The sequence below is a fragment of the Rosa chinensis genome, chromosome 7, assembly GCF_002994745.2.
Source record: "Rosa chinensis cultivar Old Blush chromosome 7, RchiOBHm-V2, whole genome shotgun sequence".
Lineage (NCBI taxonomy): Eukaryota > Viridiplantae > Streptophyta > Magnoliopsida > Rosales > Rosaceae > Rosa > Rosa chinensis.
In genome coordinates, this window is record NC_037094.1 from 48,790,674 (window position 1) to 48,931,375 (window position 140,702).

The 140,702-nt window shown below is 40.4% G+C and overlaps 5 protein-coding genes, 5 long non-coding RNA genes and 1 pseudogene across 14 annotated transcripts in view; 6 read left to right on the forward strand and 5 right to left on the reverse strand.

Moving 5' to 3' along the window:
• LOC121050562 overlaps nt 1-2,041 on the reverse strand; it is a 2,710-nt gene extending 669 nt beyond the window's left edge. The window contains exons 1-2 of the long non-coding RNA XR_005803436.1: nt 1,925-2,041; nt 223-309 (exon numbers count right to left, since the gene is read on the reverse strand). This is a non-coding gene — a long non-coding RNA (uncharacterized LOC121050562). The remainder of the gene's footprint in view (nt 1-222; nt 310-1,924) is intronic.
• Nucleotides 2,042-7,780: 5,739 nt separating this feature from the next.
• Nucleotides 7,781-10,062, forward strand: LOC121050560. The gene is made up of 2 exons (XR_005803434.1): nt 7,781-8,736; nt 9,243-10,062. It is a non-coding gene; the product is annotated as an uncharacterized LOC121050560 (long non-coding RNA).
• Nucleotides 10,063-15,330: 5,268 nt separating this feature from the next.
• LOC112178530 (increased DNA methylation 1) lies at nt 15,331-18,706 on the forward strand. Of its 4 annotated transcripts, XM_040511091.1 has the most exons (5): nt 15,331-16,129; nt 16,618-16,686; nt 17,010-17,076; nt 17,993-18,032; nt 18,397-18,706. In XM_040511091.1, exons 1-2 carry the CDS (start codon nt 15,492-15,494, stop codon nt 16,619-16,621), a joined length of 642 nt encoding a protein of 213 aa, XP_040367025.1. In that variant the 5' UTR covers nt 15,331-15,491; the 3' UTR covers nt 16,622-16,686; nt 17,010-17,076; nt 17,993-18,032; nt 18,397-18,706. The 4 variants fall into 4 exon arrangements, with proteins under 4 accessions (XP_040367025.1, XP_024172438.1, XP_040367023.1 ...); XM_040511089.1 differs by lacking the exon at nt 17,010-17,076 and having other exon boundaries at nt 15,332-16,129; nt 18,162-18,706; XM_024316668.2 differs by lacking the exon at nt 17,010-17,076 and having other exon boundaries at nt 15,332-16,129.
• A 7,602-nt stretch (nt 18,707-26,308) lies between these two features.
• Nucleotides 26,309-28,546, forward strand: LOC112178526 (labd-13Z-ene-9,15,16-triol synthase, chloroplastic). Of its 2 annotated transcripts, XM_040511085.1 has the most exons (3): nt 26,309-27,366; nt 27,497-28,127; nt 28,462-28,546. In XM_040511085.1, exons 1-2 carry the CDS (start codon nt 26,413-26,415, stop codon nt 28,121-28,123), a joined length of 1,581 nt encoding a protein of 526 aa, XP_040367019.1. In that variant the 5' UTR covers nt 26,309-26,412; the 3' UTR covers nt 28,124-28,127; nt 28,462-28,546. The 2 variants fall into 2 exon arrangements, with proteins under 2 accessions (XP_040367019.1, XP_024172431.1); XM_024316663.2 differs by lacking the exon at nt 28,462-28,546 and having other exon boundaries at nt 26,310-27,366; nt 27,497-28,277.
• Nucleotides 28,547-33,645: 5,099 nt separating this feature from the next.
• LOC121050561 lies at nt 33,646-34,553 on the forward strand. Its single transcript, XR_005803435.1, has 3 exons — nt 33,646-33,740; nt 33,903-34,018; nt 34,496-34,553. It is a non-coding gene; the product is annotated as an uncharacterized LOC121050561 (long non-coding RNA).
• Nucleotides 34,554-45,495: 10,942 nt separating this feature from the next.
• LOC112178537 lies at nt 45,496-46,464 on the reverse strand. Its single transcript, XR_002927458.2, has 3 exons — nt 46,442-46,464; nt 45,948-46,020; nt 45,496-45,744 (listed from the first exon to the last, which is right to left on the reverse strand). It is a non-coding gene; the product is annotated as an uncharacterized LOC112178537 (long non-coding RNA).
• LOC112178536 lies at nt 46,465-47,315 on the reverse strand. The gene is made up of 4 exons (XR_002927457.2): nt 47,178-47,315; nt 46,917-47,044; nt 46,642-46,715; nt 46,465-46,536 (listed from the first exon to the last, which is right to left on the reverse strand). It is a non-coding gene; the product is annotated as an uncharacterized LOC112178536 (long non-coding RNA).
• A 7,228-nt stretch (nt 47,316-54,543) lies between these two features.
• Nucleotides 54,544-61,859, forward strand: LOC112178067 (annotated as a pseudogene).
• A 2,987-nt stretch (nt 61,860-64,846) lies between these two features.
• On the forward strand, nt 64,847-68,874 carry LOC112178068. Its single transcript, XM_024316280.2, has 3 exons — nt 64,847-67,779; nt 67,866-67,967; nt 68,058-68,874. Exons 1-3 carry the CDS (start codon nt 65,950-65,952, stop codon nt 68,700-68,702), a joined length of 2,577 nt encoding a protein of 858 aa, XP_024172048.2. The 5' UTR covers nt 64,847-65,949; the 3' UTR covers nt 68,703-68,874.
• Nucleotides 68,875-69,750: 876 nt separating this feature from the next.
• On the reverse strand, nt 69,751-72,774 carry LOC112178069 (uncharacterized protein K02A2.6-like). The gene has a single exon (XM_024316281.1). The coding sequence runs from the start codon at nt 72,772-72,774 to the stop codon at nt 69,751-69,753; it is 3,024 nt and encodes a 1,007-aa protein (XP_024172049.1).
• A 38,032-nt stretch (nt 72,775-110,806) lies between these two features.
• LOC112178070 (GTP-binding protein SAR1B) lies at nt 110,807-111,588 on the reverse strand. The gene is made up of 2 exons (XM_024316282.1): nt 111,460-111,588; nt 110,807-110,986 (listed from the first exon to the last, which is right to left on the reverse strand). The coding sequence occupies exons 1-2, from the start codon at nt 111,586-111,588 to the stop codon at nt 110,807-110,809; spliced, it is 309 nt and encodes a 102-aa protein (XP_024172050.1).
• Nucleotides 111,589-140,702: the final 29,114 nt, after the last annotated feature.

A 140,702-nucleotide genomic window follows, 5' to 3' on the forward strand; every position in this document is an offset into this window, starting at 1 on the left:
TTACAGATCCTCAGTACCTAAATTATCTATATCATATAAGGATAAACAGCAGAGTACATACAAAGAACATAACAACTTGGGAACATGTTTCATAATGGCGAAAACGAGAGTTGGCTGCAGATAGATATTGTTATAAAAGCAGCAAACAAAAAAGATAAAGTGGATAACTTTTGCATTTACACCCAAGAATCTCAGCCAAGACATGAACAAGATGTGGCTTACCTAGAATCAAACTCTATGACGAGTGAAAGATAGATGACAGAGAATAAAGGACAGAGCAGATTAGCCTCCAACTAATATGAAAATAACCTACAAAGCCAAACAATAGGATGCAAATAGGTTATGAAGTATCAAATTTTAGTGCTTGAGGCAAACAAAACCAATTAAAAGAAAGGGATGAAATTCAGCCAAATCAGTAAACATGCATCAAACAAAATACAAAACTCTTTGGTGCTTTGCTGAAGATTTCCACATTAGTGGAAGCTTTTAAGTTTTATAATGAGACCAAGAAAACTAGACAAATTATAATGAGACCAAGAAAACTGGACAAATTAAACTGAAATAGACAATGTAATATATGCCCGACATGCAGATTATAATTAGGAAATATTGTAATGTTTGTAACAATCAGAGAGAGAGAGAGAGAGAGAGAGAGAGAGAGAGAGAGAGAGAGAGAGAGAGAGAGAGAGAGAGAGAGAGAGAGAGAGAGAGAGAGAGAGTGTGTGTGTGTGTGTGTCACTCATGTCAAAATGTCAAACTCAAGCAGATCGCTCATGTCAAAATGTCAAACTCAAGCAGATCGTATCCTATAAACACTCATTGTGCCATGTCTAACTCACAGACATCATGAAAATCACAAAGAAGTGGAAATATCAACCGTAATTGAAAACAAAATGAGAAAACGACCAAAACTAATCATCGCTCCTCTGGTGGCACAAGTATTAGCCACATGACCCTCTACTATGGCACTTGATATTACAGAAAAGAAAGAATCCATTATGTGACCTACACCACAATGGTGCTATTTAATTTGTTGCTCAAAATAAATATAAGGTCAGGGCCATTTAAAGTAGTCACAAAATATATTTTAATGATTGGCCTCTCTTAATAGGGTGGTGGATGTCCCCGAGGGTTATTAAGTAGTAAAACTAGGTTCTAATACCAATTCTTATTGTACATATTTACTTTTGAAAGAGGATACATTCTCATTGTTGGGATTTTCATGAATTCAAGTAGTAGCTTAATATCATAAATTATTGTTTGGTACGTAATTGGTAGATAGCTGGATTTATGAGGAGTGTTCTGACATGCTACCAACTTTAATTACTTGTATAAACTTTTGATTGGAACAAAAGTTTAATAGACAATTATAATTTGCTGTCAACACTCTGATATTCCAGAAACTGACCCATTATGTCTATAAATTGTAGCTCACTGCTTTCAACTATTTGCCTAAATGACACTTACATAGTTTGATTAAACTACAGCAACATTCTAGTCAACAATTAATATGATTAATTAGCTTTTCAATCTATTACTTCATGATTGATAGAAGGCAATGATGTCTATTTGTTGCTTTCTTCCTAAAGATGGTAGCAAGTGTTTGGTTAAAATACCTAAAAGAAGTAATAAACGGTCATGAACTTGATATAATTGGAAATAATGTTTGTTGTATACATGCAGCATATATCATTTTGAACAACTTCTAAGTGAAAGTGATCACAGCTACACAGAACTCATTGGCTGATATTCATTATTCACTACATATTGAACTACTTTTGTTGGGCACATGCAACTTGGTCACATGTTAGAAAGGCAAAACTCTGAGATTAACAACAAGCTTAAAATGTTTTGAGGCATGTCATATGTAGGCATAGAATTATAAGAACAAGAGAAGAGATATGTACGATCCAGGAAATGTTACCTAGAAAGGAGGTCCGAAAACTGAAATTTCAAAACCAGACTGTGCAGAAGCTATAGAAACTAATTGACATATTATAGCAACCCAAGAAATATCAGATGCTCTGGATGACCCAAATTTAAAAGCACAGCCTGGAATGCAGCAAGTGCTTTTGGATTTGACACGGCTTGGTCTATCTTACTGATACTCCAAGGGTTCTTGTACCTGTAATCAACAATTACAATGCTTTAATCACTCGAGCAACCAAATAACACCAGAGAGTTAAATAATAAGGGGAAGAAGAAAAAAGAATGAACATAGGGGGAGGACTAAGATACAAGTATAGCAAAGCCCGTAAAGAATAGCTGTTGTATTTATTATATATCAAAATAATCAATCAACATTTGACCAAATTAAAGGTAAGCTCCATTCATATTATTTGAGAGACAATACCAACTAATCATTCAAGGCTATCGATTGAAAAATAATATACCATCAAACAAGAGATTTTGACAAGATTTTTCAATACCAAATCGAAACCCAATTGACATACCCAACCACCAAAACCAAAAAAACATAATAGTTCTTCCACAAATAAGCAAAATCGAAAGTAATTTCAGATACCCAAACAAATTTTCTATACTTAATTCCTCTCAGACTACAAAAATCTTATCTCTTTCATTTGATAATTTGAACTAACTGAATTGAACCCACTGATGGGAGAGAGAAGATACTTGAGAGAGTGAATTGAACCCAGCAAATTGAACCCAACTTGAGAGAGCGAGGGAGAAGATAATTGAGAGAGTGAATTGAACCCAGCTTGAGAGAGTGATAGAGAAGAATGTCAGTACTGACTATGGGGTATGAAGTTTTTCAGATTTAGATGAGTCTTCATAGAAGATGAAGAAAAGTTTTAAGGTTGAGAAGGGGGGAAGATGGAGTATGAGGTTTCATTCATCGGAAGTAAAATTTTTGGTGCATCTAATTTTTGTCTCATGGCGCCTTGTAGAGCTAGGTTAAGTTTGTTTGTAATTTTACCACCCAAATGTTATATCAAAAAAACCAAGTTGAAAAGTAAAAATGGCTACGGCAATTATAGCGTAGCAAGAATCAAGAAAATGGTAACTACCGCATCTTTAATGCCGTCGCAATTGAATTATTTTTATGCCACGGCTCTCAATTGCCGTCGCAAATTAATTTCAATTTTGCGACAGCTTGTTTCCCGTAGCAAATTTATGACCATTGGCGATGGCATTTTGGCTCCGACGCTAATTGCTGTAGCCATTGGAATTGTTTTTTGTAGTGCCAGCTCAACCCATTACACTTAGAGAAGATTTAACATATGAAGAAGAACCAGTACAGATCCTTGATCGCAGTGAGCAAGTACTCCGAAGTAAGGTTATACCTTTGGTTAAGGTGTTATGGAGGAACCATCTCATTGAGGAAGCTACTTGGGAACCGGAGGAGCAAATGAGGCGACAGTATCCACATCTTTTTCCATGACAGGTACAATTTCGAGGATGAAATTTTATAAGGTGGGGAGATTGTAATGCCCCATACCTTAAAATCTTTATGAGTTAGGTTTTTACCGTTATTGACCGAAGAGTTGACTTTTCTTTGTCCGTTGAGTTAAGGAATTTATTTGAGAATGTCGTAGTTTATGGGAAATCGAGTTCGTGGATTTGTAGTTGGTTTAAATCGGAGTTTTATCGGGAAAGTTTTGACCAAAAACAGAAATTTACTATTCAGAGCTTGGTTATATTAAAAGGGTGAGTTTTTATTTTTGGGAAGAGGAAACAAAACAGAAAAGAAGAGAGAGAACGGGACAAAACCCGAGCCACCCTCCCTCTTTTATTTTTTTTTCGCCGCTGCACTCCCTCCGGCTGTTTCGCCACTGTCCGGCCACCCCAGGACGGGCCGTTCGGCTTGGTGTGATCCTCTCCTCCTTCTCTACTTAGTCATGTAAGTTTTCCTCTTGGGTACCTTGGATTTTTGAGTTTGAAGAGGAATTTCCAGAAATGGGGAAATTGGGTTCTACCTTGATCTCCGATTTCCGGCCGGATTCTTTGGCGGTTTTGGTTGTTGGGGAAGTGCTGAACGTGTTCCTAACCTTGTTGCAGCTCGTTTTGATTGGTGGAGGAAGATTTGAAGGTGTTTGAGACTGTGAACAGTACCGTGAACAGTAACTGTCGAATTCTTGAGTTCTTGTTTTATTTTTTCTGACATTTCTACTTGAATTTGGTTGTTGTTGCAGGTATAGAAACTGTTAGATTTAATCTATGAATTTTGTGTTAGATTTAAGGTTGTTTGGATAGTGATGAGTTGAGATTGTTGAGAGGTTGGAGAAGTAAAATGGATTTCGAATGTCAAAAGAGAAATTGGAAATTTGGAAGAAAATGTTTTGTTGTAACCTTGTTGGCTAATTGTTGGTGGAGAAATTGGAGAAAGAATTTGGAAATTTTGAAAAGGGAATAATTTTATAATTTGGTGGTTAAGTATAGTTAAGGAGTTGGAATTAAATTGGCCAAGTTGTTGAGCGATCCTTGTGAAGGTTAAAGTTTCTTTGAGGACGTTGAAATCATAAAGAAAATTCTGAAATTGGAGAATTTGGTTGTTAGAGGAATTATGTGTAATGAGAATTATTTTCCAAAGGATTAAGCTTTGTTTATTAGATTATTTCCTTATTGAGGTAACTATATCCTGTCAATTACTACAGGACGTGCTGAGCCCTCGAGTGAGGAAGATACAGACAGACAACAGGTTTAGCAGCGAGACTCATCTGGTGGACTTTTATTTATACTTAAATAATGCATGCAGCATGGTATTAAGTTTTTAAATGGATTACTGTTTGAGTAAATATGGTTCATGGAAAGAAATGAATGTGAAGAAAAGATTTGGTTAGGAGGATATTTCCAGCGCATGCGTATCTTACCTAGTTGGCAGTCCCTTCTAGGTAATAGTCTGGTTGGCAGTCCCTTCCAGACTACAGCCCGGTTAGCAGTCCCATCCGATGCGTCACCTGGTTGGCAGTCCCTTCCAGATGACATGAGGTAGTTAGTTGGCAGTCCCTTCCAACTACCTGTGGCTAGTTGGCAGTCACTTCTACCCACCGCCTCCTACTCTGGTTGGCAGTCTCTTCCGATGCGTCATCTGGGTGGCAGTCTTTCCCAGATGGCATAAGATGATTAGGAAGGAATCCTTCCTAATCATCAAATGAGTTTTCTTGAAAAGGATTGAGTTAGAAATATTGTGGAATCTCGCTGCATGTTGGTTTTGTTAACAAGAGAAATGGGGAAGCATTCAATTAATCGTTTCATAACTTATTTTAGTTTTGTCCACTCACTCTAACAGATTTTAAATGTTTTCCCCTGGGCCCTTCGTTTTTCAAATGCCCAGATTTCAGATTTGCCGAATCACGTCCAGGACTTGAGGCATAGGAATCAGCGCTTCTATTTTTGACTGTAGGTTAATACTTATAACCTACCTTGTTCAATATCGGCTTAGTTATGTAGCACTGCTCTGACAACCTTTTATTTTGGAGAGTGTTAATGTTTCAGAATTTGTTATTGTGTTGAAATTGTAGTAGTATTCATACTTTTGAAATGTAACATATGCACTTGGAATGTAAATATTGGGATGTACCTTTGTGTGTGAGTTTAGTTTAAGCATATCCAGGTTTTGGAAATTTTTTGGGTAGCTCATTTTAGGGGAGGTTCTGCCGATTTTTCGTCAGGATTTCCTTTAAATGGGTCCCGCAAGCTCTTATTCGGATTTCGGGGTGAAACTTGGGTCGGGTTTTGTCACTAACTGTTGCCAGACTACTCTTCCTCAATATCTCAGTGAGATAAGTACTGAGTTGCAATCTGAATCTGCAAAATCAGATAGCGGAAAGCAACAAGATGCAATATTATCTGCCCATAGCTATGCATTTATGGTTGACCAAGAATGGTTTCAGAATAATATATCAAATTTTGGAGACATCAAGGATATGGACAACGTTCCTGTGGTGCTAGAATGGAGGTTAAGCTTAGACAAGAACAGTTCATCATTCACATCGTATGAAAAATTCATTGCAAAGACAGATTTGGGTTTTACTTTATCGAGTATACCATATATGGATAATTCATTACTTGATTCCTTACAGTATTTTCGGAATATAACGTTGCGACAAGATGACGACCCAACACCGTATTGCAATTTATTTAATGCCACTTCTCCAACAAACAATCTTCCAATGCTTCAGTGTTTCTGTCCAGCTGGCTATGATGGAAACCCCTTTCTTGTCCAACCTTGTCAAGGTATGTAAATCAATGTAAACTCCAATTTTACAAGGCCAACCTTGTTTGATTGTTTTGATATTTCCATGGCCAGACCTGATTTTTTTTTTTTAGCCAAAAAATGGCTCAATCTAGTCAATTCAAGTATAAATATTATTAACTTCATGCATGCCATCATACTCATTCATGCATGGATTACAATTCCATTCTTAATCTTAGGCTTAGTTATGTTTCAGATATCGATGAGTGTTAGGAAGACATTCCGTGTATGGGCTATGATATCTGTAACGCCCTGATTTGCACCTCTTCAAACCAAGTACATTACAGTGCCGCGTGCCCTTAGAACCTAAGCTAAGATACTTAACACAAGTCCTAAGAACCCTCAAGGCAACACAAGGAAGTTTAAAATGCTTTAGTAAATACATGAAGAAAACTGGAGCAGGGAAACAGTTGTTTAAGTGAGGTGAAAACTATAAAACCATTGAAAATCCTTTAAAGAAAACAAATACAAGTCATTTCAAAACAATTATCGAATGTTCGTCCGGTTGAAGGCCAAAGTCCAAAAAATATACAAAAGAGGTATTTTACAAATAATCACAACCTCGGTAAAGAAGTTACACGTGAGTAAAGGAAATAAGAGAACCTGTCAAGCGGATCTAACTCTGTCGATGACATAATTTGAAATATAATGTAACTAAGCCACACCCAGCGTCGTCCAGCTATCCCGTCTTCATACACAGTACCTGCATCCACAAACTGTTGTAGGCGTGAGCTTTCGTCCTCGCTACTCAATAAGACTCTACCCCAGCTAGGTGTAAAAATAATTTAAAATATAGGTGCCGACAAAGTAAGTGAGAAACAATGCATATAGATAAAAATGTTCGAACCCACAAACCGTAGTTCGTTTATAAAAATATAGGAGGGCCCAAAAGAATGAAACAGACCTGATGACCGATCGCTATGCCAACTACAACCTTACCACGATTAATATCGTTTACACTGGTAAGGTTGTAGCGAGAGTGTCCACTTACGCCGTAGTCCAAAGTCCTATGTTGGGCAACACCCCAAATTAAGTATAAAAGTTGCACTGGGGACTGGAGTCCAACAAGAGAATGATAAGTTCATATTGAGTAACTGAGTCTTGTGAAATTTCGAGGGCGAAATTTCTTTTAAGGGGGTTGGAAATGTGAGCCCTGAAAATTTTCAAAGAGCTAAAGTGAAACAGTTCGATATTTGATCTGTAGTCTCGGTAATTGCTAAGGACATTTGGGAATATTTTCTAAATTCTTCTTGAGGGGACCCTCTATTCGATTTAAAGGTTTGATATTCAAGTACGCTTCATGACGAGTTTGTGATAATTTTATGGAAATTTTTGGATATGGGAGCTATTTATTACGAATTTCTGAAATTTAGAAAATTATTAAAGGAAAAGGAAAATGTTCCAATGGAATCTTGGCCGTCTGCGTCTTATTTGTTTAATAAGAGCTATTGAAAATCAAGGCAGAATCTTCGGGACCATATATATATATATAGCCTAGAGTCCTAGACTTTGAAAATCAAGGAAGGACCATATATATATATAGCCTAGAGTCCTAGACTAGATCGACAATTCGAAGAAGTAGAGAGAAGCCCAGAGCTCTCGACCCGTTTACACGACCTGACGAGCTACGTAGTGATCGACCGGAACCTCTCCATTTGGCGATGATAGGGCGGCGCACCGGTGCCGTTCGGTTCGTCTTGACGACGCCGACATGCCTCTTGTCACGGATCGTCCATGCAAGGAGCGAGGAGAGAAAATCGAGGCTCGAAATTTTCTAACTTTCTGGCGGTTCCGCAGCATTTTCCGGCGATCGTTTGTCGTGCATGAGGTATGAAGTGTGACCTGCTCTTCGAGCTCTACATGTCCGTATAATCAGTTTTCAATTTCGGTTGGGTATTGACGGATTGATGATTTGTGTTTTTTGGTGTCGTCGGAGTTCACTGTTCACGGCAGCTTCCTTGTGTTTTTGGGTTCATTCCCGACAACAATTCTCGTCCTAGAACTTGAATTGGAGCTCGGTTATGTTCAATTCATGGAACGGTTTGGTTGGAGAGCTCGCTGGCGTTCGCTGCTGGAAATTCCAGTAGATAACAAGGTGAGCTATTTCTCATGGAGAATTGAAATCAGTTTTGTGTTTATCTTCAAGTCTTCTGCCTGAAATTATTGGAATGGAAGTTTGTTAATCGAAGTGCTATGTATTGGCTTGTTATGTGCCGGGTAAAATTGTGGAGGAGTGAGCAAAGGAAGGGTTTTTCCCAGCTACTGTGTTCTTCGTCAAAGGGAGTGAACCCATCTGTTTTAGTCTTGTTTGGAATTGAGGTTAGTTGGGCTCTCCTTTGATGATATTGAAACATAAAAATTTGGTTAATCACCTGATGATTAGAACTTGGTTAAAATGATTTTTGTTTGCCTCTGTCAAGTTCATGAGTGGAAGGCCGCAAGAAGGGACTTTGTGGAGCTGGACCAAACTTGGGTGTGGCACTCTAGAATGAGAGTGGTTACTATGATTTTCACCGAAGGTAATGATATGAAAATAGATAAGAATTGCTGTGATATATATATATATATATATATATATATATATATATGTATGTATTGCAGCTCCCTTTTAATTGTGATTTGATGCATGATGACTTTGGTATGAGAATAAGTCCAAAGGGGCACTTGGCTTGACGTTGAGTTGCCAAGAGAGGAATCTGTATAAAGCCAAAATGAAGGGGAAATTATTATTAATTGGGAAAGTGATAAGGGAATGAGGGATTATTGACCCCAATGAAAATATTATTGTGTAAACTGTATTGTTGTAAGTTCATAGTTGGAATATATCGCAAATTGGTACGAGGATGCTAATTTTTCTTTGGTCGTATTTTAATTTAGACTTGGGTGTGCTTAGTAAATTATGGGTTACGATTAATGAGTAAAGCAGTGTCACTTGGAAATAATTAATTGGACTCGATAAGATTCACTAAGTGTCATTGATCGGAAAATGATTTTAACACTCAAATACTATTGTTGTCGGACTTAGGGACTCTAGTTGCCCAAAATGGGAAAGGTGGTGGTGTTGGCCTAGAAAAGCAAATGGAGTCAAAGCTGCGATATTCCAGGTAGGGGATTCTAGACTCGACTCAGGTAGTAACTTTTATGCATGTACTTTATAGAAATTATTGATGCATGAAAAATGTGTTTTCGATTCTTCTATGAGATATTGTTTGATGACCTGAGAGTGAGAGGAGCATAGCGACTTCCTTGGGTTTCGATCCCCTAAACCTCCGGAGGGGCTGTATGGACTGAAGAGTGTCTGACATCCGTTGAGGTGTGGCACTGCTTCTAGGTGATACGGCGTAAGTGGACACTCTCTCTACACCTTGCCAGTGTAAACGATATTAATCGTGGTAAGGTTGTAGTTGGCATAGCCATCGGTCATCAGGTCTGTTTCATTCTTTTGGGCCCTACTATATTTTTATAAACGAACTACGGTTTGTGGTTTCGAACATTTTTATCTATATGCATTGTTTCTCACTTACTTTGTCGGCACCTATATTTTAAATTATTTTTGCACCTAGTTGGGGTAGAGTCTTATTAAGCAGCGAGGACGAAAGCTCACCCCTACAACAGTTTGTGGATGCAAGTACTGTGTATGAAGACGGGATAGCTAGATGACGCTGGGTATGGCTTAGTTACTTTATATTTCAAATTATGTCATTGACGGAGTTAGATCCGCGTGACAGGTTCACTTATTTCCTTTACTCCCGTGTAACTTCTTTACCGAGGTTGTGATTATTTGTAAAATACCTCTTTTGTATATTTTTTGGACTTTGGCCTTCAACCGGACGAACATTCGATAATTGTTTTGAAATGACTTGTATTTGTTTTCTTTAAAGGATTTCCAATGGTTTTATAGTTTTCACCTCACATAAACAACTGTTTCCATGCTCAAGTTTTCTTCATGTATTTACTAAAGCATTTTAAACTTCCTTGTGTTGCCTTGCGGGTTTTTAGGACTTGTGTTAAGTATCTTAGCTTAGGTTCTAAGGGCACGCGGCACTATAACGTACTCCGTTTGAAGAGGTGCAAATCGGGGCGTTACAATATCGCTGCCCAAAAATGGAATTTCAGTGGTGGTTCTTGTCAAAATACTGATGGGGGTCATATATGCTACTCGAGTATAGATAGCATTGTTTGTGAATTTCATGGTGGATGGAGTGGTGCTGTATGCTCCACAACCAGTCCCTACAATCCTGGCCCGTTCCATCAGCGCAACCAGTTGAGCCCTGCTGTTTTTGGTATGCTTCCTATATTCTTTAGGATTCAGTCAAATAAGTTTGTCACAAGAAATCAGCTTTGAACATATAACTTAACATGGGAGTTGGTTTCATATATACAAAAGGAGGTAGAAGAATTAATTAACTACTAAAAAGGGAAAATAAAAAGTTCATATATCAAGAAAAAGGTAGATGAATGACCAAGAAAGGGTTTCAGAAGGAGATCAACTAACGAAGTGCGGATGAATTACGCAGGGAGGGGGTTCTATATTATCGTTTCATGCATACATATATTATTAATTCATTGATTTTCAATCTAATACATGCATAAGGTAATATGGGGTCAGGAATCAATTTTCTCTAGTAGATACTTAAAGGATCAATTCAAAGTCTAAAGAAGAAGTTGTTATAGTCTATTGGCAAAAGTGCAAAACATAGCTGCTATTGTTTTACAACCAGTTACACTTTCATTGTTGATGTAGGACAAGAATGTGGTCTGTTAACAACCATTTTCATTGTTGAGGTTATTATCCGCTTCTTTGTTTATTTATCTTCTTCCAACTAAACCAGCCACATTTGGAGACTTCTCCAAATTTGGCCACTCATTTGCACAACGACACACTAAAAACCATTGTATGATGATTTGCAAGTATACTCCTACAACACAAGTAACTTAACTGTTATAGAATTTAGTGGCATCTAGGGTACAATTCGGAGCCAAATTTAAGTCAATTTAGGAGGGAAATCTGCCACAATTTTTTTTTTTTGATTCACACAACAGATTATTCTTGTAACCATTGTGCAATGATCCTCTAGATAAAAACTTCAGAATTTTAACCACCTTACACAACGTAAATTTAGTAAACATGTTGTCTAATGCACTTTCCTTCATCACACAACACTTTTTTTTTCGTTGTGCAAAAAGTGTAGTGTGTTAAGGTTTTTGGCATAGTGCGGAGAGTCAGGCGTCCTTGGCCATCTTGGGTAAGTGTTGGGACTGGGTGGTGCCTTCTCCGACGATGGGCGGTGGTGTAGCTATCAGAGCCGCGATCAAGGTTGGTGCCCAGAGAGGCTTTAGGTGCCCAAAGTACCCTGGTGGGCCTGGGCCTCTATTCTGTTGGGTTGCTCAACTGGAATTTGGGCTGGGCCTTCCTTCTTGGGGCCGGGCAGCTGGTGAATGAGCCCGAAGTTGTTAGGGTTCACATTTGGGATCCAGGAGACTGTTTTTGGGCCCTAAACTTATCTGCATGTTGGAATTGCTTCTTTGGTTACTTAGGTAGAAGATTGCTCTCTATTCAGCGCTTTATTTTGCGTGGAGTATGCAAGGTCGGTCATACTACCGGCGGTTACTTTGATAGAAGGTTACCTCCTATTCAACGTATATCTTTGCGTGGAAGTATGGTCGACCATACTGTTGGTACTGTTTTACATAGCCCGGACTCTGTCTGGTGCCTCATCAAATGCTTAATTGCATCCCTTCGTATCCTTGCGAGGTTTTATTTCAGATACTTTGTTGCATCTAGTACTTCTCTTGTTATTTTATATTTTGATGTAGTTTCTACATCTATAAGTTGTAATTTTTCTTATGTTTATTATTAATAAAATGGTTGACTATTACTTTAAAAAAATATTAGTTTCTATTATCTCATACCTATTTATTTGATCGATTTATTTCATTTATACAAGAAAATGGTGGTACTCTATCTACCAACAATTTTATTGATTCTCAACAAAACTTTTATTTGTGGTCAATAAAATTCTTGTAGGGGTCAACAAACCTCCTAAGACTTTCAAAATCAAGAACGTCTTCATTTTTCACTACTAATTATTGATCCTCAATAATACTTTTATTGGGGGACAATACAAGTTTTTTTGGAGGTCAATAAACCTTCTAGAACTTTATGAGTTCTCCGTAGTCCTCTCTATTGATCTCTAGTGACCTCCGACGACTAGCAAGGACCAGTGAGCACCCAGCAACCTCCGGCGAGGTTCTGGCAAATTCTGACGAGGTTATGGTCAAGTTTCGATAAATCTCAAGTGACCTCACTAACACCACCCCCCCCCCAAAAAAAAAAAAAACTTTATCTCTATATGACAGAGGGGAAGGGAAGAGGGCAAAATAATCCCAAAAACAAACAAAAAATAAAAAAATGAACTCAATTGGGTTTTAGGGAACAAAAATTAAGGGCTTGTCCGGTAACGTTTTTTAAAATGATTTTTCAAAAACCAATTTTGAAAATAAAAAAGAGAAAACAAGATTGGATTTTTGAGATCTGAAAATGTGTCTGTTAGCTTATTCCAAAAATAATTTTCAAAAATGAGAGAAGATGGCGACTAGAGATGAGAGAGAGACCTGAGAAGAAGAGAGCGACGTGAGAATATGGAAGAAGAGAACACATTCTTTTTTTTCTTTGTTTTGGAAAATATATCTCCGTGTTTTCTAAAATATGAGAATGCAAAGGTGAAAAATTCTATTTGTCGTTTTCCTATTTTACGAGTAAAATAAAAAATTATTTTCAAAAATTATTTTCTACATTTTTGAAAACAGACCAACGAATGCATTTTCAAGCCATTTTCATTTTATAAAATGAAAAAATGACTTGAAAACGTTACCGAACGCCACCTAATTATCTTATGGATAATAGGGAAATCCATAAGTTTGGTAGGATAAGGAAGATTTTAGGGTATTTGGACATTTGCCCTACTTCTTATTAGTACAAGTTTTTTTTTATAAAAAATAAAAAATAAAAAATAAAAAAAAACAACTGGCAGATATTCATATGCAAAACACTTTGCCAGCTGCCCAGAGATTTTCATGGTCAACAAGAAAATGACATGTGTAAGTCACTACAAAACTATCTGTTAGAGAGGTTTTTATTAATCATACAAGGCATCATTGGCCAGTCTTCAGTTTTCCTCTGCAACTCACTTTTGATATATGTTGTTAATAACACTGTTAACCTTATGTCATTATTCATATTTCAAAGGGCAGTTTGGTATTTTCATACCCCCCCCCCCCCCCCCCCCCCAACAATGGAGCATAACTTCTTTCGCCACTAAACCCAACCATATTAAATTGAGTCACTAATCCTCCATATCCCTCACACTTTCTCTTCCTCTTTCATTTCAAAATCTAAAAATTTTGAAGTTTTTAACTGCTATGGAATTTTGAGGCTTCTCAACCACCGCATTTGCCCACCAAATCTATCCACATCCAATTGATTCAATCTACAATTTTACATATGAACCTTGTCAAAATGTTGTAATCTCTTATGGAAACTTCAATTTGGGGACGTGAGCTTCCAGATTACATACCTCGTGGCTTGATCAACAATATGATCTTTGTTGGGCAGTTTTTTCTTTGCAAAGTAAATGTTGTTGGGATAGAACAACCTAATTGAAATTGCTCCTCAATTTTCCAAACCCAAAAAACTATTTAACTGCTCCCAAATTTCAACACTTTAATTCATCATCATGAGAACTTCCACCTCAAAACTACCAAAGCCAAACCCCTATGCTTCCAAAGACCCAATGACCAACTGGACCATTCCCAAAACCCCCAAATTTCTACCCTCTCTAACCCCTCACTACAATTGCAAAGACGGGCTCCAAAGTGTGTAAGGACCCTAGTTCAGGTTCCAGGTCAAGCTTCATAGCGGTGGAGACCCGGTCCTCTCCTTCCCTCTTGATCTTGATCAATACGTCAATGACTCCACGTATGTCGGCTTCCCCGACGTCGTGGAGTTATTGCTTCCATCATCATCATCTCTCACTGATTTTTGGAAAATGGAAGAGACAATTTTACTCTTGAAAATATGCTAGATGACATACCAACTAACGGAGTCGTTAACGACATGTACCATAATTGGGTCAGGTTTGTTAGTCCAAGTACTAATTTGCTATTTTTGAAACTTAAAAAAAGCTTAATTATTGTACTTACATGAGCATTTGCCTAAGCATAATTAGCTACAATGAGCCACACACATATTGCCGCTAGCGGCACCAATAACTGTCATGGGTGTGACCTATGGAAACACCGCCAAACAGGTTGTCACCTGAGCTCCAGCGCAGCCCGAGATCACCTCTGATGCTCTGTCACGCGTCGTGCCAAGATCACCTTGCTGAAGCATCAGAAGCTGGGAACTGAAGCACATCAGTCCCACATCGAAAACAAGGAAGAGATCAGTCTCTCCCTCACTTATAAAAGGTTCACTCCTCTCTCCTCATTAACTATGCATTTACTACTTACTTAACGTTACTCTGTTGACATAAATACATTGACAGACTTATAACGTTACTCTGTCAACATAAATGCATTAACATACTTAAGTATCGGAGTAAAGAAGACTGCCAATTGTGGATTCCCTCTGACGCCCTTACTTGACAGGTGACGCTAGCGCTACGACTCATTCAATAGCGGTACATTAACAATTATCAGTGACGAAAACATCATGAACTCTTTTTGAAATATTTCCTACACGTATCAAAGAGGTTTACTGGTTGTTTAAACATTTTGGTGAATTATGACAGAAAACTATTCATTGAAGAGGTTTTTATTAACCCTACCTTCATTTGCGAGTATTCAGTTTCCTCTACAATTCAATTCTTTGTTTATATATTGTAATTCGATGGAGGCTAGAACGAAATCTTGTATTGTCTCTTTTTTTTTTTTTGGTGGAAGATAAGGGTTAGGATGATTTAAACTGGAGGGGCTGCCAGCTGTCATGATTTCGTGGGCAGCAAGCAGCAAAAGGCCACGTGTCAATCAGTCAGAAAGTATCCGTTGGAGCCTGTTATATAAACCTATACCTGCATTTGCTGTGTCTTCACTTTCTCTCCTCTAAATGCAAATCATTTCTTTGTTTCTTCACTCTCTCTCTCTCTCTCTCTGTTCAACAAATTTCACTTTTCTGATCAAACTTTCCGCTGAATTAAGCCCTAAGATCGAGACCCACATCGATCAAAAACCCTAATCGAGATCGAACAAAAACCCTAATCGAGATCGATCAATCATGAAGCAGAAGCGGGCCTTTGCTATGGTTTCGTCATCGTCGTCTACCGTGAAACCCTCACGCTTCCCTGAAGAAGAAGAATCAGTCCGGTGTTGGGAGAGCGAAACGGCGTCGTCAAACAGAACCCGACCCCAAATCCAATCCAGATCAAGAAGAGGATCGAAAACAAGAAACATCAATGATGTCTTAAAAGATGAAAGATCCAAGATTTCTGGGATCAACCGGATTTTGGGGACACCCATTCCCGTGAGCAATAACCTGACATGGAGGCTTTTGAAATCTCACATGCGAATTGAATCTTTTTACTGCACCAAGCTCCACTCCGCTCTCAATGCCATCCACGAGTGTTTCGAGCCTTCCAAAGACCCCTACACCAACAGAGACATTGCTGAGGACATTGTCTTCGACTTGGAATCCGATTCCGAGTTGAATTTGAGAGGGTTTTACACTGTGGTTTTGGAGAGGAGGGATGATGATGATGGTCATGAGGAGATGGTCGGTGCCGCCACGGTGAGGATCAATAAGGGAGTGGCTGAAGTGCCACTCGTGGCGACTAGGCCTCAGTTTAGGAGACTTGGGATGTGCAGGATTTTGATGAATGAGCTCGAAAATCGGCTCATGGAATTAGGCATTGAGAGGTTAGTCTTGCCTTCTGCGCAAAGCGCACTCAATACATGGACTAGTAGTTCAATTGGGTTTTCAATTCTGACTGAGGCTGAGAAATCAGAACTCAGTGCTCATCATGACTTCTTGGATTTTAAGGACACTGTTATGTGCCATAAAATACTGTTGAAGCACCCAATAGTGTCATTGTGATGCGGTTGATTGACAAACCTCCAGTTTCCTGATACCAAGAGTCTAAGATCATTCTTTGGTCTTGTTAAGCCTGTCCTCATCCCACACTAACTTTTCATTAGTACCCGCCTTGCAGCGCCTCGTTTTGGTCACCTTCTGGGTTCCTCTTTGGCTGTTTGAGTCAAAACTCGAACTCCTCTTTTCTCAGTAGATATGAGATTTTCTTGTGTTTATTTTCTTTTATTTTTATTCTTGGAAGTTTAGTATTCAATAATGTCTCTGAGATTCCCCTGTTTACTTTTCTAACTTTTTATGATTTTCTGTTTTGCAGATAGTATAACCTGATATCTGCTTTGGCGGAATGTGTTCATGAATCTTTGTAGAATTAACATTCACAATGGTAGGGGTGTTGCATATATGTTCCATTGAAGTGATTGAACCCATTTTTTGAACAAGAATGTATGCAAATCCTTTTTCTGTTCCTTAGACACTCGGATTTGAGATATTTTGTGACATGCCAACGTTCATGCTTGATGCTGCATTACTTTTACATTACTTTCACAATAGAAACCTTTGTTTTCACAAGTTGATAAGCTGTAGTTCATTTCGGCTAAATAGATGTCTATTATAGTTAGAAGCAGGTGACTTGTTAAAGGTTGAATTGGTTGCAGATAGTGTAACCTGATATCTGTTTTGGCGGAATGTGTTCATGTGTCTTTGTAGGATTTACATTCACAATGGTTGGGATGTTGCATATATGTTCCACTGAAACCAGATCTTGAATAAGAATGTAAGCAAATCATTTTTATGTTCCTTAGACACTCGGATTTGAGATATTTTATGACATGCCAACGTTCATGCTTAATGCTGCATTACTTTTACATTACTTTCTGCATTACTTTTACATCACTTTCTGATATAGACCATTGACACAGGACTACCTTAGGTTCGCTTATCGAAAACTAGCTAGTTGGTATGAGTCTGCTTTACATCTTATTACTTAAAACATCACTTACTAGAAAACAATAGAAACCTTTGTTTTCACAAGTTGATAAGCTGTAGTTCGTTTCGGTTAAATAGATCAATCCCTTTGGTTCTTTGAGTCAAAAGTCCAACTCTTTTCCTAGTAGATATGAGATTTTCTAGTGAATTTTAGTGTTTTTTTTTTTTTGCTTGAAAGTTCAGTGCTCAATAATTCCTCTGAATTTGCCCTGTTTAGTGTTTGGACTCCTTAGTGTTCTAGTTTTCCTCTTTATATAGTAAATCCAAAACAAGAAAACAAAAGGTCCATTTGGTGGATTTTACGAATGATGTTATTAATTACATGATGCTACTGACATGGTGATTGCAATCATGTATTTACTTAACCTGTTTAAGGGCATGTTCATTTGAGTAAGTGCATGCCCTTATTCAGCATGCACCCTGTCAAAGAGACACCAATAATGTTGCTACTGTCATCTTAGGCGTATTAAGTCTGTCCATTGTAGATTTTGAGCCCTTGTTGTCATTTGTGTTGTCAGAATGTGCAAAAGTGAATTGGTAGGCTTTTTGTAAGTGACCTCTAAAAGTTACGAAACTATTGAGTCAATAGTGATACATGAGTTCTTGATAATCATATGTTCAAATAAATGTTACCCGAGCTCCTATCTTGAGCATATTCAGTGCACCAATTCAGATATTGAGGTATATTCTTTGTTAATCTGCAGGAATTGACTCCTAATAACTTGAAGAAAGTCAGCATCATGGGTACGTCCTAAATTTAGAATACTGTAAAGTTCAGATCTTTTGCTTCCTAAGCATTCTGTCCTTTATTTTCATCGAGTTTGCCACCCACATTTTATGAGTGAAGCTATCATGTCCAAATTTGTTGTGTAGCTTGTGAAGAGATGGGATGTAATAATGTAGGATCATGGGAAGCAACTGCCGTTGGTTAGCTTGCCTAATTCTAGTGTTTTCTATTCTGATCGTCTTATCTTAATGTTGTGTATTAGACTCTTAGATCACTGGCTTAAATTTATTATGTTATTTGCTGAATTATAGCTAGAGTTCCTCAGTCTCAGCTTACGTTTTCTAACTGTTCCTAAACCTCTCTTGTTTTCAATAATGACAGGATATATGAAAACCTTGTAAGCATAAGAGCTGCCTTCAAGCCTTCTGGATGTCTTGTCAAGTTATATCTCTGCCATCGTGCAAAGGGTTTTACCGTTGGGGATTAACTTGTTTACTGTTGAGCATTAACTACTTGTATTTATATTTATATAAGCTCTGTGCGCCTTTGTGTTCCCCAAATTCTTCAACATTACTGGCATTCTTTGGATGCTACAGATGGTTTGATTCCTTTATGAATTTCAATATTGTAAATGTTTTGTTCTAGTTGAAGAGTGCAATATAAATTTAATGGTAAGCATGGGATTGAAATGCGTTTCCCTCACACATATATGTAGAAGGTGGAAATGAATTGATGGAAATTCATTTAGCAGACTAGCAGCTTGGCCTTTAGTTTTAATTTGTATTCCAACCATAGGAAAACTCAAGCACATTCACCAGTTACAAGCTACCAATTCTGCTTTTGCATTGTATTGTATATTTGTATTGGCTCTTCTGAAAAGCTACCAATTCTGCCGTAGCACAATTTCAACAGAACCTGTGCAGTGTGGAATTTCAAGTTAACTGGAAAATGAAGTCTTCAGAGCTAATACTTCAAAGAAAAAAAAAAAAAACCGCACTGGTCAAGACTTTCTCAGCTTTCCTTTTCAATAAAATCAATCAGCTCACTTTCGTAGCCCGAATCTGTAAATTCTTATTTCATATCGAGTGTCGGAGCATGCTACTGGCAGCTTACAATGTTTCACTCGTACTCATAGCCAACAAATCTAGCTAGTACTGTACAATAGCAATGAGATTATGTAACAAATAACATACATGGTACATCCACAGTAGTCCAGGTGCAGCCTTTCCAATTTCCCTGTAATAATGAGGAAGTTCTTCTGTTTCAAAGATCCAAATTAACTTCAAAACGAATTTGTTAACAATGGCAGCAAAGCAGGATCTACATTTCTTTAGATAGTAAACAAACTAGCAATTTCGTAGCAGATACATCTGCGGAGAAACCCCTCTCCACCATTTCGTAGTAGATACATTAGTCCCATAGCCCCTAATGTCTCATCGTTATTAATAAGACCTTGGATAATTAGTCCCATACCCCCTAATGTCTCATTTATTTGAGAAACTTTGCTTCTCCAACTAATATAGTGGCCCCAAGTCCCCAACTACAAAGCCATTAATCATTATATTATATGTCCTGACATTAGGTTGAAGTCCTTTTGATGATAAACTGCAAAAAATTTCCCTAGCAGATTCAACTCTTCCAGCCTTACCCAAACCTTCAATAAGAATATTGTATATAATAAAATATCTATAACAACTTCATGCCTTCCAACTCTCTAAACAGTTCCATTGCGATATCTAGTTGTTGGTAATTACATAGGCCATCCAGTAAGATACCATAAGTTTGAACACTGGAAGTTTGTTAGCCACTACTTTGCATCTTGTATTGCATGTTGTATCATCCATCAACAACTAATGTATCGTTTAGAAAAACCAAAGCGAAAGAACCGAATTAGCCAAATTAAATGGCATATGCATTTGCTTGTTTAATTGATCAAAAATCCGGCGCAAAGTCACAAAGGCAATTAATTGTCTACAAGATGGGGAGGCTCTCCTCTCTGAGCCACAAAGTATTGCTGATCATGTGGTTGATTTTTACAAGACTTTGTATGGTCCCGGGGCTGCTCCACAAGATGTTGATAAATTTTGTCAGATTATTCCTAGCTGAGCGCTGGAGTTTTCTGTAAACTCAATTAGGAATGCAATAACTTGCTACTCTACTTGCAGAAAAAGTAATCGGACAGAGTTGTGCTATTCTAGTTTAATTCCTCCTGCATTGAGGATACAAATTTATGTAATGGCCATGCTTTGTATCATTAGTAAACTCTTTTGTATTTGAATCAGGATTGATATCCCTATTGCAATTAGGACTAGTAAACCTTTATGGGAAGGTGGCTAGTTTTGTTTGCCTACTTAAGTACTTGGTCCCTGCTCTAGCTATTATCAAGCATACATTGTTCTCTGCCCATTAGAGACAGCCTAAGGGATATCTCAGAGGAGAAGCACCAAGATTACACCAGGTTTGTATTAAGTTCCACAATCTTCATTCTCTATGCATGAGTGAGTTCGTGTTCTTAATCTTGAGCATAACGCATATATCCATATATACATCAATATTAATTTACATTTGGTATCAGAGCCATTGTGCTCAATTAAGAATCGACTCAATTTTGCAAAACCTATTTTGTTTTAAAAAAAAAAAAAAAAACTTTGCTGCAATTTTGGGTCTTCATTAATTAAAGCCCATTGTTAATCACCATAAGATGAAAGCCTATTTTTTCAACGGCTTTGTTTCACGTCAGTTTTCCAAAACCAAACCCAAACTTCATCACAATAGACGCGACCCCAAATTGGTTTTCTAGGATTCTTCAATTGGGATTTTAATAGTAGAATTTCCGCCTAAATTCTAAAGCTACAATTAAAATCTTGATCGAGGGATCCTATTGCTGAAGAGTTTGCTTTCATCTTGTTGCCATCGACAAAATTCGCAGTGCAATTTTGCTCTAAGGTACGCAGCTATACCAATACTGCAACCCAGAAATTTTTGTTCTTTTACTATCAGTATTATATATGTTTGGATATTGAATTGGGTTTGATGATAGCCTTGTTGAGACCTATATATGTGATTGCACAAGATGGTTAATTGATTTTGTGTTTTGATTGAGTATATGTTTTCTTGTTGCTGTGTTGTTTGCCTTTAGAAAATCTAAGTCTCCTGATTCATTGTAAAGCTACACAGTAAGCCTTCATGCATAAAACTCGAAACACTTAAAATTCTGTTGATCCAGTTTAGTTAATTTTTTCACATATAGTATTGTCAATAGCAATCCCATGTTAAAAAACTTTAATTAAACCTCAGTATTGGATCAACATCTTGTGACATTAGTTTTAGAAGCTAGAATCCTTGCTCCCCATAGGAGGTTTAAATGATTATGACTCCTGAGATTGATGTCAGCATATAACAGGCTTTAAAACTTGCCTTCAGAAGGTGAACTGAACTGTCTTCTTGCCACCCTAGGTGTTGACATGTTCTAAACTACCTATAGTTGAGTTTTGAATTCTGGGTATATGATTAAGTATATGTCAATTGTCCTTTTGCCACTCTAGGTAAGGCTGACACGAGTAAAGTAAATTAGGGCTCTTCATTAAAATGCCTACTACATTCTAAATTTTCTCTTTTTAAGGAACAGTTAATGTTATCATCAATGAGCAGATATTGCTTAAGCTTTAGTCAACTTGAACCTCTAAATGTTTTTGGAATGATCTTTGAGCACACTTCATATACATATACAGATATTCTTTTGGTACCAATCATATATAATCAATTCAAAATAAGACCTTCTGTAACATGACTAATATCATGGCTTAGTTTGTATTTTTCCTTCTTTCTTGTAGCTGTGCATATTTATGTCAGGGTATGAAGTTTGTTCGTAAATGATTAAGAGATGGAAAAGTTTACCACCCTTAGTTTTCTAATTTTGACTGGGGTGTGAGTGTATTTGCTTTGCTAATATGTATAACTCACTGGAATATCAAATAGAGAAACCTCAGTTTCATAAGCGACCCTCTAGATGGGTATAAGGCCTATATATAATAGATATGAATGTCTATATCTAAAGGATCAGTGGGAGTGGTAAATTCATAACTATCGAATTTTTAAGGGGGAGAAAAGTATCAATTGTTTATAGAACTTGATTGATTTTGATTTCATTATGTTCATTGTTTTGTATTGCAAACGACATATGATCGATCTTATTCTGAATTAAATAATGGAACTGATAATCTCTTCTTTCATATTTGCTGGGTGCTTATGCCTTATATCATCAGAATTTTGGAAACACAAAATGACTAGTTCAGTATTCAGTCTTCTTGAATAACCAATTTTTGTTTTTGGAAGTTTGTTTAAACCTCAAATTGCTTTTGAAATTTAGATTCATGAACTCTCTGTGTGGTTCGATTTTGACGTTGACACTTATTAACTACTTCAAAAGTTGTCTATGCAGTATTGAACTCGAATCCAAAATCTGTTGCCTATGATTCTCTTGTAGAGTTCAAAATATGTGTCATATATATGCTTGCTATAAGGTTCATGTGGTTTGACCTTTTATATATTGTTAATGAAATATATATATACACACACACACAAGCATTCATCGTTTTTGATGCATGAAGTGTATGTAAGTACTTGCATATCAAACTGTGGCATTCTGCATATATTGAACAGATCAATTCCATTACTTTGAACAGATACCTAAACTTCACTAGTAAAAAATAGCATTTGCCTTTTTAGAATATTATGTATGACATTATACAAAACGGGATCTGAATATACATAGTTCAAGCAAAAATTAAAAACTGTAACTATTGTTAAGAGTGTATCAATTGTGAACGAAATTTTTATAATGCCACTTTCTTTAATTAACTTGATATTGATTGTTATTATCCTTCTTTCACAGACATCATGTATTTATCTGTTATAAATTGCATGTTTAAAGATTGCATATGATAAAAAAGAATACTTAGTTTGAGATTGTGACATATATCATTGTGTTCGGTTGTTCTAGTTGAACTAGACTGCTTTGAAGCCTTGTTTGACTTGATGATAAATAGGTTTTCACTCTCAAATGTCATCAGCCTTTCATTCTTATATTGAGCAAATGATCCAACCTAAATTTGTTTTGCTTTCATGTTAACTCACTAAATTATGTATTTGTTGTGCTTGCTAATAATATATACTGCTAGTAGGGAATTGGCATGCAGGTCTCTTTGAACTTTTAGCTGTCTATGTCTATATGTATTCAACAAATGCAGATATATGAATAAAACGAAATAAATTTATTCTCTTCTCTTCAGCTCTTAAAATAAAAATGGAGGGAATAAAGTTTGTCCTCTCCTTCAGTTCTTAAGAGGGGAAAAATATTCTGTGCTCTTCTTTTTGGTGTAAATCTCAAAGAAAGTCAGAAAATCAGTAGTTGAAAGTGTGAGTGATAAATGCTTCCAAGTTTTACGAGTAAACAGTTCTGTTTTGGTCATATGGTAAGTGTCCATAAGTTGTTCCAGTTTGCTTTTTTTTTGCATATCCCTTTGGAGGAAAGTAATTGCTGTAAGTTGACTTCTGATTTGGTTATTATAAGCATTGAATCATGATTATTGAAGATATATCTTAGCCTGAAAGATTGAGCTTCAATATTGGTTTCATTACTTACTCTGCTGAGCTCTTCGTTATCTAAGTTGATTGACTTCAACTTTATTTTGGTGTTGCTCATGTTTTCATCTTTGGCTTCATCATCAACAATTGCTTGATCTTCCTACCTAGCCAACGACAAGCTTAGCTATGTTTTCATATGCATCTAAGACTATAACAGACTAGACTATTTCATAATAAAATGTAAATTAAGGTCAAGTAAATTGTCAAATGGGCAGGTTGGTTTTCTTGGGAGATAGCTAGCTTCTAACACGTAATTGGAACTAATTTTCTGGTGCCTATGTTTTCCTATCGTGTCAAGTTTTCCCAAAAGTAAATTTTCTTCCATTGATTGTTGCTGTGTCTGCTATGAATTGTTTGAGTTTATGTGGGTAGATAAATTACTACAGTATTTGGGTACTCCTGGTGTTTGAACTCTCTATGGTTTTTCCGTTAGTTTGATTCTTGCTATTGCTTTCTTCATTTTCATTTCGAGCTTCTTGAAACAATTATTTTGGTATTCTCTGGTCTGTTCTGATCACTTCTCTTTGTCTGGCTTTTAGTTCCAAAGATGGTAGGTTTCAATTATTTGACAAGGAAGTGAAAAGTTTAGTATTTTTCTTGTGAAAAGTTTAGTATTTTTCTTTTGGTCATAAAACTTCAGTGTATGAATATGACAACTGTTAAGGAGAATAAATACATTTATCTATTTTGGACTAGTCATTAGTATGTTTTTGTATATGCCTCATCTTGAATCTTAGAAGCTCATCCTCGTTGTGATTATAGTTTCCTTGTTACACTAATAATTTAACTTGGTTACATTAACAAGATGAGAAGATATTGGCCTTAATTTGTTTTGTTTGAGTTGCAGTTGATTAATTGCAAATAATCAATTAAGGTTTGCAGATACTTTTGATCTTCTGAATTTAATTATATTCTTGAAAACTTTAAACTTATATGATATTCATTTAAGGGAATTCAAGTAAATCTTTGTTTGAAAGTTCTTGGCATGATAGACAAAGTGCATTCCTCTCGTTTTGCTCCAGCCAGATAGTTCATCCATTAATCTTTATTTCATAAACTATCTGCTAAAGCGTGTATTCTTAGTCTGTGCCGAACATTGAAAAACATACCAAGTCCTCAACAGTTTAAAATACAGTTGAAGTTATAATTGTTCCCACACTAATTTTCATAAATTGGAAACTAAGGTAAGAACAAAAAATCTCCATTTGTATCTTATAAAGTGTGAATGAATTGAATAATATTAGCTATACATGCAACGTCATAGGATATTGGAGACTACAACAGCTAATACTTATCTTTCATGTTCTTACCAATTCTATTGATTAGTGGGAGTAAAATATTTTTGTTGAGGCTTCAATTTTGGTTGTGCTTAAATGAATTTGCTGCAGATGCGAAATTATATATGCACGTAACATTAACCTTTTGAAGTTCCTATTCAGTGTATTACAGCAGGTTTTGATCTAAGCTGTTGTGTTATGTGTTCTGCATATTACTAATTTACTCGAGTAATAAAGTTGTTTAAGTACTTAAGCATATGCAAGTATACATGCACATATATAATCAAACTTGTTTCAGCTTCATTGAAAGCATTATGTTATTGATTCTGCGTTTAAAGAATCCTACAGTTGGACCCTATTGTGCTCTTTAATTCTCTGAGCATGCATCTACATATATTCTTATACATTTTGTGACTCCTGTGATTTGTGGCTGCTGCGTCATGGTAGTGAGGTGCTAGTGCTTTGTTAAACACTTGTTTTCTCATTGTCTGGTGAAGTTAATCACAGATTGACTGAGTTTGGGGATAAACTTGAATTTATAACTTGTCCAGCGCGCACTTCATAATTACTATATCTGATTCTAGTGGCATTCTTGTTGCTTCGAGTATTGATAGTCCAAGTGGGAGACTGTAAGAATTTGTGGACTTATCAATCTCAATTAGGAATGCAATAACTTGCTACTCTACTTGCAGAAAAAGTAATCGGACAGAGTTGTGCTATTCTAGTTTAATTCCTCCTGCATTGAGGATACAAATTTATGTAATGGCCATGCTTTGTATCATTAGTAAACTCTTTTGTATTTGAATCAGGATTGATATCCCTATTGCAATTAGGACTAGTAAACCTTTATGGGAAGGTGGCTAGTTTTGTTTGCCTACTTAAGTACTTGGTCCCTGCTCTAGCTATTATCAAGCATACATTGTTCTCTGCCCATTAGAGACAGCCTAAGGGATATCTCAGAGGAGAAGCACCAAGATTACACCAGGTTTGTATTAAGTTCCACAATCTTCATTCTCTATGCATGAGTGAGTTCGTGTTCTTAATCTTGAGCATAACGCATATATCCATATATACATCAATATTAATTTACATTTTCAACATAGATAAGCCAATTATTATGAATTTCGATCGCCTCTAACCACTCTTATATGTGGCCAATATCTAGCTATCTGTATAATGACAAAGTTTAGACGATGACCAAACTGTTATTTTCACATCCATACTTACCTCATCTCAATCACTGAATCTGGTACGGTCTTTCTACCATGCTACAAATATCTTGGCCCTTTGTTTTGTGATGGTTTATGCAGTAAATCAGTAATAAACCACAAATCAGGAATGGCCAATCCCACCTTATCTGTAATCTCATTTCAGACCAGAAAATGAGAAAAGCTTATCTTTCATTTATAATAACCACTTAACCAGGCTAACCTGCTGAATACAAACACAGTCCGTGTTTTCAGTTTGCTTAGCAATGGGGTCATCACTGTGGGTTACTAGCAATCATGACAATGGGGAAAACCTTCCAGTAATTTCCACACTCTTGTTCATGGTGTTTATTCTGCTCTGGTTCTTGTGGATTTGGAAGAAACCGAATAGGAACCCTACAGCTCCATTGCCACCAGGCCCTCGTGGTCTGCCGCTAGTCGGATATCTTCCATTTCTTGGTGCAAACCTCCACCTAGAATTCACAGACATGGCAAGGGTTTATGGTCCAATTTACAAACTCCAACTTGGTACCAAGTTGTGCATTGTGGTGAGCTCACCTGAGCTTGTGAAACAAGTGGTTCGTGACCATGACATAACATTTTCCAACCGTGACCTTACAATTGCTGGTCTAGTCGCGTCATATGGAGCATCAGACATTGCATTTGGATCGTATGGTCCAGATTGGAGGAAGCTGCGCAAGGTGTTCGTGGGTCAAATGCTAAGCAAAATCAACCTTGATGATGGCTATGCTCTGAGAAAAGAGGAGGTGCACAAGTCGATCAGTCGTATTTATCATGACAAAATTGGAACCCAAACTGATTTGGGCGAGTTTGCATTTTCCACAGTAATCAACGCAAATTTGCTTATGCTATGGGGTGCAACTCTACAAGGGACTGATTTTGGTGAAGATTATAGGAAATTGGTGGCAGAAATTGTATATCTATTTGCAAAACCAAACATTTCGGACTATTTTCCTGTGCTAGCAAGGTTTGACATACAAGGAATTGAGAGGCAAGCAAAGAAAGTTCAATCCCCGATTGACAAGATTCTAAGTTGTGCCATAGAAAAACGGATGAAGATGCTGGCCTCAGCCAAAAATGGGGGAGTACAACAAAAACATGAAACGAAGGACTTTCTGCAGTTCCTCTTGGAGAACAATAATAACCATGAAGATGGTTCAACATCGTTTACAGTGCAACAACTGAAGGGCTTGCTCGGGGTATAGTAATCTAACTTTTGGTTTATTCTTTGTATGGAAGAGTGGTAATTAATATATATATATATATATATATATATATATCGTATTAAGTTTCATACTCTATTGAGTGAATTACAATATATATTAACAGGATGTCGTGGTGGGTGGAACTGACACTACGGCAACAATATTGGAATGGGTTCTGACTGAGCTGATGCAGCACCCAGAAGAAATGATAAGAGTTCAAGAAGAACTAACACAAATTGTGGGGTTGAACAACTTGGTTGAAGAGTTTCATTTGCCGAAATTACATCACTTAGATGCTGTGATCAAGGAGACATTTCGCTTGCACCCTCCGGTGCCCCTTCTAGTGCCCCGGCGTTCAAGCCAACCTACCATCATTGGTGGCTATTACATACCAAAAGGTTCCACTGTTTTTCTCAATGCTTGGGCCATACACAGAGATCCAAGTGTTTGGGACGATCCCTTGGAATTTAGACCCCAGAGGTTCCTAAATCCAAGCAATAGCTTTGATTACCAGGGCAACAAATTTCAGTTTCTTCCATTTGGTTCTGGGAGGAGAATATGTGCCGGGATTCCCTTAGCAGAGAGGATGCTGTTCTATGCGTTGGCTTCATTCTTGCACTCGTTTGATTGGAAATTGCCTAATGACGAAAAGCTTGACGTTTCAGACAAATTTGGGATTGTGACAAAGAAAAACACTCCACTTATTGCTGTACCAACACCCAGGTTATCTAATTTGGAGCTCTATGCTTAAAAACATTTGCCTTGGTGCCAATGTTAAACATGCAGCAACTTATATTAGCTATAGGTGTTTTTGGTCCAACTGTTCCCTAATCCTTAATTAAATGTTGTGTGCTTCGATATATATTGTAAGAATAAATGGAGAAAGTACAGAAAATAAATGTTTTGTGGTTTCTTTGGTTGCATGAGTGATATTTGTTGTGAGTTTTTATAAAACCTTATTCAGACAACACATTAACTTAGTCAGATAGTAAGCTACTTGATTACAGCTCGTTCTGTTCCTAAAGTAAAACATACGAAAAAAAGTGTGATATTATTCATAATACCTTCAGAAACCATATGCTTAAAAACATTTGCCTTGGTGCCAATGTTAAACATGCAGCAACTTATATTAGCTATAGGTGTTTCTGGTCCAACTGTTCCCTAATCCTTAAATGTTGTGTGCTTCGATATATATTGTAAGAATCAATGTTTTAAAACGCTGAGGCGTAGGCCGAGGCGTAGGCCGAGGCGTCTTGAGGCTCACGCCTCAGCGTTTTTCAGTGAGCCTCAAGAAGGCGTTTTCCTTGAAGCATAAGGCGTAAGCCTTACGTATAAAAGACCTATATTAATGTAATTATTACTCTTATATATATATATATATATATATATATATATATATATATATATATATATACCACATTAAGAGTAACTAAGAGAACATTATTAATTATCATTCACTTGTAATAAATACTAGAATATGATTCAACAAAGTCACCAACACAAAATGAAATCAAAGATCTAAAGTTGAAAGACCAAAGATGAAGAACAATTGTTGAAATCTACTTCATGCTTGGAAATCATCATCCTCATCAACTAGGAGCTTGCCATCCAAACTATATTACCACCTAAATGGATGTCAACTAAATGCTGCTTGAATCTAAAAATACCACCGATATTTTTTTAATCATAAACCGCACACAGAAAGTACTTCAACTCCCCCGGAATTGGTTTAGTTCATTTCCAAGCATGATCTTTCTTTGTTGTCCAGAACTCATCGTTTCTTTCACTAAACATAGCAGCATATCAATTGTGGTATTATACAATTGTAAACAATTATGACAGCATTGTTGTAGGAGAATTGTAATTGTGTTTATTATTGATAATAGGAGCCCTTTATATAGGGAGTTACAAGGTACACAATAGGTAATAGAATCCGAATACAATTGAATACCTATAACACTTTCCTGTTACAACTCTAAACCCTAGTTTGTAGAGGCACACATTATGTCGACATCCTTCAACACTCCCCCTTGTGCCGCTCAAACTTGGTGATGACGCTTTGATTGTTGCCTCGTTAAAAACCTTGCCAGGTAACAAAAACCCTGTGGGACAAAAATAACCTTGGTCGAAGGACAAAAAAAGCACAACACGTCCTTCACTCTTCGAGATCGAACATGTAGACATCATGCCTCCCCTTGATGTCAATATCTCCCCCTGATTGCTACAATCATGAGGGTTTAGATAACTTTCTCAATCCGATGCTATTCACATGTTTCTCGAAGGTGGATTTTCGTAACAACTTAGTAAATAAGTCCGCTACATTATCCTCTGATCGGATTTGGTTGACTTCAATATTTAGAAGTGCTTGTTGTCATTTTGATGGAGGGAAGGAGGAGCATGGAAGGTGGCATTTTGCCTTGTGGGATCCGATCCCACACTTCCGTCATTTCTTTTCTCTCTGTAGGGATAGAACAAACCCATATCAATCGTACCTCTCAAATATCGAAAGATTGTCTTTATACCAATCTAATGGTGTTGCGTTGGCACGGGGCTATATCTAGCCAACAAGTTCATAATAATTGAGGTGTCCGGTCTTATATTGTGCTAAGTACAATAATGCGCCTATTGTACATAAGTAAGCACTTCTGCTATTAACACGTTTTTGTCATCATCCCTGGGAAGAAACAGATCCCTTTTTGGGTCAAGATTACAGACGACCATGGTGCATCTTTGACTTTATCAAAAATGCCTGCACATCTATTGACACGGTATACAAGTTCTGAATCTAGACAAAACCGTGTTCTCCCAAGGTCCTTCCTCTCAAACTCGGATTTCAGGTGTTCAGCGGTTTCCCTTAACTCTCAAGGGTTCCAATTATGTTTATTAACATAAACCGCGACAATTACAAATCCGGAACTTGTCATAGAAACGCGTGGGCATAGTTCATAATATCCTTTCCCAATCAAGTAGTCATTTTAGTGAGCATTTCAACCTCGTTGCAAATACGCTCCGTGGTCTAGAGCCACTTGATTTGGGTAAATGAAGTCCATAAGAACCTTCATTATATTCCGTATCTAGATCCCCATATAGATACGTAGTGACCACATTCGTAAGCTGCATGTTCAGTTATTTGGAAACTACCAAACTGACAAGGTAGTGGAGTGTAATGACATCCATTACGAGAGAATATGTCTTCTCATAGTCGATTCCAGGGCATTGTGAGAAACCTTGCGCCATAAGGCGAGATTACCATATCTTTTTCTCATCACGCTATCTCACGAAGACTTATTAAGAATTGTTGGCATCTCAGGCCTGAAATCCTTCCTCTTTGTTAGTGAATCCCATTTAACCTGGATCGTATATTTCCATTTAGCCCAATTTTCTCTACGTTGACATTCTTCAATGGAGTAAGGTTCGATATCATTGGTCTCAACAATTCCACGTCCTCATTTACACTAGTGTAGTTCGTAGAGATCTCTATATTCTCAGGAGTTGGTTCTAACATATTGAGGCGTCCCCCAACGTTGTCTCTTGGACATAACCACAATCCAAAATATTCTCATGAGACGGATTTTGAGTATCAATGATCAATGGATCAAGTTGTGCCAAACTCGCTCTTTTCTTAGGGCGAGAATCCATCGAACCTATGGGTCTCCAACGCTCTCTAGCGGAACCCATGGCCTATGACGCCATTATGCCACCTTTGTGGCGTCACCATACCACCATCCATGGTGGTGTTGCCGTACCCATCTTCTCTGGGTTGCACCATGTCCTCTTGTGGGGACATCAATCCTTGCAGGCATGTTTGCAGCAGGTATATGTGATCTCGTCACTTTTAGGGGATCAAGATGAGACATAGTGGGGACAGACCACGACAATTCCTGTCGTTCCTGTTGAACATTGGCTTTCTAATCTCCCCCTAATGAGGGGAAGACTGTCTCATCAAAGTGAAAATTCTCAAATCCAACGAAATAGAGATCGCCTGTTAAAAGTTTTACGTAGCGGACTTATAGTTGGAGGCCTATGGCCAACACAAATATATATATATATATATATATATGCATTCATTGCAATGACTCATGTTGATGCGTTGTGGCGGCGCAATTGGCACATAAACCGCTCACTCAAATATGCATAAGAACGAGATATTTAGACTCGAACCCAGTCACTAGCTGTAACGCAAAAAAAAGTTGAGTGGATACTATGGGTCGTAGATGAATGAGCATAGCTACATGCGATATTGCATAACCCAAGCCGAAATATTGGTGCGCATTACCAAAGTCCGGGCTACCATCGTAGTCTTTTAATGGTGGCTTTTCTGCCAGACCAATTGGGTGTGTACATGGGAATATGATACTTGATATCAATACCCAATGATATGCAATAGTCATCGAAAATTTTCGTTGTAAACTCTCTAGCATTATCAAGTCAAATTGACTGGATAGGATGATCTGGGTAGTGAGCCCGTAGCTATATGTTATGTGCTATGAGTGTAGTATAAGCAGCATTATGTGTGGATAATGGCACAACAAGGGACCAGCGTGTTTGCGTATCAACCAACACCATAAAACATCTATACGGTCCGCAAGTTGGTTGATCAAATCCACAGAATTCCCTTAGATTCTTTGTGAGAATGGAATCATTTCCTCAATCTCCTTTGCATAAGATGGTCTCAATCCAAAATAATAGGCTTTACAGAATGAAACATAGGCCTTATAATCAACCAATAAAGGTTTTGGTTAAGCCACAATGTCACAATGGACTAGAGAAGTAGGGAAATGAGCTGAATAAGGGTTTATGGTGTCAATGCCATATATTTGCCGCAGGGGGTAGGCGGCGCCAGCCATGTGTGGCCGGTCTGTGCACAATCATGGCGCCATGAGATGCATGTGCAGCTCCTCGAACCAATTCTTGGTTCTTACTTTTCTTCGTTCTGAAAATGGATGTTCGTGTAAAGTCTTTAATACATGGATCATCATGCCAAAGCCTATATGTGTCAGAATCTCAATCCCATAAGTCGTCTCTCATGACATGGTTGGATTCAATAACTCGAATAGTGGTTGCATATAACCCACTAGAGCGACACATAAGTTTCTCTAATACTCATTTATGTCCATAGTCATTAGAGGTGATACAAAGAAACTCTGTCCATTCTCATAATGTGTTTCCACATGAAAACCATTGGCTCTTATATAATAAAGTTCGAATTAAGGTATGTCCAAGACATTAAGTAAAAGAATTGACACTTTATTAATAGCCAGTGATTACATCAAAGTTTACAAAATCTAATCCAAAATAAAATCAAACTAAGACACATTGTAGTCACTCTATCTGTTTGGTAACTCCAATCAAATATGACCAGGAAAGTAGAGAGAGATGTTGGTGGAGCGAGGCTCTCTTAAGTACCAATAATCTTAATGACTTTCCTAGACATCACATTTGATTGGGTCCGCCACATAAGAAAGAATTAATACAATGGTCATTTATTGACTAAGGCATATTGCCATTACAAAAGTTCTTGGAAAAATAAAAGGACTAATCTAATCAAAGTCTGTTGCATCCTTGTGCACTTCATCTTCAGCGTTGAAGTCCTCTATGGTGAGATTGACATTTCCACCATCTTCTTCTTCTTCTTCTGCAAGGTACACTTCTTGCTCCCTCAGGTCCCTATATGCCCTGTATCTTGCAGCTAGTTGCCCGCTTGCCTTGCATTGCTTGAACCAATGCTCAATTGATCCACATCGATGACACTCATCATTGTGGTTGCCTCCCTTTAATTGAGGTGCACGTTTTGCACGTTGCGGGCGTTCCCTAGGAGGGTTGGTGCTACTACCACGACCCATGGCGCCACCATTACGGTTAGGGATACCACGACCCCCTCTCCCACGTGTGGCATTACCACCACGTGAATCCACACTGAACTTGCGGTTTCTATAACGCCCCGTACCTCAAGTTACCAGTTTACTAGTCATTTGGACGGTAAACGACCTTTACCTTCACTTTTATTGTCGTTTCGGTACTTTTAGGGGGCCCTAAAAGATGACTTTTTGTTCGGATCAAAATTTGAGAAAATTTTCTTCATGAAAGTTGTAGGAGACGTTAAACCGAGCGCGTGCATATATGGTACGTAAAAATCGGAATTCGTATGTCAAAGTTATGAGTATTTTCGTGTGAGGGGTATTTTGGTCATTTCAGCCCACCTTAATTATAAGGGGCTGATCAGCCCCATTTCCAGCCATTCTCTCCCCCATCTTTTACGACAGAAACCAGAAAGAAAAAGAGAGGAAGAGAGAGAGAAAGAGAAAGAAAGAAGGAAAGAAAGAAGGGGAGATTCGTTCAAACCGTCGACATTTTGGAAAAACCTCAATGTATAAAGTTGTTCTTTACCTCATGATCTTTCTTTTGAGTATAATTTTGCATATATATTGGAGGATTTTAGAGATTGAAAATCCGGCACTATTCACAAATTGGGGGTTTATTGTTTTCTTAATTGTTGAGATAGTTCTAGTTGTTTTCTGAACTTGGTGTAGTTGAGAAAAATGCTAGGGGGATTGAGATGAAGCTGCTGCCAAAATTTGGTGACCATGGGAGAAGTTGACCGCCGAGTGAACAGTACCGCGCGTGAACAGTGCGTGCGTGAACAGTGGTGAGGTTTAAACAGAATTTAAATTCTTTTTTTTTTAGCTAGTTAAATCCTATAATTTTTGTAGAGGTTGATTATGTGAATTTGGTTGAAATTGGAGAAGTTTTTAATCGATTATAAATTTCTAAAGATTTGGATTTCGGTTAATGTTAATCGTGAATCCGATGGTCGGATTTCCTCCATAATTGTTATATAGTCTGAAATCGACGAGTGGGCAGTGTTTGTGAAGTTTGGTAATTTTTGGAGAAACTTGGAATTAAGTATGAATTTTGAAGTTTAGGGTTTCGATTATCGAATTACGAGAATCCGACCGTCGGATATCTCTCGGTTCTGCCTTGAAACCTTTAAATTAACGAATTGGTATTAGTGGTATAATTTGGGCTAAATCCGAGAAGAATGGGAGATGTAATTATGAGGAATTGATTTTAGGAATCGTATTAAATTATTGAAGAATTATTCACAGAATATAATTGTGTACAGGACGACGTACCGAGCTATTGCTCGATGACGGAACACGAATGCGTGATCGTCGGAATAGTTCTGTGAGTGGACTTTTATTTTTAAATATTGATGCATGCATTTATTTTCTTAAAAAATGCTCTAGTTTTAATCATATTACTTATTGAGCAAATGATTAGATTTTCGGAAATTCGATCTCGGTTTATCTCGTGGATTGGCTCTCGATAATGAGTTTCAAAGGTTGATTATGATTTATAATATTATTTGACAAATTGCTTATTTCCGAGGTAATTTTCCGGAATTAAGTATATTTCTAATTGCCGATTTAAGTTCCTGGAAGATTCTCGAGATGAGTTTCGATGGAGTTGGATTTTCTCATTTATTTATTGACTTTCGGTTTTGGCATCGGGTATGCCTAATTAAGGATTTTGGATTTGGTTGGTTTCTTGGAGATTTTGAGAGATTTTTTGGAAATGGGATTTGCTTATACTAATTTCCGGTTTCCTTTACAGATTTGAGAATATTTTGGGCGTGTGGGACACACCGTCGATTTATTTCTATTTCTCACTTATTTATTTTGAGATTGAGAGTAATCTTGGCGTGCGGGGTCACGTCGTTGAATACATGGTTTCTATCTCGTGAGAAATGTGGGGAAGCTATATGGATTTACTGGTTTTCGATGATTTTTCCTCACCATACGCGGTCCATGTGATTTGGTCTCCTCCTCACAGACTTTGTGTTTGTGAGTGGCAGTTGAGGTAGCTTATTCTCCTCCTCACTTACTTTGTGTATGTGAGTGGCAGTCGAGGTGATTTATTCTCCTCCTCACGTGGGTGGCAGTCGAGGTCATATTCTCCTCCTCACACAATCTATGTGTGAGTGGAAGTTGAGGTTATTAGTTCTCCTCCTCGCACAATCTATGTGTGAGTGGCAGTCGAGGGTAGGTAGAGCCTGGGAGGCTCCATTACCCGTATGGTGATATTTCTTCCCCATATCCTATAATTACTTGACTAGCGGGGCCTAGTCTGATTTCCGTTTAACCAACGGGTCTGGTCTTATTCTGTTGAGTATCAGAGTTTCCATCCTTCCTTTCAGTTGTTTGGGACTAGCGGGGCTAGTCGGTTTTCTTGAGCGAAACTCCTTTTGTTTCGTTTTCCTAAATCAGTGCATGCATCGGGAGATTTTTTAATAAATTAAATGTGGGAAAGTATAAAATCTCTTTTGTTTAAAATTGCTTATTTTTGTCCACTCACACTAACGTGTTTTCAATACTTTCCCCTGGGCCCTTCGGTTTCAAATGCCCAGTTTGCAGGCGAATTAGTGAGGTCAGGCGTACACGGAGTTGAGGCATAGTCAACAGCATGGCTTCCGCGTTTGCCTTTGAGTTAGGTTGTCCTTATTTACCTTTCTATTAGAATTGCTCTGATTACCTATGGAATTTATGTTTTTTTTTTGAAGTTGAGGTTTGTGTTTTGTGAATTGGAGATTGATGTTGAGTTGGGGAGCAGGGTGGCTCCAGAAGTATAAGGATGATTTGATTTAGAAGTGTAAATGCTTTCTACAGGTTTTGGGTAGCCCATTTTAGGGGAAGTTCCGCCAAATTTTTGGTAGAATTTCTTCTAAGGTGGGCCCCGCAGGGCCACTTCGGATTTCAGGGTGAAATCCGGGGCGTGTCCTGTCAGTTTCCTTCCTGGTTAGGGTGGTTATATGGGCCCATACATCCCTCATGTCCCCCATTCTTAGGGTACCGCTCCTTGCGCCCTCATTTGGGTGCATTATAATTCGCCTCATGAACGCTCTTAATTCTAATGGGCCTTGAATTATAATTCCTCACGAGTATGTTATCATGTTTCTCAGCTACAGATATGATATTGATAAGCTGATGAAACCTCATGATCCGTCCAGCATTGACTTCAAAACGGTATTGCTTTGATACCACAATGGCTGAAACCGGGAAGGTGGAGAGAGTCTTCTCAATTAGCTCTTGCTCTGTGATAGATTGTCCACAGAATTTCAACATGGATTGTAAGCGAAGAGCCACTGAATTATATTCAGCAACAGACTTGAAGTCAGCAAAGCGTAGATTGTTCCATTGAACCTTCAAGTCAGGGAGGAGGGAATCTTGGACATTGCCAAAACGCTCTTCTAGCGCTACCTATAGTTCTCTTGCATTCTTGATCGACATATACTCCAATCTGAGTGCCTTGTCCATATGGCGTCGCATCAAGATAACTGCTTGAGCATGCTTTGCAGGTGTTCGCACCAACACAAGATCCGGGTTAGGTGCCTGGATTATGGGTAATATTCCCTTTGAAGTGAGATGGTTCTCAACATCGGTTACCTAACTGTGGTAATCAGAGCCTGTTGAGTCAAGCATGGGAAAGTCAAGTCTAGGTTCATTCGACATCCTGAAAATAAGAAGAGAAGATATATTAGTTTCGGAGTTAAACTTCCACGAAAACTAAAACAATAAGATTTCCGAGCTATGCTACCAAGAAATCAATTTCCAAGAATCTCTTTTGGATTAGACCAAACAATGATGTTTTAATATGGTCACAATTTGATGCTTGTGGATGCTCTTAGTCCAAGCATTATGAACACTTTTAGTTCATACGAACGCTCTTAGTTCGTCTAATTATGAACACTCTTAGTTCATACGAACACTCTTATCTCGTTAAGCGTGAATCCCCACAATTCTGCTTTGTTAAATACTCAAAATCATTTGGCAACATATATTCCATATTATGCATAAAATAAAAGAATTTAAAATACATGAAAGCAGCAACTTTAATTACAAAAACTTACGTGATGATTTTGGGCTTGAGAACACGTGCGTGTTGATGCAGGCGTGTTAAGATTGCAGATGCTACTTCAATCCGAAGTTAGGATTGTAGTGGTTGTTCAATCCTAAGTTAGGGACACAGGCAGCAGAGACGCAAAGAGACGCAAGGGGCAACAGCAGCAAGCAGGGATGCAGCAGACGTGTTAGGATTGCAGATGCTGTTTCAATCCTAACTTAGGATTGCAGTGGTTGTTCAATCCTAAGTTAGGGACGCAGGCAGCAGAGACGCAAAGAGATGCAAGGGGCAGCAGCAACAAGCAGGGACGCAGCAGACGTGTTAGGATTGCAGATACTGTTTCAATCCTAAGTTAGGATTGTAGTGGTTGTTCAATCCTAAGTTAGGATTGCAGCCTGTTTGCAATCCTGGTCGTGGCAGAGGGCTGGAATGCAGGGCTGCAGTGAGATGCGGGGTAGCAGGCGCTCGGGTACATTACAGCAGCAGTGCGGTAGCAAGCGAGCAGGGCAGCGTGGGCTGGCAGGTAAGTTGGCAGGCTGGTGAGCGCGAGATGCAGGCTGCAGGTCACAGGAGGTGTAGGATAGGCAGGGCACGAGGAGGTAGGCTGGCGGGCTTGCAGGAGCGTAGCAGGAGCAGTAGGGGCTGGGTAGGAGGCTTGCGGCTGGAGGCTTGCAGCTGGAGGTTTTCGGTAGTTTTTGGTGATTAGGGTTTTAGTTTTTTTTTCTTTTTTTCTCGACTAGGGTTAGGACTCGTGCTGATAACGTGTTGTAGGAGAGTTGTAATTGTGTTTATTATTGATAATAGGAGCCCTTTATATAGGGAGTTACAAGATACACAATAGGTAATAGAATCCGAATACAATTGAATACCTATAACACTTTCCTATTACAACTCTAAACCCTAGTTTGTAGAGGCACACATTATGTTGACATCCTTCAACAAGCATATCAATTAACACAATTACGAAGCCAAATCCAACTAATAACTTCAATGAGTTATTTGACCAAAAAAAAAAACTTCAATTGATCCATTAATCTAGATTAGTGAAAAAAAATGACTAAATGCATTGAGGAAGGCCCCTACCCACTTGCACGGAAGAGGAAATAAAGAACAATAGTAACAGGAGAGAGACGGTAGAAAAAATCCTCGATTGTTTAATGAAATAACTCTAAACGACGTCGTATGGAGGCAGCTTCTCCTTTTCTTCACGCCCAGTTCTGCCATTTTAACATATTGAATGGTCAAAATTAGCCCAGAAATCCCAGAAACACGCGACCCGGAAACCAGAGGAGGGGCTCGGGCCGGAACTTCACCTTCCGACCATCTCTGGCCAGCAAACCGGCGCTAATCTCTTTGCCTCGGTGTCGTCGTCCCATCTCCGGTCTTCGTTCATCGAATCATCATGTTTGGAGAGCAAATCGACGGTGAGAAGCTTGAAGACTCCGGCGGTTTCGCAGCAAATTCTGGCTACTCCGCACCTCTGCACCTCAGCTGTAAAACAAAGGCGTTTTCCCGTACGCCTCACACTTTCGAAGCCTTAAGGCACACCTGACGCGCGCCTTTTAATTCACTAGTAAGAATAAATGGAGAAAGTATAGAAAATAAATGTTTTGTGGTTTCATGAGCGATATTTGTTGTGATTTTCTATAAAACCTTATTCAGACAACACATTAACTTAATCAGATGGTAAGCTACTTGATTACAGGTTCTGTTCCTAAAGTAAATCATACGAAAAAAGTGTGATATTATTCAAATACCTTTAGAAACCATAGTTCTCTAATTAACTCGTTGCTTTTGCATGTCATCAAAAAAAAAAAAAAGGGAAAGAACTGGTTGCTTTTGCAGAAGGACCTCATTTGTTCATGACCAAATCTACTTTGCCTAAAATAGCCCAAGCAGCCTTGTTCGAGTCTATTCTAGCTTCAAGTAGCCAAACATGTACTCAAAGACTCTGCGACAAGTAACAAGATCAATCGGCTAGCTGGGGACACCATGGTTGCTTCTGAAAACAATTTGGAAGTTGGCTAGCTATGTCCACATTTTGCCGACTTTTCTGGTGGGTAGCCAAAAACTTGTCCATTGTTTTAGAACTAGAGAATTGAGAGAGATTGATGAGAGAATTGTGTATTCCATTATTAATAATAGGAGCCCTATATATAGGGATTACAAAGTACATATACTAGTGATACAAAGAAAACTATTCCGAATAGGACTAGGAATTCTAGAACTTTCTCTTATATTACAATCGTAGAACTACTCCTAGTTTGATAAGGCACACAAATGTCAACATCCTTCAACACTTCCCCTTGTGCCGCTCAAACTTGGTGGTGACGCTTCATCCGTTGCCTTGTTAAAAACCTTGTGCCACAAGGCGGGCTTTATATCTAACCACCTCATTTTTCTCATTACGCTTTCTAACAAAGACCCATTTATGGCCAATAGGCTTTAGATTTGGGGGTGTCTGCGTTATAGGCTAAAATACCTGTCTTTTTGCTAGTGAATCTAATTCAACCTAGATCGCATCTTTCCATTTAGGCCAATCCGCTCTTCATTGACATTCTTCGACAGAGCGAGGTTCGATATCATCATATTCTATAATTCCTTTTGCAACATGATATGTAAATGCATCATCAATAGCAATAGAATTTCTATCCATCATCTCATGTACACTAGTGTAATTCATGGAGATCTCCATATTCTCTGGAATTGGTTTTGACATTGGAGCGTCCCCTAATGATGTCTCTTGGATATAACCATAATCTGGAATATTCTCATGAGATGGATTATTCACATAGATGATTAATGGATTATTTTGTGCCAAACTCGCTTTCTTTATTGGGTGAGAATCTATCGAACCTTTGGGCCTCCCGCGCTTCCTGGAAAGAGTCATGGGCCTAGGCACAACTTCACCATAGGGTGGGATGTTGGCTCCATGCTCAAATTCCCTTGAGATGGCGTCATGTCCTCTAATTTTAGGGACATCAATCCTTACAGGTACATTTGCAGCAGGTATGTGTGATCTCGTCACTTTAATGATGTCAGAAAACGCATCAGGCATCGATTCTGCTACGTTCTGAAGACCAAGAATTCTCCGCACTTCAATTTCGGACTGTATGGTTAGGGGATTAGGATGAGACAAAATGGGGACAGACCACGACAATTCTTGTCGTTCCTGTTGAAGATCTCTCCCTAACGACTGGAAGACTGTCTCATCAAAGTGACAATCTGCAAATCTAGTGGTAAAGAGATCGCTTATCAAGGGTTCTAAGTAGCGGATAATAATTGTCTTTGAGGACCCATTTTGATGCGCTGTGGCGGCGCAATTGTCACATAAACTGAACACCCAAGTATGCATAAGTGTGAGACATCAGGCTCATACCCAGTCACCATCTGGGACGCAGAAAATGGTTGAGTGGCAGTAGGCCTCAGACGAATAAGCACATGCATTGCCCTAAGCAGAAATAGGGAGATTGGTGAGCATAACCAATGCTCTAGCAACCATTTATAGTCATTTAGTGGCAGCTTCTGTGAGACCATTTTGGGTGTGAACATGAGAAACTGGATGTTCAACTTCAATCCCAATAGACATGCAATAATCATCAAAAGTTTTTTATGTAAACTCCCCAGCATTGTCAAGTCTTATAGACTTAATAGGATGATCAGGGTGGTGAGCCCGTAACTTAATAATTTGTGCTAGGAGTTTAGCAAATGTAGCATTCCTAGTGGACAAAAGCATGACATGTGACCAGTGTGTCGATGCATCAACCAACACCATAAAATATGGTTGAATAGGTCCACAAATATCACCTTGGATTCTTTGTAAGAATGGTACGTATTCTTTAGTGTCCTTTGCATAGGATGGTCTCGATCCTAATTTTGCTAAAGAGCAGACTTTGCAGAACGAAAGATGGGGCTTTTGATGTAACCAATGAGGATTTTGGTTGAGCCATGAAGTCACAATTGACTTTAGAAGTAGAATTTGGAGTCAAGGGAGTACTTGTGGCGTCAATGCCACTTTGGTGCCACAGGGGGAAGGCGGCGCCGGCCTTTGATGGCTGGACTTGTATAGGGATGGTGCCGTGAGGCGTGGGTACCTCTTCTTGATCCAAATCACAAGTTTTACTTCTCTTTGTTCTGAAAAATGGATGTCCGTTGAAGTCTTTAATATACGGATCATCATATCACGACCTGGGTGTTCCAAACAGTCATGCCAAAGCCTATAAGTGTCGGAATCCCATAAATCATCTCTCATAACATGATTGGATTCAGTGATTCGAATAGCTGTTGCATACAACCCACTAGAATGATACATAAGTTTCTCTAAGACTCTTTTATGTCCGTAGTCATTAGAGGTGATGCAAAGGAACTCTTGTCCATTCTCACAATGTGTTTCCACATGAAAACCATTGGCTCTTATATCTTTGAAATAATAAAGTTCGAAAATTATGTCCAAGACATGAGATAAAATAAATCGACATGTTATTAATGATAGCCAATGATTACATCAAAGTTTCTTGACCAAAATCTAATCCAAAAATAAAAATCAAACGTAGACAAATTGTAGTCACTCACACTACTAAAAAAAATTGCTTTTGCGACGCCTATTTTGCGACGGCAAATTGGGCTTTTGCGACGGAAAAAACTTTTCGCGACGGAAAATTGAGCCTTTTGCGACGGAAATGTTGGCGTTGCAATAGGTGGCGTCACAAAATCCATTTGCGACGGTAAAATGCCGTTGCAAAAAGTATTTGCGACGGAAAACTGTTGCCGTCGCAATGGCTAAACTATTTGCGATGGGTACTTTGCCGTCGCAAAAATATATTTCATTTTAAAAAAAAAAATGGGGTGAATTGGTTGCGACGGATACTTTGCCGTCGCAAAAGAATATTTAATTTTTAAAAAAAATGGTGTGAAATGCACAACAAAGCTAGTACCATCTATAGCAATTATTATGAACCGAAAAATATCAAATTACAATATGAAACCCATCATCTATAACCAAGCAGCAATCAAGAGTAAGCCAAAACAAACGCACTGCAGCACCTTCACTTCTAAAAGATGGCCAGACTATCAACCACAGCTGCTGCCTAAGCATACTTTCAAATTTATATTAGGATCCACACCAGAACACTTCTACCTATGAAACAACTGACAGTGTGATTCACTACAACAAATAAAGGCATAACATGGAACACAAATATATACATCTTCTCTGCATGCTATAAATAAAAGGATCCCATGCAAATTACAATTTATCATTTAACCAAGTCTTTACCGGGAATTTTGTTTAGTAAAACATGCACTTTCTCTGCACGTTTCAAAGTAATATGAGCACCTTTTCCTGCTGTATAGCGATTATCATCCTGAAAGCACACAACATGGAAGGACAATGAAGTGAGATTTATTCCTTGAAGATTTTAAGTGGTTAGTATTGACAAAGTGAAACAGAAAGGGCAATAATATGTGAAAAAGAAAAAATGAAAAAAAAAAAGAGTAGAATTCTCAACCCTATTGTACTCCTCTAGCAAGGATTCTTCTTGACAAGCAGCCAACCACTTTTCTATCTTTTCTAGTATTTCTTTCCTGCTTAGAGCTTCCTCTTTTGCCCTTGCGATTTGAAGCTCAATTTGTTCCAACAAGCATACTAGGACTCATAGAAGTTGCAGAAAGCAATGCAGCCATTTTTAATGCACCAACACTATCAAACAATAACAAAATTCACCACAGTCAACTTTAGACCTTTTTGATGTCCTAGATCTGAAACTAGATTAAGGTTCTTTTACAATTTAATTTGAAGGGTGCAGATAGTGGACTTAACTTATAAGCAGTAGAAATTCACCAATATAAGTCAACATTGCACATGATTCAATAGCCGACAACATTGCACATGATTCAATAGCCATTAAGCAGTAGAAATTCACCCAGATCTTAAAAATTGGTATTCACCCAAATCCTATGGACCAATACACACAATACTTTACAATTTTAATAGAAAGTATTACCACAATAGTTCACTACATATATGGACGAAATAAAGCACAGGTGTTATTCTAAGTGAAATTACCTTTAGTGGAAGCACCATATTGTTGTAAACTTGTAACATATTTAGAGCTAGCTGATATCACACTAACAACAAAAGACATATAAACATCACTACCATCTTGACCTTGAAACTGTGGTCAGAAGAGAGTCCCTACAAGCAAAATGAAATTAGCTTCAAGATCAGTAAAGATATTAATGAATGACTAGACTTTATTGGCTGGTTTTACTTCTATTTCCACACTATATAGTATACAAATTATCACATTTCAATCAGAAACTGTGGACTCAAGTTAAACATCTAATAGAAATATTTTACAATGCAAAAAATAAAAAGATGCATATTTTGCAGTAGTACCTGAGAATCTGATAATTACAATTACAACTGAGGCCATCAAGACATCAGAATCTTGGGCATGTGAGCCTATCTGACCTTCCCATTTCTCTCTCTTAACAAACGATTCTCCAAGAGGTCCAATATTTGAGACCCTTAAAAAATTTTACTCACTGAGATGCTGCACATAAAAAACAGGGCAAACATTACCCACTTTTTAATGACCAATGGTATTAAGATGCTGTTAACAATGAAATATAGATTCTTCCTGTACATGTATAATTCTTCATAAACAATACTGACAAGAATAAATTACAGAGGTTTAGCCATGTACATTTGAACCAATTTCCAAACTACATCTCTGTGACACAGTCTGAGCTCCTCGTTTTAACACTTGCAATCATAATATTTTTGATAATATAAACAAGGATCAAGGAGCTACTGCAGAAACTTTAATATCTTTGATTGTATTCAAACAAACAAGCAAGTAGATATTCACATAATCACATGCAGGGTTTTACCAATAACTAGTGAAACTTGAGCACCACTTAACATATCAATGTAATGTCACTTTAAGGTAATATTTAAAGATCAGAAATTGGGATGTACAGAACGATCTGGTTGAAATGAGCTTCGAGCCCTCTCAAATTGTCGAACTCTTCACCGCATTTTGGACATAGGTAATCTCATCAAGATTCAAAAGAGACCCTTTCCTGCAGAATTTAAAGAAGGTTTCAGCTTCAACATACTCTTGTATCTACAAAGACCCAAGAACAACTAGATAAGTAAATTAACTAGGGATAACACTTAATCGACAAATTGGGAAACCAAAATGAAACCCAGAAACTACATAGAATCAAAATTAAAGAAAATCAACCTCCATTAGGCTTCTTCAACATTTAAACTTACTCGAAGAAGCCTAAGATTCAAGGAAAGCAGTATTACCCCAGTCCTCCATATTGCAATTCCTTTATGTTCTCACAGACAACTATCTGCATATTAAGACATCCATCATCAGAAATCCAAAAACCCACAAACAAATTGGATAAAAGTGGACTAAAACCCCACTACAAAACTAAAATACTTGCAATGCCAAGAAGTGGACTAAGAAAATATAGAGGTTCCCCTTACAAGTATATATCTAGCAATTGGATATGTCCAACAATTTGACGCCTGCCTCTAATGCCAATACTAACTGCTTAGGTTCAAATAATATGGTAACCAGATAAATCTTTCAAAAGAGAATACAACATATGAATTAAGAAAGAACAAGTGGCAATACATGCCATCTAATCATGGCTAATGCCTGGACAACAATTTTCAAAAAGCTGGCTTCTCTCCCTATACAAAGTTAGTAGTGCAGCAGAAAACCATAGAACTGAACAAATTAATCAGGCAAATGAGACTTCCATCAGTAATCAGTGAAGTTCATATTTGTAAACTAACCTGTGTGCATAAAAGTATGTACCGCTGCAATGCAATGGCATGGAAAAGCGGCTTCATTTCTACACTTTCTGTTGATAAAATCATATCCAATATCATTGTAATTCACTGGAAAGGGAACCTTCAACCCTGCATAAAATAAAAGGGAAAACTAATATTAAACCTCATAGCAGGTAAAACTAGAAACATATAAACAAACATATGGCTACAAAAACCAATTTGTTACAGTATCAAACATATATAGGCAAATAGCCAAACATCTAAAACTTGTGTAACTCAGCCTACCTTCCTGGCTAAAACCTCTGGTGTCATCAACCTGAGATGAAGTACCTTCAGAACTGTTGTCCACTTCAGATATACAAGATGTTGTAGAAGTGTGTGAGGTATCCAAATTGCAGTGTCCCACATCCAGTAGCACAATTTGCTCCTCACTAACTGAAGGTATTCTTTGTAATAATGCAAATGCACTTCCCTGGTCACTTATCTTAGTTAACTCAACTATGATGCAGAAAATCCATAGGTTCAAGAATTAAAAAGAAAAAAGAAAAGAAAATAATAAAGAAAATCACCTGCCAGAAAGAGTAGCAACCATCAGCTAACTTATTAGTCCTCCCCTGAAATCCACATTCCTTCCCTTGTCGAAATACCAACCAATCCTAATACAAGAAAAAGTTAAATTTAAGAAATTACAGAGCATGTTCATAGAAACCATCACAAGAGGAATGCAATAGTGAAATTATACACAGCAGAGTAAAAACAAATTAAAAAAATTACTTGAACAGATTTTTATATCTATATGTATATTATACAGTTAGTTATTATCCAATCTGAACCACACAAAGAAAAGAAAAAATCTTACAATTAGTCTAGGCAAGTCCAAACAATTGACCTCATTGATCAGAATCATTGTTGCCAGCCCACAAAAGGTGTACCTGATGAAAATATTGTCAGATCTATGTAAATGCATTGCTACAGGAATCCACAATGGGCACACATGACAGGTGAGCAGATGGGGGAAGGAAGCCAAAATACATTTCTCTCAAAGGCCACAAAGATAATTCATAATTGACCTTAGTAAGTTTTTCATTTCGCATATAGAATCTTCTCAACTAATTTTCCAAAGACGTGAAAAAAGGTAGAAGACAATTTGACATGTGAGTGAATGGAAGACAGGAAGCCAACAAGACATAGATATTCAACTTTGTCAGAGGATACCACCCTAAGAGTTTACAAAGATAATTCTATTAGTAAGTGTTTTTTCATGATAAGGTACATCTAATGTCGCATTATTACTCAGGAACAATAATGCTCAAGGACTTTTAAACTAGTTTAAACAGAAGAACCATTACTAACCTTGTATAAGGCTCTGGCCTGCATGCTGCATTGATTGTGATGACTCAACTAAGTTAACTTTCTCCAAGGAATTCGGCCAGACTTCTCATAGTGCCCTACAACATTTGATTTACATTATATCAAAATCACATTACATATAAACAATAATCCCAAATCTTCACGTCATTCACAATCAAAAGATAACTAGATGAACTTCTCACCAGAAAGCCAAACCCATGCCAGCACCAAAATCCAACACTTCAGCGGGTGAAAAACCCGGCAACCTTCTACAAACCTGTCAAACAACAACAACGCAAACACACTGCTGAACATCAAAGATCAAAACTTCATCAAACTCTCAATCGATACACACCCGAAAAGAACAATAATTTCGCACTCAATTAAAAGCCTGATACTAAAATCAATCTAAGCACTTCATTTCTAGCATACAAAAACACATTTATCAAATTCACAACATAAATCCTTGAATCCATACCTCCTTGAGTACTCTGTGACAAGCAGGCAAGACAACTGGCATTCTGGAGGATTGTATCGATGTCTAAGAGAAAGATATCCATCTATTTACTAAACATGAAGATTATCCAGGAGGATTGGCCACTAGTGCTCAAATTTGAAAGAAAGCCCAATTAGTTTCATATCAAAATTGAACTCCCAATCTAAATATTGACCTCTCATATACAATAAACTGTTTCTCTAGGATTAACGAGAGACAAATGGAAAGAACAATGGAATTTACCTTATAGATTCGTAAAGAAATTGATCTGTTGTGTCTGGGTAAAGGAGGAGCTGGTGTTACAGTTTATTTGGTGAAGGAGGAGCTGTTCGACGTAAAGGAGGAGCTCGTCGGCCTCGGTGGAAGGTTCCGGTGCGCGGAGCTCGTTGATGTCGGCGGTAGGTTGCGGTGCAGACCTCGTCGGTTCCAGTTCTAGGGCGAGAGAGAGAGAGAGAGCGGGGGGGGGGGGGGGGTGATGTTTGGGAAAAAAAGGGAAAAAGAACTAGGGCTGTTTGTTAGTACGCAATTTGGCCAAAAAAACAAAAGGAAAAAAAGAGGGAAAAATATTTGGGTTAGCGCCAAGAGAGTGTTGCCATAGTTTTTTTTTTATATATAAAGTACATATACAAATAAGCTTTGCAACGGCAAGAGGAAAAAGCGTCGCAATTGAGTATAAAATTACGACGGCAGAGATTTTCCGTCGCAAATGATAAGGCTTAATCGCAACGGAACATTTTCCGTAGCGATAGGGTATCAATTGCGACGGCAACTGTTGCCGAAGTAAAAAGGCGAAGCAATTGCAATTTTTTTTAGTAGTGTCAATCCATTTGGTAACTCCAATTTGGTTGTGACCAGGTAAGGTAAGGAGAGATTTTGGTGGAACTATCCTCACTTTTAAACTGTTCTCTCAGTTCAAACATTTCCTAGACATCACAATTAATCTTGGATGAGCCTAGTGAGAAAGAGTTAATACAAAATATCATTGATTGATTTGAGGCATAATTGCCATTACATAATTCTTGGAAAATAAAAGACTATTCTAAATAAAAATCTACGGCATTCTGCCTTCATCGCCAGATTTAAAGTCTTTTTGAACTCAATGTCTTGATCACCATGATACGGCTACCTTCTTAGGTACATTGCAAATTCAAGTCCATTGATCAGACGTTCCATATCAGAAATAGACACCATGAAGATGATTCTCCCTTGATTAAGGCGCATTGGCGCAATGTGCATGGTCCCTAGGACCGGTGGCATTGGAAACTGATGACCATGACCAACATTGGCTCCATGGTTTCCAACTCTTCGTCCCTCAAAGTCATGCCTCCTATGGTCGTGTGATTGTCGCCTTGGGCGGTTACCTTCATGAGCATTTTGATCGTATGGATCATGACGTGGATGGCGACTTTCTCTAGCCATAAGACGATGCTCTTGATGGCTATCTTGAAGCCTATCAATTTCTCTTTTCACAAGCTCATTGACATGTCTTTCAGCAGTGGCCATAGCTTTAATAAGCTGTTGAAAACTTGTGATCCGTCTTGCATGTACATGAGTCCGGAATAAATCAGAGAACCTCATAGCATAGATAGGGAAGGTATTTAAGGTTTTCTCAATCTATTGGTCTTCTATGATCGTCTTCCCACATAGACGCATCATTGCTTTGATGCGGAGAGCTTCCGAATAAAATTACATGACTGTATCAAAGTCAGAGAAGTGAAAACTATTCCATTCTGCTTCTAAATTCGGAAGGATGGAGTCACGAACATTGCCATAACGTTCACGAATTGCTTGCCACAGCATTATAGCACTATCCTCATTCATGTACTCAAACTGGAAGTCACTATCCATGTGACGTTTAATTAGGGCAAGTGCCCTGGAGTTATCGATATCAGTTTGAGGGTCTGGAGCAGTTTCATTAGAACAAAGCACTTGGATTGTATGAAACAAATCTCGAGCAATAAGGTGGATCTAGATGTCAATGGCCCATTTTAAATACCTTTTACCTGCATAATCCAATAGAACAAAATCGAGTTTGTTTGCGTTTGACATCCTGAAAGATGAAACAAGAACAAGTTAGTTTTAGAGTCAATGCCTCCACAAAAACTAATAATAATGAGATTTCCACGCTATGCTACCAAGAAATCGATTTCCAAGAATATTTGGATTATACCGAAACAATGATGTTTATATGGTCATAAATCGATGCTTACGGACGCTCTTAGTCTAAAGCTTACGAACACTCTTAGTCTGTAATATTTCGATGCTCACGAACATCTTAGTTCGTGGTTTACGAACGCTCCTAGTTTGTATAGCGCGAATCTCTACGATTTCTCTTTTAAAGAATCGAACTCACGTTACAGAAAGGTAGGATGTAGAAGAAGGGAGATTGCAAGTCCCCGAGAAAAGAAAAAGAAAGTAAATTGCAGAAAGGAGGAACTTTAATATTAAAAACTTACTTGGTTAAATTCGGAGCTTGAAACCTTGTAAACTTGGAAGCTTTAGCTTTGGAGGCAATGTAGGTTGATGAGATGCCTCGGTAGGCTTGGTGACGCACGGTATGAAAGTGAGGAGGTGCGTGCGGCGTGGAGGGGGCCAAGGGCTGCGTGGAGGAGGTGCGGCGGTGGTGTACTTCGGCGGTGCTGTGACCTTAGTGGTGGTGCTGCTAGCGTGGGCTAGGTGCAAGGGATTTTTGCTTGTGGTTTTTAGTTTTTGGTTTTTGATTTCAGGGTTAGGGCTCGTGCTGATAACGTGTTTTAGAATGAAAGAATTGAGAGAGATTGATGAGAGAATTGTGTATTCCATTATTGATAATAGGAGCATTATATATAGGGATTACAGAGTACATATTCTAATGATACAAGAAAAACTATTCCGAATAGGACTAGGAATTCTGAACCTTTTCTCCTATTACAATTATAGAACTACTCCTAGTTTGATAAGGTACACAAATGTCAACATCCATGTGTATAATTGTAGAATTGTAGATACTTTATTCATTCAGACATTTGATCAAACATTTAGGCCTACTGATTTGAGTGGACAGACTAAACAAAGCTACTCGAAGCGGGGATTGCGCCTAGTATGGGCATGGTCTTTCTTTAGGGATGCAAGAAGTTAAGTATGGGATTGTCTGTGCAATAGTTACTGGGTCTTCTCTTAGGCCTGCACCTACAGTTAGGCTGGACCAATTAATTAAGGAAGGTGTTTTGTCTCTCTTGATTATTATTACTTGAGTTTTGAAGCCTACATTCTATTTCTATGAAGAGTGAATTGTTACACTTAGTTAGAAGGATCCTGAGTACTATAATTGAGTGGAATTCTCGCTCATTTTTTAATTTTGTGTAAAAGGACTAGTCATAGTCTCATAGGCTCACTGATGAATAAGCAAGCATCCATGTAACATTGGATGGTATTGGTTTTTCCTAAATGCTTGGATGGTTATTGACGCAGTCGGAAAAGTAACACTAGGTTTACAAGTAATAAACCTAAAACAAGAAATCTAGAGTCCACCAGAGATAAATGAAAAAACTCTCAATTTGATTGATGATTGATAATATGACAAAAGATAGGTTCTACAACCATTTAAGGTTGCTTATATATATAGGAAAAGGAACCCTACGGCGACTAACAATGAAACCCTAAAGCCTATTGGTTAAAACAAAACAAATCTAAATCAAACTAGAAAACCAAAAATTCTAAAAAATAGTAAATTGCAGTTTTGAAGCCTAAACGATCCCGAAAGTCCGAAAAAGCCCACACATCGTGGCAAAGTGATAATTTTTGTTCCTGGCTTCGTTCCCTTTCTGAAAAGTTATAGGAATCACGATTCGGACATCGAATGCCAAATTTTCAAGAAACCTAGTTTTCCTTTTTCATGATCGAGCTGTTCTTCGATCCTTGTCGCCATCCATTCTACGTCAGTCTCCTTCACCTCCGAAGAACTCGACTTGAGTTCTCTTCTAGATAAAGAACCTCATCTTCACGAAACTCATGCAGATCAGCAACATTAAAGGTGTTAGAAATGCCCATGGAATCAGGAGTGCGACAACATAAGCATTGTCGTTGATCTTCTTCAGCACCTTAAAAGGACCATATTTTCTTGGCTTCAGCTTGTTGTAGGTACCAAAAGGAAACTTCTTCTTCCTCAGAAACACCATCACGTCATCACCCTTAGCCTAAACCCTAAAGCTGCAGCTTTATACTTGCCATTAGTTTCTTCCAACTTGGCCTTAGCTTCTTCTCTAACAGCCTGCACATTTCTAGCCATGACCTTAGCATCAATACTAACACCAGGAACCTAAGGAAGCTTCATTAAATCAACCATATGCCGAGAAATAGTAGTATAAACTAATGAGAATGATGACTTCCCTGTTGCACTATGCACAACACTGTTATAAGCAAACTCCACCTGTAGCAAAGCATAATCCCACTGTTTGGACCTATCTCCGCAAACACTCCTGACCATGTTGCCCAAAGTTCTGTCAGTAACCTATGTCTGCCCATCTATTTGAGGATGAGCTGTGCTGCTATGATTCAAAGCTATTCCAAACATCCTCCATAAAGTAATCCAGAAGTGACTAAGAAACTTCGTGTCTCTATCACAAGTAATGGACTTGTGTACTCCATGCAAAAGAACTATCTAAAAAATAGTTTGGCTAAATTGGAAGCATCAGTAGTCTCCTTACAAGCTATAAAGTGCGCCATCTTGGAGACCCTGTCAACTAGACAACTATTACAAACACATAATCCACACCCTTTTGGGTACGGGGTAATCCCAATACAAAGTCCATAGCAAGATCTTGCCAAATATCATCAGGAATGGGTAAAGATAAATAGAGACCAGTATTTTGGGACTGACCCTTACTTGCATTTGCTCTGTCTTCACTTTCACTCCTCTACCTGCAAAACATTACTTTGTTTCTTCACTTTCACTTTCACTCTCTCTCTCTCTCTCTCTCTCTCTCTCTCTCTCTCTCTCTCTCTCTCTCTCTCTCTCTCTCTCTGTATAAAAAATTTCTCCTCTGATCAAACTTTATGCTGAATTAAACCCTAAGATCGAGACCCACATCGATCAAAAACCCTAATCGAGATCGATCAATCATGAAGCGGAAGCTGGCCTTTACTCAACGTCGTCTACCGTGAAACCCTCACGCCTCCCTGAAGAAGAATCAGTTCGGTGTTGGGAGAGCAAAACGGCATCGTCAAACAGAACCCCAAATCCAATCTAGATCAAGAAAAGGATCGAAAACAAGAAACATCAACGATGTCTTAAAAGATGAAAGATCCAAGATTTCTGGGATCAACCAGATTTTGGGGACACCCATTCCCGTGAGCAATAACCTGACATGGAGGCTTTTGAAATCTCACATGAGAATTGAATCTTTTTACAGCACCAAGCTCCACTCCGCTCTCAATGCCATCCACGAGTGTTTCGAGCCTTCCAAAGACCCCTACACCAATAGAGACATTGCTGAGGACATTGTCTTCAACTTGGAATCCGATTCCGAGTTGAATTTGAGAGGGTTTTACACTGTGGTTTTGGAGAGGAGAGATGATGATGATGGTCATAAGGAGATGATCGGTGCCGCCACGGTGAGTGATCAATAAGGGAGTGGCTGAAGTGCCACTCGTGGCAACTAGGCCTCAGTTTAGGAGACTTGGGATGTGCAAGATTTTGATGAAGGAGCTCGAAAATCGGTTCATGGAATTTGGTATTATAAGGTTAGTCTAGCCTTCAGCACAACGTGCACTCAATACATGGACTAGTAGTTCAATTGGGTTTTCAATGATGATCAGCCTCAGTGCTCATCATGAGTTCTTGGATTTTAAGGACACTGTTATGTTCCATAAAATACTCTTGAAGCACCCAATAGTGTCCTTGTGATGTGGTTGATTTGAGAAACCTCGAGTTTCCTAATACCAAGAGTCTAAGACCATTCTTTGGTCTTGTTACCCCTTCCTCATCGATCCCACACTAACTTTTCGTTGGTTCCTGCCTTGCAGCGCTTCGTTTTGGTCACCTTCTGGGTTCCTCTTTGGCAGTTTGAGTCAAAACTCCAACTCCTTTTTTCTCAGTAGATATGAGATTTTCTTGTGTTTTTTGTTTTATTTTTATTCTTGAAATTTTAGTATTCAATAATGTCTCTGAAATTCCCCTGTTTACTTTCCTATCTTTTTATGATTTTCTGTTTTGCAGATAGTGAACTTGGTATTTGTTCCTTGGACACTTGGATTTGAGATATTTTATGACATGCCAACGTTCATGCTTAAGGATGCATTACTTTTACATCACTTTCTGATATAGACCATTGACACAGGACTACCATAGGTTCTCTAATCGAAAACTAGCTAGTTGGTATGAGTCTGCTTTACATCTTATCACTTAAAACTACACTTACTACAAAACAAAAGAAACCTTTGTTTTCGTAAGTTGATAAGCTATAGTTTGTTTCAGCTAAATAGATGTCTATTAGGTAGAAGCAGTTGACTTGTTGAAGGTTCAGTTGGTTGCCTTTTACTTATTTCCAGTTAGGATTAAATTCAGTTTACCCCCCTCCCTCCCCCCCCGGCCGAACTTTAGGCCTAAAATCAGACTGGTCCTTATCTTTTTTTTTAATCAGACTGGTCCTTGTACTTTCAAACAACATTATCGAAGTCCAAAATTTGAATTCGGGTCCAAAAATGACGTCAGCTACTGAGTTGGAGTCGATAAGGGGGCCCACACTTCAGATTTTTAAACCTCGAAGGAAGGCAAAATTAATGGACATTTCCTATTTAATATATTTTTTATTTTTTTCTCTATACTCTCTCTCACTCCATTGTGCAGTCCTCTCTCTCTCTCTCTCCACTGCGCAGTCCTCATGGCGGAGGCTGCACAGTCTCCGATCTGATCCCAAATCCTCCAAGAGATCCTCCAACTCTCTATCCAATCCCAAGTCCTCATTGCCTTTTCTCTCTCCTCCTCCTACTCTGCTCTCCTCCAATCCTCGCCGATCCACGTGCCGCACCTCCCTACACTTCGACGCCCTCCCTCCTCCTACTCCTCCTCCGACCATGTCAACACCCCCAAATCTGTTGCGCAACACAAGAAATCAAAGCACAACCATCCGCCAGTCCGGCGTCCTCCTCCAAGCCAAGCAGCAGTCCGCCGGCGAAGAAACCTGTGGAAGAACCTATGGGTCTCCCTTATTTTCTCAATTTCAAGTTTTCTGGGATTCAAAGTTGGGGGCTTTCTCCCCAATTGCCTTGGTTTTGGGTAGATTTGGTTGTGCTTCCTTGAATGTTAGCTACTAGGTGGATTAGAGTTGGAATTGTTGATCAGGAAGTTGGAAATTGAAGCCTGTCTTAGTTCTGTAAACTAGGGGATATGATTGTGCAACCGTAATTGGTATGGTGGATTTGATGATTTCGGATGAAGAAGAAGAAGGAGAAGGAGATAGTGGGAGTTCGGAAGATGAAGAAGAAGGAGGAGGAGGAGAGAGCGGGAGTTCGGAAGAAGAAGGAGGAGAAGGAAAGAGTTCAGAGTGGGGGCTTTGATTTCAAACACAAAGAGAGAGAGATTGAGAGAGGAGAAACCGGAACCGTTTTGGCGGGTGGGGCCCACCTGTAAATGTCAGGCAATAGCCCCGTCGGCAATTGGGCTGCGCACCAGCGCGGCAGCGGGAGCGACAACAGCTTGGGCGTGGCGGTGACCTCGACGGCGCGACTATCGTCGAAGCAGAAACTGGATGAGTATGGCGGCCACTCGACGTTCTTGGACGATGAGGACGATTCCGTCGTTTCTGATCTAGTCCACAACCGAATGAGGGCGGACGAGGTAGAGAGAGAGAGAGAGTATAGAGGAAAAAAAATTAGAAATTATATTAAATTGGAATTGTCCATTCTGCCCTCCTTGAGAATTTAAAAAACTGAAGTGTGGCCCCCTTGTCGGTTTCAACTCAGCAGCTGACGTCATTTTTGGACCCAGATTTAATTTTGGACTTGGGTGATGTTGTTTGAGAGTACAAAGACCAGTCTGATTAAAAAAAAAGTTTAAGGACCAGTCTGATTTTAGGCCCAAAGTTCAGGGGGATAAACTGAATTTTTTCCTTCTAGTTTTTTAGTGGGTGAGGTAGGAAGTAGGTAAACTTTCCTTCTTGATGCATACGTACATCCTATAGTGATGAACCATAAGCATTTTATCCTGTATTGTAATCGAGTTTGCCAGCCACATTTTTCAGTGAAGCTATCATGTCCAAATTTGTTGTGTAGCTTCTGAAGGGATGGGATGTAATAATGTAGGATCACGGGAAGCAACTGAAATTGGTTAGCTTACCTAATTCTAGTGTTTTCTATTCTGATTGTCTTATATATCTTACTGTTGTGTGTTAGACTGTTAGATCACTGGCTTAACTTAATTATGTTATTTGCTGAAATATAGCTAGAGTTCCTCAGTTTCAGCTTACATTTTTTTACTGTTCTTAAACCTCTCCTTTCTTGTTTTCGATCTTGGCAGGATATATGAAAACCTTGTAAGCATAAGAATTGCCTTGAAGCCTTCTGGATGTCTTGCCAAGTTATATCTCTGTTGTACTACACAGGGTTTTACTATTGAGCATTAACTTGTTGCATGTATTTGTATAAGCACCAGATGGCTTGATTCCTTGATGAATTTCAATATTGTAAATGTTTTTTTCTAGTTGAAGAGTGCAGTATAAATTTAATGGTAAGCATGGGATTCAAATGCTTTTGCCTCACACATATATGTAAAGGTTGACATGAAGTGATGGAAATTCATTTAGCAGACTAGCAGCATGGCCTTTAGTTTTAATTTGTTTTCCAGCCAGAGGAAAACTTTAAGCACATTCACCAGTTGCGCCTTACCAATTCTGCTTTTGCATTATATTGTATTGTGTATTGGCTCTTCTGAAAAGCTAACAATTCTGCAAAAAAAAATTAAAAAAAAGGCTCACACTGGTCGATGAAGACTTTCTCATGGGGCTTTCCTTTTCAATAAAATCAATCAGCACACTTTCGTAGCCCGAATCTGTAAATTCATATGTCATATCGAGTATCAGAGCACACAACTGGCAGCTTACAATGTTTCACTCGTACTCATAGCCAACAAATCTAGCTAGTACTCTACAAAAGCATACATAATACGGAGTGACAAATAACATACATAATACATCCACAGTGGTCAAGGTGCAGCCTTTCCAATTTCCCTACGATAATGAGAGAGTTTTTCTGTATCAAAGATCCAAATTAACTTCAAAACGAATTTGTTAACAATGGCAGCAAAGCAGGATCTGCATTATCTTCAGGTAGTAAACCAACTACCAATTTCGTAGTAGATACATCTACAGAGAGACCCCTCTCCACCATTTCGTAGCAGATACATTAGTCCCATAGGCCCTAATGTCTCATTGTTATTAATAATTTAATAAGACCTTGGATAATTTTGTCATGGGTGCATTGATCTGGAGAAAAACTTTTATCTTCCATTTATTTTAGAAACTTTGCTGCTTCAACTAATATAGTGGCCCCAACTCCGAAGTCATTAATCATTATATTTTGTGTCCTGACATCAGGTTGAAATCCTTATGATGATAAATTGCAAAACGTTTCCCTAGCAGATTCAACTCTTCCAGCCTTACCCAAACCTTCAATAAGAATATTGTATATAATACAGTATCTATATCTAACTTCATGCCTTCCAACTCTCTAAACAGTTCCATTGTGATATCTAGTTGTTGGTAATTACATAGGCCGTCCAGTAAGATACCATAAGTTTGAACATGGGAAGTTAGTTGGCCACTACTTTGCATCTTGTATTGCATGTATGATCCATCACAACTAATGTATCGTGAAAAACCATGCAGATGGCCAGCCATGGTTACATTCAAATGCGTTGCACAACATTGTTAACAATGACGACTCAAGTAATTCTTTGGTTCCTTATAAGCCATTAATCGAATATATACTCTTGAAAAACCAGAGAGCTATATGATAAACAAACGCATCCAGAAGTACATACGTAACAAGGAGCTAAAAGACAAGCACATACCATGAGGCAACAACAACCAATCCGGCAGCAATTCATAGTCAGATATTAGTACAAGAAAAATACATATTCTCAACAAAAGACGAAGCCAGATTGATTTTCTTTTATCTTCTTAGAACTCAGCAGCAGCTAAGAGAAACAGGGTAATAAGTACAATATGCAATTGCTCATTGATGTTCTCATTATTTTTTTTGTTATGGAACACGAGTACAGAAGCATCATCGAATCAAGCACCACCTATGGCAAAGCCTAATTGCCAACAGCTTTGCGGAGTTAGCATCCCGTACCCTTTTGGAATTGGACCTAATAAAGATTGTTACATTGACAAATGGTTTGAGATAGAATGCCGCAACTATAGCGGCCGTCACAAGCCATTTTTGAGCCAATAAAGGTAATCCCAAGCTAGAGGTGCTGTAAATCTCTATTGATGGCACACTTCGGGTTAAAACAGCAGTTCATTTTTTCTATGAAGGAAGGAAAGCTGGTCAATTAGGGCCAAATTTCACCGGAAGTCCTTTTGTATACTCACAGTCCTATAACAGATTTACTGCATTCAGCTGCAGCTTCTTTGCACTGATGCGGTCAGATAATCAAATTGTTGGTGGCTGCATGTCAACTTGTGTTGACAACGCCTTCGTCATTAATGGTTGTATTGGTACTAACTGTTGCCAGACTACTCTTCCTCAATATCTCAGTGAGATAAGTACTCAGTTGCAATTTGAATCTGCCCAAGCAGATAGTGGAAAGCAACCAAATGCTATATTTCTGGTTGAGCAAGCATGGTTTCAGTTATCAAACTTTAGAGACGTCAAGGATATGGACAACGTTCCTGTTGTGCTAGAATGGAGGTTGAGCTTAGAAAAGAATAGTTCGCGCGTCATTGAAAATATATTAAAAAATCATGAGAACCTTAGTTTTGGGTTATACTTACGCGAGTATACCATATAAGACTCGTCTCTTCTAGTTTATAATACGACGGGAGGATGACCCAACACCGTATTGCAATCTATATAATTCCACTTCTCCAACAAACAATCTTCCAATGCTTGAGTGTTTATGTCCGGCCGGCTATAATGGAAACCCGTTTCTTGCCGAACCTTGCCAAGGTACGTAAATCAAAATACTCTCTCCAATTTCATTAGGGTAGCCTTGTTTGGTTGCTTTGATATTCCCATTGACAGAAGTGATATTTTCTGGCCCGAAAAAGACTCAATCTACTCATATTTATTATTAACATTATGCATGCCATCATACTCATTCGTGCATGGAATTCGATTCCTTTATTAATCTTAGAGTTCGTTATGTTTCAGATATTGATAAGTGTCAGGAAGATACTCATTGTATGGGCGATGATCCTGCTGCCGGAAAATGGAATTTTAGTGGTGGTGCTTGTCAAGATACTGGTGGGGGTCATATATGCTACTCGAATATAGATAGCGTTGCTTGTGAATTTCTTAGTGGGTGGAGCGGTGCTGTATGCTTTTCAACTAGACACTACTATCATAGCTATCAGCCCAACCAGTTACTCTTCATTGTCTTTGGTATGCTTCCTATATTCCCTAGACTTTAGTAAAGTAATAAGTTGGACTAAATTCAGTTTGCTCCCTCAAATTTTGGGTCAAACATCAATTTGGTCTCTGATTTTTTTTTTCCTTAATCACGATCATCTTTGCATTTTTCAATTGCATCAACCACGTCCAAATTTCAAAACCACCTCCATTTGTGACGTCACATGTTGACTTAGCATGAACATGAGGGCCGACTTTTAGATTTTTAACCCCTAAGAAGGGCAAAATGGACATCTCCCATTCCTGGTGAACTTCTCCTTCAACCTCTCCTTCGCCAATACCTTGAGCTGCTCCACCTCACTCTTCAAAGCCCTAAATTCAACCCCAATTCAAAAACCAACATCACAATCCATTCCAATTCCAACGCCACAAACAACCTAGAGCGATCAATGCATCTCAAGGAATACTAGTTCTCCTCCACCATTACCAAAGCCACCACCATCACTATCGCAACCACAAAGGACTTGAGCTCCACCACTACCTCCAAAGATATCACCAACACCAAAACAAACAAATCGAGCTCCACCATACCACCTAAGGGGTCAACAACACCAACCTAAAAGATTCGAGCTCCACCGACACTACCGAAGCCATCACAATCACACCGATAGCTAGGAAGGAGTTAATCCATCATTGCTGCAATCCACCAACATTCGATTTAACACGTTAATCTAGTTATGCAGAGACTAAACCTCCCACAAATTCTGCATCTAGCTCGGATGCTCCATCACCCTTGATCTTGAAAGTAGAACGAACAGGCCGATGTACGTTCATGTTGGAGCTATGGAAATCCACCCACCAGCAGTGGCGTGTGGTAGTTCTGGCAGAAATGAGAGGTCGATGTTATCGGATTCTAGTATAAGGAGAGGCGTTATATATGGAGGTGATTTGGTTCAATTTGATTCGGAGAAGTAAGACTGGAGAAACCTGGAGTCTCGTGATGACACGTGTAGGGTTCTCCGATGTCAGGTCGACGGAAAGGCTTTTGGGATTTGGTAATCGGCTTGGCCCAGCTCGTTAGTGGGAACGGTGTGTGGAAGAATTGACCGAAAATAGATGAAGATTGAAGTGCAGTGGTGCAGTGATGCGCGGCTTTGGTGGTCTCTTATGGAGGCTGGCAACAGTGGATGTACTTTCTTATGAAATAGGTTGGTATCTATGGTAACTGATTACGGCTTGATCTCAATATCATCATCGTCTTAATTAACTAAAGATTATATATCTGAAGAAGCAAGTCTAGGCTTGATCTTAATCATCTTTGGTCAAATCAGGAATTAGGGTTTGGGATTGGGATTGGATTGAGAAGGAGGAGCTTGAGCTAGGATCTCGTCTAGGCTTGATCTCAATTGTCTCTAGCCGAATCCAAATTCATCGTTGTTTTCCATCTGAAACCAAATAGAGACAGAGGCGATGAAAATTAGGGTAACAAGGGGTAGTTTGGATATTTCAACCAAATTGAGGGTCAAAGTTTGAAAAGTGCGTCCTTATGTCTGTGCCAAGTCAGCATGTGACCTCACAAATAAAGGCGCTTTTGAAATTTAAAAGCCGCTGATGCAATTTAAAACTGCAGGGATGATCGCGATTAAAAAAAAAATCAGGGACCAAACCGATGTTTGACCCAAAATTTGAGGGAGCAAACTGAATTTAGTTCTAATAAGTTTGTTTTATGAATCTTCTTTGAACATTATGTTAAAATTGGAGTTGGGAGGTAGAAGAATTAACTACTGAAAAGGCAAAACAAAAGGTTCATATATCATGAAAAAGGTAGATGAATAACCAATAAGGGCTTTAGGAATGACGGAAAGAGATCGACTAAGGAAGTGTGGGTGAATTGAGCAAGCTAGGAGGGTTTTCTATATTAATGTTTCATAATCATATACTATAAGCTCATTAGTTTATAGTTTAATTGATAAGAAAATCTGGGACCAAGAATAAGTTCTCTTGTATAAAACTAAAAGAGCCAATTCAAAGTTTAGAGAAGTAGTTGAATATAACTATCAGGAAAAGTATAAAACAGACTGAGCTTTATTGTTTTACAAACCATTTGTCACTTTGTTGATGTAGAAAAAAAAATGTGGTTGGTTTACAACATTATTCATTTTCATTTTCATTTTTCTGATTACCAACCACTTTTTTATTTTTCTCTTTTTCTGATTAAACCAGCCACTTCCTTGTCCTACATCATACATGCCTCTCTTACTAATTTGATTGTGTTTTAAATAGGTATTCTTCTGGGCTTTGCACTGTTGTTGCTGCTCATTGCTGCATGGTATGTTTACACAGTCATAAATAGACAGAAAAATATTATCCGCAAGAAATTGTTCTACAAGAGAAATGGTGGTTTATTGTTGGAGCAACAATTACAGATTGCTAAATTTAACGGTGATAAGATCAAGCTCTTCAAATCAGAAGAATTAGAGAAGTCCACTGACAATTTTAGTATCAATAGAATTCTTGGACATGGAGGTCATGGCAAACTTGCACAGTTCATCAATGAGGCTGTCATACTTTCGGAAATCAAACATAGAAATGTGGTTAAATTTCTGGGTTGTTATTTGGAGACTGAGGTTCCGCTTTTAGTCTATGAATTCATACCTAATGGAACGCTTTTCCAGTACATCGATTGAAGAGTTTCCACTTACATGGGAAATGCGCTTACGTATTGCCATAGAAATTGCTGGAGCTCTTTCCTACTTACATGCTACAGCTTCATGTCCCATTTATCATAGAGACATTAAGTCTAGCAACATTCTCTTAGATGAAAAATACAGAGCTAAAATTGCTGATTTTGGAACTTCTAGATTAGTTGCCATTGACCAAACTCACTTGACCACACTTGTACATGGAACATTCGGTTACTTGGACCCTGAGTACTTTCGATCAAGTAAATTTACGAAGAAAAGTGATGTGTATAGCTTCGGGGTTGTCCTTGTTGAGCTCTTAACAGGGAAGAAGCCAGTTTCCATTATAAAAGTGTTCAAACAACAGGAAGAATACCATAGTCTTGTTGCATGTTTCACTATACTGATGCAAAAAAATCGTTTATTTGAAATTGTTGATGCATAGGTTTTAAAGGAGGGTTCCAAAAGTGAGATTAGAATATTTGCTGACCTTGCGAATAGATGTTTGGATTTGAATGGAAAGAAGTGCCCTACTATGAGAGAGGTCAGAACTAAGTTGGAAGTCATCCAAATGTCAAAAATGACTTTTGTTACAGAACAAAACTATGTAGGTGTTGAAATTCCATATCAAGATGGATCAAGCGAGCATGAGCATGTTGTTTCAAGTTCATTAATCGACAATGGGTCAGTTTAGTCTAGGATGAGTTGTCGATCTGACTTTATCATTGTTGCTATTCAATGTTTGATATGAAGCTGCAAAGAATTATACTTTAGTTTTGCTTGATCATGTCTATTCAAATTAAGATTGAAAATATATTTGTCTTTCATATATAAAAATGAAACAGAACTAGAGTATCTTTGTATGATTAATTGCATTTACATATAGTACATTGGACACAATGACATAATAGGTAGTCAATGTGGCTAATCCGCAATCCAAACGTGAACGGAGGAAACATCTTAATAACCTATGTTTGCATCCCTAACCAATGACATGGAACAAATTAACAAAACAAAATACTGATAAAGAGTGACAAATTAACACACCATTTGCTTCACAAAAATAAGTCGTAGAGTAAAGGAAGGAACAAAACTCAAATAAGCTTTACTATCTCCCACAATACAACCTACCTCAGAGAAGTCCTTCGTCACACTCTTGAGTGCATTATCCACTGCATAACAGTTAGTTTCAAGGTCCACATTGGCCATGCCTTGATGGATAAGAAGTAGGAGTCCTGCCGTCATAATGTCATGCCCCAATTTTCAAGCATAAATAATAAACAAGTCAGTGGTGTTCACCTGATCAGTTGCTGACCAAAGAATTTATACTCAATAACCCTTAAATTTACATCAAAGGGTGGAAAACAAAACACCTCAACTTAATAATAATTCTCTCTACCATTGGATTTAAATCCAATGATGGTTGAGCATTATTTTCTTGGTCAATAACTGACCAGGTGAACATTTTCGATAAACAAGTTAAACAATCACAAATATTCCGAGCATGATGGTTCAGACCTTGACACAAAATACTTGGGAGCTTTTTCTTTTCTTTTTAAAACAAGTACACAATGATGCTCTGAACCCACAATGTCAATACAGACTCATTCTTTAAAGTCATATATTACATTAGACGAAGTTTACAAATTAAACTGAAAAACGATTCAAGAAGTAAGCGCATCACCACGCTCACTACACAAACAACGCAATTGGATACCGAACTCTACTATAGCAACAGGGAGCCTCATTCAACAACCATGTACCATGACCTGCAGAATAATCCCATAATCCCTGCATCATTAGATAGTGCACAGGATTGCAACAAACAAACTCGGTAAGCTTTTGAAGCTCGTATGAGTAAGCTCAAACAAGCAAAACAGAAACACAGGCTTAAGTTATATCAACCTAAACAAATCAATATGCGTATATCAGAACAACAATCATCAATTTCACATAATAGGCTTAAGTAAGCCAACTCAAGAATAACGCCCACATGCTCTAACTCTCAACTCACCATTCGGTGAGTTACTTAAAGTTAACTAAGTAACGTTAAAAGTGAAATCAATAATCAGCACCACATAAATCATCACTCCCTTCTCAGAAAACAAAACATTTGTCACCCTCGTAACATTTTAAAATATTTTAAAATGCAACAACAAAGTAAAAATGTACATCTTAATCCATCATAGCACTCACGATTTAAACAATGTAAAAATTAGTAATCCTTAAATAGAATTTAGTTCAGGTGATCACCTAAAATGAAACATTCCAAAATCATAAAAATCCCTACATATCGATTAATTCAGAAGACTACATTAAAATCACACCATTCAAAATAATAGTAATCTCTGCATATACTTGTTCGCTCAAAAATCGTCTCGGCCACGTGTCACTCGGCCGAGGTCTTCTTAGCTTACACGTGTCCTTCTGGCTTGGTGACGTGTGCGAGGGCGTGCCAACTCACGGCCGAGAGGCCTAGCGAGGTTTTGATCTAGGTCACAGAGTTTGCGCTGATCTGATTTCTAATCAGTCGATTGTGGGCCGAGGAAGGATCGATCTCGGCCGTGGGGTTCTCTCTGCCTTGGATGCAAGGACTTTACACGATTCGGCTTTGCTAGCCGGAGTGTTCGTGCTGTGCAACTCGGTGAGTGAATGTGAAAGTGCGAGTGATAATTGATAAATCTATAGGATCCAGATACTCACAAGTCACAGTGAAACAAAATCAAAATATAAGGTGTTACCCTGATGCCTTGATTCAATACTAGTTCGGACGAAGAAACTCATGAATTCTAAAAACTTGTTTATATGATTTTCTTGATATGATTTGTGAAAAAAGTAAGTGCAGGAAAAATAACGAGCAAGGAATTAAAGAACGACAAAATAAATATGCAAGAATGTAAAGGGCAGGAAAGACAAGAAAAATACCAGTAAGTAAAATAATTGACGATGGATAATTTAGATTGATAGAATGTAGAGATGCGATAGAGAATTTGAGAATGTTGAATTTATATTGAGCTGTTGTGTTTTTGGTCGTGGACCTTTAACAAAGATGTCTACGGCCCCTTTTATAGTACAAAATAAATAAAACAAATACAGTCTCGACTTTAATTGTGAGACTGGATTGATTACAAATTGGATTCTATGAATAAAATTCCTTTGATGTTCATAACTGGCAATCAACCATCATGACTCTTCAATGCTTATCTTTTGTAACGGCCACACTTAGTGCTGCAATGTCTCTGAAAGTAGAATTTGTCATTCAGTAGCTTTTATTTGCTCATAATGTCCTGCCATCAGTGTCTCTGGCCAATTGAAACGGCATTGGATAAGACTTTCTCAACCACAAGTAAATTAGAAATCGACTCATGTGAGCCGGATCTCGGCTGAGGTGAAGCAAGTCAGACCTCGGCTAAAGGGAGCCAGGTTGAAGTGAGCCGGGACTCAGCTGAGGTGAAGTAAGCCGGACCTCGGCTGGAGTGAGCCAGGCTAAAGTGAGTCGGCCTCGGCTGAGGTGAAGTGAGCCGGACCTCAGCTGGATATTATATCACAGCTCACGATGACCTGGGCCTGCTTCATGTGGGCCCAGGCTTAACGTCACGTAGGTCTTGCCAAATTTAGGTTCAAACAGAGCCTCCCAGTCCCTTGAGCTTCGGCTTCAATGCCGAGTGGTTTCGGCTTCAATGCCGAGTGGTTAAGGGATTGTAGGTTTACTGATGTACTTTGGTTTGGCAAGGGCCAACTTTCTCTAACTTATCTGCTCCAATTACCTACACCATGCCATGTCTGGTACGCTTCCATTCTTTGTAAACAACTCAACTGGGCTGGCCTCTGATTGCGGCCTTATTTGGCCATAAGTTTGACTTCAATTGTTGTTCCTCAGCCTACCTTGACCGTGAATTTTTTAAACTTCGGCTTCAAAAATAGCTAGCCGAGCTGAAATAATTTATAGATCTCGGCTTCATGAATCAGTAATTCTAGCCGAGTCTCTGTATATATATATATATATAAATATATAGCTCAGGATAAGCTGAGTTGCGAATTTTTTTATTTATAAATTTCGGCCCTAGAGTTTGCCGAGCATTCCATAGCAATATTCTTATCTTTTAAGGAAACGTGAATGCATGTACGTTTCTTCCCTTGAATTAACTGGATTAACTCAAGTCCATGTCAAGTGATATCACATACTTCCCTCTGCTCTGCCGCATCTTTAATTTCATGGAATGGCTGCCATCCTTCATTTGAACCAAGAATTAAATAATATAATATTTAATCCATTTATTCATGTTAATGATTATTATGGAATGGCTGCCATTGCAATATTCAATCATGGAATGACTTCCATCACGTGGCTACCATGCAATTAAACCAAGGAGTAGAAACAAATATTTAACTAATGGAATGGCTGCCATCACGTGGCTACCATTCAATTAAACCAAGGATTTAAATATTTAAGTAATGGAATGGTGGCCCTCCCGTGGCTGCCATGCAATTAATTGCACCAAAGATTGTGGAATCAAATATTTAATTAATTAGTTCCATTAATTAAATAGATCCCAGAGCACATCTCATTAGATATCCATTCCGTATCAAAGAAGGATTTATAAAAGGAAGTGCAGCAGAGTCCATGATGTGTAGGAATTATTTCAGATTTCTTCCCCTGTACGTGGATTCCTTATTGAATAAGAATTCTGCTTACCAAAATTCTACAAAAACGAGTCTCTTATGCAGCTTTCCCTTGTAAAAGAAAAAATTCAGTAGCTTGCAGTGATCCCTCCAATCTCATCATGGATGATGTGGTAAAAGAAGAGGCTATAGAATTTTCAACGAAATTCAACCAAGCTCTATCGTCAATGGAGGATGCGGTGCATGAAGGAGTAATTCATGAATTATCAGGGGACAATCCACCATCCTGTTATTTGGGTCCTCACTTTCCTAGAGGCATGCCGCAAGTAATCTCACAGGTTCTTGATGAATACCAAATTGACACCTCGTGGCATTTTTCTGAACGTGACTGGTCTTCGTGGCGTGCTGGGAAGCCACAAGGTTGGCCAACTCTTACAGACGAATGGAAAGCATGGGTTCCAAGAATGGAGCATTACTTCGGCAACCTTTGGAAAGAAATTGGTATCTTTCATGCCATCAAACTCACGGAACAAGAAATAGTGGCAGAAAAACCCATGTTAGCGGCAGCACTATGTTTTTGGGCCTCTGCTACTAATACCATGAATCTGCCATTAGGCTACATGAGTCCTACAATTTTGGACATATGTACTATTACTGGCTTATCACCCATTGGTATTGAAATTAATGCAAACCACAGTCTTCCAACAGCTTTTATGGATAGCTTTCTTCCTCCCAAACATGATGATAAAGAAGAACAAATGGATGCTACAAACGAATCGAAGAGGCACCGCAACTATAGCACTTTGTATAACACATATGGTGTGGTCGACTCAAAAGAATCTTCAGAAAGACAACCGGTCAAAAAGTATGAACACGCGGCTTTCTTGTTCTATTGGTTATGCAAGTACGTATTTTGTTGTAAGTCAGGACAGTGCCCTCGTGACTATGCAGCAATAGCCGAGGCCCTAGCTTCTGGTACCAAACTAGCCCTTGGCCCATTTGTTCTTGCGCATCTTTATAGAAGTTTACACCGTATTGTGACTGACCGCATGAATCCTAATGTTGGCGGTCCACTTTGGATGTTCCAACTGTGGCTACGAACTTATTTTCCTCAATTATCTGTTGCTCGGCCCGAATACAACCATGATGTTATGTACGGCCAATACCTTATGGCTACATCTTCATCCCACATGTCTTTTGCAGACTGCTTTAAGATGTTCTACACACTTAGAAGTTTAGAGAGCTTCTCTGTCTGCTATTCTCAATGGCATCCAGCCTCCACTGCACTCGGTTTGAATGAACCATCAGAAGTTCTTAGTGAAGTTCAATTAAGAGAAACTTGGGCCAGCTTTCTAATTTCACGGGATCTGCATTATGGGCTTGCAACCTCCAGCAAATACAAACCAGGTGTTGAGATTTACCTCCCCAACTACTTCGCTCGTCAGTTTGGATTTATGCAAAGTTGCCCTGTCCCATATCAACATTCTGAAAATCTTTTGAGTTCATGGCGCCGGAAGTTCAGATCAAAGAGCTTGTGCATCCCGGTTTCAAAACGCTTCCGTCAACACTTCAACCGTTTTAAGATGAGAATATTTCAACCAAGCAGTAGACCAACTCCTCCTTTTTCTATCTGGTGGTCAAGTTACTCTTCAAAATTTGTCAATGCAGATCTAATGGACCTATTCACAACACGAATATTAAAAGGTATCTCCAATGGTCCTGAGTATCGGCGAGCTCAGAAAAGGGGACGAACCGATGAAGATTTGGCTAGCCCAAATAACCGAGATGGAGAGAATCAGTCGGCCTCAAAAAAACGAAACACCATTTTTATTACCGATATTACTGAAATCTCTCCTTCTAACTCTAGTGACAGCAACCACACAGTAGAATTATTCCTCGACGATAATGAAGCTGCCAATAAGACTTGGGTGGAAAGTAAAGACACCATGTCAATTGAAGATTCTGCTCAATCCGTACCCAAGGATGATGAGGTATTTTCCTCTTTCCCTTGTCTCATGAAATTTTCTCTTTTTTTTTTTTTTTTTTTTTTACATGGCTCTAAATAATCTATTGGCAGGAAAAATCTTTTGAGCCAAATCAAACATCATATTATCATGAACCTTCTCCAATCGAGATTGTAGAAGAGACAACAAGCTTCCAATATCAACAAACTAATCAGGTAATTTGCTAAATTTGGAATTTAAATGAACCTGGTATGATTGCACCCACACTCATTTTTTTATTTATTTATTTATTTTTTTTTGTTCAGGTCATTCCACCAACTCATCTTCTATCAGCAGATACCTTAGCTTTGCTAGACAAGCTCACCGATCAACAAACTAGCCATGAACAAGATATGGTCAACCATGACCAAATAGCAGTCGCGGCCAAGTTTGTAGAGGATCTTTGTCATACTGAACTTGTAGGTGTGGTCGGTGATAACCTTTACAGCCGTTTCAAGGAGGAGCTAAACGTTTTGATCTCGGCGCACCATTTTAGTCATGAAAAAACACAAAAAATTGAAGAACACCTTGAGATTATGGATGCTAGCATTCCTGTTTACATCACTGCTCTCAAAAAGTGGGACACCGGCCGTAGACTTGAAAGAAATTATGGAGATATTGTTGCACGACAAAGTTCTCGAGCCGCACAGCTAATAGAGTTGCGCCGTAGTTATGACAAAGATGTTCAAGAATTAGCCGAGTTGGAGAAGCATGTGATTGCAGTTCGCGACCGTATGACTCAGACGACAGCTACTATCCAGCAACAATCTAGCGAACATCACCGTGAGCTTGAAATTTTCTCAAGGCATGGCAAAGCTACTCAAGAATTCTTGGCTAAGAAAGAAGAAATTGACAGCGTGCTGACCACGACTAGTATTGACTGGGACGCATGGAGGAAGATTCTTCTTTGATTTCCTCGGCTTAAGCACAACCTTTTGCTGTGACCCCCTTTTTTTTTTCTTCGGCTATTTAAACTTCGGCCTTGATAATTTTTTTTTTTTTTTTAGCCGTTTTAATTCGGCTTTGTCTTCCTATATATGTTCGGCTACTTAGGCCTCGGCCTTGATTTTGGCCTTTTTAATTTGGCTTCGTGTTTTTTTTTTTTTTTTTTTTGATATCACCCAAATTAACTTTTGATGGCCCACCATTGAGCCGAACCTTGACTAAGATCAACTTAACCTCGGCTAGGACGGACTTAATTGACTAGCCCATATCCGATTCTTGGCTAGGATTAGCCGAACCTTTGGCTAATTCACATTCATTAGAACTCTTAAATTACTGCAATTACCGCTATGGGCTAGCGATAGAAACTTTAGTAACTTTTCACGGCTCAAAATTTAAGCCGAATCCTAAATAAGGTCAGCTGTGCCTCGGCTAGGACAAACTTGATCAACCAAACCATATATCCAATCTTCAGCTAGGATTAGCCGAACGTCAGCTAGAATAATCTGAAATAAGTTATTGACCTAACCCGATTCAATCCTGGACAAATTCAACTGATCCACGGCTAGGCTTAGCCAAACCTCAGCTAGAACCTCGATCAAGTTATCAACCAACCTGTCTTGTCTCACTGCTAGATTATTATATCGTTTCGAATCCCCCCCAAGTGAGACGACTATTTGCACAGTCGGATCACTTTAATCATGAATCATGTTCCAGCATCTCCAATGCAGTAGGGTAGTACCTCTTTAAATGTTGGCCATTTATGGGCATATAATGCAATTCACCATCTCGATTCCGAAGATGGTAAGCCCCATTTCCAAGGATCCGATGAACAATAAATGGCCCCTCCCATTTTGGTGACCATTTTCCATACTTTGGATCTTTTGCAGTTTCAGGTAGTACTGCCTTCCAAACCAGATCCTCTTCAGCAAATGTTTTCCCTTTGACTCGCTTATCATAAGCTCGTGCCACAGCGCGTTTCTGAGCTTCTATACGGTTGTAAGCATCCAATCTAGCTCAATCAAGATCCTCCAAATCCTGTAACATAGCTTGAGTATAATCCCCGGTTGTTAAATTGTTCTGCTCTGCCACCCGTATAGCCTTAATCTTTATTTCAACTGGGAGCATGGCATCATGGCCATATGTCAAGGCGAATGGGGTAGTTCCGGTTGCAGACCGCTTTGAAGTCCGAAGTGCCCACAAAGTCTCAGACAAAATGTTATGCCAATCACGTGGCTTGTCATTAATCATTCTTTTTAGAACATTGATAACTACCTTGTTGGCAGCTTCGACTTGACCATTTGCTTTTGGGTAATACGGGGTAGAGTGGATCATTTTGATTCCCAGATCATTGGCCACCGTGTGCATAGCTTCCGATATAAATACTGATCCACGGTCGGCCGTAATAGTCTCTGGAACTCCAAATCTATGAACTATCTCCTGCTTAATGAAAGCAATCACTGTTTCACTAGAAATAGAAGTGTACGGCTTGGCCTCAACCCATTTTGTGAAATAATCAGTAGCCACTAGGATCCAAACATGTTGTTTAGAGGACGCTGGATGGATCTTTCCAATAATATCCATGGCCCAGCTTCGAAACGGCCATGGCTTAACTATCAGATGTAATAACTCAGCAGGTACTCTCTGGAGAGGTCCGTGAATCTGACACTTCTTGCAACTACGAGCATACTCAATACAATCTTTCAGAATAGTTGGCCAATAGTAACCATGTCTTCGAATTAACCAACGCATTTTTATTCCAGCTTGATGAGCTCCACAAATTCCTTCATGCACTTCATGCATCACATTCATGACATCTTGCCCTCCAAGACATAACAGCAACAAATCATCTGCACTTTTACGATATAACTGGTCTTTGTAGAGAACAAAATTTTGAGCCAAATATTTTGTTTTATGGTCATGGCTGCCCTCTGGGTTGTCATGGAATCTAATGATGGGATATCTCCAATCAGATGGGTCCACAGTAACCACAAAAATCTCCATTGGCACACCACGCTCATGCAAAGCAGGCATTGTTCTCTTCGATATCTTGATGGTTTGATTTTCCTCACTTTTTGTCAAACTCATACCTGAAGCAAGCTGTGCCAATTCATTGGCATCAGAGTTATCTTTACGCCGCACGTGGGAAAAACTTACCCTATCAAAAGCCTCAGCTAACTGGTCTGCTAAGGCGTAATATGGTAGTAATAACCAACTTGTGCATTTGAACTCTTTCACCAATTGATTAATAACAAGTTGTGAATCTCCAATTATTAATACCCTCCGAGCCCCCATTTCTTGTAGCATTTCCATGCCAATAATCAAGGCTTCATACTCAGCTTGGTTATTCGTGCAAGCGAAATCAAGTTGACACGCAAAGCGAAACACCTGTCCTTCAGGGGACTCGATCACAACTCCAGCCCCAGCTGAAGTTTCCGTGCTTGAACCATCAAAATGCATGGTCCAGAAGTTATTCTGCATGGATACTACATCAATAGTCCCAATCTCCACTTCTTCCATGGACTCTATTTCTTCAGAGGGGTGGTGCGCCAGGAAATCGGCTAAAGCCTGTCCTTTCACCGATTTCTGCGAAACATATTTGAAAGTAAACTCTAAGAGGGCCATTGTCCACTTGCCAATTCGTCCTCGGATAATGGGACGAGTGAGCATATACTTGATTAAATCTGTCTTAGATATGACTTGCACCACGGACGGCAACATATAATGTCGTAGTTTTATTGCCGAAAAATACAAGGCCAAGCACAGCTTTTCGATTGGTGTATATCTCTCCTCCACAGCCGTTAAAATTCTACTTAAATAGTACACGGCTCGTTCCTTTCCTCGGTCATTGTCTTGGGCTAAAAAGCCACCAATTGAGTTTTCGGCCGCGGCTATGTACAATTTCAATGGCCGACCTCGGACAGGGGGCATCAGTACTGGTGGGTTTGCTAAATAACACTTAATCTCGTCAAAAGCCTGTTGATGTTCAACTCCCCATGTGAAGGGTTCCTCAGCTTTGAGTCTTAATAACGATGAAAAAGGTTGTATTTTTCCAGCTGAATTGGCAATGAATCGCCGTAAAAAATTTACTTTCCCAAGAAAGGATTGTAATTCTTTCTTATTTGTTGGTGGTGGTGCACTGATGATGGACTTAGCCTTATTTTTATCCACTTCAATGCCCATTTGATGCACAAGGAAGCCCATGAAATTACCAGCTGAGACCCCAAAAATACATTTTTGTGGGTTCATTTTTAACTGATGAGCTCTCATTCTTTCAAAGGCTTGCCGTAGATCAACTAGATGATTTTGTCGTTTATTGGATTTGACAACCACGTCATCTATATACACTTCAATTGTCTTGCCAATCAGATCATGAAAGATCATGTTCATAGCCCGCTGATACGTGGCCCCTGCATTTTTTAAGCCAAAAGGCATAACAACCCACTCGTATGTCCCAAGAGCTCCAGGACACCTAAACGCTGTCTTATGTACATCTTCTTCAGCAATGAATATTTGATTGTATCCGGCATGTCCGTCCATGAAAGACAAAATTTCATGACGTGCCGCTCCATCTACAAGTAAGTCAGCCATCGGCATTGGATATTCATCCTTAGGAGTGGCCGTATTCAAGTTCTGAAAATCAATGCATACTCTGATTTTCCCATTTTTCTTTTTAACTGGCACTACATTAGAAATCCACTCTACATATCTAGCAGTACGAATAAAACCAGCATAGAGCAATCTTTCTATCTCATTTTTTATTTCAAGCTGCACCTCGGCGGAAAAGCGCCGTGGTGGCTGTTTATGTGGTTTACAATTTTCATACAGAGGTAATCTATGTTCTACAACCCTCCGGTCTAATCCGGGCATTTCATGATAATCCCAAGCAAAACAATCTTTAAATTCCCTAAGTAAAACTATTAATTCCTTTTTAAACTCACTGGGAAGCAGTTTGCTTATAAAGAGAGGCTTCGGGTTCTCAGGGGTGCCAAGATTGATTTCTTCCCGGGGATCTTCTACCTCTGCTACTGTGTCCTCCATCTCGGCCGGGCTGGGCCGAGGTCTTGTATTTGAATTTCTTCTTCATGCTTACCTTCTGATAAAAATTCAGCCAAGTTAATGGCCGCGCCTCTCTGAGCGGCCCTTTCATGCCAATAGGCCAGCAAGTTGCTCATTGAAAGCTCAACTGCGGCCATCCTTTTATCTGCTTTGTTGTTGTTACTCATTGAGAACTGAGTCAAAAAGTTTAGCCAAGGCTGGGCGCTTCGAGTCTTCCAACACGGTTTCAGCCCCAAGTGCTACCATCTTGCGCATGGTAACCCCAGTAATTCTCCCAGTACGGTCCTCTTTCCACACCTCTGATGGACCCACATGATCATTATAATACGCAACTTCAACAGCATTAGCCGTGGCCTTGAACGGCTTATCATCAGCCTTTACAGTCTCCACATCATCTCCGTTCCAGAAAACCAACAACTGATGAAGGGTAGAAGGAACACACATACTTTTGTGGATCCAATCTCGACCGAGGATTGCATTATATGTCGTGTCAGCGTTGATTACATAGAAACCTGTAATAACACTTTTACTTCCAACTGTAACCTCAAGAGGGATAACCCCCATGGTGTTCTTCTTATCACCAGAAAAATCATATACTGCCAAGTCTGCAGGCAAAATGTCCTTCTCTGCTTTCTTAAGCTTGGTCACCATAGACATAGGGATGACATTCATTGCAGCCCCACCATCAACCAAAACTTTAGAAACCAGATATCCTTCAAAGCATACCGTGATGTACAAAGGTTTTATATGCTTTACCATCTCTAGCGTTGGCTTCTGGAAGTGAGCTTGAGGCTGTTCCTGAATTGAAACTCTAGGCAAAATTCTATCTTCAACATCTCCTTCCATTGTATTCGGCTGATCCGGCCGTGCAAGGAAATCAATAGGCAAGATATAAACCATATTCATCTCAGCTTCTCTTACCTCACTTAACCCATGATTGTTGTACTCTGCTCCTCCTCCAGAAACCCGACCCTTAGCAAAATCCTGATCGCGCTTGTCACCCTCTTGATCTTCAACATCAATCATTGCTTGTTCATCTTCAATTTCAAATTTCTTACCTTGAACTTGGGATTGTGAATTTTCAACCTCGGGCGCATGAAAGATGGCTCCTTGCTGACTCTCATTGAAGTCTGTGACCATATCTTCTGGCCCATTACTCAACTCAAAGTCAGAGTCTTCCTTGCTTACTTCGGCTGCATACTCAATCTCCCGCTGCCGAATGCGTTCATCCATCCTTGTTAATAACTCTTTCTCTTGTGGCAGTATTCCATAGGTATTTACCACTGAATACATTTTATGATATTCTCTCAAATACTTGAGATCCCTCTGAGAAATGGGCAAATTTTTTATGTCAGCTGCCAGCTCTATGTTCTCCAACTTCGCTTGATACAAAATCTTCAAACCCACACTCGCTGTACTCTGTACCATTATAGGCTCGAGCTCAGGATTATCTGCCAGAGCCTTAAGGGTATCTAACTCCTCCCATGTCGGCCCGTATAAAGCTAAGGCCGACTGCTTCTTGTGATACTCTTTCATGGTGGTCCAATCTTTCGCTGAAAAAGGAGGCAATTTATTCCTCAGCACTTTAACCATCACCTACTCAGATCGAGAATGATATTTGGATTTTACCCCTGCCTTACTTTTCTTCTGGGAAATGTACCGATCAAATGCATCTGCTAGTTCTTCCTCTTCCTCAGTAAGGCTGTATAACTCCTCAGCCTAATAGCGCCGGTGGTACTCCGTTAAATACAGTAAATCTTCCTCAGACACTGGTAAGGCTGAGCTATCCTCTGGTGTGCACATTGTTGGAGATGAACTTTCCCATGCTGCTTGGAACATAGCCTTTAAACCTTGACTAATGCTAGGTCGTGCCAAGAAGTCTTCATCCGTAGACAATTCTAAAAACAGGCTTTCCTCCTCTTCAAGCAAACCATAAAGCTTGATAGCTGAGTGCTTCTTATGATATTGTTTCATTTTCTCCAAACCTTTGGGACTGAAAGGTGGATTTAAATGCACATGCACACTGACTTTTGAAGATACATCTCTCTTCAATAGCTTGTGGGTTTCTAGACTAACCGGTGAAGCCTCTTTCTGTATTGCCTTCAATCTCGGAACTGGAGTTGTAGTAACCTGAGAAGTTGATGCCGAGCTACCTCTCCTAGTTTCCTTTGAATCTCAGTCTCCATGTTGCAATCTTTTACATGATTCATGACTTCTCTCGTAACGGTCATGCGAATGCCCCTGATTGTTTCTTCCCTTTCTCAACTGGGACTTCTCATGTTCACCTTGTTCTTGAACTTTTCTCGGTCTTTCTTGCTCACTTTTTGTCGCTTCTACCTTCCTGGCAAAAGCAAGTTCACGTTGGTGCCTGCGCTTCTGGGTTTTTGTCAAGGGTGCCACACGCTGGTCTCTAGACATCCGGCCGTACCACCTATTATCATATGTCACCGGAGGCTTGTATGTTTGTATTCTTCTTCCTTCGTACTTTCTACTGTCATCTCCAACATAATTCCGGCTAATGGCCTTTTCACGGCTTACTTTGCTTCCTCCATATTTCTTGCTATTATTCCCAATGTAATTCATGCTATCGGCCCCTTCACGGCCGACCTTGTTAGATTCTGGGGATAACACTCTCTTGCCTTTGTCTCTCGGAGGAGGACTGTCATAAGTAAGTCTTCTTCGAATTGATCCATGTCCAACTTCATTAGCAACTACTCGGCCATCCCTGGTGGGTTCTTCCTTAATGTCAATATTCTGAACACGGCTTGATTCAGTAGTAACAGACATTTTCTTCCGACTAGACCAAGCTTCCGGCTTTAGGTTTAAGCCGCTTTTTGGCTTCGGCTCTAAGTGCCGAAGTTGCCCATCCTCTCTTGACTTAGGTACGACCTCCTGCTCTGTTTGCTTACCCTTCTCCTTAGCTCTTTGACTATCAGATTTAGTTGGTTGCAAAATCTGATCAAGACTAAGTTCCTTCTGATACCTACTGCAAAGCACAGTTGCCGCAGGCCCCTTAGAAGCTAGTACCTTAGACGGAGAAAGTTTAATGGTGCCGATCACCACCCCTTCAGCCATGGACAAGTCCCTTTGCTTTGAATTCGGACTTGGAGCCCTAACATCAACCATATGGACGACGGCAGCTGGGAATGGATCGCTATCTACCTTCATCGTAGACTTAGATTTTTCTGGGAACTTGAGCTTTCCTTGATCAATCAAATCCTGCACCACATCACGAAAAACAACACAATTATTAGTTGAATGCCTCCAAGAATTATGAAATTTACAAAATACTTTTCCTTTCATTTGCTCAACAGAAGGCAACACATGCTCAAAAGATAATTTAATTAATTTTGCAGCCAGAAGTTGATCAAAGATCAAATCGGCCTTGCGAATGTCAAAAGTGTATGTGCGTGGTGGAGATTTATTATGTAGTAGGGGTGCCTTGGAATCTGCTTTCTCTAAAGCCTTGCAGACGAAAGGTTGTTTCATCGTGAACTCGGCTGAATTGATTTCGGCCATGTCTTCATCACTACTCCACTCCTCAATGTGAGCCGTGCCAACGGCTTGACTTGTGTAATACGTTCCCTTTGACGCAAGTCTTTTTTGAACCTCTTCTCTCAAAATGGCATCATACCTTATGACCCTGGATTCAAGTTCATATAGGTCTTTAAATGTCAATCCTTCAAATTTTTTCCTAAACTCAAAGCCGAGCCCGGCCAATGCCATCTCCACAAATTCTGATTCTGGTAGTTGTGCTTTACATCTGGCTCGAAGAAGCTTAAACCTTCCAATGTATTCTTGAGCCGTTTCATTGGCCGTTTGGAAGGATTTGGCCAACTCAGCCACAGGAATATTCTGCTCCGCCTTATGGAATCGATCATGGAAGGCTCGTTCAAGATCTCTCCAAGTCTGAATAGAATTGGGTGGAAAATTAACAAACCATGAAAACGCTGGCCCGGTGAGGGAATTGATGAATAGTTGCATACGATTCTCTTCACTATTGGCCTCACCACACTATGAAATGAACCGTCCAATATGCTCCACTGTGGATTGATAGGCATCTCTTGAAAACAAATGAAAAGCTGGGACACGATATCTGTGTGGTAGAGGAACTAGGTCAACATGAGGTGGATATGGCTTCGTATATGTGGGTCTATCAACCCGCTGGCGCAAATCTCCAACCATGCCTTCCACCAAGTTCTGCACTTCGTTGAAGAGAACATGTCGGTTCATATCACCATGTCCCGGCTGCACTGTTTCTTGTTGATTCTGAATAGGTTGCCATTGATCACCAAAATTCCCATTTGCTTGAGTACCCATCGGGTTATATATCAGATCTGGATACATAGGTATGTGTTGAGTATGACCAGGAATGAGTTGATATCCAGGGTTTGGGAATTGGGGCTGCCATGCTTGTGAACCAAGAACATGCTGTTGTGTATATGCACGTTGGTTCTGAACTGGATGCGTAGGAAATGGTTGACCAGGGTTCTGATGAATAGAATTTGTCTGATACGGCACAGTCTGGGTAAAGCTTGCCTGGGTAGGACCAGGGTAAGGTAATAGCGAGTTCACTGGAGGACGAGGATGTCGCCAAAAATTATTCTGGTTGGGAATTTGGTGAACCATCTGATTTTGAGGCCTTGAAACCTGGTGTCCATGATTCTGACTACTGGACCCACGCACCTGCTGCCCATTAGAAATAACCTGTTGTTGCATAGAGGTCTGTATGGCCATGGTCGGCCTAGGTGACACTAGCGTCGTTTGTCCAACTGGTGTCGATACTTGGCGTGCATGGCTGCTTTGACCTTGCTCAAAAGACCAATTTCTATTGCCTTCACTCTGGCTACTATGTGTTCCTGTTCCAGTCTGAAACCAACGCAGCCATGCGTTCATCATATCAGACTGGACTCCCATGCTGCGGTTGAGTTGCCCAAAACTATTTTCTAGATTGCGGTCGAGCCGAGTGAAACAATTTTCGAGACTTTGGCCCAATCGGCCGATGCCATCATCAACATTGTCAAGATCATGGTTAAGACTCTGCCAAGATATATCGGCTGCAGTGGTTGCAGGTGTGGGTGCTGGTTCATATAATGGATTGACTCCTAGTGGTAGGCTCCACGGAGGTTGTCCTGTCCCGGCTGTTGTTGCTGACGAATTAACTGGTTCATATAATGGATTATATTCTTGCGAAAACCCCCAAGGGAATGATCCAGTACTGATTGTAATGGCCGGCATACTTATAGATTCGTAAGGAGGGGTATATCCTGGAGGGAGCCCCCATGGATAAGATACAGGGTTATACTGCTGCGTACTAGCCGCGATCGTATAATTATCTCTGCTTGATGTCCCTGAAAGATGGACCTCATGCGACTGTTGACTAAAAGACGGATGACCGGCTGTAGTAGAGGTTGATACTACCGTAGCAGTCGTTACAACTGACGATACAGGATGTGCTATGACTCCACTTGTCATAGAGACCCCATTTGAAGTTGATGTTGACGTCATTGGAAGGGTCGACATTGATACCACAGGGTCTCTTGATATAACTGTTCTGTTCGGACAAGAAGAAGAACTATGGCCTTGTTGCCTACACCTGTAACAACGATTCCCTCGAGATTTGGCGTAAGGATCTGGTAACATTCAGCGAGTGTAGTCCCACTGGGCGTGCCAAAAGATGTTCGCTCAAAAATCGTCTCGGCCACGTGTCACTCGGCCGAGGTCTTCTTAGCTTACACGTGTCCTTCTGGCTTGGTGACGTGTGCGAGGGCGTGCCAACTCGCGGCCGAGAGGCCTAGCGAGGTTTTGATCTAGGTCACAGAGTTTGCGCTGATCTGACTTCTAATCAGTCGATTGTGGGCCGAGGAAGGATCGATCTCGGCCGTGGGGTTCTCTCTGCCTTGGATGCAAGGACTTTACACGATTCGGCTTTGCTAGCCGGAGTGTTCGTGCTGTGCAACTCGGTGAGTGAATGTGAAAGTGCGAGTGATAATTGATAAATCTATAGGATCCAGATACTCACAAGTCACAGTGAAACAAAATCAAAATATAAGGTGTTACCCTGATGCCTTGATTCAATACTAGTTCGGACGAAGAAACTCATGAATTCTAAAAACTTGTTTATATGATTTTCTTGATATGATTTGTGAAAAAAGTAAGTGCAGGAAAAATAACGAGCAAGGAATTAAAGAACGACAAAATAAATATGCAAGAATGTAAAGGGCAGGAAAGACAAGAAAAATACCAGTAAGTAAAATAATTGACGATGGATAATTTAGATTGATAGAATGTAGAGATGCGATAGAGAATTTGAGAATGTTGAATTTATATTGAGCTGTTGTGTTTTTGGTCGTGGACCTTTAACAAAGATGTCTACGGCCCCTTTTATAGTACAAAATAAATAAAACAAATACAGTCTCGACTTTAATTGTGAGACTGGATTGATTACAAATTGGATTCTATGAATAAAATTCCTTTGATGTTCATAACTGGCAATCAACCATCATGACTCTTCAATGCTTATCTTTTGTAACGGCCACACTTAGTGCTGCAATGTCTCTGAAAGTAGAATTTGTCATTCAGTAGCTTTTATTTGCTCATAATGTCCTGCCATCAGTGTCTCTGGCCAATTGAAACGGCATTGGATAAGACTTTCTCAACCACAAGTAAATTAGAAATCGACTCATGTGAGCCGGATCTCGGCTGAGGTGAAGCAAGTCAGACCTCGGCTAAAGGGAGCCAGGCTGAAGTGAGCCGGGACTCAGCTGAGGTGAAGTAAGCCGGACCTCGGCTGGAGTGAGCCAGGCTAAAGTGAGTCGGCCTCGGCTGAGGTGAAGTGAGCCGGACCTCAGCTGGATATTATATCACAGCTCACGATGACCTGGGCCTGCTTCATGTGGGCCCAGGCTTAACGTCACGTAGGTCTTGCCAAATTTAGGTTCAAACAATACTTTAGTTTAGGAGATTACATTAAAACCAATCAATTCAGAAAGCAGTAATCTAAAAATCAATACTCTTTCATTTACAGGTAACACCAATTACCACAGCAACAATCTCAATCATTATTAACTCAACAACAAACCGACATCCTTTACTTAACAACCACCACACATACAAGCAAATCACCTCAGAGGTCGCCACTTTGGTTATCACCACTTTGGTCACTACTTTGGTACTGCTACACAAGTCACCACATCTTAAATCACACAATTAAGATGGTCACATTGGGCCCATGACACTTCAACAAATAGAATTTCACAATCTCAACTCAACACAGGATTTCACAATCTCCACTCAATACACAATTTGACAATCTCAAAATTGTACCCTTTACTATAACTATTTTTATAGTTCAAAACAAATCTCAAAAGAATGTAGTTGACCGCCACAAAATATTGTTTTCACACCTCAAAAAATTCACCATACTCGTACATACTTCTTTCAAAACAGAAAGCCAACAACACCGTCTTTTCTTTTTCAAAATCATTTATTTTCCTCAAAATCACACAAAACATATTGTTTTTCACTTCACCACACAATCCCACCAAGAGATATATATTTCACATAAAGACACACACACACACACACAAAGGCATACACATAGTCATTCTTTCATGAATGCAACTAAGACCAACTATAGGTTACATATTACTCAATCTTAAAAGGAAAATTGGTCCGTACGGTACCTAACTATTGCTCATTACAAATTTTGATACCACATGTTTTGAAAATATCAAAACGGTACCTAAGGTTTTTACCCCGACCGAAGATAGGTAACTAAAGCAGTTAACTCCGTTACGGAGGTTGCCAGCTGGCAATTATAGAAGGATATTATCGTCCCTTAGGGCTTAATCTATTATTATTTTTATTTATTTCAAAATATTTTCCTCTCTCTCTTCTTTCATATCTTCTTTCTTCCTCTTAATGGATCAAAGAAGTCTATATCTCTCTCTCTCTCTCTCTCTCTCTCTCTCTCTCTCTCTATTCTTGATTTATGGGACAGTCGCAGGTTAGAGTTTGTGTGAATTTGTGAAACAAATTTGTAGGAGGTTTAGAAGTTATTAGAGAAGGAGTATATATATTGTTGTCATTGAACAAGTTTGGGTTACTCTCCGTTTTGTAGGGAGAAAGAGAGGGGGAGGGAGGGAGGGAAGGGGGAGAGGGAGAGAACCATTTCAGATTTTCAGATCCCAAGGATTGATTTAAGCTTTACTTCACCACACCACGAAAGGAAAATTTTCAAAGTTTTTCCCTTTCTTTTTTCTTCTTAGGTCGGTAATTAAAAGCCCAAATTAAAGCTAGGTTTCTGTCAACAATTGAATCTTGATTCTTTTCGATTTTGATTTATTACTCAGATGCATTGAAAAGGTCAAATTGGTATTCTTGGTGGTGGGGTTCGTCTCTGGGATCGTTTCAGATTATGGGTTCTTATGTTTGTTTTCCCCAATTCGAAAAACAATATCTCTCTTATGTTATCTGACAATCTCTCTCATCAGGTCTTTATCAAAATTGGAGAGGATACGATTTATAGTTGTCGATCTAGATGAGTATGTTGCTAAGTTTCAAAGTCTCTAGAGAAGTGCACCGAGAGAGATGAAGAGGAATGGGTTGGTAGAAGATTGGGAAGTTCACATACAAAGATGAGAGTTTGAAGATTGCAACTTTGGAAGATGAGAGAAGTTATATATAGAGTACTAAAGATGTGGTGCAGCAAGTAATTCCAATTCAATTACAATGATTGGTCTCAGAGGTGTTGGACCAAGTTGAGAGAGTTCCTTTCTTTGGTGTGGATATGATTGTAGAGATTGAAGGAGCCAATAAAGCATTGGTGAAGAGAATTAAGGAGGGTCCTAGTTTCTGTTGTACAACTACTAAAGCTTCTCTATCATCTATTTAGTTTCGTGAGCAAGTAACAAAATCAAATCAAGATTTATGGAATTGGGTTTGGTTTCTTTCCTGCTCGAGATACTTGTTCCTGGGTTTGGTGCATTAGAACAAAAGAATCTTATGAATTCAGAGAGATAATGACCTTGATTTGTATGATTGTTTTCATGCTCAATTTTTGCTTGGTGACGTTTAGTGTTTGCTGCATTATTACAATACTCAAATAGTATATGTCTGGTATCAAAAATTCATAGAATTTGAATGGAATTTTTTCTGGTTTTTTTTTTTTTCGAAAAAGATCCCAGAGGAAGAAGAAGAACAAGTAAAAATATATTTAACAAAAAAAATTATGGATTAAAACATGAAGGGATGAAAAATACCCTTCAAAAAATTAACAGCTGGCAACCTCCGTAAAGGAGCTAATGGCTCTAAGTACCTATCTTGTTTCGGGGCAAGAATCTCAGGTACTGTTCTAATATTTTCAAAACATAAGGTACCGAAATTTATAATGAGCAATAATTTAGGTACCGTACAGACCAATTTCCCATCCGAAAATCATTTTATAACAAAACTTTGTTTTAACTTACACAAGAACCATTGATGATCAAGTTCATATATTTGAAAATAAATATTTGTGTTCGATAAATTTGATGCAGCTACCATTAATTTCTAATAAAACCATAACATAACTAATTCACAACCCAAAACAACATGAGATTTACTCGCCTCAAAATAACTTCATCAAAGCACCTACTGAATTCAAATTCACAACTCATTACAACACATTGCACAAAAACTTTTAAAGTTAAAAATACACATTTGAACTAAAAACCAAAGTTTACACCAATCGAGACAAAACTTCACCAGAGACACCACAAGGTCTTTGAAACACTTCTAGGATCAAATCACCCAAAGTAAAGGATGATCCAACGGTTTGATCCTCACGGATCGAAAACCAAAATAACCTAACTCATCCAAAAGATCGAGCAAAGGTAAAACAAAAAATATCTACATATTCGTCTCGACCAACACAAGATAAGAGAGTAAAGAACTGCTCCAAAAGTGGCCGGACATGCCACCACAAGTGACTGCGCATGAGCCCCATGCACTGCCTTTGAAAGTCAAAACCAACAATATCAACTCTGACTAACTTGAAGATCACACCAAGGGGAGAAACTTTTATATCTGGCACTAAGTCCAATTCGGCCTGCATCGAGCTAGGTTAAGCTTGAAAATTTGCGGTGGCTGAAACTTCTAATCCAAATTCTGAGCTCCAAACTTCAATTGATCTTCAAGGCATGCATGCATCGAACGAGAAGGAAGATGGGTTCAAAACCCAATTGGTTTCACATCTTGAAGTTGCCAAAAAATGGAGTTTCGGATGAGTCAGCTCCGCCACTAATTGCGAGCTCCGATCCGCCATGTAGGATGTAAATCAGAGGACATGGCTTCTAGGGGTAGGAAGAGGAGGTCGTGGCACGTTAATCTAGGTCAATGGCACCGCCTTTAGACGGCGGACGTATGATTTTCAAAGGGGTCAGGGTTCTTTGAGAGAGAATTTTTCGGGAAAATTCAGAAAATTTCCAAAAACAAAAACTGATATATTTTTTTGAAAATTTCCAATTTATACTAAAATTTCAAAAATGAAAATAACTTCCACTAATCATAAGTTTTTCATATGATCACGAAAAATAGTGTGCCACATGTCCACGCACTCATATAGACGTACTCTATGACATTCATGAATGAAGTTTTCAAAGAAACTCAACAAATAAAAAAAGTCAACTCTTGACCCCTTAGAAATAAAATATTTCTAGTAATTATTCGTCTGAAATACTTTAACTTCACCTACAAAAAAAATAAAAAGCACGCAAAAATAATTACTCGCACCAAACAACAACTTAATAATTTTCAAAAATCACACGAAATTAATAAGGAAAAATTCAGGCTATTACACATAGCCTCCACCTCCATGTGAAAGGCAGCATGTGGAAAAAGGTGTGTAATAGTAGCTAAACACCACTCTCATCTCTGATGACAGCCCAAATTCCCCCTTCACTAGTTTCTACATCAAAAACCCCATAGGTGTTCCGCTTGAGTCTACCACTCGGAGGGAGTTGCCATTTACTCTGAAGCATGTTCATCTTCTTCACCACAACTCGATGGACACCATGGTAATTAATCACGAGCTTAGATGCCCATCTAGCAGTGTTTTGAGGGTTAAAAGTTGACCCCCTCCATAACACACCATTGCGTTTAGACCACAATGCCCAATAAAGAATATAGAATAAGTCATGTTGGTCTAGAGGGAGGACTTCACTAACATGCAAAACCCATGCCATGCAGAGATAAAGCATGCATGGTGAGTACGTTCTTTAAGCTTTAGTGGGTCCAGGAGCCAAAATTTCTCCACTGCTTGCAATCTCTAAAGACATGTAACTCATCTTTTGCAAAATTGTTACAAAAAAACGCACACATAGTATTAGGCCTCATCAACGGGCCGGGCCTTTATCTCTGCATGGTGAGTACATGCTTTAAGCTTTAGTGGGTCCAGGAGCCAAAATTTCTCCACTGCTTGCAATCTCTAAAGACATGTAACTCATCTTTTGCAAAACTGTTACAAAAAACACACACACATAGTATTAGGCCTCATCAACGGGTCGGGCCCGGCCCAGCCCATTGGTAGCGGGCTTGGGCCGAGCCGGGCTTTATTGTAAATTGAAGGATCCAAACCCATCCATTTAATGCGGGCCTCACGGGCTTTTTCGGGCTGGGCCGGGCTAAGCCTTGCGGGCTTTTTCGGGGCGGGCCTTGCGAGCTTTATTTACAAATAAATCTTTAAAGATAATATTTTTTATAAACTTATATTTATATATCATACACTCCAAAGAGAAACCTCTATCAACTTAAATAAAATGGGAAAACCGTCCGTTGGATGAGATTATTATAATAAATTATGAGTGCGGTAAAAAATTTAGCCAATTTCACCATATTTTCGAATCCGATCGAATTGGTCAACCGTCGTCACTTTTATGTTTTCTTGGTTGACCGATGGTAGGATGACCGCGAAACGTGCTTATTTTTTCACATCATGTCTGTAAATATTTCATCGATGGATGTGCGTGGACATAAGATAAAAATTTCAATTTTAATTGCAAAGATGTTGGCTTATATCAATTTGCCTCCTAAAGTCGTATGACTTGTATATTGCATTTAAATTGTTGAGATTCATTCTAAAGCAACCATGAAGTGGAAAATGAATTTAGAGAAATCAACCGCTCGATTGAGAGATTGTAATGTTTTATGGTGATTGTAAAAAATTCAGCTAATTTGATTCTTGTTTCGAATTCGATCAATTAGGTCAAATTTAGTTACTCTTATAAACCTATATCTATATATCATACACTCCAAAAACCAACCCCTATCAATTCAAAGAAAATGGAAAAATGGACCGTTGGATGAGATTATTACAATAAATTATGAGTGTGGTAAAAAATTTAGCCAATTCCACTATATATTTGAATCCGATCGAATTGGTCAACGTACCGTCGTTACTTGTATGTTTTCTTGGTTGACCGATGGCATGACGACTGCGAAATGTGCTTATTTTTTCACATCACGTCTGTAAATATTTCATCGATGGATGTGCGTGGACATTAGATAAAAATTTCAATTTTAATTATAAAGATGTTGGCCTATATTAATTTGCCTCCTAAAGTTGTATGACTTGTATATTGCATTTAAATTGTTGAGGTTCATTCTAAAGCAACATGAAGTGGAAAATGAATTTAGAGAAATCAATCACTCGATTAAGAGATTGTAATGTTTTATGGTGATTGTAAAAAATTCAGCTAATTTGATTCTCGTTTCGAATTTGATCAACTAGGTCAAATTTAGTTACTCTTATAAACCTATAAATAAATAAATAAATATATATATATATATATATATATCATACACTCCAAAGAGCAACCCCTATCAATTCAAAGAAAATGGAAAAATAGACCGTTGGATGACATTATTACAATAAATTATGATTGTGGTAAAAAATTTAGCCAATTTCACCATATTTTCGTATCCGATCGAATTGGTCAACCGTCGTCACTTGCATGTCTTCTTAGTTGACCGATGGCATGACGACCACGAAACGTGCTTATTTTTTCACATCATGTCTGTAAATATTCCATCGATGGATCAATGTGCGTGGACATAAGATAAAATTTTCAATTTTAATTGCAAAGATATTGGCCTATATCAATTTGCCTCCTAAAGTCGTATGACTTGTATATTGCATTTAAATTGTTGAGATTCATTCTAAAGCAACCATGAAGTGGAAAATGAATTTAGAGAAATCAACAGCTCAATGGAGAGATTGTAATGTTTTATGGTGGTTGTAGAAAATTCAGCCAATTTGGTTCTCGTTTCGAATTCGATCAACTAGGTCAAACTTAGTTACTCTTATAAACCTATATTTATATATCATACACTCCAAAGAGCAACCCCTATCAATTCAAAGAAAATGGGAAAACCGACCGTTGAATGAGTTTATTACAATAAATTATGAGTGTGGTAAAAAATTTAGCCAATTTCACCATATTTTAGAATCCGATCAAATTGGTCAACTGATATGTAGAATATATATATGCACTAATGCACATATTCTATATAGAAATATAAGAACTTCCACACACACACACACAGAGATATATATATATATATATATATATATTTATTTATATATATATATATATATATAAACACACACACACACACATAAATATATATCTATATCACTATATGTGTGTGTGTGTGTGTATATTTATAAACACACACACAAATATATATCTATTTGTGTGTGTGTGTGTGTGTATTTATAAACACACACATAGAGATATATATAATATTTTATGGGCAGGGCCGGGCTTTTAGCCCTCAGGGCCAGCGGGCCTCCATTGGCCCACTTGATCCGCGGGCTTTTTGATGAGGCCTACCTAGTATCAAGATTCACACCCTTCTTTGTCAACGCCAATTTGGTCGGCAGAATACCTCTATGCAATCTCCACAAAAACAACCTGAATTTCGGTGGAACCTGCGCTTTCCAAAGGCTCAACCAATGTCCACGTGGACCACGTCTTCGTGTCTTAATATATAGATGGGAGGTGGTAGAAATATATGGCTTAATATAATATTTAGGGAGAATTCCACAAATTGTCACTCAACTATGACTCATTCGGCACTTTGGTTACTGAAGTTTCAAATATATCACTTTGGTCACTCAACTATTACACTGTCAATCACTTAAGTCACCCAAATAGTATTTTTTATAATTTTCAATCACTTAAGTCACCCAAAAAGTATTTTTTATAATTTTTTCTAATGAAAAAAATTAACAAAGTGACTTAAGTGATTGACAATGTAATAGTTGAGTGACCAAAGTGATATATTTTAAACTTCAGTGACCAAAGTGTCGAATGAATCATAATTGAGTGACCATTTGTGAAATTTTCCCTAGTATTTAATCAAATTTGATGTTCATGCAATTACAAAAACACTTAACTTGCTACTAAAACAATGCACGTATGGGAAATAATATTTAGTCTAGTGGCACAAGTCTCCAAAACTAGACTTGAAGTGAGGCATCTGAGGGGGCCTCCTCAGGCCCGATGTCTTATTTGAGCATGTCTAATTTTCTTTTTTTGATGCATTTTGACAAAAGTATTAATTGCAGAAAATGTGAGTCTTTACTGAATAGCAACATTGGTGTAGTTGGCAAGCTACATTCCCTTTTATTTTTCTTATCTTTGCTATTTTTTGTTTTTCATTTTTTTTTTTTGAAATGGATTTGGAACCCAGCCTAATTGGAAGACTCAATCACATGCTCGTTATTATTGATAAATAAAAGATAACTGAATAGCGAGGGATACATTAAACCTGTGATGACCTGGATTTTCATTATTTAATTTTAGTAATTTATAATGGACCAGTTGTATGAATTATTGTTATTATGCTTTGTTCGTATGTCGTATGTGAAGTGGAATTGTTTCGGACAATTAATTATTCGAAAAGTATGGATTTAGGGGGGGGGGGGGGGGGGGGTTCAAGGTTGACTTTTTATACGTTGAGATTTTCTAAAAACTTCATTCACAAAAGTTGTAGAGCGCGGCGATATGAGTTTGTAGACATGTGGAACGTGAAAATCGGAGTTCGTATGAGAAAGTTATGAGCAATTGAAGTTTGGGAAAAATTCTATAAATAGGAGTTTCCATTTTTGGAAAGTTACTATTTTCATTTTGGCAAGCTTCCATTTTCAGAAACCATTTTCAAAAACTCAGAAAACTCTTTCTTCAGCACGCGACCTGACCCAGATCTGGGCAATCCAACCCGGCTTTTCCGGCGATCTATGGCGACCTCTACCAGTGAAGCAAGCCCAAACCGACTTGCCTCCACTGTGTGCTCCTCCCTATGACATCCTCTATCGAGGATTCTCACTGTGTGCGACGCTAGAAGGTGGTATCTTTTGAGCACAGTCGAACCCAATCGGAATTTGTAGCTCCGGCGACGTCGTGGCTTCCAGTTTTCTGTTTTGAGTTCGTAGGAGCCTCCTCAAGAGATCCATGGTGTTAGTTTTGATTGATTCACGTTGGAATCGGATCAACTCATGGTGAACAGTTCAAGGCAGCTTATGGCGATAGGCGGCAATCTAGGCCTAGTTGGCTTGAACCCCCGGTATTAAAGTTGTTCTATTTGGTGTTCTTGACATTTTGGACGGTGGTGGTTGTGCCACTGACTGTGACAGCATTTTGGCATCCTTCTAGCCATGTAAGGGATAGTTTCTGGTGTTATATATCATCTATTCGTCGATACGAGCGTTTCGATATATAATACATAATTTTTAGAGATCGTATGAATATGTTGTGATTTTTACGGTTTCGGACCATTCGATGATTTGATCCGTGAGGATTTGAGCATTCTGGAGGCATTGGGTGGTCTCGGATGTGGTTTCGCCTCTGTTTGAACCCAAAATGAGCATTTTGACCTGACAAGGTCCTCACCACGAGGCACAAAGAATCCCGCGACGGGGTTGGTGCTCTCCTCGTCTACAATCGCTCGAAAGAAGTCAGGTCAAGGGACACCCCCGATGACGGCACCTGAACGGTGCTGGCACACCTACCCAAGAAAAGAGACTGTTGACCAGCTCAAGAAAATCTAGAGCCAAACAGCCTTAATTGGCGTCACTTTGGGGATTTTTGTTCAAAACAGGGGTTTCAGACTTAAATCGTTTGTGATTCGTTACTAAGTTGAGACCCTATGTGATTAGGTACTTGACGAAGTATTCTTGGATGGTTAATTTGTGGTTGAGTTGCTTTGTTCTGTATTGAAAACGCAGCGGGAATTTCGAGGTGAGTAATCTCACAAGGTTCATTTACGAACGGAGTACCATTATCATTTTGAGAGTTATTTATTAACTGCAAACTATAGTTGGTATTAGTAAGCATTCTTGAGCGGATGACTATATATATATATATTTACGTGAAATATATATGTATTTGTGGATTTGTTGATCGATGAAAACAATATGCATGAATTGTACTTTTTATTGTTTTGGGTGTGGCTTTTCGGAAAACAAATGATTGTGGAAATGTTGATTTCTAATGTTTTGAAAAGAATTGAGATTTGTGTAACATTTTGAGTCTTGAGCGACTCCTTTAAATGTTTTATTCCAAGGGACAGTGAGGCCCGAGGAATTAAGGTCAAATGGTGACCTTAGGTAGTATATCGAGTAATCACGTCTTTGGCCGGACGAGTGGTTACGACAGTTAGAGCTCTAGTCTGTCTACCAGTGAAGTTCATGGGGTAACGGTGCGAGGTTATATCTAACTCATGAATTTGTGTTTTAAGGATTAATTGCTTTCCTTATCTACGATTTATATGAAATCAAGGTGTGAGTTGCTTTCCTTATTTCGTGATTTGAAAGAAAACAAGGTGTGAGTTGCTTTCTTTAGTTGGTGTTTAAGGAATCAAGGAGTGGGTTTTTTTTCCTTATTTATGATTAAGAAGAAATCAAGGTGTGAGTTGCTTTCTTTGTTTCGTGTTGATAGAAATCAAGGAGTGAGTTGCTTTCTATTGTTATGTTTTGAAAGGAACCAATGAGTGAGTTGTTTTCCTTTATTACGTGTTAATAAGGAGATCAAGACGTGAGTTGTTTTCCTTAGTTTGGTGTGAGTTGTTTTGTGGTGGTTTTGAGTTACTCATACGAGGTTTCTTAAGCTTACCGGGTTTGTTGTGTGGCAACCCAGTGCACTATTCAATGATGTAGGGGTTAATCCTGTAGGTCAGGATAATCGTGGCTGAAGTTGAGGTAGCATCTTTGCAACTTTACGGTAGGAAGCCATTTTTGTGACTTTACCGCTGATAAAGACTTCCGTTGTGCAGTAAGCTCTGAGAAGCATTTACGTTTTATTTTGTGGTGACAATTTAATTCGTAATCTTATGTAATATATGACTCTGTAGAGTGAATCAATATTGACATAGTGGGTTTTAGGGCATCAATATGTACTTGGTTTAAAGGGAAAAAGCTTCCACATATTTTTTATTGATGGCTGAACCATCACGCATGTATAATTATGGGATTATATATCGATTTTTATTTGTGTTAAAAATCAAGGGCGTGACAAAACCTATACCTCGAGCACTAGTACAAGAATCCTTATAGATTACATTCTGAATAATCACACGCGTGAGCCTCATCTAGTCAATAAGCATCTAAATAAGAAACCCTAACAAGGCATGTCAATATATGGGTCACATCATTTGCTTCACAAAAAAATAGGTCATAGAGTAAAAGAAGGAATAGAGCTCAAATAGGCTTTACAATCTTCCACAATACAACCTACCTCAAAGAAGTCCTGTGTCACACTCTTGAGCAGATTAATCACCGCACCACAATCAGTTTCAATGTTCACATTGACCAGTGGTGGAGCCAGAAATTGATTTTTACTGGGGCACTCGAAAGTTTATAAAAATAAAAAAAATAAATAAATAAAAAAACTTAGAATATATTAATATTTTAATAAAAATGAAAAATTAGAAAGATCAATATTTTTTTAAAAAAATTATATGTTTTATTAATCAAACATTCAACTACATTCAACTATATGAAAGGATAGTGTTAATGTTTTTGTGTTGAGAAGCAAGAATGGTACTAATGTTATAAAAAGGAAGAAATAAACAAAAAGGTTGACACATTGTGGCTGGTACCAACACTCAAACCTAGACCAAGCTCAAGTATTTGAATACCTCCACCACTGCATCACAATAACTATTCATGGAAGTATGAAACCAGATATATATAATGAAGATCTGACTGGGGCACGGGGACATGGCTCCGCCTCTGACATTGACCATGCCTTGATGGGTAAGAAGTAGGAGTCCTGCCCTCATAGCCTCCACCTCAATATGAAAGGCAGCTCAAGAAAAAGGGAGTGCAATAGCAGCCAAACACACACCATTGGTATCTATGATGACAGCCTCAATTCCATCTTCACCATTTTCTACGTCAAAAGCTACATCAGTGTTAAGCTTGAGTCTACCACTTGGAAGGAGTTGCCATTTAGTCTGAAGCCTGTTCTTCTTCTTCACCATAACTAGGTGGACACTATGGTAATCAATCAGGAGCTTAGATGCCCATCCAGCAGTATTAAGAAGGTTGAAAGTCGACCCCCTCCATAACACACCAGTGCGTTCTGACCACGATGAAAGCATATAGAATAAGTCACTGTTCTTGAGGGAGAACTTCACTAAAATGCAAAACCCATGCAGAGATAGAGCATGCATGGTGAGTACGTGCTTTAAGTTTTAGTGGGCCCAGGAGCCAAAATTCCTCCACCTGCTTGCAATCTTTAAAGATATGTAACTCATCTTCAGCAAAATTGTGATAAAACAAAAAAAACAAAACAAAAAAAATAAATAAACGGGTATCAAGATTCACACTACTAGTAAAAGGAGCAACTTACACAGATTTAAATATGTATGAAAAGAAAATATCATTTAAAAAATATATAGAAATTCACAACCAACCATTTTTTAACATTTCAATACTTTATTCTCAATAAATTATACAAAGAAAATTCCACAACAGCAAAACTTGAAGTTTAGACTTTTAACTAGAAAGTGTCAACATTTATTCAAGGACTAAATTTAAAGGCATAGATGATATAGTTGACATGATCATTATATCAACAAAGGATTAAGTCTGTTTTACTACAAAGGATGAAGTAGATCATGTTTGCTGATGTTCCAGTCAGTTCCACCGTCTTGTAAACCTTCTAAGACCCTTTTCTTCCTCGTCATCCTGCTCTTAGATGACATAACTGCCAAATATGTTATAGTTGTTAAATCGTTCTCAATACTTATACACATAACCATAATTTGAGCAAAAAGTAAGGTGCAGCAAAGAATATAGAAGCAAATAAGCAACAGAGAGGTCCCCTATCATGTTTTTACTATGTATTTTGCAAAAATATGCAAAATACCGAGAGAGGTGCAATTTGAAAAACAGTAGCTCATCTTGAAGCAAAATGGAACTATACCTGAAAATAAAGTGGCTAATCTGTAGCTTAAGGTCTTTTGTTTGTACCTGCGAGATGAACATCATAAAATAATTAATGAATGGATAGCTATTTAGTGTTAATATTCACTTAAGCCGCTAGGTAAAGCAAAGATATCAGTACATACATGAGTATACTGGAGTAAATATGCAGAAATAGAAATACTAATGCAAGCTAAGATAACAAACATGTACCATGAAATAAGTCTTTCTCCTTCAGTCTGTAATTCAAAATTATGGACAAATATGTTCAGAAATCTTTATTAATGCTACTCATATCAATAACTACTCCAAATTTTTGAAAGGGAATACCCATTATCATCTTGCAAACTAAAGTATTGTTTTAGGATCTTAAGGTTGAAAATCAAAAACGAAAGCCTGCAAAAAGAGTTTCAATAAAATTGAAGTTTATACTTTTCTACTGAAGGAAACATAATCTTACAGATTGCAACTATGTTACAGAGAATGTCCAAACTTAAAGTCTCAAGCTTTCAATCACAAAGCTTGATACTTGATTCTAGTCTGTGATTTTATAGAGCCAATAAAATCAGTCAACCAAATATGTTTGATTAAGGACGTCGAAGATTGTAGGACCTACTATTATGCTAGACCTATTCAACAGAAACAGAACAGGAACACCAAAAGTGTATTACTATCATTCAAAAACAAAACAATGAGCTACGACTGAGGAGTCACACCACCAATGCAACCAAAAGTACAGTATAATAGTAATAAAATAAGTCTTAACTCTATTGAGAAGTTCCCTATATCAAACCCACTTTTCCCATTTCTTCTTATGAACCACATTGAATAAACCTTATCAAATCAGATAATTCAAATTAAGTCGTAACTCTATCAAATAAGTCTTATGAACCACTGTTAACGTTAGTGACCGAGGGGGTCTCTAGTTAGCTTTAGAGAGAGAGAGAGTGACACGAGATGTATAGTGGTTCATCTCCTGCCTTAGCGGGAAACTACATCCACTTGAATGTTATACTAGTGTGTTGAGCCTTGCGGCCCAAGGGGATTACAAAAGATGTAATGGGATCGTGTGAGTTGTGGGAGGAGGCATTCCTTTTATAGGGGAAGGAGGCTCCCTCATTTACATTTTCTTAGATGTGGGACTCAAAGTTACTATTCTAGTCTAGAAAAGCATATTGTGGAGGCAACTTGGCGAGGCTGGAAAGATGGCTTCCTGGCGACGGATTTGTGACTTCCGAATACCGTAGCGTAGCTTGAACATAGGGCTACAAGATGCAAGTAGCGGTTGGGCCTCACCATGGCTTGTGGGTGTCCCAAAGAGCGTGTTACTTATGCTTGGTGAGATAGCAAACTAGTCTTGCTAGTAGAGGTATCTACAAGTCCCCGAAGTCCCCAAGTAAGAGGAGCTTCTTGGTTGGGGAGTTATAATCATGAAGTCATCAAGCATAAGTAACCGGGCGGCACGGAACCCCTACAAGTCCCCGAACTCTGTAAGCAAGAAGGGACTCATTAACCTGCAAAACAAAGACAAAAAACAGGCATATGTAGGATGCTCGTTGCATTGGGCAACAAATGTGAGTTGCACCGATATGCGTTGGCATATATGAACGTAATAGTGAGCATATGGTCGTGTGAGCAAATGAATTGCATATGATAAATGCGTGACGCGGGCAAGCAGACGAACGAGGTCGAGTTTGACAGGGTTATGCTCGCAAGATGCAAGTTGCATGAGCGCCGTGAAGGTATGCATTTGTAACTCATGAACGATGACCGCGCGTACGGTTGTGTTTGTTTGGTTGTCGCTCGTATTAATGGAACGCGAAAAGAATTCAATTTGTCGCAAGCGACAAATGGTAGAAGAATTCAATGTTCCATTAACGTGTGGTGTGTCGAGTAGACATGAGTGTAAAGCTCGAGGAGTGCCAGGAAGGCATGAGCGGGAAGCTCGTGGGTTGCCGGGAAGGGTTGTCGAGAAGGCATGAGCGGGAAGCTCGCGGGTTGTCGGGAAGGCATGAGGCCTGGAAGGCATGAGCGGGAAGCTCGGGGGCTGCTGGGGAAGGCATGAGCGGGAAGCTCGCGGGCTGTTGGGGAAGGCATGAGCGGGAAGCTCGCGGGCTGCCGGGGAAGGCATGAGCGGGAAGCTCGCGGGCTGCCGGGGAAGGCATGAGCGCGGGAAGCTCGCGGGCTGCCTGGGAAGGCATGAGCGGGAAGCTCGTGGGTTGCCGGGAAGGCATGAACCAGAAGCTCGGGGGTGCCGGGAAGGCATGAGCGAAAGCTCGGGGGTGCCGGAAAGGCGTGAGCGGAAGCTCGGGGGTGCCGAAAAGGCGTGAGCGGAAGCTCGTGGGTGCCACGAAGGCGTGAGCGGTAAGCTAGTGAGCGAAAGCTCGTGGGTGCCGCGAAGGAGTGAGCGGTAAGCTCGTGAGCGGAAGCTCGTGGGGGCCGCGAAGGAGTGAGCGGAAACTCGTGGGTGCCGTAAAGGCGTGAGCAGTAAGCTCGTGAGCGGAAAACTCGTGAGCGGAAAACTTGTGAGCGGAAGCTTGTGGGTGCCGCGAAGGAGTGAGCGGAAACTCGTGGGTGCCGCGAAGGCGTGAGAGGTAAGCTCGTGAGCAGAAAACTCGTGAGCGGAAGCTCGTGAGCGGAAAGCTCGTGGGTGTCGCGAAGGCGTGATCGGAAAGCTCGTGAGTGGAAGCTCGGGGGTGCCGCGAAGGCGTGAGCGGAAGCTCGTGGATGCCACTGAGTAGAGAGCATGATAGCTCGGCGGTACCGCTGTGGCGAGAGCGTGAGAGCTCGAGGATGCCGCTTAGGCTTTAACGGGTAGCTCGAAGGTGATGCCCTGAAGCATGAGCGTGACCGTTGCTAATTATGCTGGGCTGTATGTACAAGTCCCCGAAGTCCCCAGTCAAGGAGGGTGTTCTTGCGGGTTGATACCAAAGCGTAGCTTTGGCCGTATATCAAGCATAATTAGTGCGAGTGCGTCGTCCATCTAGAATTGGTTGGAGCGAACGCTTTTGCCCTTTCGGGTGAGCCCCTGCTAGGCCCGCCAGGGAGTCTCCCAATCCCCAGCCACGACGGACCTCCAGATGGTCGGTAAATTGTTTGTTGAGGGGGAGCTGCACGAAGCAGAGGGTGTTGGGTAGCGAGCCCAATCTTCGGTACACAAGCGTCGGGGTTAACTGCCGGATCAATAGCTGTTGTGGGCTGTGTTAACTAGTCCCTTTACTATTTCTTGGAGGAGAAACTTAACTGCAATGCTGCGTAGCGGTCACTGTCATTATGAGTCGTTGCCCTACCGCTTGGCGGTGACCGTAGACTCGTAAAGTTTGTACTTGTATGAAACATGACAAACAAACAAAGCAAGTAATAAAATTTTGTTTGAGTGTCCCATATTGATTTAATTGGGTTGCAATTAAATAGGAGCATGGCATATGTGTATAGCATGTACTTGTAGTAAAGTTGCTAATAACATTTTGTAGGCATGCTTAAGGGTCATGGAGACATGTATAGACATGGCAATAGCTCTAATCGCAAGAGCGGAAAAGATAAGATAGTGACTTATCTTATGCCGATTTGGAGGCTGGCGAAGTTGGCCGAGCATGGTGGTCCATTGCTTGTGGCGGATAAAGTACGCCGATAATGTCCGTCAACTTGTAGTTGAGGTTGAATGTTGAATAGAAATAGTTGAATTTCCTTAAAACAAAATGGATGATTAATATGTAGATTTGTAAAATCAACATAAATAATTTGCATATGTACTTTGATAAAATTTTAAACAAAGTGTATAAGCAAAATGAAACATGGCCGTGATGGTAGCGTTTACATGGAAATGTATATGGCCCGTAAATGTATATGGCCCAAGCGACAAGATAGGCCTCATCAAAAAGCCCGCAGATCAAGTAGGCCGATGGAGGCCCGCCGGCCCGCAGGGCTTTTGGCCGTGCCCGGCCCGTCAAAAAACCCGCAAAAGCCCGCCTTGGTGGGCCGATGGAGGCGCGCAAAAACCCGGCCAGGCCCATAGGCCCGGCCCGTAAAAACCCGCAAAATATTATATATATATATATATATGTGTGTGTGTGTGTGTGTGTTTATATATATATATATATATATATATATATATGTATATGTGTGTGTGTGTGTGTTAGTTATATATATAGATATATCTATATGTGTGTGTGTGTGTTTATAAATATATATATATATATATATATATTTGTGTGTGTGTTTATATAGATATATATATATATATATGTGTGTGTGTGTGTGTGTGTGTGTGTGTGTGTTTATATATATATATATATATATAGAGAGAGAGAGAGAGAGAGAGAGAGAGAGAGAGAGAGAGAGAGAAAGAGAGACATATAGATATAGATATATATACATACATATAGATATATACATATCTATATATCAATATATCATATATGTGTGTGTGTGTGTGTTTATATATATATATATATATTAATAAATATGTGTGTGTATATAGAGAGAGAGAGAGAGATATATATATATATATATAGAGAGAGAGAGATATATATATATATATATGTGTGTGTGTGTGTGTGTGTGTGGAAGTTCTTATACTATTATACTTCTATATAAAATATGTGCATATATATATTCTACATATCGGTTGACCAATCCGATCGGATTCGAAAATATGGTGAAATTGGCTAAATTTTTTACCACACTCATAATTTATTGTAATAAACTCATCCAACGGTCGGTTTTTCCATTTTCTTTGAATTGATAGGGGTTGCTCTTTGGAGTATATGATATATAAATATAGGTTTATAAGAGTAGCTACGTTTGACCTAGTTGATCGAATTCGAAAGAACCAAATTGGCTGGATTTTCTCCAACCACCATAAAACATTACAATCTCTCCATCGAGCGGTTGGTTTCTCCGAATTCATTTTCTACTTTATGGTTGCTTTAGAATGAACCTAAACAATTTAAATGCAATGTATAAGTCATACAACTATAGGAATAAAATTGGTATAGACCAATGTGTTTGTAATTAAAATTAAATTTTTTTTATCTTATGTCCACGCACATCCATTGATGGAATATATACAAACGTGATGTGAAACAATAAGCACGTTTCGCAGTTGTCACGGCATCGGTCAACCAATAAAACATATAATTGACTACGGTTGACCAATCCGATCGGATTCGAAAATATGGTGAAATTGGCTAAATTTTTTACCACACTCATAATTTATTGTAATAAACTCATCCAACGGTCGGTTTTTCCATTTTCTTTGAATTGATAGGGGTTGCTCTTTGGAGTGTATGATATATAAATATAGATTTATATGAGTAACTACGTTTGATCTAGTTGATCGAATTCGAAATGATAACCAAATTGGCTGGATTTTCTACAATCACCATAAAACATTACAATCTCTCCATCGAGCGGTTGGTTTCTCCGAATTCATTTTCTACTTTATGGTTGCTTTAGAATGAACCTAAACAATTTAAATGCAATGTATAAGTTATACAACTATAGGAATAAAATTGGTACAGACCAATGTGTTTGTAATTAAATTTTTTTTTTTTTTATCTTATGTCCACGCACATCCATTGATGGAATATGTACAAACGTGATGTGAAAAAATAAGCACGTGAACAGTTGTCACGGCATCGGTCAACCAATAAAACATATAAGTGACTACGGTTGACCAATCCGATCGGATTCGAAAATATGGTGAAATTGGCTAAATTTTTTACCACACTCATAATTTATTGTAATAAATTCATCAAACGGTCGGTTTTTCCATTTTCTTTGAATTGATAGGGGTTGCTCTTTGGAGTGTATGATATATAAATATAGATTTATATGAGTAACTACGTTTGATCTAGTTGATCAAATTCGAAACGATAACCAAATTGGCTGGATTTTCTACAATCACCATAAAACATTACAATCTCTCCATCGAGCGGTTGGTTTCTCCGAATTCATTTTCTACTTCATGGTTTCTTTAGAATGAACCTAAACAATTTAAATGCAATGTATAAGTCATACAACTTTAGGAATAAAATTGGTACAAACCAATGTGTTTGTAATTAAAATTAATTTTTTTTATCTTATGTCCACGCACATCCATTGATGGAATATATACAAACGTGATGTGAAAAAATAAGCACGTTTCGACGTTGTCACGGCATCGGTCAACCAATAAAACATATAAGTGACTACGGTTGACAAATCCGATCGGATTCAAAAATATGGTGAAATTGGCTAAATATTTTACCACACTCATAATTTATTGTAATAAACTCATCCAACGGTCGGTTTCTCATTTTCTTTGAATTGCTATATGTAGCTCTTTGGAGTGTATGATGTATAAATATAGATTTATAAAAAATTAGTGTCTTTAAAAATTTATTTATCAACAAATTAGTATCTATATATAAATATAGATTTTTTTGGGTACAATATAGTTATATAGATTGTTATTTTTGGTTGTATTTGATCATTATCCATTGAATTTCCAAAGCTTGATTAAAAAAAAAAAAAACTTGTGTCTTTAAATATTTATTTATAAATAAAGCCCGCAAGGCCCGGCCCAAAAAAGCCCGCAAGGCTAAGCTCGGCCCGGCCCGTTGACGACCCTTACGACAAGAAACACCCTGGTATACGCATGCAATAGCCTATATATGTGTGTGTGTGTGTGTACAGGTTCCTACCCACAAAAGCTCCGTTGGCTTTTTAATTACCAAAAACTGAATATGCAGATGGCACGTTTTGGTTATATAGTTATGTGGTTGTGTGCGTGGCACATAGTGGAAATGTTTAATGATTGTGCTTTTGACAATTTCCAAGGTGTGTCTGATGTGCTTAACAGGGTAGCCATGTACCAATGTATGGCAATATTATAAGCAATAGGCTTATAAGCATAGTTGCATACTGTGAATATAATTGGACATGCATTAGTCATGGTCTCATGGAGACATGAATTTACCAGAGTACTAGCATGTCAAATGGGCTTATAATATGTGTACATATATAGGGATATGCATGTATACCATAAAGCTGCAGATTTTAAATGCATGGCATGTGCAAGAGACGTTCATATGTGTTGCACATAGTGATCTGCCAACCTTTGCAAGTAAAATATTATATATGCCTGGTCAATGATAATTGAATGTGCAAGCAAATGCATCACATGCTGGGCCATGAAATAAGGACAACTGGACACGTTGTGTACATGTTAGCCACTTAATTGTGCAGGTGCCTTTAGATGATGATATATGTATAAATCACCGAAAGAAGCTTATCTGTTTTCCAGTTTTTGTCAGAAGGCTTTTAGCTGCATTGAAGGCGCTGGTCAATCCTTGGGTGATGAGTTCCGCCAGGAAAATTGAAGTTCCGGTGCATGTTCAGCTAAACATGGCTAGCGGTAGCTTTGCCTAGCGGTAGCGGTTGGCGGTTGATGTGGCCTTGGCTAGCGGGAGTGGAGCTCGGTGGAGCTGCTGCACATCGAAGGTGCTGGGTATCGGTCCCGCTGATGGATGGCTATCGGGGCATTGATGGATGGCTATCGGGGCATCGATGGATGTTAGCGGTCCTGGGGTGCCGCTGATGCTGTCTTGCTAAAGAAATTTGGCGGTGCAACAAGAGGAAGCAAAATTGCAGTTCTTGTTGGCGGTGTGACAAGGCAAGAAGCGGAGCTGGACAAATTGTGTGGATTTCGGCGGTGAAGGGTGAAGCTTGTGAAAGTCCAGCGGAGGATCGCAGTGATGGGTCCCGGCGGTGATGGATGCTGGTGTTACCGCTAACGGATATGGGCGGAAGAATGTACCGCCGACGAAGCTCCGCCGCTGCAGCAGACCGAAGCTCAGAAGCTTGCTTTTCCGCTGAGGGCGATGAGCGGATAAAGTGCCGCTGGCCATAGTTTGGCGGTGCACAGTTAGGAGGATACGGCCATGACTTTGGCGGTGCCTAGCGGAGGTTTATCCGCTGGTTGTGGTCGGCGGTGATGAAAATTTGTGCTAGTGAAGTTGGAATGGCTAGTGACAGTGATAGATTGAAGCGTCAAGAATGGACGCTGGAGTTTTGCTGCTGTTGCTCGCTCGGTGGAGACTCCCCAGTGGAGGTGCTGGCCAGCGAAGGTTGCCTCATGAGTGTTTTCTGTTGCTCTTGGCGGAACACCTGCCTGGTAGTGGCTCATGGCAGAGTAATAGAACCATGGAGAAGGTCGTTGTTGATCATTGAGGTCTAATTATCGTAAGAGAAAGAGAGAGTTTGCCTGTGCCGCTGATGGAGCTTAGCGGAGGATTTAGCCGCTGATGATTGATTGAAGATGGAATGGGTGTCCAGAGCAATTTGGCACCTGCAAATTTTTTTTTTTTGTGTAGGTCAGCGTTGACCTCTGAGTTGGGCGTTGACTTGCCTTTAAGATGCAAATTTCTGCTCTGGTTTTACCGCTGAAGTAATGTTGATCATGTTTTGGCAAAAGTTGCCGCCAAGAAGCATTAATTCAAACATAAACTCACTGGGAACCAATGAAGGCTCAAGAATGACTAAAGAGAAATGGTTGACCAATGAATTTGAAATGGCTCAAAGAAGGAGGGAAGAATTTCTTTGAGTTCCGCTAAGCAGACTTAGCTCATGGTAGGTGACGAAGCCAATGTGTTGGCTTCCCACAGACGGCGCCAATGTTAACGTTAGTGACCGAGGGGGTCTCTAGTTAGCTTTAGAGAGAGAGAGATAGAGAGAGAGAGAGAGAGAGTGACACGAGATGTATAGTGGTTCGTCTGCCGCCTTAGCGGGAAACTACATCCACTTGAATGTTACACTAGTGTGTTGAGCCTTGCGGCCCAAGGGGATTACAAAAGATGTAATGGGATCGTGTGAGTTGTGGGAGGAGGCATTCCTTTTATAAGGGAAGGAGGCTCCCTCATTTACATTTTCTTAGATGTGGGACTCAAAGTTACTATTCGAGTCTAGAAAAGCATATTGTGGAGGCAACTTGGCGAGGCCGGAAAGATGGCTTCCTGTCGACGGATTTGTGACTTCCGGATACCGTAGCGTAGCTTGAACATAGGGCTACAAGATGCAAGTAGCGGTTGGGCCTCACCATGGCTTGTGGGTGTCCCAAAGAGCGTGTTACTTATGCTTGGTGAGATAGCAAACTAGTCTTGCTAGTAGAGGTATCTACAACCACATTGAATAAACTTTACCAAATCAGATAATGCAACCAAAAACATATATTGAATGTATGTAGCTACTGACTTACATATCCAGGCATTCCTCATCAAATATATTCATTCATTCATCTCTTTGCAAGGATTCATGGCTAAGACAATCGGCTTGGTCTGAACTCGTTGATGTCGGCGGCGTCTTGAGAAAGTGGTTGTGGTAACTTCAAGTAATGGTGCAATCTTTTGAGGTCGGGTGTGGTAAGGACCGGGTTTTGGTCATCTCTCTCCACTACTCTTAATGGTGGTGGTGGCGGTGTGAGATGCCGACGACCGTGGGCCGGCATTGAAGCCAACAGAAACGGGAGTTTGTGAGGGAGAAAGAAAAAGAGGAACTGCAGTAGGTTTGAAAGGAAAAGGAGGCCAAAAAGGATATTAGGATGAGGCTGCGTGGTTTTCTATAATATTTTTTAATAATACTTACAGATATCTGTGTGAGTTGTTTGTATTGCCACTGTAATCCGTATGAGATACAGTTACAACTCTAACAGATATCTGTGTGTAGTTAACTGGATCTTTCATAAGAATGTTTTTGTGTATACTCAGATCACAGATAAATCTGTAATAGTCATGGAAGTCTATCCTTCTATAATTTATTTAACACACAAAAATAATCATTTTTGAATAAACTAATATATTATGTGTACTTAAATCTGTCTTTAATGTTTTTTTCACATGGATTTCCGTGGTTATTGTTGCTGCATAAATTCTTATGGACCCAACCATACTTATTTCACACCGTTATCTATTTGAATTGGTATTTCACACTGATATCTGTGACTTTTAAAAATCTGTGTCAATTAAATCTGTGTGAGTTGTTTGCTTTGCTAGTAGTAACACCCTTTGTCAACACCAATTTGGTTGGCAGAATACCTCTATACAATCTCCAAAGAAACAACCTGATTTCCCATGCCTTCCAAATTTGGTTGGCAGATAGAACCCGTGCCTTCTAAAGGCTCAGCCAATGTCCACCTCTTTGTGCATTACTAGAAGTAGAAGCATGGTTCATTAAGTCGTCAGCAAGTCGATCTAATGGTATGATAACCACTCTTCACACTATAAAGCTCTTTTTCATCGAAATGCCATACACATTTGTTAGTTGGAGCACGGGTAGGGAATGCTAGCAATAAAACTCACTTCAGTCTCAGTGAACAATTCTTTGATAAAAGACAGTGGCCGCTTGTTTTGTTCTTGGTCAATTAAGTCCTATATATACAAGCAATGCCTCGAGTCCAACAATGGGCAACAAAAATGGCTTGAAATTATAGAAATATAGTGTAATGGGAGCCAAGGATCCTCCCACATACTTATCGAGGCACCATTGCCCACCCGATACTGCAATCCCCTTCACTGAATATCTTGACCTTTCAAAATACTACACCAAGCAAAAGAAACATCCCCACGAATAGAAGCATGCATAAAATTAGAATCGGGAAAATACCTTGCTTTAAGTAGTCGAGTAATAAGAGATTGTGGATTCTAAACGAGTCTCCAACCTTGCTTAGCTAGGAGCGCAAGCTTAAACTGGTGCATATTTCAAAATCCCATACCACCGTCAGACTTAGCAGGACACAATCATTCCCACGCAAGCCAATGTATCTTCTTATCCTCTTCCGTAGATCCCCACCAAAACTTTGCCTTCAAAGTATGCATCTCATTACACAGATGAATTGGAATCTTGAAGCAACTCATAAGATGTTGGAATGGATTGATCCACCGCCTTTATAAGAATTTCTTTTCCCGCAGCAGTAAAAGTCTTCTCACACCACCATTTGGTTATCTTTTTAATTCTCTCATTCAAGAAATTAAAAGCCACATTTTGGGAAAAATTAATCTCAATAGGGATGCCGAGATACTTCTCATGCTTCTTAACCCTACTCAATTGTAACATGGCAGCAATATCATCTTGTTTGTCTCGTCTCACATTCTTGCTAAAGTTGATACTATAATAGGGGTTTCTTTATATAGAGGATTATTGCTATATAAAGAAACTGAAGTTGATACTATTACGTCTCACATCTTGTTGTAGAGAAACTGAAATTGAGATAAATTCGCTGTGTATTCTCATTAATAATAGGGGTTTCTTTATATAGAGGATTACAATGCATAGAATCTCAATCATACAAGGAAAGTAATCTTACATTGAATAGGAATCTAGATCCTTCTAATTTAACCCTATTATCACTAGATCAAGTAACCTAGAGTTTGGGCCAAACACAAATTAGGGTTTACTTGAACACTCCCCCTTGTGTTGCCCAAATGTGGTGCTTCTCTCGTTGCCTCGTTAAAAACCTTATCGAGTAACAAAAACCCAGTGGGACAAAAATAACCTCGGTCGAAGGGAAAAAGAGCACAACACACCCTTCACGTTTCGAGACCATATATGTAGACATCTCCCCCTGATGACTACGGTCATGGGAGTTCGGATAACTTCCGCAAACGATGCTACCAACATGTTTCTTGAAAGTGGAATTTAGGAAATGACTTAGTGAGCAAGTCTGCCATACTGACCTCAGATTGAACCTAGTTCACTTTGATCTTGAGGAGAGTGTTGTTGCTGATTATCCTTAGTGTTGTCGCTTTTGATGTAGCCTTTGCTTCAAAACAAGCAGCATTATCCTATATGCTCGTAGGCTCATCTGTGGTAGACTTCAAATCACAATTGTTCGAACATGCGTAACTATGGATTCAATCCATATACATTCACGAATCACTTCGTGAAGAGCAATAATCTCTACATTGTTCGAAGATATAGCGATTAGGGTCTGCTCTGCAGACCTCCAAGATATCACGGTCTTTTCCCATGGTGAACACATAACCAGTTTGGGAACGACCTTTGTATGGGTCAGAGAGATACCCAATATTAGCAAAACCTTCCAAAACACATGTCGTTTTAGGATGGGGACAGTGGATGCAGGCCAGTGTTGGCGGCGTTCGTGGTGTGTGATGGGTCTGAATCCATCATCTCTCTGTAGGGATAAAACATGCCCATATCAGTCGTACATCTAGTATCGAAAGATATCTTTTACACCAATCCAATGGCGTCGCGTTGGCGCAGAGTTATACCTTAGCTAACAAGTTCATGGCAATGAGATGTCCGGTCTTGTGCATTGAGCTAAATACAATAATGCGCCTATTGCACTTATGTAAGGCACTTCTGCCTCTAGCACATCTTCATCATCATCCTTCAGACGAAGAGGATCCTTTTCAGGATCAAGACTACGGACGATGTCAAAATGCCTAAGCATCTATCAACACGATGCTCAAGTTCCAAACCGAGACATAATCGTGTTCTCCCAAAATCCTTCATCTCAAACTCGGATTTCTTGTGTTCAGCGGTTTCCCTTGGGCATATCCCTTCCCAATCAAGTAGTCACTTTAGTGAGCGTTTCAACCTTATTACAAACGCGCTCCGTGGTCTAGAGCCACTTGACTTGGGTAAATGAAGTTCACCATGAACCTTCATGTATATTCCATATCTAGATCCCCATAGAAATACGTAGTGACCACATTTGTAAGCTGCATGTTCAGTTATTGGAAACTACCAAACTGACAAGGTAGTGGAGTTCAGTGACTTCCATTACGAGAGAACATGTCTCATCGTTGTCGATTCCAGGGCGTTTTGTGAGAAACCTTGCGCCATAAGGCGAGATTGCCATCTCTTTTTCTCATCACGCTTTCTAACGAAGACCCACTAGTCAATAGGTTTTATGTCAGAAGGTGTTGGCATTACTGGCTCAGAAAACCTTCCTCTTCGTTAGAGAATCCATCTTAACCTGGATCGCATCTTTCCATTTAGGCCAAATTTGTCTACGTTAGCATTCATTCATCAACGGAGCGTGGTTCGATATCATCAGACTCAACAAACTCATGCACATGCGCAACTACATCATCATTATGATGGAGTTTCTATCCCACGTCTCATGTACACTAGTGTAATTTTCATAGAGCTCTATATTCTCAGGAATAGGTTCTGACGTTGAGGCGTCCCCCAACGATAACCATAACCCGGAAGATTCTCATGAGACTGATTTTGAGTCTTGATGATCAAAGGATTGGAATGTGCCAAAGTATCCTTCGAACCCATGGGCCTCCCACGCATCCTAGCTGGGGCCATGGCCTGTAACGCCAAAGTGCCACTCTTTATGGTGTTGGCGCCATGCCTACCTCCGTGTAGGGTGGCACAACGTCCTCTCGTAGGGACGTCCATCCTTGCAGGAATGTTTGCAGCATATTTGTGTGATCTCGTCACTTTAGTAGGGATCGAGATGAGACATAGTAGGGACAGACTACGACAATTCCTGTCTTTCCTGTTGAACATTCGTGTTCTTATCTCCCCCTAACGACGGGAAGACTGTCTCATCAAAGTGACATCCGCAAATCTAGGGGTAAGGAGATCGCCTAGCAAGGGCATTTAAGTGGCGGACGATTGTTGGAAGCTTAAATCCAACGTAGTTGCCTATTCGTCTGTAAGGACCCATTATAGAGCGCTGTGGCGGCGCAATTGGCACATAAATGGCACACTCAAATATGCGTAAGTACGATATTTGTACCAAGTCACAAGCTGTATCGCCGAGGTAGATTGAGTGGCAGTGGGTCGTAGACGAATTAGCATAGCTGCATGTGATATTGCATCACCCAAAGTGCATATAAGGAGGTTGGTGCGCATTACCAATGTCCGGACTACCATCGTAGTCATTTCCGCGAGACCATTTGGGTGTGCTCATGGAATATGATGTCCAACATCAGTCCCAAATGCAATAACCATCGAAAGTCTTCGATGTAAACTCACTAGCATAGTCAAATCTAATTGACTGAATAGGATGATTTGGGGAGTGAGCCCGTTGTCATATGTTGTGTCTAGGAGTGTTTCATAAGCAGTATTACAAGTGGACAATGGCACAACACGTGACCAGCGTGTTTGCATGTCAACCAACATCATGAGATATTTAAACGTCTGCGAGTTGGTTGAATCAGTCCAGAGAATCCCTACGGATTCTATGTAAGAACATAATGAGTATTTTCATATCCTTTGCATAGGTTGGTCTCAGTCCTAGTTTCCCTAAGGAACGGGCTTTGTAAAACGAGCGAGAGGCTTTAGAAGCAACCAATGAGAATTTTGGTTAGGCCTGAGCGTCTGAAATGCTATTTTGAAGCAAGTTGGTGATTGCAGCATCACCTAGGGCGCCATCACCATGATGGACGCCATCCATGGAGTCATGGATAGGGACTACGTCAGCCCTAGGCTGGTGGTGGACGGAGGCGATGCCCTAGGCAGCAGCGTCGGTCACACTTAGTCTAAGAATCAACTTTTGATTCATGCTTCATTTCGCTCGAGAGAAAAGATGTCCGAGTGAAGTCTTTTGTAGACGGATCATCATATCATGACTAGGATGATCTATCCTGTCGTGACAAAGCCAATATGTGTCTAAATCCAAGAGATCTTTTCTCATAAATTTATTGGATTTAATAGCTCGAATAGTGACATAAAGTCCACTAGAAAGACACATAAACTTCTCTAAGATGCGCCTTTGTTTGCAATCATTAGAGGTATTGCAAAGGAACTCATTTTCGTTCTCTACATTTTCGCATAGAATCCATTGGCTACTCATAGGTGCGATTTGCCCTAAGAGCGTAGAGAGTTTTTTTTTTGCGACAGTAATTAAGGTGCCCTTTGGCAAAGGGAACTTGGGCTATTCCATGTCCTTGAATTAATACTGATGGCCCAGCCATCGTAGTCACAAACTAATATGCTTAGAATCAAAATTGAGTCATAATGAAAAGAACTCGAAATTTTATTCATAAGCCAACGGAGTACATCATTGTCTCTTAACCATTAGGAGAATCTAACCCAAATGCTAGCTAATGCAAAACAATGGTAGTCGTCTAACTTCTTTCGGTAATTCCAAAATACATGTGACCAGATGAGTAGAGAGATGTCGGTGGAGCAAGGCTCGCTTAAGTACCACTAATCTCAGAACCTTCCTAGACATCACACTTACTTTGGGTGAGCCTACTTTGAAGAAAGACTAAACCATTGGCATTTACTGCAAAGTATATGACAATTGCCTATAACATCTCTTGGAAAAAATAAAGATTTAAACAGAATTGGCGATCTATTGATCCTAGCCAGATTTGTAGTCTTCAGCCCTTCACTCTAGATCATCTTCTTGATCTTCTTGTTCCACATAGTGAGCTTCTCTTGCTTCACAATATGCTTTGTAGGCGGTGACAATTTCTTCACGAGCTCTACAAATGTGTGCCCAATGATTGGATACTCCAAATCGAGAACATACATCTCTTTGCTCAGACTCCATTGATTGAGGCGCTTTGAAAGCGTCATTTAGATGGCTGTTAGTGCACCAACATGGCCAGAGGCGTTGCCTCCCTCTCTCTTTCCACGTTGACCTCTTCGGTTCCGTGTTCGCCTATTTTGGCGGTTACCTTCCCAAGTAGAGCGATTATATGGACCAGAACGTCCAGAAGTATCCCTAAGATTAGGTTTTCGCTCTTGGCACCCTCTCTTAGGGGCGCGGCTATAATTGGATTCCGGAATATACTCTGTTTCCACGGATCTCGAATTATAGTTCTTCACAAGGGTGTTGTCATGCTTTTCAATGACATTCATAGCTCCAATGAGCTCATGAAACCTTGTGATTTGTTCTGCAATAATATTGATTCGATAGTTCTTAGCAACCATCAATGCAGAGAAGGGGAAGGTAGAGAGAGTCTTCTCAATCAACATCGCATCTGTGATCACTTTACCACAGAATTCCATTAAGGATTTAATGCGAAGGGCTTCCGAGTTGTAGTCAAGAACTGACTTGAAATCACAAAAGTGGAGGCTATGCCATCTCACTTCTAGGTCAGGAAGCAGGAAGTCACGGACATTGCCAAATCTTTCTTTGAGTGAGACCCACAGCCTTCTGGGGTCTTCTTCATTTATACACTCGTACTGGAGCGAATCATCCATATGACGAGTCATTAGGGTGATGGCTTTCGCCTTATTTGCCTATAAGGCTACTCTATTTGCTTCCAAAGCTTGAGCTTGCTCAACAGTTAGCACGTCCTGGCTAGGCTCGAGAATCGTATCCAGGATTCCATCAGCCTTGAGATGCTGGCAGACATCACGAACCCACCTGTGATATTCAGAGCCAGTTGTTCCCAATGGAGCAAAGTCCAATTTGTTCAGGTTTACTCATCCTGAAAGAGAACAAGAAATTAGGGTTAGTTTCGGAGCGAAAAAAGCTACCACGAAAACAAATAAAATTTCTGAGCGTAGTCGCTTCTAAGAAATTAGGAATTTCCAAGCGTAGTCGCTTCCAAGAAATTCGATTCCAAGAGGGGTTGGATTAGATCGAAACAATGATATTTGTGGTCGATCGTTTCTTCTCAACAAACTCTAAGTTTGGAGGACTCTACAAGCTCCAAGCTTGGAGTGAGCACGAACCCCCACAGTTCGGCTTAATCAGGTCTCCCCTATGATGAAGAAAGGGGGGTAGAAGAAGGGAGGTTGCAAGTCCCCGAGAAAAAGAAGCGAAAAGAATAAAAAAACTTCAAAAACGGGAACTTTTAGTAAACCATACCTCTTAGGATTGCAAAGCGTATTCGATCCTCGTTGTAGGATTGCAGAGCGTATTCGATCCTCGTTGTAGGATTGCAGACGAGCTTCAGTCCTAGGCGTTGTAGGATTGCAGACGAGCTTCAGTCCTAGGCGAATCAAACTTGTTGAAATTCGGAGCAGATTCGCTTCTGAACAGCTCCCACTCCGATTAGTGTGCAGGTCTCAAAACTACTCCAATTGGGCTTAAATTTGGAGGTCATATAGAAGAAACACAGGTGAACAACTTTGATGAAGGAAGAATTTTTATCTGAAGTCCGCAACTAGACGTTTTGGGGCTTGAAAACTGACTGATATGCACAGGAACGAGCATGCTGAACAGCTCCCACCTCGAATGGTGTACAGGTTTCAAAATGACTCAAATATGGCTGAAATTTGGAATTCAGATAGAAGAGACATAGATGAACAACTTTGATGAAGAAAGTATTTTGATCAGAGGTTCCAAACAAGATGTTTTGGGGCGTGTAAGCAGCCTGATCTGCACAGGAACGAGCGTGCTGCTGTGCTGCAGGGGGCAGCAGGCATGCGGCAATGCTGCAGGGGCAGTAGGCGGCACACGGGTGCGCAAGGGCTGTAGGGGCAGCATACGGTATGGCTAGCAAGGGCTAGGAGCTTGCGGTAGTTTTGGTGAGAAGAGTTTTGGTTTTTAGGGCTAGGGTTAGGGCTCGTGCTGATAACGTGTTGTAGAGAAACTGAAATTGAGAGAAATTCGCTGTGTATTCTCATTAATAATAGGGGTTTCTTTTTATAGAGAATTACAATGCATAGAATCTCAATCAGACAAGGAAAGTAATCTTACATTGAATAGGAATCTAGATCCTTCTAATTTAACCCTATTATCACTAGGTCAAGTAACCTAGAGTTTGGGCCAAACACAAATTAGGGTTTACTTGAACAAAAGCCGCATTTTGGGAAAAATTAATCTCAATAGGGAGGCCGAGATACTTCTCATGCTTCTTAAACCTACTCAATTGTAACATGGTAGCAATATCATCTTGTTTGTCTCGTCTCACATTCTTGCTAAAGTTGATACTATTCTTTTGGTAGTTAATGAGTTGACAAGATATCCTTTCATACTCTCCAAGAATTTCTTTCAACACAAAGGTGTCCTCAAATTCTTCTTTAAAGAAAGGGCTAAATACTGTTTAGTACCTTATGGTTTGGATCCAAAATCAATTCAGTCCCTGGACTTTCAATTTCATGAAAAATACCCTCACACTATAATTTCTCATTCAATAGACCCCTCCATCATAATTCCGTCAAATAGAGCCGTTAAGTAGCTGATGTGGCATGCCAACTTGGCACTGGTGGGGCCCACATGGCAGGCAAAATTCTAAAATTCTAGAATAAAATTTCAGAATTTTTTTTATGACAATTGCAAAAACTTTGAAATAACAAATTTTGGGAATTTTTTTTTTTTTAATTACAAAGCAATGACATAGAATTTTTTTTTTCTTTAACACAGGTTCAATAACAATTTTACTCAACAAACTGCCTAAGCAACATTGACAAAATGTCGAGCTTGCAAAACCCAACGTAATCGCAACATAGTTTTAATTGTCAGTAGCCAACAACCAAGAATGAAATCACATCGATTCCATTCCTCATTCTAATAAACACAGATTCATAGTAAGCATACAGACCAACCAATTCCAGAAACTAACTACACAAGGCACTGCTCTGAACTTTGAACAACCAATTCACAGTAATGTATTGAGAGAGTCACTTAAAACCATCGTAGGCATCCACAGGGTACACCACAACATCTACCTTTGCGTAGTAATCCTTCCAGACCCTGCAAGCAATCTGATGACCTCCCAAATCAAAGGCCTTGAACGTGATTTTGCCAATTCTCAACTCCTCGGATGTGGGATATTGCGTAGGTTGATGCTGCACCAGCCTCTGAAACCAAAACAATAAAGCTCAAATTATATCACACAAATAACAATCTATTTCCAAACAAATTAGCATCCTAATACACACATGTAAGTATAATCCATCCTAAACACTGAACATTTTGGGCATAAACTCAAATCTTTAACTAGGTGGATTAGGATAGTTTTTCTTGTATTCTGAGCTGCGGACTAAGCTGTTTGTTTTGATTAATTGCTGGTACCGAAGAGATAAGTTTAGAGTTGGCCTAGTTATTAGTTTTCTGGTGCTCTCTGCTTTTATGCTTTGGAGTATGAATCTGTTTCTGCTTCAAGCTCCCAACAGTTTGTAAAGCTATTTAGTTTTTAGCATAAAAATTACAGATCTGGTAAATCTAGCTTAACTTCCAATTCGTCTCAAACATAAAAGAAGAATCTAATCTATGTATTGAAATTGAAGTAAAGGAAAAAATGGAATAGGAATAAGGGGATGGGGGGGCTGACCTCATCTTTGAGCATGTGAAGCAAGGTGGTCTTGCCAACATTATTGAGCGCTAGGAATAAGATCTTGGCCTCCTTCTGCCACAGATCGAGGGAAGCGAGCACACCATACAACCAGTCAAACAGAAACATGATGACGTACGCGGATCATAGCGGAATGGATCGGATCGGAGCCTTATCGGATTGCACTGTGCAAGGCCTCCGATGACAAGCCCTTATCTCTACAATTCTGGGAAATTAAAAATTGCAAAAACCTAGAATCAATCCTCATGGACTACATCCAGATCGACATCGATGAAGTCCCGATGACTCGAGAGAATACCCAAACTCAAGATTCTGATTCTCATTGTGATAGCCTCATCTCCGAATCGAATTCGTGTTCTTCTAAAAAAATTGAAGTTGATCAGGATTCCGAGTCTGATAGCTAATCGGAGTCGCTGGTTTTCAATCCATTTGGGGCTTTCACTACAGACGAAATGATGAATAGAGTGGTGGGTATGGAGCGTGAGACTTACAAAGAGCTTCCTTTCCGGTATGGGAGCGGCCGACGGAGAAACCAGAGTGGTGAGATTGGTTGGTTCGGCAGATCTAAGGATGAGATTGCTGAGAAACAGAGAAGAGAGAGAGAGAGAGAGAATCTGAATTTCTGCAATTTTGTCATCAAAAAAAAAATTCTGAAATTTTATTTTGGAATTTTTTTGCCATGTGGGCCCCACTAGTGCCAAGTTGGCATGCCACATCAGCTACTTAACGGTTCCATTGACGGAATCATGACGGAAGGGTCTATTGGATGAGAAATGATAGTGTGAAGGTGTTTTTAATGAAATTGAAAGATCAGAGACTGAATTGATTTTAAACCCAAACCACAGGGTACTAAACAGTATTTAGCCCTTAAAGAAAATTAATGAATCATCAGCGAAAAATAAATGAGAAATATAAGGTGCACATGTACAAATCCGAGTCCCATGCAAAAGATCATCACTTTTCTCCTTCATGATAAGTCTAGAAAGAAATTCCGCCCAAAGTAGGAACAGATATGGAGAAATGGAATTGTCTTGTCTCAGACCCCTAGAAGGAACAAGATTTCCTCTTAGAAGCCCATTAAGCACAAAAGAATAGGAGACCATGCTGACACAACACATTATCCAGAGAACCCAATTAGGAGAGAAATCAAAATTGAGCAAGACACATTCTAGGAACCTCCATTCAACCGATCGTAAGCTTACTCTTGTCAAGCTTCAAAGCCCAAAGCCATTATTTCCCTTCTCCTTCGTTTCATTTTTTTTCTTTGTTGTAAAAGGTGTATGCCCATTTTCAAATCCCTTTTCTGTTAAGGATTTTTTCTTTTTCTTTGCTATCTTCTTTTTTGATCTTCTTCTTTGTTATAAAAGGTGTAAGCACATTTGTTATTTTTCACCTCAAGCCTCAAAATCTCAAATCCAGCCCTGTAAACCTCAAAATCTCAAATCCGATTATGTAAGACGAAGGTCGTGAGTTCAATTCAAGGAAGGCTAACTTTTGTGGTTCTCAGTTGATGATGTAATAAAAAAAATAACAATGCACATATCCGACAATATAAGTTAAAAAAAAAATTGACATGTGAAGCAAAACATTTTTTTCAAAAGAGCAAAAGAAGGCCAAGTACTAGCTACCATTGCCACTTTAGGGGGAGGGCCCCGACAACTTATAGATCCATACACAAAATAAACACAAACACAACACAGCTGCACATTCAAATTCTCTAAAGAAAATTTCCTTTTAAAAAAGAATTAGAAAACATGATACCTATAGAAGAGAAGAAATGGTTTGTCCGGATCGATCACCACAACCCATGGATTGAACAGAAGGAAGCAACGGACATAGGAAGGATGACAGACTAGTAATAAGAGGAGAAGAGGCCTCATCACTAGCCAAGGAACTAGGCGAGCAACACCAGAAATCTAACGTTCGCCGCCGCCTGAGGAGAGAAATGAGGTCTTGTACTCTCCTTATACTTTTACCTTACACTACCAACATTCAAGGAACTGGGTAAGTAAAACCCTAAATCTAGGGTTTTCTGCCACTAGAGGAGAGAAAAGAGGGCTCGTACTCCTCATATTTTTACCTCACACTACCAATATTCATTCTTCGATATATTTTTGTTGTTAGATATAGGGATACTTTATAGGGGCCTTGACCCAATGCCTAAATTTTAACCAAAACACTACCACTCCTCCCACCAACAGATTCAAATTCTCACTCACCATATTGAAAGGCAAAATGTCATTGTTGTGCTCAAAAGAATCAAAAAATTACATAACCTTCCACTCTCTCTCTCATGATTTTCTCGCAGACTCTCAGACTCTCTGTCCCACCTGGTCGTGGCATCCACTGAGAGGTTCTAGAACCCCAATTCTTCACCATCCTGACCTGGAACACCGACTCGAAGTAGAGTTCGCCGTTGTAGTCAGCACGCTAATGACAGCTTCGATCGCCGAATCTGGTGGTATTAAAACTTGATTTTCACGATGACACGGAGAAGCATAAGGCATTAAAAGTAGCGTATGGCCTTTCAGGTATGATCTAGTCATGCTTATTTAGATCAAACAAATTTGGCTCATGGATCTAAACTTGTGTTAATCTCTTCGGCATTGACATTAACTCCTTCATTTCCCTCCCCTCCAAGCTTATCGGGGAGGCCAAGTTCATCCAGAACAACTCGCTTAACCTGATTCCTTAGGAGTACCAAATGGTGAAGCACTTGCTCGATTCGCTCTTGCCCTACACAACCACCACTAGCGGCGAGACCTTGCTTATCAATCACATGACTAACTACCCTGTCAAGGGAAACGTGATTGTGGAGTACCCCGGGACTGTGTCAGGGGAAGTGTTGTCCTTTGTGGGGTGCTACATGGACGTTGTCACTGCCAATCCTGATGATTGGCTTTGCTTCTCTGGTTCCTGACGTTCTAGTCCGAAAGTTTATTTCTTTAATTAAATTTTTGGCTTTTCAGCTTTTGCTCTGTTTTTTGTGTCTATAGTTTAGCTCAATTTGTAATTGTGCTGATCATATAGCTATGCTAATTCAGAGAACTATTGCTTGGTTAGAGTGTTGTGCAAACTAGAGACGTAGTCAGGGTGTAGGTTTGGGGTGGGATAATTTAAGGCTTGCTTACAAGAATTTTTTTTGTTTCTTTATCGATAATAATTCAATACATATTGAGACTAAATTTTGGAAGAAAGATTAGTAGAGAATGTTGTAAGAGTTTTTCTATTAGAACCTCCAAATTTACTCACTTGACCTCCTATGCTTTTTACACCTCCTATCAACTTTGCAAGTACTAAATTTACTCAATAAACCTCACTAAAGTTCCTTAAATAACCTCATTCATATAATTTGCAAACAAACTATTATCTTTAAGATAAAAAAACTTAGTCATTTCAATGATTTAATTACTTTATAAATCTTAATTACATATTCATTCCTTAAGCAGATAACATAAGTCTCTTTTTCAATAAAAGAAAATCAAACACAAGGTATTGAGTTTCAAAAATTAATTTCTAATCAACAAGAAAATAACATGAACTTTTCTGTGGGTTTTTTTTTTTTGAGAAGCAACGTAAACACTTTTATTGATCAGACTTAAGTACAATCAGTTGATAACAAATCCACCAAGAAGCTTGGAGGACTAGTAAAAGAAGAAAAAACTTTTGAATGAAGTGCCCACCCAGCTAAGTGATGAGCAACTACATTCTTCTCCCTAAAAATATGTTTAAAATAACAACCAGGAAATTGAGAAAGAAGTGACTATAAGTCCATGTAAAGCAAATGAAGGCCAGGTTTAGACTCCAACGGAAGAGCTACCGAACCAACCAACTGCATACAATCAGACTCAAACTTCACCGCCTGCAAATCCAACTCCCGCGCCAATTCCACAGCTTCAAAACCCGCTAGTAATTCAACATGCTCAGCTGAAGAAACCCCCTTGATGTATTTAGCCCGTCCACCTAAACAAGTCCCATTGCTATCTCTAGCAACAACTCCCACACCCCCCTCCCAAGAAAGAGAATTAAAAGCACCATCCAAGCAAATACTCACCCACCCTGGCAACGGTTTCATCCATTTAGACCTTTGACTACCAATCTGAACTGGAGGACGATTAACCTGTAGATAATTCTGAAGGCACAAATGAGCTCTCACAATAACTTGAGGAGGATCGCATGCCTTGTCATGCCAAACCTTATCATTCCTAGCCTTCCAAATAGACCAAAGAAGCACCAATAATTCAGACCATTTGTAAGAAGTTAACACCTCTATACAAAGCTTTAACCAAGCTGGAAATGGAAGTTGTTGCTGAGCCAACTGTTCAAGTAGAGGAGTGAGGATCCTTCTTGAAACTACACAGTCCCTGAAGAGATGCTCTTCTACTTCCGAGTCCTGCTGACATAGCCCACAATGAACTGGAACATCTACCAAACGTGACAACAATCTACTACGGATTGGGAGAAATCCCTTCAAGGCTTTCCAAACACACAACTTAACCTTATTAGGTAGTTTAGTCCCCCAGAACTTCCCCCAAAACTGAGAATCCAAAGTAGGGTGATTATGGACACCCCCCCCCCAAAAAAAATTCACCTTAAGTACTGCATCTCTAGCTACAATATAATCATTATTAACAACATAAGAACCTTTAGAAGTGAAATGCCAAACACAAAAATCAGGTGGGAGTCTCAGCCTTAACAAAATCGACTGAATGACATTAACATCTTCCGCACCAAAAAGTGAATGCAATAATGGGACATTCCATGTAGCCGAAGACTGATCAATTAAATAGTAGTAGGGTACCTGAGTGGAGACAAAGGTGTAAAAGCATGATCTCTAGGAATCCAATTATCCTCCCAAATGCAAATTTAGTTACCATCACCTACCTGCCACCTCAGTCCACCCTCAAGCACCACCCTAGAAGCAAAGATGCTCCTCCAGGCGTATGACGAGGCAGCTCCTAGAGAAGCCTCCATGAATGATGTAGAGTGAAAGTACTTAGCTCTGTAAATTCTACCCATAAGGGAATCAGGATTTTGTATGATCCTCAGTGCTTGTTTGGCCAACATGGCTAAGTTGAAAGCATACAGATTACGAAACCCCAGAGCCCCTTTATCTTTGGGCAAACACAAGTAATCCCAATTGCTCCAATGTATTTTACTGTGGTTATCAGAATCACCCCACCAAAAATTAGCACACAACTGCTGTACACAAAAAGTCTTTGGGAGTAAGAAGCAATTCATTGCATATGTGGGAAGAGCTTAATTGGGCGACCACCTTGATCAAAAGTTCTCTACCTGCCGCACTCAACAGCTTACCCCGCCAACCGAACAGTTTCTTCCTCAACTAATCCCGAATATAAGAGAAAGCCTCTTTCTTTCTGCGGCCAATATGTGTAGGCAGCCCCAAATATTTCTCGCGGAAAGGAACAAGCTCCACATTCAAGATCCCAGCCAGATCCTCCTGTGCAGCTATAGATAAATTCTGACTGAAACTCACACTACTTTTCTGAAAGTTTATTGCTTGACAAAGGCTAATGTATAAATATTCAATAACTCCTTCAGTTTATGACACGAGGCTGGAATAGCCTGGGCAAATAAAAAACTGTCATCTGCAAACAAAAGATGGTGCAACGTAGGTGCATGACAACAAATATTGATACCCCTCAACTCCCCAGCACTATGCATTCTCCTTATTAAAGTCGAAAACCCTTCGTCAAGAGCCGCTTGGAAAGCATCGATCTGCCATAGAGGACATGCGGCTCCTCCAGATTTCTCAGAAGAGGAAAGAATCTTGTTTAGGTCACCGAATACTAACAACTTATCTACCTCGGGAAGCATGGCAAGTTGCCATAGTAAATCCCAAGTGACATGACGTTGCGCTGTCTCTGGATGCCTGTAAAAACCAGTGATCCGGCAATGACCCCCTTCAGACACCGACAACACCACATCTGGATCCACAAAGTTCGGGGAATAGGAGCGAAGATGAATATCAATGTCCTCACCCCATAACAGCATCAGACCACCCCATCCATTATCGCTACACTCCTGCATCACCCCATGTTGAAACCCTAGATTAGCTCAAAAGGAGTTGCAGCGTTCTTGACGGTTACACTTCGTCTCCAACAGAAATAGGACTCCAAGATGCCTTTGGAAAACCAAGGATGATAACGCCCGTAACTTACGAGGGTCCTTAGTGCCCATGATATTCCAGAAAACTATATCCATACTAGCATAACGAAACAACCGGAGAATTTGACTGAGAAAAATGAAGAAACCACCACCGGAGGCTAGGATTTCACTCGTACATAGGGAAAACCGCTAATCTTTTTTTTAATTTTTTTTATTATTATTTTATTCTATTTATTTATTTTTGAAACAAAGGTTCATTGCATTAGATGACCAGTCAAATAGCCAGAGTCTAACATACACTTAAAAACAGAAAAATGACAGGGTAACAACCATGCTCCTATCTAAGTAATGTAAACTCATTACAAGTCAATTTTGAGCCCGCTTTGTGAGCAAACCCATGAACAAAGAACAACTCAGTGTCTTCTAGGGCAAAATCATTGACTAGGATTTATGTTTTAGCCGTTCAAAAAAAGAAAAGATTAGTCATTTTTTCTTAATGTTTATTTTATTTTCTCTATTTTCTGTATCTCATGATTAATTATTTAAATATTTATTTAGTTTTTTTTTTTAATTGCTAGCTCATTTTTTATTTTTTACAAATATAATGGATAGACTTAGATTTAGGTCATAATATGATTTATTTTGCATGTTTTCCCTTACCAATATGAGTTCAATATGTATATCATACATTTTTATTCCACATGATTTTAATCATAGTTTTAATTCTTAATAAATATATTTGAATACTTTAATGAGTATGTAGTGAAATTGGAAAATGAAAATAGATAAGGAAAATAATAAAGAATACAATCTAATGTTATTGAATTGGAAAGTCTAGAGAAAATTAATATAATATTTCTTTGGTATAATTATTGTCCTTAATAGTCATTTTATAGTAGGTTATATATGTCATTCAATAATTCAAAATAGAGTGAGGTCAAGTGAGCAAATTTGGAGGTCCCATTATAAACACTCATGTTGTAACTAAAGAAAAGGGAGAGCAAAATGTGGAAAGAGCAGAGAAAAAAAAACAAGATTTGCATTTAAAAGAAGAAATTTTTAAGAAATACTAATAGGAAAAACTAATAGAACAGCTGTAATAAAAGAATGGTAAAAAAGAGAAAAAGGGAGGAGAAAATGAGGAAAGAAACAAAAAAGAAAAGAAAAAAGAAGAACAGAAACTAAAGAAAGAAAATGATGCAGAAAAGGATGAAAGATATCGGTTAATAACAAAAAAAACAGCCTAGGGGACCCGATCCCATATCAGAATGTTAGAAAGAGTTAATGGGCTTGTCACTTTAGCAACTGAACCAAAGTCAGGGCCTTGACTAAGTAGCACACTTATGGCACGTTTACTTACTTGAAATGTAAAATAATTATGAATCTGAGGCAACTGGAATGGGAGAAGAAAGGAATCGGTATTGATTCTAAAAGCTTTGATTCCTAAACCCATCTCCCCCCATCGTAATCAAATTCATGAGTATTCAAGAATCGATTCCTAACAAGGAGGTGGAACCTACACCAATTCTAATTCCTTCATACCCGGAATCATTCTGTTTCCTTTATGTGTTAGTAAATGCAGGAATATTTTTACTCCGTAATCATTCCCTCCATTTTTATTCTCATTCTAAGTAAGTAATCGTACCCTTATACCATCTAAAAGATTAGAAGAACTTTGGGTTGAGCTATAGCCTAACTAGCCCATCACTTGGATTCGTCCTTGGTGCAAACTAATTGTGGTGTTGTTAGCTTAATGCAAATCAATATTTGTTTTAATTTCATTTTAGTTTATGTATGTTGTTGATATTTTTCTCTATAGTTTGCGATGTTGGATTCTATTCGGTGCATCGATTGATTGGGGAAATGCAGTGTCTCTAGTAGGCATTGCCCACATGGTAGGCATTTAGTGGTGGAAGAACCTGGATAGTTTGTTATCTACTTCTTTGTTTCATGTGGGTTGTTGTATTGTGATGAGAATTTTGATTGTAGTTTTTTAACTTTCTATTTCTGATTTTCTTTTTAGTCACTAAACATTTACCATTTAGTTTCCAATTAATACATGAAATGAAATTGCATAAATTACTTTCTATTAATATTCAATATTCAATGACCTAGCGCTCTGCTAGGGTGAGAGCGGCCGCCTCCTTGGATGGTCGTCTCTAGCACCTTCCTCCATGCTAGCGGAGGAGTACGACGACCCGTTCCTGGTGTCATGAATACTGTGCAGGGCTTGTGGCCTTGTTTCTCAATCTCAGATCGCCCAAAGCGTTCAGGATTTTTCTGTGATTCAATCCGGTGACCATGGCAAGCACATCTCACCGGTGGCTGTGCGCGTTTTGTTCTTCAACCTGGTTTGTCTAGGCTAAAGAACCAGTGGGCAGCGACAAGGAGCGAGGTGGTGAGTGGCAAGAGGCTGTGATTGGGTGTATAGAGGACTGCCGGAGATCGAGTCTGGCTCTGGGGCAGGATCTGGGATCCGGGTCGGCGTGGGCTATTATGGAGTCAAGATGCGGTGGCGTTGCTGAGTAACCCTGGTGGTGGAGATCTCTAGTTCCCATTCCTTGATCGGGGTCATCATGTTCAATGGGGAGAAGCAATGGCTACGTTGCCTTCTCGGATCAGGACGACCCGACACTATGCCAAAAAACTTATCAGACGACGAACAAAAATTGTTGTGTGATTTGGAGTGCCACCATTGTAGAGCGAGCCTTGTCTATTGAAAATTCAGACAATGGTGGAACACAGTTGTCTGAGACACACATAGGCAACGGGTATGTGTTATAATTGTTGTGTGATGGCTCGGCAGATGCCAAGCTTAGCTGCCCAGCAATTGAGGCACTGCTTTCAGACAACAGAATTTGTTTAAATCTGTTGTTTGTTAAGCCTTGTCAGACAACGGGGTTCTAGTGCTTTCTGTTGTGTGAGAGTAAATTAGAAGACTTATTTTTTGAAAAAACCATTGTGTGATAAATGAGAAATCTGTTGTATGATCATGTAAACATTCATTTTACCTAATGAACAGTAGTGATCAAATGGAAATAAAATTTGATGCAAACAATCAAATGAACTAATAGTACTCCAACCCATATTTTAAACTTTAAAGTACATTGGATCCACCAAGGTACAATTCATATTAGTCATTGTTCCACAAAATCATGAATCGGTGACAATTTATTGTTTAACATTGCATCCGGGACAAAGACATTAGTGTGCTAGAAATGGATCATTGTTTATTGGACTATTTATGATTGCTTGCCCACTTCGGCCACGACTAATGTTTGCTCCTGCAGCTCTTCTTTTTTCTTCTGCTTCTACCACCACATCAACTTGTTTCAAGAAGCTGCATACAATACTCCCACATCAAAAGCCACACTACCCATGAGCAACATGACAAAATGACACAAGCAAGAAGCTGCAGAGAAAAACAAAATACAAAGACTTATATTTACATTTGGTATTACGAACTAAGTGCTTATGTCCACAGGATAAGATCAAATCTTTTTTCCAGATGCAAATGACTACCAAAACAAACAAATGTAACAGTAAATACACTCCAAGTTTCTAAAGTGTTAAAGGGTATAGCAAAACAAAAACATGCCCTTTTAGAGTTATCTGAAACATTTCAGTCCAGCATACAAACATGGGCTCTTCTAAAAGAATGAGGTTAACAACATCTATAGTTTTATGCTTTCACAACATAAATCAAAGGTTCACCACAGTTGACAACTTTGAACTCCACTCTCACAATCATCAGTCATGACCACATCATGGTTATTAAACCAAGCACATCCAACATGATAACAAGAACTCAATGTAAATAGAATAATCAATATCCACTCACCTCTGTATAAGGAAGATTGTCTAAACATGTTACAGAAAACAAACGAGCTCAAGTAGCTCCCTCAACACCTAACAGAACATAGATATACCTTGAATTAGGTTTCATAATTCAAGTTATGTTTCAAGAAGAAAGAAACAAAAATAGACATAATAACAAAAATTGCAATCTCCACTCGATAAGAAAATCAACTTGATTGACAATAAAGCAAACACTTAGTGTTGCATACTAACAAAGAAAATAGACGCATATGAAAGATGTGAATAATAGAACAAAGAAAGAGAGAGACTTTTGAGAAGAGAAGGATGTTAAACTACCAAAGTAATTCAAAACGTTCAGTACCCAAATCAATAACAGTTAGTTGTGAAGAAATTTAGGAAAACAAAGTGAGCTGTAGATAAATTATAAGTTACAAGAGCAAAACACAATAGAAAATAAGAACTAATTTCTCAAACACCTCCAGATTATGTTGAAAAGTACCCAAGGACAGAAACTCAGAAGCTAAACTAATTGAACTCAAAGTTGAAACTGAGATGTCAACTCAGTTTTCAATCCTCCCAAAAGAAGAAGAGAAAGTAACCAAAGAAAATCACTTGACCTTGGAAAAAAAAATGGAGAAAAGTCAATTTCTTCCAGAACCCCCTTCCCCCTCTCTCTTTCTTTCTAGATGGAACGCAGCCAAAACCAAAAGGAACAGAGAAGTAGCCCAAATAAAATAACAAGATCAGAAGGTGTTTTAGCAAGCAGTAGCCATGTAGGTCTTAACCATGCTTACTAATCACATCAAAGTATTTGTTTTAAAACTAATAGATAAAACAAAACATAGATAAACTAAAAGTATAATAAGGTAAGATCAAATTACCAATCCAAGTAACAAAAACTCACCCAAAAGAAAAACTCTTCAAAATGAAATTTCTCATATTTTTTTTTTACTTTTGTAGTAGCTCTAAGAGTCAAAGATTTACCTGTAAAATCCTAAAAGCTACCAATATCTGGTAGAAGCCTCTATTTGGGTGGGAATGTGGATACATATACATAAGATCAAAAGAAAAACCTTCCAAGCTCATACAAAAAGCAAAAAAGGAAAAAAAAAAGCTATAACAACAATACCATTTGTGCAGCTGGATACTTGAAAGATGTTCCTGTTGAAATATATAATCTCATGTTGAAATAAATATAACTTCCGATTAGTGATGGCATAGCTATAAGGTTAAGCAAGACACATAAAAGTCATTCATAGACATCAGTTATTTGCATGAGCAATGGACTGTATACCTGAAAAGAGCATATGGGAAAGAGTATGAAAAGTTCAATCCTAAGTATGACCTGCAATTTTTCAGTAAAACATAAAGAAAATGTACATACATGTGCATTTGCAAGCATAATTAGCTATAATGAGCCAGACTCATGGTACCGCCAGGGGTACCAACGGCCACCATATAAGTGACTGGCGTAAAGACAGCTAGCCGGGTTACCGCCTGAGCCCCGGATCAACCCCAAAGCACCGCCGACGCGCCGTGTCAAGTTGGCATCAGAGGCTACTTAAACTGGGAACCGAAGCACATCAGTCCCACATCGAAAACAAGGAGAAGATCATCCTCTTCCTCACCTATAAGAGGTCCTCTCCTCTCTCCTCATTTATTACGCATTCAATACTTACCTACTGTTACTTTGTCAACATAAATACATTGACTAACTTAGGCATCGGAGAGTTGAAGACCGCCCAGCGCGGTCTCCCTCTGACGCCCATTGTATTTTACTTGACAGGTAACGGGAACCACTAACAACAGAAGTATCGATCCGCCCGCCGGATCAGCGTTAACTAAAGTCCAGCTACCGCTAGACTTTTAGACATTAACATTGGTGCCGTCTGTGGGAAGCCTTGAACAAAAAGTCATCCCATCACAATTACCATGACTAACGGTAGCGGGGGAAATGTCGAGGAGCAGGCAGACCAGTCCGCCGTTCCCCAACCCGCCCACCCAGCGGTAAGCATCAACCGCGCACTATTCAGCACCCCGGTCAACCCTGGCGGTGAAACAAATCCAAGCAGCAGCCGCCCCCCAGGTCAGGACCTCACCGCCTTGTATGAGCTGGCGCTGGCAGACCTCCACAAAGCAAACAGAGAGCGCGAGCAGGAACGCAAGGAAAAGGCTGAGGCCCAAAAGCAGGTGGCCACGCTGATGACACGTTTCGACGAGCTAAAGCGGGCGCTGGACGCGAACGCCAACCCAGCACGAAGTGAGCAGTCACACAGCACCAGACACAGCCGGCCTACCGCTGGTATAGGACCCATTGTGCAAATGCAGGTACCGCTAAACCCACCTGAGCTGGCAGGAATGGGACCACCCCCTGTCCCCCAACTGTTAGAGCAGGAGGCGGAATCATCGCTGCGCACCCACCCCTCGGGGACCGGAGCAAGGACTGAGGGCAATCTACCCATTCCCGGGCGAGGGTCGGTTCCGCGGAGCGCCCGAGCAGGCCCCGCTGGCAACGCAACCGCCCAAATTTTGGAGAGGATACAGCAGTTAGAACAGAGGCTAATCCTGGCGGAGGCAGGCACCCCGGCGCCAGCCCCAAACCCACTCTTCGCGTCCAGGCCAGGACCATTCACCGCTACAATTTTGCAAGCCGTCAGACCAGGGTTTGCAAAGACCCCAAAAATGTCACATTATAGCGGTAAGACCGATCCCTTCGTCCACATGGACACGTTCAAGAAGGTCACCAACAACAAGGGATTTGATGACGCCACCCTGTGCCACTTGTTCAGCGAAACGCTGGATAATGAGGCAATGAGTTGGTTTTTCGAGTGTCCGCCAGGGTCCATCGGCTCATTCCAGGCGTTATCTCATGCTTTCCTCTCTCGATTCATCTTGTTGTCCGCCGGTCATCACAACACGAGCCAGTTGTTTGGCGTCCGGCAGGGAGGGGACGAATCATTGAAGGCATTCGTCACAAGATGGCGGGCGGCAGCATCTCAGTGCCGCGATCTCGACAAAACAATGGCTTCGGCGGCTTTCAAGCAGGGACTCCTCAAGGGACCATTCCTCTATCACCTCAACTACAATCATCCAAACGCGACGTATGATCACCTTATGAGTGAGGCGGTCATTCATGCCCAGGCAGAGTTTATCACATATGGAGAAACCCCACCGCCACCACCAACACCAACGAAATCATCTCAACCCTCCTCCAGCCATCAGGAGACCGCTAGCAAGGCCCCCACAAGAAGAGGGAGTGGCAACAGGGCAGTTATCAAAGCAAGAGGCAGAAAGACAACCACTACAAGGGCAACCGCCCATCCCATGGGGACAATCGCAACAAGCAAACGGAGTCCTCTCAGCGGTACGTGGTATTTACTGTCCTCACAGCCTCGTACGAGGAAATTTACAATCAGTGCAAGGATCAGATACCACCGCCACCCTCACCGAAATTCCCCAAAAAGGGCAAGCCAAGAAACACCGGCATGTGGTGCAAATACCACGACGACAGCGGTCACAATACCAACAGTTGCAACGCTCTCAAAACGGCCATTGAGACCTTGTACCGTGACGGCAAGATGGATCAATTCAAGGTGCGCCAACCACCACCTGTAATTGCCAACATTGAGCCACTGGGCCGCATCAACACCATCGATGGCGGGGCTCTAATCACCAATATGTCTCACAGGGCAAGAAAGCGTTACGCACGCGCCACTCACCCAAAGGAAGTCTGTAACATCCGCTACGAGAGATCCGCAAAAATCCCAAAGTCTGGTTGGGAGCCCATCACCTTCTCAGAGGAGGAGGAGCGCGGAGCACATCTACCCCATGACGACCCATTTCTGATCGATGCCATTCTCGACAGATGGTCAGTGGGAAGAATCCTGGTGGATAGCGGCTCTGCTGTCAATGTCATATTCAGCGGTTGTTACAACAACCTTAAGCGGAACAAGAAACTACTACAAGACCATGAGCCATTGCTTAGCTTCTCCGGCGATATCACTCAACCGCTGGGTTCCGACTACATGCGGTTAACCATCGGCTCCAGTCCATGTATGGCGGAGGTACATACTGAATTTATAATTGTGGACTGTTTCAGTTCGTATAACGCCATCATAGGATGGCCGGCACTCAACAAGCTCAAATGCATCATCGCCGGATACATGCTTCTCATGAAGTTCCCCACACCCAACGGCACGGGCTGTGTCAAGGGAAGTCAGCAATTGGCAAGAGAGTGCTACTCAACCACCATTGCGCGGTCAACCCGCCGTCACGAAATTCTAACGGTAGGAAATCAGGCACCGCCACCAGATATCTTCGAGGATCCTAGGGATGAGGAGAAGAAATATGTGAAGAAGGAACCGGTCAATCCAGAAACATCGTTGAAGGTCATCATCATCTCCGACGAGCACCCAGAGCGGACAGTCCGCATAGGAGCTCAGCTAGACCCAGAGGTGGCGGCAGAACTCACTCAATTCCTACGGGACAACGCCGCCGTCTTCGCATGGTCATATGCAGACATGCCAGGTATCTCTCCTGAAATCATCACACACAAGCTAACCATCAAGCCATCCTTCTATCCTATCAAGCAGAAGCGAAGGGCCTTTGACGAGGAGAAATACCGCGCCATAGGGGAGGAGGTCGCTAAGCTCCAGGGCATGGGATTCATCCGCCAGGTAGTCTATCCCCAGTGGATCTCCAACCTGGTCATGGTCAAGAAACCTAGCGGCAAGTGGCGGATGTGTGTCGACTTCAAAAATCTCAACAAGGCGTGCCCAAAGGACAGTTTCCCTCTACCACGCATTGATCAGCTGGTTGACGCAACAGCCGGGCATGAACTCCTCAGCATGATGGACGCTTTCTCCGGCTACAATCAGATCAAGATGCATCCCAGCGATCAGGAGTGTACCACCTTCACCACCGACAAAGGCCTGTACTGCTACAACGTTATGCCTTTCGGTCTGAAGAACGCCGGTGCAACTTATCAGCGGTTGATGAATGCTATGTTCGCTGAACATTTGGGCAAGATAATCGAAGTCTACGTGGACGACATGTTGGTCAAGAGTATAAAGGCCAGTGGACATGTGGCAAACCTCAAGATCATAGTTACCATCCTCCTGGACTATGGCATGCGCCTCAACCCAGAAAAATGCTTCTTTGGCGTCACCGCCAGCAAATTTCTGGGTTATATCATCAGTGAACGAGGAATCGAGGCTAACCCGGACAAGGTACAGGCCATACTCGACCTAGCGGACCCTGAGTATAAGGTACATGTCCAGTGCCTCCAAGGCAAGTTAACCGCCCTTTCTCGATTCATCTCCAGGCTCACTGACAGGTGTGCCCCATTTTTCAAACTCCTCAAAACGACCCACAAGAAAGTCATCAACTGGAACCCAGAATGTCAGACGGCATTTCAGGGCTTGAAGGATTACCTAGCGACAGTCCCACTACTCTCTATCCTTGTGCAAGGAGAGACACTGTTCATATACCTAGCGGTATCGATATCAGCGGTGAGCTGCGCCATTGTCCGGCGGGAGGGACAGGACAAGCTCCCAGTCTTCTACGCCGGCAGAGGCATGAACGGGGCAGAAACAAGATATCCACCCTTGGAGCAGCTAGCTCTCGCACTCATCGTTGCCGCCAGGCGCCTCCGCCAATATTTTCAAGCGCACACAATCCATGTGCTAACTAATCAACCGCTAAGACAGGTGATGCAGAACCCTGAACATTCAGGGCGCCTCAGCAAGTGGGCCATCTAGCTCAGTGAATTTGACATAGATTACAAGCCAAGAACCGCCATGAAGGGTCAGGCGGTAGCGGACTTCATCGCTGAGCTCACCGAGCGTCAGCCCAGTCCCGGCACGGAGGCTGAGCCCGGGACGGAGATGGTAACCGCTGAGGAGCCAGCTCCCATACAGTCAGATTGGAACCTGCATGTGGACGGCTCCGCCAGCGCCAAGGCCAGCGGCGCCGGAGTCATCCTGACAGGACCTGGGGGGCTGAACGTGGAATACGCATTGAAATTCAACTTCAAGGCCTCCAACAATATGGCGGAGTACGAAGCACTCATTGCCGGCTTACTCCTCGCCATCGATTCGGGGGCTGACAGTGTCAACATCTTCAGTGATTCCCAGTTGGTCGTTAACCAGGTCAATAACAGCTTCCAGGCCAAGGACCAACAGTTAGCGGCATACTTGGGGTACGTTAAGACACTCCTCAAGAAGTTCAAATTTCACACAATCACACAAATCCCCAGGGAAAAGAACGCCAAGGCTGATTCACTGGCGAGACTGGCAACCGCCCAACCGCATCAGAGTCCAGCGGACACAAGGGTGGAGTATCTTGACAAGCCAAGTATCACAAAGACCCTGGCGGAAATCTTCACCGTTGAGGTCAATACCAGCTGGATGGACGAGGTCATTGAGTACAAGCGCAACGGCACATTACCGGAAGACAAAGTTAAGGCGCGACAACTCAAACGGAGGGCAACTTGCTACAACATCCAGAACGGCAAGCTGTACCGCCAGGGATTCACCCATCCCAACCTCCGCTGCCTAACCCCAGAGGAGGGAAAGGTTGTTCTAACGGCAATTCATAGCGGAGAATGCGGAAACCACTCAGGCGCCAGATCCTTAGCCAATCGCACAATGCGGCAAGGCTATTTTTGGCCTACTCTCGGCGATGATGCCCGCCAGATGTCGAGATCATGCCACAAATACCAACAATTTGCTGATCTCCCACATACACCGGCGGAACCACTATCGGTCATCATCGCTCCATGGATTCACTCAACTTGGGGCCTGGATCTGATGGGAAAATTTCGAACCGCCAAGGGCCAGTTCAAATACATCATAGTTGCTATCGACTACAACAGCAAGTGGATAGAGGCGGAGCCACTAACGGCAATAACTACCGCCAAGGTAATTCACTTCCTCTGGAAGAACATCTACTGCCGCTACGGTGTCCCACACACAATAATCACAGACAACGGCACACAGTTCAACAACAAGGAGCTCATCTCTTTCACCGCCAACTTGGGTACCAAGATGAGTTTTGCATCTGTTGCCCACCCCCAGACCAACGGTCAGGTCGAAGCAGCAAACAAGATAATCAAAAAGCTGCTGAAGAAAAAACTCGACAAAGCAAAGGGTCTATGGGCGGAGAAACTCCCGGAAGTTCTATGGGCCATCAGAACAACCCCAACTTCCGCAACCGGTGAAACTCCTTTTTGCATGATGTTCGGAACGGAGGCTGTCCTGCCTATTGAGGTTACTCAACCTACCGCCAGAGTCGAGGGCTACCGACCAGAAACCAACACTGACGGCATCAACCTGGACAGGGACCTCCTGGAGGAAAAGCGACACAAGGCCCACTTATGCAACCTGCAAAACAAGCAGCGGGTATCGCGTTTCTACAACGCCAGAGTCAAAGCCCGGAAGCTCCAACTGGGGGACTGGGTAATGAAGGAAGTCATTCCACCGCCAACAAAGCTTCGCCCAACTTGGGAAGGTCCATACAAAATTGTGGAAGTCGTTAGCCCAGGCACCTTCTACTTAATGGACAAGGATGGCGTCACAACGACCCACCCTTGGAATACCGAACACATTCGGTATTATTACAAATAGTCATGCCGCTACCCAAAGGCATCTTGACTTAGCTAAATTTTTTGTTCAAATATTTAGCTAAGGGAAGCTACCCAACGGGTACTACCCCGCTTTTGTACACTGATCAGTCAGCTATCAATGAAACGAGGAATTATTCAAACCATTGTTACCAAGTCTAGCACTGAGGGCAACTGGCAACGCCAGCAATCGTCGGCGGACCTCGTCCGCTACGAGGTGCACTTGGACCAATCTTAATTCCTTTAATGTTTCATTGATCAAAAAAAAAAAAAGTATAACTTAAAAACACTGCATGGAAAACCAAGTCAGAAATTTGTGTTACGCCCCAAAATTCTTTACAAACTGATGTGCCTCAGCGGCTACAAAAAAGCGGAAAGCAAAAAAAAAAAAAAAAAACCATGCAAGTCTCAGCTAGCTTCAGCGTTTGGCTTCGACTTCTGCGGCTTCAACAGGCGGCGGCGCGACCGATCGGCTCGCTTGATCGGACCCTCGAGCTGTTGGACTAGGGGTCTCTATAGTACCATCCACCCGGGTTTGTGCCTCCAGAAATCCGGCACGTGACACCTCCGACGGGGTCTGCTGGGGAGTCTGCTGGGACCCTTCCGTCGGATGAGGGCCACTTTCCCCGCTGCCCGAGTAAGTACCTACAGCTGGGGCAGCCACGACTTCTGTCTCCGCCGGGACACTCTCGGCCGGCGGCACGTCAGGCTGTGACGCCTTTACAAAGTCAATGGCGCCCTTCCGCTTCAACATGTCTATATTGGCTCGGGCCCCAGACTTCGCCGCTTCGGTCAATGTCTTCTTAAACTCCACCGACTGCTTGAACGCTTCAACAGCAGCGGCCGCAGCGGTACTCCCCTCAGCTCTCAGGCGGGCAACCTCACCCCCCAGCCGCTTCATTTCGGCCATCCTGTCGGCGGACTCCTGCTGCACTACAATGAGCTTCTTATCTTTAGCGGCTATCCGCTCCTGCAGCAGCGCGATCTCCTGCTCCAATTTGGAGACGTGTTCATTCCTCTCCAGGTCCCGCCGGATGGCCGCATTAAGCTTGCCGCGGGCGTCCGTATAATCACACTCCGCCTTGGCCAGCCCCCGCTCGACCTCCGCCAGCCTCTCCTTCGCCTCCGCCAACTCCCTCTGGAGACCTCCAATTTCTCCCTTGAGCTCTTCCTCAATCCGGGGCTGCTTCGACGCCGCCACGAACATATCGTGTAATCCCGCCGATATTTAACCAAACGCCGAGCTGAAGGGCGATTGGTCAATTGCCGTCGGGCGCGATATGCCCGCCAGACCGCCGAACCCCAGCCGCTCACACAGATGGAAGAGGAACTCCCGCTCCCCTTCTGTCATAAATGGCGCATACTCGGCGAAGGAGTCCAGATCACTGACGGCGGGCGCCTCTCCCTCCACCGCCGCAGTTTTCGAAGGAGCCTGTCGGGCCTTCTTCTGTCGGCGGGCCCCGACCACCTCCAAATCATCTCCCTCTTCCTCGTCAGGAGACTCAGCCGTCCGGCGCTTTCTCTCCAGCGCCCTCTGGCTCCCAGCGGCGGCCCTCGTCGCCCTTACTGGCGGCTCCTCCCTGGTCACAATGACTTCTTCGGTCGGTTGAACCACCTTTTGAGGGCCACGCCTCTAGGCAGGCATCCGCTCCTTCTGTGGCTCGGCCGCAGCGCTTCCCCTCTGATCCCCGCCGGCCGTCTGGGTCCCCGCCTGCACTATAGGGAGACCATCCTCACCAAGATGAGACTGGTGCGGCATCGGCATCACCACCGGAACCTCGGACTGGCTCAGCGCCAACGTCTCGGGGTTCACTACAGTCTGCTGGGCCGTTAGCCCTCGGCGTACATGGCCTCCAAAAAATTCTCTATCTCCGCCCGATCCATCGCCTTCTCAAATGCGTCGCGACTCGATTTGTTGCCCGGCGGAGTTTCTAAAAAGAAAAACGACAGCCACCAGTCAAGACACAATTCAAAAGTATAGTACGAAACGACAGGGTAGACTCCTCACCAACGGAGCGTGTTAGTCGCAGGTCGACCAGCAACTCCCAACCAGTCAGCAGGCGGAAATCAAGCAAGTTTCGGTTCCGCCAGCAACCCCTGATCCTCGCCACGCGGCACTCTTCTTCGCGCGTTAGAGTGTACCGAAGTCCCGCTGCACACAAAAAAAAAAAAAAAAAAAAAAAAAAAAAAAAAAAAAAAACACGACGTTAGTAGGAGTACAAGTGCAAGCACGTGGGCACGCCAAACACTTTCAGCGGAAACCGACACCAACCTCGAATAGGTTGGAACTCAGACTTAATCCTAAATGTCGGCCCTTCCGCATTCGATCTGGCGTGGTACTCCCAACCGTCGGTAGCCACGCAGAAGATCCCCCGCCAGTAGGACATTGAGTCCCTCAGATTCTCGATCAGCTTGGGCGCTCCTTGCCGGCGACTCAAGTTCACTTGCCCTTGGCAGCCTCGGCGCTTCACGTACACCAACTCGTAGAAGTGAAGCACTTCCGCCACGGTAGGCCCCTCGCACCCGGATAACCGCCAAAGGGAGTTCACGGCGAGCAACAACCGCCACATATTGGGGCAAATCTGACCCAACGCAAGGCCAAATTCGCACACCAGGATCTGGAGGTTGGGCACCAGCGGGAGTGTCACTCCTTGGCGGAATATCGCCTCATGAACGGCTGCAGATCCCTCCGGGAGAATCGACGCCTTCTCATCCGCTGTCGGCGGACGCAGCTTCACCGACCCCGGCAACCGGAACGTCTGTTTCAGTCAATTAACCGCAGCGGCTGTCATCCGCCCACCTGCCTCGTCGACGGCGGTGCCATCTGAGAGGAACCACGCCGATTCCGCATTCTGCCCCGCTACTTCTTCTTCCCCAGCGGAGCCGCTAGCAACACTATTGCTCGCCAAACGCTCGTCGCGCCTAGCTTTGCCAACAGCGGCCTCACCTGCCTTAGAACTCTCCGGACGCGAACCACGACCCATAACTACTTCCCAGGGGATGGTCTGTAGCGGCTCAACGTCTAACGCTTCTGGCAGTGAGGTTCCTGCAGGGGCAGACGGACGCAACGAATCAATAAAAATCCTATCCGCCGCGCTGAACGACACGTCAGACCCGGAATCCTCACTGCTCGAAATCTCTATAACGTTAGCCATCCCAAACCCTAAAACCCACATCAGTTAGCACAAACACAGATCTAGCCTATTCTCGCATCAGATATAGCCACAATAATCAAAAAACAAAACCCAGAAAACTCCAGAGTACAAAACAGACTACTCAACCCAGATTCGGCTATCTAAATCCTTAACCACCAACGTTTAGCCAACCATAATCCAACCATCCCACCCAAGGAAATCCCATTCCAACCTCAGAACACACCCATTAAAACCAGCAATTATCAAAGAAAATAGCAGAAACAAAAGGCAGAGGAGGAAAATCCAGATACCAACCTCAGTGGTGCAAACTCCGACACGGTGGTGCACGGTTACGATCGACGTCTCTTTGGGAATGGTATACCCAAACTTCGGTAGGCTCCTTCTCCGGTCTTGGACAAACAGGGCTCGCAAACGGTGACTAGGTTTTCAAAATTTTCACAAAGTGTCAAATCCCACAAAGTTCCCCCCCCCCTCTTATATTGGCCCCAACGCGCCCTCAGCCGTCCGCTCCATATCAACATCACATACCAGCCGTACACGTGTCATCAGTCTCCACTCACTCTCCGGAGTACCCGAGGCGTTACCTCGGTTATGAAACCCACAATTAATATCATTAAAGGCTAGAAGATGGACAGGCTTAGGAGACAAGCCTACGCACGCTAACCCGCTATAGGTTCGACACGTGTTAAACAATTGGGGTGACTTCGTAAAGAACCGCCTGAAGTCTCCGCTGAGCGAAACCCCGCCAGCGGATCTTCACTTGTCATCCTCCAAGTGACGGAGTCTCCGCTGAGCGAAACCCCGCCAGCGGATCTTCACTTGTCATCCTCCCAGTGACGGAGTCTCCGCTGAGCGAAACCCCGCCAGCGGATCTTCACTTGTCATCCTCCGAGTGACGGAGCCTCCGCTGAGCGAAACCCCGCCAGCGGATCTTCACTTGTCATCCTCCGAGTGACGGAGCCTCCGCTGAGCGAAACCCCGCCAGCGGATCTTCACTTGTCATCCTCCAAGTGACGGAGTCTCCGCTGAGTGAAACCCCGCAACCGGAACTTCTTTTGTCACCATCAAAGTCTCCAGCGGAACTTCTCTCGTCATTCCTGGAACGGGGCGCCCTCTGCTACACAGCACACCGCTAGCGAACCCCCTTTCTCATCTGACAAACTGCGTACTTTATTCAGCGCAATACCGCTCAATAAAATACCACCAAGCACGTCTACTTGATGCTGCTTCCTGCTACATCTAGCGGGGGGACTTCCGCCAGCGGTGGATCCCGAGGCCACGCCTCTCTGACAACGCCGCCACGCGGAGTTACAGTCAGAATGTCCCTACGGGACACGGGGACTAGTCAACAGTCTACGACAGCCCTGATCAGGTACGTTGACCCCCGTCACTAGGGTGCTAAGATTGGGCTCGCAACCCAACACCCTCTGCTCCGTGCAGCTCCCCCTCAACAAACAATAATAGCGACCATCCGGAGGTCCATCTTAGCCGGGGAGTGGGGGACTCCCTGGGGGGCCTAGCAGGGGCCCACCCGAAAGGGCACAAAGCGTTTGCTCAGTAAATCCATGGTTGACGACGCACTGACGCTAATTATGCTTCTGCAAAGTCTAGCGGGAGAAACGCTTCAAACCGCCGATCAACTCCCCAACCAAGATTGCCCTCCTTGACTGGGGATTTGGGGGACTTGTACATACATGTGCATTTGCAAGCATAATTAGCTATAATGAGCCAGACTCATGGTACCTCCAGGGGTACCAACGCCCACCATATAAGTGACTGGCGTAAAGACAGCTAGCCGGGTTACCGCCTGAGCCCCGGATCAACCCCAAAGCACCGCCGACGCGCCGTGTCAAGTTGGCATCAGAGGCTACTTAAACTGGGAACCGAAGCACATCAGTCCCACATCGAAAACAAGGAGAAGATCATCCTCTTCCTCACCTATAAGAGGTCCTCTCCTCTCTCCTCATTTATTACGCATTCAATACTTACCTACTGTTACTTTGTCAACATAAATACATTGACTAACTTAGGCATCGGAGAGTTGAAGACCGCCCAGCGCGGTCTCCCTCTGACGCCCATTGTATTTTACTTGACAGGTAACGGGAACCACTAACAACAGAAGTATCGATCCGCCCGCCGGATCAGCGTTAACTAAAGTCCAACTACCGCTAGACTTTTAGACATTAACAGAAAAAAAGAAGAAGTTAAATTTCCACATACTCACCAAAAGAAAAACCAAATCTAGAGAGGTATTACACTACCAACCCCATAGCACAAAAATCTTAACCTTCTACTCAACATTTACAATAACAGCATAACATTCTCAATTGATCTTTTCATTCAAATGCATCATGCAACCCATCAAAAAGAGCATAGATCAAATTAACCAACCACAATTACACTCCATGTTAATACAAAACTGCAATTTAACCTAATCTATTCCCTAAAGTTAATTTTTTAGTAGCAAATCTAAGAACTTAAGCAATAAATCCTTATTTTGAGATAGAATTGGAATTGATTTACAAAAAATTAGAGGTTACCAAATGTCTTCGGGGAAGCCATATTTGATGAGCTCCTCATTCTAGAACTTGTTGAGGTCTATGAAGACAGTGAAATAGCTGTCCTTTGAAGTAGAACACCATCTTGTTCTTCTTCATGGCTTTGGGGCTTTGGAAACTGGTGCAACCATAGAGAGCACTATGAGGAGCTATGAAATCAAGGGTTTCATTCCACCTTCGCAGCTATCGGTTCTTCTTCTTCTTCTTAATTGCTCTCAAAAAAGCTAACATAAACAACTGGTTATAAACTTAAGCCAATCGAATGCTCTTGAGCACCAAATGAAAAAAGACAATGAACTTCTTCACAAAATTTAAAACCCAAAGTGGATCTGAGCACCAAACAAATAAAGACAATGAAGAAGAGCAATGAAATCCCAAATTTAACTCACCAATCGAAAGGATTTGAGCACCAATCCCTAAGCCGGTGAAATCCCATTTCCTCACCCTTCAACTTGAACCCAACTCGATTGGTGATAACTCAATCCCCTTTTTCAGCAGAATAAAAAACCCCCAAATCGAACAAAACTCGAACCCTAATCGAGTAGAACCCAACTCGATTGGTGAGAACCCAATCCCCCTTTTCAACATAACAAAAACCCAAATTGAACCCTAATCTAGACTTGAAAGATGGTGAGAAGATGGTGAAGAAAAGCTCCAGCTTTGGCTCGAAGCCTTGAAATGAAGAAAAGCTCTTGTTTTTCTCTCAGACAAGAAAAACGGCCACTTTGTTTGAGTGTGCCCTCGAGTTGCCTAAGACTCTTAAGGCATTAGGCATTAATTTTTTTTTTTTTTAACTTACTCAGACAACATATAGATACATTTATGTTGTCTGAATTGCTAGATAGCTGAGGGAACAAAAGATGGAAATTTCCCACCTGTGCAATCAAAACGTCAGTTTTGGCACTTAACCTACGCATTTCTCATTCACACAACAAAAATAGTTCATAATGTTGTAGGAAATACAAACCATTGAAGCCTAATTTGCTCGTTTTCCCGGGCGGGGGGGGGGATGAATGCCATTTTGGAGACTTCTCCAAATTTGGCCACTCATTTTCACAACGGCACACTAAAAACCATTGTATGATGATTTGCAAGTATACTCCTACAACACAAGTAACTAAACTGTTGTAGAATTTAGTGGCATCTAGGGTACAATTTGGAGCCAAATTTGAGTCAATTTAGGAGGGAAATATGCTGCAATTTTTTTTTTTTTGATTCACATAACAGATTATTCTTGTAACCCTTGTGCAATGATCTTCTAGATAAAAACTTCATAATTTTAACCACCTTACACAACGTAAGTTTAGTAAACATGTTGTCTGATGCACTTTTCTTCATCACACAACACTTTTTTTTTTCATTGTGCAAAAAGTGTAGTGTGTTAAGGTTTTTGGCATAGTGTGGAGAGTCAGGCGTCCTTGGCCATCTTGGGTAAGTGGTGGGACCGGGTGGTACCTTCTCCGATGATGGGCGGTTGAGCAGCTGTCAGAGCCACGATCAAGGTTGGTGCCCAAAGTACCCTGGTGGGCCTGGGCCTCTATCCTGTTAGGTTGCTCAAGTAGAATTTGGGCTGGGCCTTCCTTCTTGGGGCCGGGCAGCTAGTGAATGAGCCCGAAGTTGTTAGGGTTCACATTTGGGATCCGGGAGACTGTTTTTGGGCCCTAAACTTATCTGCATGTTGGAATTGCTTCTTTAGTTACTTAGGTAGAAGATTGCTCTCTATTCAGCGCTTTACTTTGTGTGGAGTATGCAAGGTCGGTCACAATACCAGTGGTTACCTTGATAGAAGGTTACCCTCTATTCGACGTATATCTTTGCGTGGAAGTATGATCGACCATACTGTTGGTACCGTTTTACATAGCTCGGACTCTGCGTGGTCCCTCATCAAACGCTTAATTGCATCCCTTCGTATCCTTCCTAGGTTTTATTTCCGATGCTTTGTGACATCTAGTACTTCTCTTGTTATTTTATATTTTGATGTAGCTTCTGCATCTATAAGTTGTAATTTTTCTTATGTTTATTATTAATAAAATGGTTGACTATTACTCTAAAAAAAAATTATTTTCTACTGTCTCATACCTATTTATTTGATCGATTTATTTCATTTATACAAGAAAATGGTGATACTCTATCTACTAACACTTTTATGGATTCTCAATAAAATATTTATTTGTGGTCAATAAAATTCTAGTAGGGGTCAACAAACCTCCTAAGACTTTCAAAATCAAGAACGTCTTCATTTTTCACTAATTATTGATCCTCAATAATACTTTTATTGGGGGAAATTTAATTTTTTTTTTGGAGGTCAATAAACCTCCTAGAACTTTATGAGATCTCTGAAGACCTCTCCGTTGACCTCTAGTGACCTCCGACGGCTAGCAAGGACCAGTGAGCGTCCAGCAACCTCCGGTGAGGTTCTGGCAAATTCTGACGAGGCTATGGTCAAGTTTCGATAAAATCTCCAGTGACCTCACTCCCCCCCCCCTCCAAAAACTTTATCTCTATATGACAGAGGGGAAGAGGGCAAAATAGTCCCAAAAACAAACAAAGAAATAAAAAATGAGCTCAATTGGGTTTTAGGGAACAAAAATTAATTATCTTATGGATAATAGGGAAGTCCATAAGTTTGGTAGGATAAGGAAGATTTTAGGGTATTTGGACATTTGCCCTACTTCTTATTAGTACAAGTTTTTTTTTTTTATAAAAAGAAAAGAAAAAAAAAAACAACTGGCAGATATTCATATGCCAAAATACTTTGCCTGCTGCCCAGAGATTTTCATGGGCAACAAGAAAATGACATGTGTAAGTCACTACAAAACTATCTGTTAGAGAGGTTTTTATTAATCATACCCTTCATCATTTGCCAGTCTTCAGTTTTCCTCTGCAATTCACTTTTGATACATGCTGTTAATAACACTGTTAATCTTATGCCATTATTCATATTTCAAAGGGCAGTTTGGTATTTTCATACTCCCCGACGATGGGCGGTGGAGCAACTGTCAGAGCCGCGATCAAGGTTGGTGCCCAGAGAGTCTTTGGGTGCCCAAAGTACCCCGGTGAGCCTGGGCCTCTATTCTGTTGGGTTTCACAACTGGAATTTGGGCTGGGCCTTCCTTTCTTGGGGCCGGGCAGCTGATGAATGAGCCCGAAGTTGTTAGGGTTGGCATTTGGGATCCGGGAGACTGTTTTTGGGCCCTAAACTTATCTACATGTTGGAATTGCTTCTTTGGTTACTGAGGTAGAAGATTGCTCTCTATTTAGCACTTTATTTTGCGTGGAGTATGCAAGGTTGGTCACATTATCGGCGGTTACCTTGATAGAAGGTTACCCTCTATTCAACGTATATCTTTGCGTGGAAGTATGGTCGACCATACTGTTGGTACCGTTTTACATAGCCGGACTCTGTGTGGTGCCTCATCAAATGTTTAATTGCATCCCTTCGTATCCTTCCTAGGTTTTAATTCCGATGCTTTGTTGCATCTAGTACTTCTCTTGTTATTTTATATTTTGATATAGCTTCTACATCTATAAGTTGTAATTTTTCTTATGTTTATTATTAATACAATGGTTGACTATATTACTCTAAAAAAAAAATTAGTTTCTATTATCTCATACCTATTTATTTGATTGATTTATTTCATTTATACAAGAAAATGGTGATACTCTATCTACTAACACTTTTATTGATTCTCAACAAAACTTTTATTGTGGTCAATAAAATTCTAGTAGGGTCAACAAACCTCCTAAGACTTTCAAAATCAAGAACGTCTTCATTTTTCACTAATTATTGATCCTCAATAATACTTTTATTGGGGGACAATAAACCTCCTAGAACTTTATGAGATCTCTAAAGACCTCTCCGTTGACCTCTAGTGACCTCTGACGACTAGTAAGGACCAGTGAGCGTCCAGCAACCTCCGGTGAGGTTCTGGAAAATTCTGACGAGGTTATGGTCAAGTTTCGATAAACTCTCCAGTGACCTCACTCCCCCCCCCCCCCAAAACTTTATCTCTATATGACAGAGGAGAAGAGGGCAAAATAGTCCCAAAAACAAACAAAAAAATAAAAAATGAGCTCAGTTGGGTTTTAGGGAACAAAAATTAATATCTTATGGTTAATAGGGAAATCCATAAGGATAAGGAAGATTTTAGGGTATTTGGACATTTGCCCTACTTCTTATTAGTACAAGTATTTTTTTTTATAAAAAGAAAAGAAAAAAAAACAGCGGGCATATATTCATATGACAAAACACTTTGCCAACTGCCCATAGATTTTCCTGGGCAACAAGAAAATGGCATGTGTAAGTCACTACAAAACTATCTGTTAGAGAGGCTTTTATTAATCATACCATTCATCATTTGCCAGTCTTCAGTTTTCCTCTGCAATTCACTTTTGATACATGTTGTTAATAACACTGATTTCAAAGGGCAGTTTGGTATTTTCAAACCCCCCCCCCCCCCCCCCCCCCCCCCAAAAAAAAAAATGGAGCATAACTTCTTTCGCCACAAAACCCATCCATATTAAATTGAGTCACTAATCCTCCATATCCCTCACACTTTCTCTTCCTCTTTCATTTCAAAATCTAAAAATTTTGAAGCTTTTAGCTGCTTTGGAATTTTGAGGCATCTCAACTGCCGCATTTGCCCACCAAATCTACCCACATCCAATTGATTCAATCTACAATTTTACATATGAACGTTGTCAAAATGTTGTAATCTCTTATGGAAACTTCAATTTGGGGACGTGAGCTTCCAGATTACATACCTCGTGGCTTGATCAACAATATGATCATTGTTGGGCAGTTTTTTCTTTGCAAAGTACATGTTGTTGGGATAGAACAACCCAATTGAAATTGCTCCTCAATTTTCCAAACCCAAAAAACTCTTTAACTGCTCCCAAATTTCAACACTTTAATTCATCATCATGAGAACTTCCACCTCAAAACTACCAAAGCCAAACCCCTATGCTTCCAAAGACCCAATGACCAACTGGACCATTCCCAAAACCCCCAAATTTCTACCTTCTCTAACCCCTCACTACAATTGCAAAGACGGGCTCCAGAGTGTGTAAGGACCCTGGTTCAGGTTCCAGGTCAAGCTTCATGGCGGTGGAGACCTGGTCCTCTCCTTCCCTCTTGATCTTGATCAATACGTCAATGACTCCACGTATGTCGGCTTCCCCGATGTCATGGAGTTATTGCTTCCATCATCATCATCTCTCATTGATTTTTGGAAAATGGAAGACACAATTTTACTCTTGAAAATATGCTAGATGGCATACCAACTAACGGAGTCGTTAACGGCATATACCATAATTGGGTCAGGGGTCAGGTTTGTTAGTCCAAGTACTAATTTGCTATTTTTGAAAATTAAAAAAAGCTTAATTATTGTACTTACATGAGCATTTGGCTAAGCATAATTAGCTACAATGAGCCACGCACATATTGCCGCTAGCGGCACAAACAACTGTCATGGGTGTGACCTATGGAAACACCGCCAAACAGGTTGTCACCTGAGCTCCGGTGCAGCCCGAGATCACCGCTGACGCGCTGTCATGGGCCGCGCCAAGATCACCTTGCTGAAGCATCAGAAGCTGGGAACTGAAGCACATTAGTCCCACATCGAAAACAAGGAAGAGATCAGTCTCTCCCTCACTTATAAAAGTTTCACTCCTCTCTCCTCATTAACCATGCATATACTACATACTTAACGTTACTCTGTCCACGTAAATACATTGACAGACTTATAACGTTACTCTGTCAACATAAATGCATTGACAGACTTAAGTATCGGAGTAAAGAAGACTGCCAACTGTGAATTCCCTCTGACGCCCTTACTTGACAGGTGACGTGAGCGCTACGACTCATTCAGTAGCGGTCCAAGTTTGGACCAGTGTTAACAAGATTCAACCACCGCTAAACTCATACATTAACAATTATCA

Bases quoted from the DNA above. Each gene is read 5' to 3' on its own strand.
- LOC112178530 (XM_040511091.1), top strand. From the start codon at position 15,492: ATGAAGCAGAAGCGGGCCTTTGCTATGGTTTCGTCATCGTCGTCTACC.
- LOC112178526 (XM_040511085.1), top strand. From the start codon at position 26,413: ATGGGGTCATCACTGTGGGTTACTAGCAATCATGACAATGGGGAAAAC. The intron at 27,367-27,496 runs GTATAGTAATCT...ATATATTAACAG, and splicing joins AACTGAAGGGCTTGCTCGGG to GATGTCGTGGTGGGTGGAAC.
- LOC112178068 (XM_024316280.2), top strand. From the start codon at position 65,950: ATGGATGATGTGGTAAAAGAAGAGGCTATAGAATTTTCAACGAAATTC. The intron at 67,780-67,865 runs GTATTTTCCTCT...ATCTATTGGCAG, and splicing joins CCGTACCCAAGGATGATGAG to GAAAAATCTTTTGAGCCAAA. The intron at 67,968-68,057 runs GTAATTTGCTAA...TTTTTTGTTCAG, and splicing joins AATATCAACAAACTAATCAG to GTCATTCCACCAACTCATCT.
- LOC112178069 (XM_024316281.1), bottom strand. From the start codon at position 72,774: ATGGAGGACACAGTAGCAGAGGTAGAAGATCCCCGGGAAGAAATCAAT.
- LOC112178070 (XM_024316282.1), bottom strand. From the start codon at position 111,588: ATGTTTCTGTTTGACTGGTTGTATGGTGTGCTCGCTTCCCTCGATCTG. The intron at 110,987-111,459 runs GTCAGCCCCCCC...TTTTGGTTTCAG, and splicing joins TTCACATGCTCAAAGATGAG to AGGCTGGTGCAGCATCAACC.